Source organism: Natator depressus, chromosome 12, assembly GCF_965152275.1.
Source record: "Natator depressus isolate rNatDep1 chromosome 12, rNatDep2.hap1, whole genome shotgun sequence".
NCBI lineage: Eukaryota > Metazoa > Chordata > Testudines > Cheloniidae > Natator > Natator depressus.
The window spans coordinates 7,160,750-7,302,252 of record NC_134245.1 but is presented as its reverse complement, the minus strand read 5'-3'; the positions used below and the strand labels follow the sequence as shown (position 1 = coordinate 7,302,252).

The 141,503-nt window shown below is 51.2% G+C and overlaps 4 protein-coding genes across 7 annotated transcripts; 2 read left to right on the top strand and 2 right to left on the bottom strand.

The window, feature by feature from the left end:
- Positions 1-36,766: 36,766 nt before the first annotated feature.
- Positions 36,767-56,267, bottom strand: CIAPIN1 (cytokine induced apoptosis inhibitor 1). Its single transcript, XM_074968511.1, has 9 exons — positions 56,210-56,267; positions 43,933-44,099; positions 42,950-43,102; positions 41,870-41,946; positions 41,258-41,426; positions 40,356-40,429; positions 39,960-40,075; positions 38,832-38,904; positions 36,767-38,064 (listed from the first exon to the last, which is right to left on the bottom strand). Exons 2-9 carry the CDS (start codon positions 44,087-44,089, stop codon positions 37,954-37,956), a joined length of 930 nt encoding a protein of 309 aa, XP_074824612.1. The 5' UTR covers positions 44,090-44,099; positions 56,210-56,267; the 3' UTR covers positions 36,767-37,953.
- Positions 56,268-56,302: 35 nt separating this feature from the next.
- On the top strand, positions 56,303-69,814 carry COQ9 (coenzyme Q9). 2 transcript variants are annotated; one of them, XM_074968509.1, is made up of 9 exons: positions 56,303-56,415; positions 60,249-60,420; positions 61,041-61,176; positions 61,559-61,701; positions 61,997-62,081; positions 63,075-63,179; positions 66,195-66,350; positions 67,170-67,223; positions 69,026-69,812. In XM_074968509.1, exons 1-9 carry the CDS (start codon positions 56,346-56,348, stop codon positions 69,059-69,061), a joined length of 957 nt encoding a protein of 318 aa, XP_074824610.1. In that variant the 5' UTR covers positions 56,303-56,345; the 3' UTR covers positions 69,062-69,812. The 2 variants fall into 2 exon arrangements, with proteins under 2 accessions (XP_074824610.1, XP_074824611.1); XM_074968510.1 differs by lacking the exon at positions 56,303-56,415 and adding an exon at positions 57,701-57,785 and having other exon boundaries at positions 69,026-69,814.
- A 397-nt stretch (positions 69,815-70,211) lies between these two features.
- On the top strand, positions 70,212-84,671 carry POLR2C (RNA polymerase II subunit C). The gene is made up of 9 exons (XM_074968508.1): positions 70,212-70,342; positions 73,651-73,700; positions 74,325-74,393; positions 75,884-75,936; positions 76,071-76,199; positions 77,390-77,441; positions 78,012-78,180; positions 82,435-82,509; positions 83,923-84,671. The coding sequence occupies exons 1-9, from the start codon at positions 70,257-70,259 to the stop codon at positions 84,065-84,067; spliced, it is 828 nt and encodes a 275-aa protein (XP_074824609.1). The 5' UTR covers positions 70,212-70,256; the 3' UTR covers positions 84,068-84,671.
- Positions 84,672-86,235: 1,564 nt separating this feature from the next.
- On the bottom strand, positions 86,236-117,977 carry DOK4 (docking protein 4). 3 transcript variants are annotated; one of them, XM_074968507.1, is made up of 10 exons: positions 117,846-117,976; positions 117,379-117,642; positions 101,086-101,135; positions 100,021-100,128; positions 99,249-99,363; positions 96,213-96,332; positions 95,724-95,913; positions 92,867-93,008; positions 89,350-89,473; positions 86,236-88,979 (listed from the first exon to the last, which is right to left on the bottom strand). In XM_074968507.1, exons 3-10 carry the CDS (start codon positions 101,095-101,097, stop codon positions 88,852-88,854), a joined length of 939 nt encoding a protein of 312 aa, XP_074824608.1. In that variant the 5' UTR covers positions 101,098-101,135; positions 117,379-117,642; positions 117,846-117,976; the 3' UTR covers positions 86,236-88,851. The 3 variants fall into 3 exon arrangements, with proteins under 3 accessions (XP_074824608.1, XP_074824607.1, XP_074824606.1); XM_074968506.1 differs by lacking the exon at positions 101,086-101,135 and having other exon boundaries at positions 92,867-93,005; positions 117,846-117,977; XM_074968505.1 differs by lacking the exon at positions 101,086-101,135 and having other exon boundaries at positions 86,239-88,979; positions 117,846-117,977.
- Positions 117,978-141,503: the final 23,526 nt, after the last annotated feature.

Sequence of the window (141,503 nt, the reverse complement as noted above, 5' to 3'; positions counted from 1 at the left end):
GGTGTCTCTCCTAGACTACAGTTACAAATTCATTTTCTCTGCAGGGAAGACACCACCAAACACCAGGTTCATTAGTTGGAAGCCAATTCCCAGCTGCCTCAGAAACTCTCGCTCCTAAAGAAGTTTAAGTAGCTCCCAGCTCCTCCTGGCGTCCATTCTGCAGCCTGCTCTGAAATCCACAGGAAGCCCCCCTCCCCCATGGAGCCATACCATGGTTACCCCTGTTACTCATCCAAAAATGTTCTGATTTTTCCAAAACCTCCTTCCAGCTAACTAAATTCCCGGGCAGTAAATAACTGTCAGTAACACAGCAAGCATCACCGTTCCCTGGGCCCAGTCTGTGACCAGCGCTGAGCAGAAAGAGCAATGGTTAGCATTGCACGTAGGCTTCCCAGCCTATGGCTCAGTCTTTCCCCTTTCATTCAATTCTGTTTTAAATGGCTCAGCCTTGCACATGGTCTCTGGTTACATAGGATTCCAGGACAGCAACGATGGGGAAACTGACATTAGCCGAGACAAGAACTGGGGGGGAAGAGTTATATTGGGCCTCATGATGTATCACTATGTAATCTTGAGGGTATTCATTAGTAGTATCTTTTGGAGCAGGAGTGGAAAGGCTGGTCCCAGCCAGCACTTCTCTGCGTCCTTCCCACCAAATTCCCTGTGAATATGGGTCCTGTCATGCAATACAAAATGGATGATTATTGACCCAGAAGGGTCTATCAGTGTGTGTGTCACTAAATTGTTTAGTGGGTAAAATTATTTGTATTTCTCTTTTCCTTCAAGAGTCAAATAAAGACAGAGCTGATGGGACCCTGGTCAGGTTTCTCTGGTTGAACTCCAGCCCCTGGTTATTCCCTGGTATGGGCTGGCATGACCTGACCACCATAGAAGAAGAGGTGAGGAGGGAAGAAATGAAGCAAGCCAGGCTATATAACCGTACTTAAAACAAAGAAACATTGGATTTATTTTACTAGTGTTTTTACACCCATTTTACTTGTAGACCCAAACCCTATAAGTTAAGCAGACTCTGCCTTTCTCAGAGGAATTAGTCTTTCCCCCCCCACCCCCCCGCCAGCAATCTGAAGTTCAAGTTATTCCACAGGAGATAGGCCCAACCTGGGCCCAACCTCTCCCTGATTCAGTACCTTCCTTTCCAAGCTCTGTCATGTTCTCACTGCTCCGCGCTTGGGCTCCTCCCTAGCCCTGCTGGGTTACTCACCTGCCTCCACGGTCCCAGCTTTCACCCACTTCTCCGTCATGCACCAAAACCCCCACCCCCTTTTCGGAGTTTACTCTCCTCCTTCTGAGGCCGGCCTGATTTCTGCCTGCTGCCAGCAGCTCTGCCAGGATTAGTGGCCGAGCGATCGCCTTACCATGATGAAAAGAGGTGCAGAGCAGACAGCAATCATGGACGGTGGGTGCGCTTCACTAGGTCCAGTAAGGGTTTCATATCATTGCACGTTTCCCTAGCTTTCTAGGATACGTAACCCGGCCTGCTGGAAGGATCAGGAGAAGGAGAGGAACAGGCTCTCACTGCTTCATGTAGTGACCCAAGCCCTGCTCTGCTCACCCCAAGTATCAACCCTGCTCTGTACAATACCGAATTGTCATTCTTGGCCCCACTAAAGAGAAAGGGAGAGACGCCCCTCAGGTGGCACGTCTGGTACGTGACACGACACCAGGTCCCTCAACAGCTTCTGGCCATTCACCAGCCAGCATCGCTCCTGCACTCGAGCACCTGCTCCAGCATCCCTGAAGGGAAGGCGCCTCCAGCGTGAGCCCTGAGATGGAGCCCAGCTCCAGCCTCGTTGGTTGATGCCCCATTTCCCGCTTCACTGAGCGGGACGCAAAGCCCAGCTGCCCCAGATACCAACTGAAGCTCCAGCAGCTCCCAGCTTCCCCATTCCAGACCCCGTCCTCGAACCCTGACCATCCCCACAGAGCCAGCCCGGGGTTGCCATGGTTACCTCTGATGGCCCCTCCTGGATTGTTCTGCTTCCTCCAATGCTGCTTCCTGCTGGCCAGATTCCATCGCAGGAAATAATGAACTTGAACTGTTGGAGCCCCTAGACAGTAGTGGCATAAACAAAAAATCACCCAACTAGGGGTTAAAGAACTGCAAGAGACTCCAGAGTTTTGACCCTGCCCTCGGCAGAGTTCAGGGTGCTGCGTTTCTCCCGCATGGTCCACTCAACTCCAGCCCCACTTTGTGTTCCAGCCGCTGTTGCTTCTGGGCTCCATGGGTCTCTTTTGGGGTGTGTCCCATCCACCCTACTGGGTCTGTGTGCAGAGGGGGCGCATTTGCAATTTAAACTCTCGATGCATTTGCTCAAATCCCGATTCACAAATGAACGGATCCGCCACACAGAGAAACAAAGCTCCAAGGCGCACTGGGGTCCCCCGAAGCCTTTGCAAAGATTCCAGATAAAGCCTTGAGCCAGATCCTCAACGTAGCTCTGCTGAATCCAATCTTATACCAGTTTACACCACATGAAGAGGTGACTCTGAGTCTTAATTGTCTTGACCAAACGGCATCTCCCAATACTCTTGGCCCTCCCAACTTATTTGAGTGGCAGGAATTTCCGAAAATAGAGCCCTGAATATTGGCCAAAAGCCTCTGTAAATGATCAGGTTCTAAGGCAGAGGTGGACAAACTATGGCCTGTGGGCCACATCCGGCCCGCGGGACCCTCCTGCCCAAACCTTGAGATCCTGGCCCGGGGGTCTAGCCCCCAGCCCCGCCCCTGCTGTTCCCCTACCCCCGCAGCCTCAGCTCACAGTGCCGCCAGCGCAGTGCTCTGGGCAGCGGGGCTGCGAGCTCCTGCCAGGCAGCACAGCTGCAGAGCCTGGCCGGACCCGGTGCTCTGTGCTGTGCGGTGCGTGGCTGGCTCCAGCCGGGCGGCGCGGCTGCCTGTTGTCGCACTCGGGGCGGTGCGGCTGTAGCGCCGCCAGCCACCGGTGCTCCAGGCAGTGCGGTAAGGGGGCAGGGAGCAGGGGGGGTTGGATAGAGGGCAGGGGAGTTTGGGGGGGTAGTCAGGGGGTGGGGGTGTGGATAGGGGTCAGGACGGTCAGAAGGCAGGGAACAGGGGGGTTGGATGGGGCAACGGGAGGCAGTCAGGGGCAGAGGTTCCCGGGGTGGTCAGGGAGGAGGGGTGGTTGGATGGGGCAGGGGTCCCCAGGGGGCAGTCAGGAATGAGAGGAGGGGTTGGATGGGGCAGAGGGGGGCAGTCAGGGGCAGGGGTCCGGGGGTGGTCAGGGGACAGGGAGGGGTGAATGGGGCAGAGGTCCAGGGGGGCCATCAGGGGACAGGGAACAGGGGGGTTGGATGGGGCAGGAGTCCCGGAGGGGCCGTTGGGGGAGAGAAGTGGGGGGGGTCCCCCCACGGGGAGGGGGCGGGCCATGCCTGGCTGTTTGGGGAGGCACAGCCTCCTCTAACCGGCCCTCCATACAATTTTGGAAACTCGATGTGGCCCTCGGGCCAAAAAGTTTGCCCGCCCCTGTTCTAGGTTCTGACCCAGTTTCAGGGTAACTGCACCTGTGTTCCTCCTCTATGATCCACGAAGGGGACCCACTTAGTGATTTCTAGCTCCTCAGCCATAATCTTTCTTGGCCAGAGTCTGGCGTCTCTTTTCCTCCTGACCGGAGCGTTCGGGCGGAACAGCTCCTGGCTGGGGTGATATCCCCAGCGCGCCAGACTGCCTAACGGCCAGCACCTGGAGCATTGCTTTCTTTTCTGAGGCTATGCCCACCGTTGTAAGTTACCACACAGCTCTTTCTAAGCGAGCACATTTATTCTTAAGGGGAAAGCAGTACAGAGAAATCACATTAAAGCAAAGAAGAACCTATACGAATGCTAAGACGCTTACCAGAGATCACCCCAAATCCAGCCTCTGGCTCTGGAATGTGTCAGTCCTTCAAAACCCACAAGTGGGTTTCTCCCGTAGTTACAGGTTCACAACCATCTCAGATTCAGAACCGGAACTGAGCCTGAGCAGATCAGCCTGTTTCTTTATACTCTGATTCTGTAGAGTAGGTGACTGTGCTAAACCAGGAACAAAATATCTAACCCTATCTGTGCGTCTGTTATGCTCATCACTGTGGAATCCAGGCACCATGTACACAGATAAGTTATATCTATTTCTGTCTGCAAGAGGACCTGGCACAATGTGTTGCAATACAAACAAGACAGCCAAGCGCCTGCATTAAATGATTAACTATTTGATGATTACTCATTTGTAACCACTATGCCCATGTAGGAACTTCCTGGGTATCATTTTGCTACTAATTACATCCCCTCAGAACTTCCTCTTGGGTGAGAACACAGTTCTCCCTGCAACAAAAGCACAGGCACATAATACATGAGCCAGAGGAAACGCTCCACTAACTATGAGCGATATAGGGTCGGTGATAACACAGCTGAGCAGCTCAGATGCCATCCAGGAGAAGGCAATGGTGCAAATGCACCATGACCAGTTCCTTAGAACAGTCCATTCCAAAACAAAATAACAACTTAGCACTTAAGTAGCACTTCACATTTTCAAGGCACTGCACGCATATGTGCTATGACTTAATTACCTAAATATAAGGACTAATGTACAATTAACCTGACCAAACCATGTCTACAAGAGACACAAGTCACAAAAGCTTGCCATCCTGAGTTAGATGTAAGCGGAGTGCATCTTCGCCCACCTTACCGCCCCTGCAACGACAGGAGCTGGGGAAAGTGTTGATTTTTCAGCCCCACCTGTGTCTGGAAAGCGCCCTGATTCGCCTTTCAGTCCCCATAGTGTACATCAGGGCACATGTGATCAGATATTGTTTGCGTTTAGGAGAGTGTTCAGAACGTAGTTACTCGTGTGAAACTGCAGGAAGGGGAAGTAGATCGGAGAATCTTACAAACAGAATTCCAGTGGATCTGAAATCCTGTCAGTGACCTTGGTGAAGAAAATGAGAAATAAGTATGCACAGACATAGCCACGAGAGGGAGCCCACATAGCAGAAACAGTGTCAGAGGCTGGTGAAACATTTAGGTTTTGTCTACACTAGCACTTTTGTCAGCAAAACTTTTGTCAGTGCAGGGCGTGAAAAAACAAACACCCGGACCAACATCCATTTCACCGACAAAAGAGCCAGTGTGGACAGCGCTGTGTCAGCAGGAGAGCTCGTTGGGGGTAGTTTAATTAGGCCAGAGCGCTCTCCTGCCGGCACAGAGCAGCTACACAGAAGACTTCACAGTGGCACAGATGTGCTGCTGTAAGGTCCATAGTGTAGACACACCCTAAGCAGGAAAAGAAAGTTTCTTTTCTAACGCATTGCAAAGCAAGAGCAATGTAAATCTGACTCCATTTCAGTCAGGAGATGACCCATTTAGTGGCTCTGCATTATTAAAATTACCACTTATGAGCATGCACTATAGTGAGAGGATCTGTGTCAGAGGGTGAAGTTCCAGTATTTGGAGAAAATCCCAGATTTTACCATCAGATTTCAATCATCATAGAATCATAGAATATCAGGGTTGGAAGGGACCCCAGAAGGTCATCTAGTCCAACCCCCTGCTCGAAGCAGGACCAATTCCCAGTTAAATCATCCCAGCCAGGGCTTTGTCAAGCCTGACCTTAAAAACCTCTAAGGAAGGAGATTCTACCACCTCCCTAGGTAACGCATTCCAGTGTTTCACCACCCTCTTAGTGAAAAAGTTTTTCCTAATATCCAATCTAAACCTCCCCCATTGCAACTTGAGACCATTACTCCTCGTTCTGTCATCTGCTACCATTGAGAACAGTCTAGAGCCATCCTCTTTGGAACCCCCTTTCAGGTAGTTGAAAGCAGCTATCAAATCCCCCCTCATTCTTCTCTTCTGCGGACTAAACAATCCCGGCTCCCTCAGCCTCTCCTCATAAGTCATGTGCTCTAGACCCCTAATCATTTTTGTTGCCCTTCGCTGGACTCTCTCCAATTTATCCACATCCTTCTTGTAGTGTGGGGCCCAAAACTGGACACAGTACTCCAGATGAGGCCTCACCAGTGTCGAATAGAGGGGAACGATCACGTCCCTCGATCTGCTCGCTATGCCCCTACTTATACATCCCAAAATGCCATTGGCCTTCTTGGCAACAAGGGCACACTGCTGACTCATATCCAGCTTCTCGTCCACTGTCACCCCTAGGTCCTTTTCTGCAGAACTGCTGCCTAGCCATTCGGTCCCTAGTCTGTAGCGGTGCATTGGATTCTTCCATCCTAAGTGTAGGACCCTGCACTTATCCTTATTGAACCTCATCAGATTTCTTTTGGCCCAATCCTCCAATTTGTCTAGGTCCTTCTGTATCCTATCCCTCCCCTCCAGCGTATCTACCACTCCTCCCAGTTTAGTATCATCCGCAAATTTGCTGAGAGTGCAATCCACACCATCCTCCAGATCATTTATGAAGATATTGAACAAAACCGGCCCCAGGACTGACCCCTGGGGCACTCCACTTGACACCGGCTGCCAACTAGACATGGAGCCATTGATCACTACCCGTTGAGCCCGACAATCTAGCCAGCTTTCTACCCACCTTATAGTGCATTCATCCAGCCCATACTTCCTTAACTTGCTGACAAGAATTTGCTCTAGTATGGATAGAAATGGCAGCACCTGTCAGAGAGGGCTGAAAATCACGACTAGGAAATCAAAGTGAGCTAGGCCCAAATCAGTACCCTGGATCCCAATACACAGAAGTGTGTGTGTGTGTGTGTGAGAATGAGAGAGAGAGAAGAAGTGTGGTAAGTGTGTGTGTAAAAATCCAAACCCAGATCTGTTCCACAATCTCACATTTAGGTGATCCCTATCTTCATAATGAACCAAATTAAAACCCCAGATTGACACAGCCCTGAGGGACTTGGGGGTGTTTGAAAACTGGATGCAAAGTAACTTTAAGCTTAATGCTAAGGCTCATACAACTGGCCAGCTCTCTCCTCCAGGGTCCAATACCAGTCCCGCCTTCTCGCGCTGAAGGTAAGGACAACAAGCAGCCAAGAAGAGGAACAGGTCTGTTGATGGCAGTCAAGGAGAGGAATGTATCTGCCACACAGGGAGCCAGAAGAAGACAATGTACAACCAGTGCTGGGATGGGGATACAGGGAGTGGGTTACCTTTTCAATGGTAAAAGCATCCAACAGTGTTTGCCCTTTCAAATCTCTGCATGCACAATTGCTCCCTTGACGGGGCAGTTAGATACATAACCCATATCAGGCCTGATCCTAGATGCACTGAGCCTCTGAAGCCCCCCACTGACTTCAGTGGCAATTGCTGGGCTATGGCTCCTCTCAGAAGCGGCCCAAGGGGTGCCCAGATGCAGGTTTTCACGCAGACAAACCCAGGTGCCTGTAAATATTTGCAGAAGCATTTTTAGGGCCCAGGAAAATGTTGGCTGTAAAGAAGAACATTTTCTAAAAAGCAAAGTGTTTTTTTAAATGGTGACGAAGGAATAAGATTTAACGAATGGAATTAAGCAACAGGGGAACAGGGTTGGAGAAACAAGTTAGTAACTGTTATGATTAAAAACCAACACTCAATTCTTGCTGCTTAACTCAGTAATTAGTTGATATTAAAATCTCATTTTGGTAACAGTGCGTAGTGATTATTAATAGATCCCCTATTAATAATGCATTTTAATGGTGCAAGAAGGGTTATGTTAACTATAAATATGCAGAGTAACTAGCTTTCACACTAAAGATCTTGCCTGCTGAATAAATCACAGAGGCTGATTCAGAAGGAGCTAATTTGCCTCTTTCATGGATCAGAGTCTAACTAAGAAGACACTGAGCATAAAGCAAGCTTGGTAAGGAGCTATCAGTGATCTGTGTTCCACCATCGAACTTAGGGACCTAAAAGGCAGTTACTCAGAAGATCCAGACACAGAAAGTTGTATGAGAAAGCGTGATGTAGTGGTTAGAGCAGGAAGTCAATGCTTCGGTTCAGGGTTGTAATAAAGGTGCCAGACACAGGAGTGCTGGGGGGAGAGTGTGGAGAAGGGGGTCCCAGTCACCTGACATGGGCCAGGGTTACAAAAGGGTAATACCACCATCAGATGGCAAAGCTCAATATTCAGTAACTCCAGGTGTCTCTCTCCTTCTTGGGTCTCCAACCGAATGGCCTCACCTGGTTCATTGGAATGACAACGGGCCTTTTCCAAGTGATGTTGCCTGGGTCACAGCACTCCGGACATTTCTGCAGGCCTAGCTAGACATTTGCAGTGCCCTTGATCCCGCTGGTATGTACTGTCGATCGCCAGTGATTCCAGGCCCGGGGCAGTCTCGATGCTTTGCCCCTCTCGGATTTCTCTACCATGACCTTTGCCTCCAGGAGAGTCTGGAACGCTGCCGCCCCCTGCTCAGCTCTCTGCCGGGTTCCCTTCCGGACTGGGATTCAGGAGCCTCATTTGTTCCATTTTTGCTCCGAGGTGCACCACGTCGTAAACGAGTGCCCATAAGGGATTGGTCTTTATTTCCTGGCCGCAGTCATGTGACACGAATGTTCACGTCAGTTACGGTCTTCACTGGCTGCTGTGGCTACTGTTACCCGGACCGCTCTTCAGACTCTGTGCTCCCCAGCCCCAGCGAGGTGCAGAGCTAATTCTGTACACCCACCGCATTGTCTGAGCTGCACCACAAACCACCGTCTCACAAGTGCTCCTTCCACGTCTGCATGGCACTCGCTTAGACAGAAAGGAAGGTATTTCTTCCTCCTGCGGCCGTGCTTAAAGCATCGGAGCTTAGATCACCATAGCGTCTAGTCCGCCACTTTCCACAGCGCTGTCAGAGTGCAACCTGGTGGTTGCTGGGCTTTATTCAAACCTCATGCAGCAGTGTCTTCTTCCAACTGGAGGTCACTCCTGTGAGATGTTGGCTTCAGACTAAGGGACAGGTCAGCTGCTGGTGAGAGTCAGTAAAACTCTGACAATTTACATTCCCTGTGGGGTCTGTCTCTAAGCCCTTAATTCTCTCCTGTTACACCAAACCTACACTTGGGTAACTCTGTAGAGTCATGCAGCTGTACAGCTGGTAACAACACAGCAGAGGATCAGACCTAAATTATTATCTGCCATAAGATAACAGAGTTTTAAGAGTGTACGAGAAAATAGAGGGGAAATAAGACAAAGGATTCGGGACCAAATCCTCAGGAAATGTAAACTGGCATGGTTCCATGGAGAGACATCAGTTCACACTAGCTGAGGATCTGGCCCATGCTCTCAAGCTCTGGCATTGAAGGGCTGGGAAACACAGCTCCAGGGCACTGAGGCATAGCACTGGCAGACTCCCCAGACCAGAGTCTGGCAACCTGCACTTGACCTGTGACCACATCGTAAAATGCCTGAGCTTTGACCCATGTCATGGTGGGACTCTGGCTCTGACCCACCTGCCCTAGCAAGGTCTGCAAGCGGGGTACAGAGCAGTTCCCCAAGCCAGACTGATTTCTGGATGGATGGAAGCAGAGTTTCGGCTGAAGCCTGCGTCAGAGCCCAGGCTTAGTGTGCTGTGCAGCCAGACCCAAAGAACCCACCTCAGAAAATTCGACATGAGTAATCTGGCACACACTGGTCAGTCAAGGGTTCCTGAAAGGTTACGTTACAATGAAAGGTCCAGCAGAGATTCCAGGCATGGAATCCTAATGCTACAGCAGTCATGTGCATTACAGGCGATGCCAGCTTGTCTCCTGGTGAGCCTCAGACAGGACACATGTTAAATTTGTGAACACATTAAATCGTTCACTTACAAGGGGGTAAATGTGGAGTACTGCCGCCTACTTCAGGAGCATGACTCCAGAATTATGCCACAACTGAGAGCAGCCTTAACTGCTCCTCTTATAACAGGGGCCTTCAGGATTTCTGTTCCCAGCATGCAACGTTCCATCTTCATCCGAGTTCTGTTGAGAGGAACCTGGAGCACTGCCTGCTGGGAATGGTCGTCTCTGTAGGCTGCAACTCCAAACTGAAGCATTATGCCAATAAGCTGCCTCCTTCAGGCTTCTACCAAGTTGCCAATGTAGCCCTCCTGCTGGGCCAACTTCGAGCCTGCCCTTAAAGCTATTTGCAGAATGGCTCATTCTCCATTGACTCACCCCCCCCCAATCCCATGCAGCATCTGAACCAGGGGGACCTTTCTCTTGCGAGCCCTGTCATGCATCTAAAGGAACGATTTGTTTTAAAAGACTAAGAGCAGTTAGAAGTGAGCTTGCCCATGTCACCTCATTACAGAGACTCTCTAACCTGTTCCTCATTATTATTTATAGTATCATAGTGTGTAAAAGTCTTAGCTGTGATCAGGTTGTGCTATCTGCTGGATCACAGCCCAATTCCTCAACCGCAAGCCCAAACTACCCCCCCACCCCCGCTGCTTCTTGTTAGCAGAGCTCACAGAGGTTCTCTTCTTTAGTTAAGTCTTTGCTCGCCAGATGAGGCGTCTCACGCAGAGAGAGTCTAACAGCCGCCAAACTATTTTGGTGGAGATTGGCCTTGGAGGCTATATATAAAGATACACACTCGCTGCTAGACGCATGTGGACAACTGTCACCTGGCTCCTTCATGGCAGAAAGGCAGAGCGAGACATGCTCCAGAACAAGTCACAGCCTTTGAAGTAGCTCTGTTGTATTAAGGACACTCCAGCCCAGAAGGAGCAAAAAATAATTCTCATATAACAACACATCTGGTTCTCTTAATCCCCGGCCCCAGAGAAAGGAACTGGTGAAGAGAACTGAGAGTTTGGCACTGTAAAACTGAAAACTCCCCCAGAACCCTCTTTCAACAGAGAACCTGCTGAGGAGACAGCTCACAGCCAGGATGAGCGAGGTGCCTGTCCTGGAGAGAACAACCTTCCTACTAGGACTGCTTTGCCTTTGTACAGGTAAGAGGACTGCACCGTTCTCCTTAACAGGACTTCAGTTTAGCCATCCCAGTCTAGTTATAGGGGGTGTGCTCTGGGTCTGACAACTCCGGAGACTGGAATCTTCTGTTTATCCACAGAGCAGGGGACAGCAGTGCAAACTTCCCCACTCCAGCCACGTGCATTAACCCTGCTGTGGAGGGACCCCCCCTCTAGCAATGCCAAGGTAGTTCAGCCTCTTCGCCCCATTCATTCCATGGTCCTCTGCTACCTTTAGCTTTCAGCATCTTCCCTTCCCATCCCTCAGTCACTTTACTGTGAAAGGACCCATCCACATTTACAGCCCTGGACAGTGCAAAGGACTTTGATCTCAGCCAGAACCAGGGATGATATTTTAAGGCACCAAAGTGAACACTAGCTGCGGAGCAATATTAGTGGCACATACTGTACAAACGTAGACCCGCAGCTGCAGGGGTGACTTTCCTGAAACGGCACCTCTAAACAATCCCCCATAGCATTGCACTGATGAAGTTGCCCCATGCATTTAATTTTGTGTTCCCCGTGGTTTCCTTCCCCTATGCCCCAAACAAACATCAGCTCATGAAGTTGCTGTGATAGACGCAGTACTAAAAACACAGCTAGGCTAGAAATCTCTAACTTTCACTCTCCCTCTACCAGTGCGCCAGAACAAATTCATCCCACGCTGCAATCAGCTGCACGCTCGCTAGTGACACACCCATCGCTGCCCCAGTTAGGGGCTCCAGCTCCTGAGCTCATAACTAGAATCAGATTTAGAAAAACCTCGGCGGGCTTGGAAGATAAAGTGTTTCAGGACATTATTTTAAATGATTATTTTCTCTTCCTCTTCTAGGCTCTGCAAATGCTGCTGCCCCAGGCATGTATCAGTCCCTGCCCTGCATCTCTGCAGTCATGGGGTCGGAGCCCATTATAGAGTGCAGGTTCCCTCCCATGGAGGCAAGTGGAATAGCTTTTATCTCATGGTACAAAGAGGAGAGGAGACTGATTTCCTCAGACAGGCGCTTTGAGTGGTTTATAAACTTCACAGCAGGGTCTGGTTCTCTCCGGATACCCCGTGTGCAGGCTCAGGATGCTGGAGTCTATACCTGTGAGGTGGGGAACAACACCCACAACTTTAAAGGGAATGGAACGAAACTGGAAGTTCACGGTAAGCAGGTCCCGGCCTGAGCCGTGAGTTTCCTTTACTCATTTCTCCTTGCCAGCTGACGAGCTGCAGCGTGGGAGTAGAGGGGGCACTGCAGGGAGGTAATGTGGGATGGCCTGATGGGTGAACTATGGATGGGGAGAGAGGGAATATTGAGGGGGTGGGGATGAAGGGTGCATGGTGGGGGTCAGACAGGCAAGCTAAGGAGAGGCACTGGCTGAGGGAACCACCTGCTCGGACAGATGTCAAGTGACAGCTGTCAGAGATCATAGCCCAAACCTCAATCAGTCCATGGTGCCCAAGTGTGGACATAATAGCAAACCTTATCCCAGCTGAGGGTGTGGACAGACCCAGTGGCTGATGCAACATCATTGTTTGAAGCACAACTGATTGACTGCTCTAGTGTAGACTCTTAGTGTTGATTCAGTCTCACTTAGGTGAATTGGATGGTCAATTCAGTGGCTAATATGAGTTACCCAATGTAGAAAATTGGGCCCAAAGTGGCAAATGGAGGATCTGGGGGCACACGGAGGGAGTAGGGCTCATTCTTTGCCAGTTAGGAAGGCTGGAAACAAGACCCGAGCCAAATCCTCCTCAGCTGGGAGAAGAGACCCGCCTGCAGATCAAAGGTAAAACCCGCAAACCATGCTTGAGATCTTAATTCTTGGAATGGGCAAAGGTAATTAAAGCTAATTCCAAATGCTGGCTAGTGGGAAGAGCCCCTGAGAGCTTGGGGGCGTGTGTCCCACCTGCTTTTCACATGGTTGTTATGGCCTTATTTCTAAACCAACCCTCATAAGACCCAGCAGAAGCTCTTGGCCCCATTGAGGGCTCTTTCGAGGGCAATGTTTTGATTCTGCAAAACTGGGGCTATTCACACGAGCGGGACCCTGAGCTTGACCATGTCAAAAGAAGCCTTTTGAATTATCTGAGGGCCAAGAGAAGCAGCTAAGAGGTGCTTTAGCTGGTAGCACACACCTTCCTCTCTCCCTAAAGCTCAGGTAAGCCCAGAACCCACCATTCACGGTTAGGGGCTAGGAAGAAACGTCCCTCTGCACAGGTGTGAAGGGGTTACTTACTGGCCAGCACGCTCCCTTGTGGCCAGTGCAGCAGGCTCTTCACATCTGGTGCCCCTGTTCACGGCCCCTCTAGCCCTGCGGTTGTTTGCCCCATCTCACAGCTCAGCCCTCCAGCCAGGACACGGATAGCCCATCCCTTCCAGGGTAGTAAAAAGTCCAGCCAAACAAGAGTGTAATGACTTATGCCAGGCCTTCAGCCCCACCCAGGGCTCAGGGTCCTTGTCCCCCTTGCACCAGAGGGGCTTATACATCCCTTTCCTTGGGAGGTGGGGGGTCAGTAGAAGAATGCAGGCCAGGCCCGGGACCCTGTATTATGCAGCTAAGGTCTGCTGCTACCTCAGACTCACTGCTACTGTCCTGGGCTACTTCCTATCTTCATCTGCCTCCAGACCTTTCACAGAGCAGCTCCCCCTACTCCTTGGGCTGCTTCCTGCCAGTTTGTGACTGTGGCAGAGCCCACCAAGATTCCTTTGAAAATCCCAGCATCCAAAGTGAGACTCTCTGTGTTGCTGATTTATGTTCTAGGTTCAGGTCAGAAACCGGAGAATCAAACTGCAGCAGAAGGGTGTGTTCTTTTTACTGAGCACCAGGAAGGTAATCACTGCTGGGGAGACCCGGGGTGCGGGAGGGGGCAGGATATTTCATTATCCATAACCTATTTCATTATCGAAGATGATCAGTTTTCAAAAACTAGAAATAAAATAGTGACACAAACAGATTTGCAGCCATATCAGGTGTCTAATTTGATCTTGCTCAACCAGATTACTTTGTGCACACAGTTATCCCTTTTGCATGTGCAGTTGTGATAACTGCACACAGACACAATCACATGCATGTTTTTCAGGTGCAATTGCACAGCAGGCCCTGAGGCTACACTTTTAAAGATGAGCTGGATTAATTGTATCGAACAACCTTCACTGAACACAGTTAAACACAGGCCCAAGGTCAGCTCCACATCTAGCGTAAACTGATGTTGTTCCACGGACGTCACTAAAGCGACATCAATGTATAGCAGCTGAGAGTCTGGCATGTGAAATCGGTTCTTCCCTCCATCCTCTGAACCCCGAGCTCCTCCACCTCCAGAAACCTGAAATATGCCACCAAGAGTGGAATGTATGGAGTCAGCGCTGAAAATTCTCTCTTCATTAGTAGTTGCCCCAGTATTAGTCATTCAGTTACCACAAGGCCGGATGGATGAACTCTTTCTATAGAATACTCACAGAAAACAACCCCGACCAAGGGCGTAAACATAGAGCAAATTAAAAATGTAAACCCATATTTGCAGAAATTATTTTGCAGTATTTAGCCAGCTCTTGAAATGACAGCCTGTGCACTTAAACTCACCCTGCATTTTGTGTAGTGTTTTTATGCACGGTAAGACAGCTGCTGCATTCCACCTCAGAGGTGGCTGCATTTCAGGCATGCGCAAAGCTACTCCTATATTTACAGTGTATAATTTGAGCAGTCAGCCAGAAAAGCACATTAGGTTCCATTTGGATGCAAGGTGCTACATAAGTGAAAGAGCTTTTAATCCTGTGGAATTTCCCTAATCAACATGAACCTTCGCGCTAAGCCTGGCCTTGTCTACACTACAAAGTGAGGTTGACATAAGCCGCTTTATGTCAGTCTAATTGTGGATGTGTCTGTGTTTAAATTGGTCTCCCACAGCTGTAAGTGCCCCATCATGCTGACCTGGCAGCAGCACCTGCCCGAGCAGCGTTGAGCCAAGGTCAACGTACAGAGGTTGATGCAGTACAAGTGCAGACACTGTGTTACTTATGGTGATCCTACCAGTCTTCCAGCAGGTGTCCCACAATGCCTGATGCTGATCGCTCTGGTTACAATGGTCAGCTCCACTGCGCAGGGGTCATGTAGACTGGAAACCCCTCCCCCACTTTAAAGCCCCTGTGAATTTTTGAAATGACTTTTCCTGGTTGCCTAGCTTGGTGGACACACCTCTATCCGCTCTCTGCTGCTGTGTACAACTGATCATGGCAGAGGCACGCTTCAGCCACGCTCCTCCCTGGAGTAGACAGGAGGCATAGGGGCTCCTGGGCCTGTAGGGAGAAGAGACTGTGTAGGCACAGCTCCGAACCTGCTATAGAAACGTCGACATCTACCAGCAGATTGCTTGGGGATGCAGGAAGAAGGTACCATGGGGATCAGCAGCAGTGCAGGGTGAAAGCCAAGGAGCTGCAGGCCGCGTACCAGAAGACCAGAGGCCAACGATCAATCTGGTGCCAAGCTGCAGACCGGCTGCTTTTACAGCAAGGTGCATGCCATCCTCAGCAGAGGCATCCCCCGCCCAGCACCAGATACCTCCAAGGAGCCCAAGTCATAGGCCCCTGCTGTGAACAGTGGAGGAGGTAGAGAAGGCGGTGTATGGGGGATGGGCAACTGGGAGAGCCAGCTGTGCAGAGAGCCAGGACACGTTTTTGACTCCACCACAGTGCAGCCAGTCGAGCACAAATGAGCCCGATGCAGGGGAAGGAACCTCGGGTAAGTGTGTAAAAAAGTTCTCCATTACTGGGAAGCAGTAAAATAGCAGGACACAGCTTTGGACTTTCATTAATTTACTTGTGCTAGAAGAGGCAGTGGTTCATCCAAGAGAGGTAGAGTTGCTATCTGCTTTTTGTTCACTTCTAGAGTTCCAAGGGGGGCAGGGCATGCAGAGCAGTTTGTTTACGTACACAAGGATGTCCCTTGAACCCTTTTGAGAGATCTTCATGAAGCTTCCATGGAGGTTCTCTGCAGTCCTCTGCTGAAGGTTTCTAGGGAGGGCAGCCTTATTTCTTCCTCTGTGGTATGACACCTCCCCACACCAGTCTGCGATAACTTTGGCAGGCACTATTGCAGCACACAGACTAGCAGTATATGGGCCTGGGGGGCTTTGGGACCCCAGCAGCAGCTGTGCTCTCTCTGCGCCTTTGTTACTCTCAGAGGTGGGATATCAGCTAAAATCACTACCACCTGTGGAAAATGGTGCCAGTCTTCAGTGCCTTTTCCTTATACTCAGTTTCATGCAACTGAGCAATTTTCTCCTCGTTTCCTTCACCCTTAGCAGGTCATACTCACCATAGCTGGTGCTGCCAGTGGCACCAGGGTTCAGGAACTCCAAAGCACAAGCATCAATAAGCTTGTCTTAACACTTTAGGAGAGAAAGGGAGGGGGGGGGGGGAGTTCTGAGTCTTAAGTTTCACTTTCCGTTCCTACTCTCCTGACAATGGTACCTCTGTGTGTTTTATGTGGCCTCAAGGGTTCTTCCTCCACACCACACTGTCTCCTCCTTATCTGGGACAGAGGATGCAGGAGGCCATGTTCTGTGAGAGCCTTCAAGCCAGTGCTGCATCAGACCTTGAACAGGGGGCCTGGAGTGTGAATACTGCAGACTGTACAAAGAAGGAAAGAGGGGGCAGGAGAAAGGCACAGGAGATGCTCCAGGACATGATGGAGCTTCTCTGACAGCAAACTCAGAAGCTGCAGGCTTTTGTTGACCTCCAGGTTCAACAATCCTGGGCTCAACTCCCATTGCAGTCAGTGGAGAACTGCAGCATAGCTTCTCTCTACACCACCCTCAGCTTTCCTCATGGCCTCAGGGCCTAACCCTACCACTCCACGCTGGGGGAAAACCATGGACAGCCACAGCTTCATCTATATTGACCTGTGACAGCCACAGTTGATGTAGGTGTAGCTACAATGGACATCAATACTCCTTCCTCTTGTTCATTTACTAAGGTTCCTCCATTTTTAAAAGTAAAATATATTTGCCTAGAACTTGTTCAGATTATTTTTTGGAGCTGTTTTCGTTAGTGAATAAAAAACTTTTTTTTAAAAAATAATGCATTGTTATCGGTTTACACAACAGGGTATATAATACCTGCTGGCAGTGAAAAGAGTGGTCTTGTACACTCACAACCCAATGAATCAGTACTGAACACTACAGCTGTCATAAATGTACAGCAGACTCTGCAACATTAATAGATAATGGGGCTGTTATATGCACAGATGTGCAGTAAGCACCACACAGTTGCTAACAGGCCCCCAGCCCGCCACCCCAGGTTGAGCAGAATATACCAAAGCACATTACTGTGGCTTCCTGTTAATGTGCTCTTTCAAAGCCTCCATAAGCCGTATAGCTCTTTGCTGAGCTCGTCTGATAGCCCTTGTGTCTGGCTGTTCAAACTCAGCAGACAGCCATTCCACCTCCACTGCTGCAGCAAGTTTTCCCCCTTCGCTTCACAAATATTATGCAGGACACAACAGGCAGCTATAAGCATTGGGATATTTTTCACGCTGAGATCCAATCTGGTGGTCGAACAGCGCCAGCACCCTTTCAATCTACCAAGAGCACATTCAACTGTCATTCTGCACCTGCTGAGCCTGTAGTTGAATCGCTCCTTGCTGCTGTCAAGGTGGCCAGTGTGTGGCTTCATGAACCAGGGAAGTAAGAGGTTGGCTGTGTCCCCCAGGTCATTATTGGCATTTCAACATTGCCAATGGTAATCTGCTGGTCGGGAAAGAAGGTCCCTGCTTGGAGTTTTCTTAACAGTACAGTGTTCTTAAAGATGCAACTGTCATGCACCAACAGTGATGTCAGAGAAGCATCCCCAGTGATCCACCAGCACTTGCATAGCCAGGGAAAAGTAGGTCAGTGCAGTTCTCATTTTGGTGTCCCTGCGCTGGAACTCAGTGCAGAGGATCCAGGAATGTGACCTTGTGCATCCAAAAATTCTGCAGCCACTGCTCTTCATCCCAAACCTGTGATCTCACCGGTCAGTGCTCATTTCTTGGGCCTAGAAGCGGCACTCCACTGTTTGCAGCTGCTCTGTGAACAACAACCACCACCTTGAATTGGTTCTCGCTGCATCCAACATTAAACTGACTGCCAGGAAATCATCACGTTCCCCATGAGTCTTCTTCTGGCTCTGAAAATACAGGAGGATCCTCCATCCTGTGTTTGCAACGTTCATGACAACAGTGCAGAGCTGTGCAGGTTCCAGGCTTTTGTCAGAGATAGTGGACAGCAACAGGTCCTATGCGGATTCATGGAAAATCGAAAATAGGTGTGAAAATGATGGGATAGAGATATTAGGGATGGACAACATTGCATTGTGGGAAGCTGACCTTCTGCTCCCAGCCACCACTGTATGAGTCATTTCTGCCCCACCATGCATTCCCAAAAGACACTGCACTGGATGGTGGCAGGTTGTACACTGTGCCTCAACACAAGCACTCCTGGTGAGTATACACTTCACCAACGCAAGGAAACAAGTGTGCACGGGCACAAGCGATGTACTCTCTGCAGCAGCTGTATGCTGACTTAACCTGTAGCGGCAAAACTTGGTAATGTAGACGTGGCCTATTTGTCATTAGTAGAGTTGATCAGAGAGAAATGGAAATAAAATCATTGAAAAATGTTATGATTTTTTCCCGTTCTGGGGAGATTTGGTTGGTTGGGGTTTGGTTTAATTTTATTTTCCATCTGAAATTTGAAAAGAAATTGACCAAATATAACTAGACCAAAAACGTGGGAGAAAATGTTGGCAAAAATTGTTCAAATATTTTTCCTTTAAGAAAAAGGTGAAAATTTTCAAGCAGTTTTGTTTTATTTTGATGACTGTTGTGCGTTATTACAGGCCCAACCATGAAATAATTTTACCTTGTTTAGTTATTTGTTCTCACTTAGTCAATGTGTTCTTGACATGAATACCGTCTCTCATCTCTGCCCAACACAGCACCTATGGTTTTGATAGTGGGTCTGCCTCTTCTGTTCCTGCTGACACTGAGCGTGCTCATCATCTGCTACTTCAAATGGCCAAAATGTGAGTTTGCTCATCCAAGCAAAATGCATCCTATCCAATGAGAGCAACATGCGCACTTCAAATCTTCATCTTAGACCAGGTCCAGAGACTGCAGGTAACACGGATCACAGACTTTACAGCCAACATCAGAAATTGCTTTGCCAACAAAACTTACAGCAAGAAATCCACAGTCTCTGAGCAAACAAAATATGACCCTTACAGAGGACCCTACCAGCGAGGGCACAGAGGCTTATTTACACACACAGATTGCACCAGTTTAACTTAAATCACTTCATTATTATTATTTATCTGTATGAATTTGTCATTGCTATTCTGTGCTCCAGGACACTCAGGCTCCCCATTGTCTGTTTTTAGGGTTCCCAGCTGAGGAAAGCTTGAGGAGCCAATTGGATATGCACACAGAGATGTCAACACAACAAGGCAAGAACTCACAAGAAATTGATCCAATTTTTGTCCTCTTGAGGCCAGAGGACTTCACTGTGGCCTCTTCTCTAGATGTGCTCAAGCAGTCAGGTGACACACATAGGAGTCAGGTATAGAGAATAATCCTGTGCTAATGATCCCAAGTGGTCACTTCCAGCCCTATCGTCAATGATTCCAGACAAAGCCAGTGATCCACAGAGGCTAAGGACCCGGTTTCAGCAAATCAGTTCCCTCAGCCCTGGACTCAGGGAGAGTTAAAGGGAGTCACAGGTGCTCAGCTCGTTTGAAAACCAGGCCCTACATCGCTGTTCTACAAGATGCTGAATGCTTCCCAGGCGCTCAGGATCCTTCAGGATCAGGCCCTACACATTAACCCAGATCTGTATCTCTGAGGTGGGGGCAGGGTTTCTTCGTGAAAAGGCTACAGTCACCATTCTGTGTAACTTACATACTAATTAGTGTTTGTTTGTTTTAAGAAGTAACTGCAGGAGTACCCCCCGAGTTGTATCGCATGCCAAAAAGCACCACTAGACTGGCACAACAGAAGGAAAGACAACTGCAACCTCAGGTACAAAGCTGCTTTTCCCATCCCACAGAGCATTACAACAACATCAAGTACCCTGCTCAGTTTCCCTCCCCAAAGCAACCGTCCTGTGATCAAGGCTTTTCATGATCACTTTCAGGCGGCTGGGATGTAACAGAACGTGTCCCAGGAAGAGGAATCTGCAAGGGCAGTAGGTTGCTCTGGGTTTGCAGTAGGGCTTTGTTAGGTTTAGTCTGTTATTTTCTAACACAGAAACGCTCTAACTTGCATTTAAAGGTGGGTTAAAGCTGGAGGAGGCCTGGATCAATCAAAATTAAGTGCCCCCCAAAACTAAGTGATACGGGCTGGTGGACAACACTCATCTCAATGTTCAAAACGTGGGAGGGGAAACGGTAGGTAGTCACTATCTTGGGAATACAAGACGTGTCTTTAGGGGTGCGCCGAGACTGACTGATCGACTCCTTGGATAGTCAAGGCCTTTCTGTATTTGCTAAGCAGGAGCGGGATCATATTTACCTGGCTAACGGACAGAAGTGACGTGTAAGGGAGGTAACTGCATATCAGTAAGCAGGGGTGAGTTGCATGGAGAGGTAAATTACTCACTGAAGGAGTGCTGGAAGATGGTATTAGTCACACTGAGGGCTTGTCTACACTACCACGCGGGGTCGATCTAAGATACGCAACTTCAGCTACGTGAATAGCGTAGCTGAAGTCGACGTACTTAGATCTACTTACAGCGGTGTCTTGACTGCAGTAAGTCGACAGCTGACACTCTCCCGTCGACTCAGCTTGAGCTCCTCATTCTGGTGGAGTACCGGAGTCGACAGGAAAGCGATCAGCGGTTGATTTATTGCTATACTAGATGTGATAAATCGACCCCCGGGTAGTGTAGACAAGCCCTGATATAGACACAAACTACATTCTGAATTGCCCTCATGTCCTTAACCCCATCCAAAATGAACACCGTGTGAAGCATTCATGCCTCCCATTCTATTCCGTCTGAGAAATAATGACAAATAAGTGACTCAAGATCCACATGAAAGCTAAAACCAGCTCTTAATTCTTGTCAGAGCCCCCGGCAGACTGCAGACTGCCAGACATGAAACTGCCTGACTTCTGGCTCAGCCTCTCTCTCCTGGCTTTGGTGGTCTTTCACAAACCAAAGCCCCAAAGTTATGTTGATTCCCTCGCACATCTCTTCTGCTAAGAGTCCATTGTAAACAAACCTTATTAAAAAGTCTCCTGCAGGGCTTGGAGTGTATCAGTGAAGCAGAGCTTGGTTCTTTGCTCTTGAGAATGATCTCAAGGGGTTATCGATGATGACAAAGGCAGAGCGAGAGCTATGTCGGCCTAGATGATTCCCACATTCCCACAGTGATTTAAAGCTGATCTCAGAGATAAAGCAGTGGGCTGTGTGTTCTGCCCCAAGAGCTGGGAAGGAGCCTCTAATTCAGACATTATGGCTCAGTCCTGAAGGAAAGAACCATCAGCTTTACTGAAACATATCCATCGCAGATGGCCACCTCCCTAGTGCTGGGCTGGATTCTTCCAGAGATGCTTCTGCTTCATGAAATCTGATCTCGGGGTTCCGGATCAGGAATTTGGAATGAATGGAGTCTTAACTCATTGGGGCTGGAGGAGAAGGGGTGGATAAAAAAAGCAGGTCTCAGTTATTCTTTCCTGGTTCTATAATAGTGAAGACCACCATTATCCCACCCTGTTATTCTGAGCTGCCATTTTCCTCTCCTTTATTTCTCCAGCTCCTCCCTGCTAAAATTGAGCCATCTTCATTTCAGGGCCCCATCCTGAAAAGTGCTGAGCGCCTCCTGCAAGGTGTGGAGCATCCTCAGCTCCCATTGAAGTCAATGGGTGTTCAGTGCCTCTCAAGAGGCTTTGATTTCAATTGAGTCCTATTGACTTCCCTGGGAGTCAGGCGTCTACATACCTTTCAGGAGCTGGGCCTGAGCGTGCCGCAGTACTGGGCTCTCCACGACCAACCTGCTTTGGGGCTCAGCTCTTTTTTAAAAGGCCAAGTCCCGAGAAACTGCTTTGATCTTTCTAATGCAATACCTAGCCTTTTAAAAAGCCATGGCCTGCTTTTGTGTCGGAGACAGCGTCACACAACTACACACGCAGGCATGCTGCTTTAGGCACCAGCTAAACCAGCATCTGCAGGGACAAGCATCCTCCTATCGCAGCTCCTCCTCTGCGGTAGAAGCAAAGGAAAATTTGCTAAGGGGCAGATTATAAACTCAAACAGCCCTTCATCCAGGACCACGGCCTCTAACAAATCTCATGAGAAAAAGCGTTTCAAGAAGGCTTTTCCTAATGAGATCTGAGGAGACTTTGTCTGATCAGCAGCCCTTTCTAACTGACCTTTGCTTAAAGAACGTTGTTGGAAGACAGACTCAGAGGCAAAGGCCAGTTCTGTATTTGGTGTCTTCATTCAGTGAGATCCTCAGACCACGGTCATGTATGTGTTTTGTTCTGAATGTCCCAGACTCCCGCAAACCCAATCAAAGACGGCCTGAATTATAGCTCTCTGCACTTCAGCCAGGAATATCCAGAGGCTGCACACATGGATGAAGAGAGAACAGAACTGTATGCACCAGTGAAGAAAAAGGAAAGGTCAACCTCTGATGCAGTGTATGCCCTGTCATTAGACTAATCAGCGTGGTCCGAGTCACGCCGGATGGCTTATCCCATTGGCAGACAAGCCACAGTTTTGTCCGGTCCGCGCTTCAGATCTCACTTGAAATAAAAGTGCTCTGCCTTCCATTAGACCCAGTTGCAATCCTCTGAGCAGAAACACGGGTTGCAATGGGACTGTTGCCTTTCTCGCTACGATAATTCGTTGACACAGAAGCGTACCCACAGTCTAATGACTTTTGAATCTCTGTCCATAGATGCATAACTATTTTCAAGCTTAATGTTCCTACTGTCTGAGGCTGAAGTTTTTTATACTCGTCACAGCCACCAATAAAAAACAATTGCCAAGGTTTCACTTTAATTGGTGAGTGGAGTCCAGCTGTGTTCATAGTCCATTCGCAGAACTATTAGTAGGAGGAGTAGAATTATAAGAACACCTACAGGCACTGCTGATATCAGGGCCTCACTGTGCTAGGGGCTGTACATACACATAATTAGAGACACTCCTTGCCCCAAAGACCTTACCAGCTAAGGGGAGCAGGAAGCAAGCCATGGAAAGATTAAGGAATCTGCTCAAGCTCACAGATGTTAAGGGGACATTCGCTCACCAAACACCAAAAGGACACTGCCCAACGCACTGTGGGGTCAGGTTTGCTTATGGTCACATGCTTTTGAATATCGTTGTGGTGTTTTCCCAGATTAATGCTGGGTTCCCTTTCCCCTTTTTGATAAAGGTCCTCTTTTGCTATACACTGACTCAGTGCTTGTGAGTGGGGGAAGTACGGCCCCCTAGAGGTGCCCAGGAGGGTGCTGGGTTTTCCCAGGTTACTGGATGGGGGCCTGAGCCGATTCTGTTTTATATTGTTAATAGGAACCCCTAAATACTGAGCCCAGCCCTTGTTGCTGCCAACTCCACCTGGCAGAAGGGTTACATTTTGGGGTTCACGGAGGTGTGTTCACCTCCCACCCAAGGGAGGGGTAGGGAGAGGCATTGAGAAATGCCTCTGCAACTAGCTCATAGCTGCCATCGCTTCTCTGCCATCTCTCTTCCACTGCTGCTTCTCTGCCGCCACCTCTGGCCACCGTCTCTCTGCCACCGCTCCTCTGCTCCGGCTGGCCACTGCTGCGGCTGCTTCTGTGCAGCCACTAGCCACTGCTGCCACCGGCCACTGTCTCTGCTGCCACCGGCCACTGTCTCTGCTGCCACCATGTCATGTTCTGCAGTTCCACTACTTCACCCAGCTTGTAACGATCTGAGCTCTGTGATTTCAGCAGGGAGTGGGGAACCTCACCGCCAGTGCAATCTCTAGGTTGTCTTTCACAGTCCCCACGCAAGGTCAAAGGCTTCGCTCCTAGACCTGCTCAGCAGTGCAGTCAGCACTAGGAATCACGAACCGGAAACAATTGACTCTAATCTGCTCTGTCATTGAACACTGGAGAGGGGCAAGTCAAATGGTGTCTAGGCAGAGTCCACCCCACCAGGTAGGAAGCAAAACTTACCCGTGACATCTACTTTCTGAGCAAACGCAAGAAAACAAAAAATCGTGCCCAGAGCTCTGACCATCTATAACCCTCTGACCACTACATATAATTCCCAATATGCTGAACAGCGCTGCAGAAGGACTTCAGAAAAACTGAGGAACCACTTACTGCACCTCACATACTCCAGGAGGGACCCCCTCCAACAAGAAATTATCACATGCTCCCACACACTGGAAGAAAAAAAATAACCAGGAAAGTTACGTGGAAATCATGGAAGAAATCCAAACCAATGATAAAACATAAACCCTGCTGACAGACATCCACCCCAAAAATAAAAAGGGGAACCAACTACAACCTCTTCACAACCCAGAGACCATCACCTCCAGGAGAAACCACGGCTCCTGTACCCACCACATGGTGACAACACAACACCTCATCATCATCAATTCATTAAAACTAACTGGAGATGAATTATCTGTACTCGCTAAGGGACCGTGTGACAGGATCCCTGGGGTGCAACCAGGGACTGTGGGACCACTGTGCCCCCTTAACTCGCTAATCTGGGCTGTCTCTCACAATGCCATCGGGTGAAAAGCAGCAAACCCCTCCAGACGCTGTTATCACTCGGTACAGATGCATGTGGAGCCCCACACCCAGCTAGATTGTATGAATGCTCCCAGAGGCACTCACAAATCACACACAGCAAGGCGCCAGCCAAATCCCCCTAGCTCCCAGCCTTGTACCTCAGGAATATACTGTCTTGCACTGCTCAAGACCCTTTCTTGAGCAATGCACGTTTATTAATTGGTTCAGCACTTCATCAATGGAAAATGGACATGCCCCGGCCTTTGTGACCTGAGCAGATTTACCAAGCACTTCAGTCAAACTCACCGGTAAAGATAAACCGTAAAACAAGTTTATGGATTACAAAAAATAGATTTTAAGTGATTATAACTGCTAGGCAAAAAGTCAGAGTGGTTACCGAAAAAAGTAAAATATAAGCACACAGTCTAAACTCTCAACCTATAGACTGGGCAATATCTAGATTAAGCAGTTTTTCTCACCCCATGGGATATTAGTCTTTCATATGCTGGCTTTCCCTCTTAGCCTCAGGATCAGTCTCTTCAGCTCCAGCATTCTTGTTGCCTTCAGCGTAGGTGGGGGGAAGAGAAAGGACCAAGCATGGGGCCACTCGGTTCTGTTTTATACCCTTAGTCCATGTGCTTGGAGATCATAAGTCCAGGCATGTCTGGTGGGCATTGCTGAGTCACCAGGTAAGCTTGAGCAATTCGCCTAGTGTGGCCTTGTCCAAGAGGTCATTTAATTGTAACTCCCTTGCTGGACAATGGCTGTTGATGGTTGTTCGACACCCGCCCAGGCATTGGTTACTTTCCTTTTTCTCGTCTCTGGGAATCTAATATCTGTGTGATTCCCCAATTCACAACATGTATTAATGACAACCATACCACACAATCTCATAACTTCATATGCACTAATGATATACACATTTAGATAAAACAATGGCTTTCGGTAGATCATAACTTTTCCCATAATACCTTACATGGCATGCTTTATATGAAATATCACAATTATATATAAATAATGAATATGGGGGTTACAGGGCACTCCCTGAAGTATAGAGTGTCACAGACTCAACTTCTGCCCACCACAGAGCCAGGCACCATACTAACTTGTGAAGAACTAGAAGAATTCTTCCACCGACTTTGCCTCAAGTAATTATTTCACAACAAAGATGACACCACTCACAATTACCACCGAGAATCATAAAAAAGAAGAATCATCTAATTCAGGGGTGGGAAAACTACGGCCCATGGGCCACATCCGGCCCACCAGCCGATTTAATCCAGCCCTCGAGCTCCCGCTGCGGAGTGGGGTCTGGGGCTTGCCCCGCCCCCGTGCTCCAGCCGAGGAGCGGGGTCAGGGGCTGCTCTGCGTGGCTCCCGGAAGCAGCGGCATGTCCCCACTCCAGCTCCTATGTTTAGGGCCAGCCAGGGGGCTCCACGCACTGACCCTGCCCCAAGTGCTGCCCCTGCAGCTCCCATTGGCCGGGAACTGCGGCCAGTGAGAGCTGCAGGGGTGGCACCTGTGGACGGGGCAGTGCACAGAGCCCCCTGGCCATGCCTCTGCGTAGGAGCTGGAGAGGGACATGCCATTGCTTCTGAGAGCTGCTTGAGGTAAGCGCCGCCCAAAGCCGACACCCCTGAGCCCCTCCCATGCCCCAACCCCCTGCCCCAGCCCTGATCCCCCTCCTAACCTTCAAACCCCTTGGTCCCAGCCTGGAGCACCCTCCTGCACCCCCAACCCCTCATCCCCAGAGCCTGCACCCCAAGCCGGAGTCCCTAATCCCCCCCACACAGCCCCCTGCCCCAGCCTGCACCCTGAACTTCCCATTTCTGGCCCTACCCCAGAGCCTGCACCCCCAGCCAGAGCCCTCACCCCCCCTGTGACCCAGCCCTGATCCCCCTCCTGCCCTCCAAACCCCTCAATCCCAGCCTGGAGCACCCTCCTACATCCCAAACCCCTCATCCCCAACCCCACCCCAGAGCCCGCACACCTCCAGCTGGAGACCTCCGCGCCACACTCCAACAGCCCATGAGCATTCATGGCCCACCATACAATTTCCATACCCAGATGTGGCCCTCGGGCCACAAAGTTTGCCCACCCCTGATCTAATCAAACACCAAAATGAAGATGAAACCACACTCTTGATCATTACATTGATTGCTTGAGGAAAAATTATTGACTGTGAAATCCTCAGCAACAAAAAAAAAAAATCACATCACCACAATCTCTCCACCGCCAAAAGGATGGTGGTACATCCCTGAAATCTAACCACCAGATAGTGATCAAACCAGCAGACATACGGGGCACTACGATAGTCCTCAACCACGATACATACGTTAACGAGCCAATCAACAACTCTCTGACACCACCTACTATAAAGAACTCCAGTTTGTCCAAGAATTTAAGGATATCATCAAATCCTTCCCCAAACCACTCCAAGAAAAACTCTACAAACTAATCCCACACAAACCTCCCCCAGGATCTTCTACGTGTTTCTCAAGATACAAAAACAAGGGAACCCAAGGGAGACACATCATATCTGTCCACAGCACTCTTACAGAAGGAATATTGGGATTCATAGAAACCATCCTCAAACCACTCACCACACCAAGGGCCAGGTGCCTCCAGGACACAAATGACTTCCTCCACAAACTCTGCAACATTAACAGCCTCCCTCAAAACACCATCCTCGCCACCATGGATGTCACGTCCCTATACACCAACATCCCTCAAAATGACAGCATTGCTGTCTGCCTCAAATATTTACATGACAATGAACAACCCTCAGATATCCACCCCAAACACATCGCTGAACTCATCCATTTCATCCTCACCCGTAACAATTTTACATTCAAACACTTTGTCCAAACCATGGGAACAATCATGGGTACTAGGATGGCTCCCCAATATGCCAGCCTCTTCATGGGCCACCTTGAAGAAGAATTTCTGGGCAAATGTACCACAAAAACAATGATATACCTGAGATACATCGATGATATTTTCATCCTCTGGACAGACGACAAACTCTCTCAGATTTTTCACCACAACTTCAACCACCACCACCAGTCCACTACATTCTCTCTGAAACACTCTCACACTAGCATCAACTTCCTGGACACCATCATCAGAAAAAAATCCTTCCTGAACCCACTTCTGACCTTCAGACAAGCCCCCAACCTCTCCAAGCTCATCATCCGAAGTAATCTCCCCATAGACCAGGACACACCAACTCAAAAAGGCACCAGACCCTGCCATAACAAATGCAAAAACTGCATCCACTTCTGGACACCACACTTTAGGAAAGGTTTGACAAATGGGAGAGAGTATGGGGGAGAGCAATAACACAGATAAAAGGTTTAGAAAACTTGACCTATGAGGAAAGGTTAGAAAAACAGGGATGTTTAGCCTTGATAGAAGACTGAGGGGGAACCTGATAACTAGAGTCTGTAACAGGGTTCGCTCGCCATTCTGATGCCTCCTGCTAGTCGTCCTGGGGATTAGCTCTGCATGTTACTGTGCCCTCTTCGGGTGGTGCCTGGCCGCTGAAACTCCTGCTCTAGGACCCACTTCTCTCCAAGGACTGCAGCGTCCTCTTCAGCAACACAGCTCTCTGGCCGTGCTCACTCTGTGCTCCCCCTTCCGGGGGACCTGCAGTCCGCTGTTCAGCCACTTCCCTTAGTGGCTACTGCAGAGAATTGTCTGGCCACTTCCTCATGTCCCCAGCATCCTCTTTGCCCTTGCCTAAGGGCCTCAGCCTGCAAATCCCAGCAGCCAGCCTGGAGCTGTCTCTTATTCCCCTGGTCCCTGCTAGCAGCACTGCTCTGTCCAGCATGCTGGTAGTTCTCTCAGCTCTGCAGAGAGACAGTCCTTCATCCCTGAGCTCCCAGCAGAGAACTGAACTCCTCTGTCCTGCACCTCCCTTTTTATATGGCTGATTGGCTGCCTCCTGCGCAGCCTCCCTAGGGCTCTATTAACTGCTTAGAGCCCAGGGTGGGGCAGGTGCTCCATCAGAGGGCCCTACCAAATTCACGGTCCATTCTGATCCATTTCATGGCCAGAGGGTTTTTTAATTGGTCAATTTCACATTTTCAGATGTTTACGTCTGAAATTTCAGGATGTTGTAACCATCGGGGTCCCAACCGAAAAGGTACCCGGAGGTGGGTTTGATCTTCCCCCTGAGAGCAGCCGGGCAGGTAAAGAGGAAGTCCTGTCCCTCCCCAGCCCAGCTGGGACTAGCAGCTAGGAGCCCCCTGCTGGGGAGCTCCCAGCAGCACGGGGGAGATCAGACCCATCTTCACCCCCAACAACCTCCTCCAGCTGTAGGAAGCTCCATGCTGCTGCTTTCAGAGTCCCTTAGTCATCTCTTTTCCAAGCTGAATAGTCCCAGTCTCTTTAACCTCTCCCCATATGCTGTTCCATACCCTTAATCATTTTTGTTGCCCATCTCTGTACCGTTTCCAATTCAAATATATCTTTTTTGAGATGGGGCAACCAGACCTGCCCACAGTATGCAAGGTGTGGGTGTACCATGGATTTATATAGTGGCACTGTGATATTTACGGTCTTATTATCTATCTCTTTCCTAATGGTTCCTAACATTGTTAGCTTTGACTGCCGCTGTATATTGAGCAGATGTTTTCAGAGAACTATCCACAATGACTCCAAGATCTCTTTCTTGAGTGTAGCAGCTAATTTAGATCCCATCATTCTGTATGTAGAGTTGGGATGTTTTCCAAAGTGCATTACCTTGCATTTATCAACGTTGAATTTCCTCTGCCATTTTGTTGCCCAGTCACCCAGTTTTACAAGCTCCTGTTACTACTCTTCAGAGTCTGCTTTGGACTTAACTATCTTGAGAGACAAGGTGGGTGAGGTAATATCTTTCTTTGTACCAACTTCTGGTGGTGAGAGATACAAGCTTTCAAGCTTACACAAAGCTCTTCTTCACAGAACACATGCACAGCATGCCATTAACCAGCACATAAAAAAAACCTAGAGAGTTTTATTTGTAAACACAAGGTTTTATTTACACCAGCTTTGTCTACGTGCACTTCAGCTTTTGCTGTAGAACAGTTTAAAAAAACCAAACCAAACACACCATGACAGGGCTCTTATTCTCTCTTCAGCCCTCCAAAACCAGCTTTATTTAAATATTGCACAGACATTGTAACACGCAAACACCTGACCTGTTACTATTTACACCAGTTGCCTTTAACCAAGTATCATTTTTTGATCATCAAGCATTCTTCCACAGAAATATTTTACATGCAGCCAGTCTCCATTTTATTTCTCTGTAAGGCCCCGTTCTTGCACACACAGGCCCATGCATTGCAGCGTTGGGGTCTAACTTTGTACAGGCTCTTCATGTTATAGGGAGGGTGCGCATCATTTAAACAATGGCTGGGATACCATCAGTATATCAGTGCATGTCCTGCCACGGGATGTTCACGTGACATGGGGTCCTGGCAGCGCATCTATACAAAATAAACCTACCATGCCCACCCCCATACACTTCATACAGCCATTTTCAACTAATATTTGAACACCAGCTTTTACTTTTCACCTGCAGCTTGGTCCTTTATTAGCCTCTAACTCAGTGGTTCTCAACCTATTTACCATTGTGGGTCTCATCTGCAGCTCTCTCTGTGTTATCTGGGCCACATCCACACAAGATATACACTACCTGTATGGCCCTGAGGATGTCACATGGGCCTTAGCTATGTGCTGATTGGGCTGCGGGTTGGGAACCACCGCTCTAGCCGAATCCTTTCGATTCTCTTACAAAACAGTGCTTTTCTGAAAGAAGGTTTAGTAATTTACTAGCAATGAAGATGGACAACATGCAGCATTGAGCATTTACATGGATTCAGTCCTTGAGTTAAACGTTTGAGTTAAACACAAACTCTGAAACACACGTCCTATAAGGAGCAGCTGCTGTTGTGTTAGAATGTAGCGTGTGACCGCGAACAAAAGGTTGTCTTCCATTGTGGAAGGTGGAGCTCCAGCCTCTAGGGGGCAGATCAGACAGTGGCAGGCTCTGATTACGGTATTACTTGAATAAAAAGAATTGTTAAATACAAGTTGCCCTTGCCTCAGTAAGAACTTATATCTCAGTGCAATAAACACTGTTAAAACACTCTCTGTGCAAAACACTTGGCACAGATATTCCTGACATCATGACAGGTTTCAGAGTAACAGCCGTGTTAGTCTGTATTCGCAAAAAGAAAAGGAGTACTTGTGGCACCTTAGAGACTAACCAATTTATTTGAGCATAAGCTTTCGTGAGCTACAGCTCACTTCATCAAATGCTGATTCACATCATATGAAGTCCAGCTGACAGAGTTATGGCCTGTCAATCATCAGTTCTCAATCATCTTCCCCTTTTCTCATTGTTTTATGCAGTCATGTGTGGTGTGACAAAGCTCTGTCCTTGTCTCCATGGATCCTGCGTTTCCTGGTGTATTTCGCTAGCCTCAGAGGCTCACTGTGACCCTCCACGTAGCCCTTCTCTCTCTAGAGGCAAAGCTCATAGCCTACTGTGCCATTTTCATCATAAGCCAGCAAGGGAGGTGAGGAGAAGCAACCCTCCTTTGCACAGTCTCTGTTGTCTCCCAGTATCAGGGATTAATCAGGGGGACAAAGGGGGGGAGCCTGGGCCCGCCGTCTACTCCGGGCTCCAGCCCAGAGACTCTAATAGTATCAGCTATGGTAGCTGACCTTTTAGAAACAGGATGTGTACAATTCCCTAGGCTACTTCCCCACAGCAGCCTCCACTTCACCCTTACCTCAGGGCCTCCTTCCTTGTGTCTGATATGGTGTGTACTGCTCAGTCTCTCCAACAGCACGGCTTCCTCCCACAGCTCCTGACATGCCCGCCCACCTGACGAACTGGGAGGCTTTTAACTAGTTTCGGCCAGCCCCTGATAGGCTTCAGGTGTCCCAATCAACCTAGCTGTCGTCCTGCCTTCTGGAAAGATCTTAATTGGCCCCAAGTGTCTTGATTAACCTGGAGCAACTGCCACTTGGTTACCATGGTAACAGGGATTTGTTTAGCCTGGGGCTAACATACCTGTTTCTCACTACTTTCCTATAGCCATCTGGCCTTGCTCTGTCACAGTGGAAACTCATACAATTTAGTTACAGACTCACACCTGGGCTCAGCTCAATGTCAAGTGCCTTCTTTAAAGTTAGATTTATCCTTCTCAGCAGAATTAGCACTGCCCTCTCTTAGACCTTGTCTACACTACCGAGGAAAGTCAATCTAAGTTACGCTACTCCAGTTACATGAATAAAGGGCAACAAAAACGATTAGGGGTATGGAATGGCTTCCACATGAGGAGAGATTAATAAGACTGGGACTTTTCACTTGGAAAAGAGACAACTAAAGGGGGATACGATAGAGGTCTATAAAATCATGACTGGTGTGGAGAAAGTGAATAAGGAAGCATTATTTACTCTTCATAACATAAGAACTGGGGGTCACCAAATGAAATTAATAAAAGCCGGTTTAAAAACAAACAAAAGGAAGTATTTCTTCACACAACGCACAGTCAACCTGTGGAATTGTTTGCCACAGGATGTTGTGAAGGCCAAGACTATAACAGGGTTCTAAAAAGAACTAGATAAGTTCATGGAGGATCAGTGGCTATTAGCCAGGATGGGCAAGGACAGTGTCTCTAGCCTCTGTTTGCAAAAAGCTGGAAATGGGCGACAGGGGATGGATCACTTGATGATTCCCTGCTCTGTTCATTCCCTCTGGGGCACCTGGCATTGGCCACTGTCGGACACTGGGTTAGATGGACCTTTGGTCTGACCCAGCATGGCCGTTCTTATGTTGACTTACTGCGGTGTCTACACCAGACTGCATCAATGGGAGATGCTCTCCCATCGACTTACCTAATCCTCTCGTTCCAGTGGAGTACCGCAGTGCACTCTGTGGTTGAGTTAGGGCTCTTCACTAGACCCACTATTTTGAGCGCTGCGGCATCTATCGCAGAATTGTCGATCACCAATAAGTGTAGACATGGCCATAGTGTCCTGTTGAGGAATCAGGTCTGAGCGAAAGCCGCACAGGCCCAGTCCATTTGTGTATGCAAGACTGATGGTGTCCAGAGGGTCCAAGGCCCCTGAAGAGCTGTCATTCAGCACGGACAACGCATGGAAAGTGTGGCTATCCTCCACAAATAGAAAATCAAATAGTCACCGAATTGTGACTGCGGTGAGGTACAAACTACATGACATCACAGACAACTGCCCCATTCACACTTACGGTGGTGGCATAAGGGGGATCTGCCTCGCTATCCCAGAAGCATTAGAATGGCTTTCAAATCTCAAGATTCAATTATAACCGCAGCCTGTTGCTTTTCAAATGCCATATGAAAGAAGAAGATTCAGCTGCTAAGAGATTTAGAATAGAGAACTCTCACAAATTACATTGGTTTAGTGTTACTATGGCTGGCTCTGGTCACAGGCACCCCAAACACTTAAACACATTTTATGCGCAGATTGCCTACAGCTCAGCACCCTGCATCCTGACGTTGGGTTAGTTTAATAGCAGCTCCACATGCTCATAGGTGGTTTCCCTTTCCAACAGTTCAGGCAATGGAAGGGTTTCCTCTTCCTCTGTTTCTGGGCCTGCTCCAGGAGAGAAGGCATCATTCTCACTCACGTCTCCTGATCGGGTTCTGGAATCTCAAAGGTAGGACAAGAGGTTGGCCTTTCACTCCTCCTCTGAAGAGTAGCTGATGTTGCATTTTCTTTGCAGGGCCCTAACTATCAATGGAAGTGAAGCAAACTCCACATTTCTCACAAGGCATAGAATCCATGTTGTCTCTCAGTTACTTGTTTTCATAAATGTAGCTATCAAACAAAATTATCCCATGAGGGGCTCTACTGAAGATTCATACCACTAGTTAAGTGGTTGGTTCACTGCGAGGTTTCTCAACTACTACCTGCCCTTGGGTGTTGTGAGGGTAAATACATTAAAGACTCTGAGGTGCTCAGTTACTATCATAATGGGGGGCCAGATAAGTACATTACATAGACTGCTTCTGAATCCTTCCCCGTAGCCATAAATAACCAACTCGCTTGGACCACTGGATGGGTCTACAAGACCCCAGATCAAAACTGATGGAGGGAGGAAAATATGGGCAGTCCACAGAGGTTGCTTTCATTTCTGTCCTAGCCTTTGGTCAGTGTGCCGAAAGGGTGGGTGTACTCCAGGGAGTACCACCCACCACGAGATTGGATTTAGGGGTCTTCAGATAAGGGATGGGATAGCCGGTGCTGACTGGTCTAGGGGCAGGGCTAAGGACAGAGCCTATGGCCTAGGACAGATGCTAATCAATCAGGGGGTGGAACTAGGGGGCCACCATCTATGAAAACAAATCTACAGTTTAGAGGACCCCTCTTCCCTCCAGTAATGCTCCCTGGCACAGTAAATTCCCATTTCTGTGAGCCTCATACACAGCAATAATGGAAAATATATTTTATATTAGAAATTGTGACTGTTATAAGATCAACAATGGTTATGTGAACTCAGAGGCCCCTGAAGTATCAGAAATTACATTTAGCTTTTTAAAAACTGACTAGATTCCAAATTGACTGGGCCCCTGTAACTAAAGTATCCAAACCCCATATTTTATTTAATCCTGACCGGCTGCCATGTCCACACGGAGACCAGATTCATTTGAGAAACCATCTTTACATGTAGGACTTTTCACATGGAAACATCTAGCATCTAGGCAAATATCCAGTCTCTGAGAGGGACCAGCTAACTCTTTTAAGCACCAAAAAGCATAAAACTCCCATAACACTCCCAGAAATGCAATATTACTCCATAGAGAATATTTCGTACTGCCCCAAATGCTGATCAGCTTTATGCCTAGAGGCTTGGGGGCTGAAAGCACTTGTGATTTTCAGTCACCTGTGCAAGATGAAGCAATCCAAAAGGCCATTCAAAGAGCTTCTTTCCAGTTTCAAACTATTTTTTATAAGCACTGTATTTGTTCAAAGGTACTTTTAGAAACCAAACAAAAAACAGTTACCAACATCTGAAAGAGCCCCCGTTATGGATCCCCCATGAAAAGGAACTCTGTTCTCCTTTAAACTCGGAGGATAGGACAAGCCACAATGGACTTAAATTGCAGCAAAGGTGGTTTAGGTTGGACATTAGGAAAAACTTCCTGTCAGGGTAGTTAAGTACTGGAATAAATTACCTAGGGAGGTTGTAGAATCACCATCACTGGAGATTTTTAAGAGCAGGTTAGACAAACACTTGTCAGGGATGGTCTAGATAATACTTAGTCCTGCCATGAGTGCAGGGGACTGGACTAGATGACCTTGCAAGGTCCCTTCGAGTCCTACAATTCTAGGAGGAAAAGCCCAGGAGATGCTTCTGCTGAAACACTGTCACGTCAAAAAATACTACTGTCTAGATGAGCAGCACAGAGGAGACTAACCAACCTTTCGCTCTACAAACTGCTTCAAAAATAAACCTCTTGGCTTTGCCAGGACATTTCTCCGCGGCAGCAGGCCAATTCACAGTCACTTCACACGAAAGCCTCACTAGTAGCTCTACCACTTCTGTATTTGAAAAGGAAGCAAGACTAAGATATATGGAACCATTACGTGGTGACCTAAACAGATGACTCTTTAAATGGGTCTAGTGGGCTATTCTCCATGTAGTACTGAAGGAGTTTTAAGAAGATGTTTTAAATCTATCTACAGCCATTTTTGAAAAGTAAGAGCCAGATTCCCCACTCTGTTGAGTTCGTCTTGTGGGAGGACTACCCCAACACAGAGGGATCCTCTGGCAGCATGAAGCGGATATAATAGCTCCTAATGCACCCCCACCCCCTTCCCTAGTCAGTATAGTGGGCACTTGCCTTGCAGTTTGTGTAAGTTAGCTCACATCTCACTTCAGGGAACCAGCTCAGCACACAGCCACACAATCATAGAATATCAGGGTTGGAAGGGACCACAGGAGGTCATCTAGTCCAACCCCTCACTCAAAGCAGGACCAATCCCCAATTTTTGCCCCAGATCCCTAAATGGCCCCCTCAAGGATTGAACGCACAACCCTGGGTTTAGCAGGCCAATGCTCAAACCCCTGAGCTATCCCTCCCCGACAAGATCAGGGATGCCTCGAAGCACTGTTTGCGTCTTGGCCACACAGGCTCTAACCCCCACAAAACTATAAAGCACTATCACTTTAAAAGAAAATACCTTGTGGAATATGGGGGGATAGAGGCTTTTCTCTCCTTTCCTCAGACTATGAAGACCTAGGAGAGTTTTTAGGTTGTTGCGATTTTCCTTGCGTTTACCTAACTTGCCTGGAGTTGCTATAGTGCTCGTGACAGAACCATTTCTTCAGCGGTAGAGCTTGGAAACTGTTCCAGGAAGCCCCTTGGAGTCCACATGCCCTTTGCCAGCTGGCAGCCTAGGCAACTGTCATGGTGTTTAGTCACTTGAGAGGCTGATGTATTACCTCAATCTTTCGTATTTACCTCTGGCATCTAGCTGGGACCCACACTGAATAGCACATAGCTCACATCGTGGCCTATACTCACAAATCAAGTGTAGGGACGCTTCCCCTATCACCAGGGTTCACATCCTCTCATGCTTCCTGCTGATAGGTGACTAATTCTCTATCTGTATTCCTCCAGCTGCAAACCTGACTTCACTCTTCCTCCTACCCCAAAATTATGAGACAGCCTCCTTTTGAAATGAATGAATAGATGTTCAGTGAAGAAAATTTTGTATTTCTTCTTGAAGTCTTGATTCTATTCTTTCCTACACTGAGTATAATGAAATATGTGCGTGTGTAATTTTTGCTGGAACAGTTACTGTAGGAGGATGACTACCAAGGTGTGCTCAGTGTCTCTGCTTACAAGTAGCTCCAGTAGGCAGAACAGAGCCAAGCCAACAAGAATCAGCTGAGAGTCAATGAACAGATTTAAACCATATTTAAAGCTCCGCCAAGACCAATTTTTAACAAATGCTTTATTTGTGGTCACAGCCTTTAAAAACAGAACAGCCCTTAATCCTAACCCACTACATGAGTTTATTTCAAGTCAGTGCAGGGTAATGACAAGAAAGTGAAGTTGGATCCTGCACTTAAGTGGCTCTAAATAGGATGATATCTTTATACACAAAAGAGCTGATATGAGTGTGTGAGGTGGGAAACGAAGGAAAATAAACATGGTGAACAACAGGGAACTTCTCAGGAATGGCTCCCTTGTCCCGAAGCTGCAGGGAGGGGAGGTTAGCTACAGCCCTGAAAATCTTTCCCACTGTAACACCGGGTAGGTAAATAAATACTAAAGCACTGTCAAAGGTCAACTTCTCTCAGGGATGGGAAGGAGGTGGTGGCACATAGCGCCCCAACATTAGGATAATTCAGTAGTTATTGCTATAGACCTTTGTAGGTAACGATCTTCTCTTTAATTAGTATAAGATATTCACTAGCATTAACCCTTATGTTCCCAGTGCTTATTGGATGGAAGAAGGGGCAGCAAGGCAGAGACTCCATATATAATCCACTTTCTACCTAACAAGCTGGACTATTCTCAAACTGCTTGAACGAAGCTTTTACCTTTTCATGGAAGGCGAGAGGGCAGGAAAAGGAGAGAAAGTTTATCACTAGCAGCTTCCCAGGATACTTGGAAATGTTTGCTACCATCATGTTTGCTAAACTCTGCAAGGGACTTTCACAGGATTCTCTTTGCTAACAGTTCCCACAAATTCCTTTTTGTACATCACATGGAATGACAAACCAGCTCCATGTTTTAATAAACTAAGCCCCCAAAGAGAGCAGGAAATAGGTGTCATCTCAAGAGACTTGAGCAAAAACTAAGCTAACTCCCCAGGAATAAATATGGCAAAGAGTGGTCTGAACTGAGCTCAGAGGCATTGGCTGGGGTTCCAGATACACTCAGACAAGATCAGCCTGGCATCTGATTCCCACTGTACATACCCCTTCTGCCAACAGCACATACTCTGATGGCCAGCACCTCTCAGTCTTCAGCCAATAAATCGGAAAAACCTAACATTCCATTAACAAGTCTGTATTATGTACATGATAGGAGACCAGACATCACTGCAAATGATCAATTACCCAAAAGTTAATTAAGTCTATTGAGATCACATTTTTAGTTCACATCAGCTCCACGTGCCCTCAACGTCCCAACCCACCCCCATAAAGAAGCATTTCCTGGAGAGGGAAATTTAAGGAGATGGGAGGGGAGAGGGGCTGATGTAAGCTCTGAAGCCAGTGTGCTATGGAACTGCTGTGCACCAATGGTGTCTCTGTAACATCCCCCTCTTAGGCATCATGAAGATTGTTCTCAGCCAGGAGTATCTTCTCTCCGGGTTTAAAGGCTGGCATCCCCATGTAGGGGCAGCTGGCACAGCGGAATGCATCCCCCAGGTAACACTGCCAAGACAGAGAGGCGACAAAAACATCAGCTTGTTACCAAGGGCAGAGTTTCCTGGTTTAAGTTCTCTTCCCAATGGGAAGTATTCTGCCCTACACAGAGGTACAATCTGCCCACCAGAGAATAAACCAGCATCGAAAGAATCTGCTTTCAGCCTCTAGCAATCGGCACAAACCTGGTTAGGTCAGGACTGAAGTAGCCCGGAATTGAACAAACAAAGAATGAGTTTTTCCTGACCACACAAGAAGGCAGTCTCTTCAGATTAGGGCTAAAGCCTAGCTGCTGTAACATCCAACTCTTGGGGCTCTCAGTTTCTCCAAACCATTCAGAAAATCCTGTTTCACTTTGAACACAGGTGGCTTCAGGGAGAGGAGATATCTTAGTAAATATTGAGCAGCTCAATGGATTCAAATTCAGCTCAGGTAGGTCATGAATGAGAATCATAACTATATGGAATGGGGAGACTTCAGTCTAGCTCTTCCTAGAGAGGTATCCATATCATAACAAGACGTGAATGTGCGCAGAAGTGGCTGCAAATACAACGGAAGTTACCACAGACCCATCAAAGCCAAATATTACAAAAGCGGATAGCCCTGCAGAGACAGAACGATTACTTCTAGGCCACAAATACTGGTGAGTAAAGTCAACCCATAGGGAACAATCAGTAACTCAATAGAAAGTACTGGTTTTTTAAACTAGTTCTCAGATAAGAATACACTCTTTCCCTGTCTGTCTATACCACAGGATAGCTGGGAAGGATATTTACATTTCCACAAGCAGATTTGGGCTGCAGGCTCTCTCTCTTCTCCTGCTCCAGGTCCTCCGCGAGGCCACACGTGCTGCAGAAGAAATAGGATTCATCCTAAACCAGTTTGCAATGGCGTTAGCCACTGACTCTACCCACTCCACCCTCTGACATTTCTTCCTCGGTCCTCCACCCACGAGATTACAGCCGCATTGTATCATTCCACACAACGGGCTTTAGAGCATGCACAGTCACTTACACATCCACACACGCACCCCCGCTTTATTATCCTCTCTAATGTCATAGCCCATAGCCGTGGTTCTCAACTTATTCACCATTGTGGGCCACATATGCAGCTCTGTGTGTGTTATATTTATTGTGAGGATGTGGCCCACATGCTACCTGTATGGCCCTGAGAATGTCACATGGGCTGTAGCTGTGTGCCGATTCAGCTGAAAGTGGCCCGTGGGCCGCTGGCTGAGAACCACTGGCCCATGGGACCATGTCGAGTGTCCCAGTTGCTTGAACTTCCCTCTCTCCACCTAGCACATGCGGAAATGCTATCAAATACCAAGCTCTTATTTTAAAATCTACATGCAGTATTTCTCTGGAAGAAAACTGAGGAAGAGTCGTGGTTTTAAAAAGAGCCTGCATGAATCCTGTGGTTGCCCCCAAGTGAGTCCGTGTGTTGGGGGAGAACTATTCATCTCACAGGGGAAAATTTACGCCTGGGATATAAGTAAACGGATTTTAAAACACTCTAGTTACACCAGCATACACCCTTAATGTAGATTCACTTAAAAACAGTTTAAATCTTCTTTAAAAATCAGGTTAGCTTATTTTTAAAAAATTTATCTAGTTATACTATTGCAATTTTAATACACAGAAGTCTTGACAAAATTTAGGAGATTTATGCACTAGAATCTAATTTTTGAAAAATTCTACGAAAGGAAATTCACTTGGCTAACAGATTTCTGAATGGGTTTCTTAAACTAAATACTGAAATACACTAAGGGTTAAAAAAAAGTAAAGATACCAATGAATAATTCTTTGGAAAAACAGCACCATACCCTGCTCTTTTTTAAAGGGCAACGGTTAAATCTGATTTGAAGTCAGCACATTCACCAATACATCAAGTCTTGTACTCACCAGTTCTTGCAGGCTTTCTTTTTACCCAATTCCTTACAGGATGGAGCTTTGAGGGAAGATGGATCTGGCTTCTTCAGATCCTCAGAATCTAGCAACTCATCTGAGTCCAGGAGATCCTGAAAGAGACAACATGGAGGAAGAAACAACAAATGAAGGAAATTGGCTCAACAGGGACACTGCCAATGTTAGATTCAAAGAAATGACAACACCTGGCATAGCTTGTACCTAAGTGTCAGAATTATGCTCCATGCAATAAACCTCTCACCGTGTAATATTAGAGGAATTATTCCATATGGCTCTCACTCCACCCTCTCCTCTGTAAAGCCCTACTGAGTACTGTGGGTTAAAGTTCATGAAACTTCTAAGTTTTGTGTGGAAAACTAAAACAGAACTTACCATTCCCTCATCATCCATATCATTAGCAGAGAGAGTCCACAGCTTTGCAGCAGCGGGGTCCACAGCAGGCTTGCCTGGAGCCAAAACAAAAGAGACATAGACAATGATCACACATAGCATGAATCAGACCTGCTCCCAGCAAGGAAATGGTTCCAATATCACTCTTGAAAAACTCACTCCCTGCGCAGCAGTGCCTTTTATCATACTGTACCCTGCCTGTGGAACACTCTCACTGTTCTCAGAAGCCAACCACCGGCTCTCTCGTTCAAATCCATCTTCAAACCTGATTTGTGCAAGGAATCCTCTGTCCACTTCTCCTCATCCTTCATCAAAGGTCAGTTATGAAAAAAAGAAGTGACAATATCCTCCCCGGTCCACCCATTTTTGATACCAAAACGAAATGTCATTTATAGACGCTGCATCTCTTCATAATATGATCACCCCTTTTATTTCTTGTTTTGTTTGAAATGCAGTGAAATAGTTAGCTGACATTAGAGCAGGCATTGATGCTGGGAGCCAAGGCAGCTCCAGTAATCTAATCGCCATTCATATCCTTCAAAGATCTTGCATAGACCCATTTGCACAAAGGAAGGAAGGGACTGGGTAGTAATGGTGTTTCTAATAAGGTTAAAAACAAAACAAAACCTATAGAAAATCCTTTATGCAGCTCTCTGTATGCATTACAAAGCAACAGGAAAGGGCACAGGTTTCCCTCCTCCTTTGCTTTGCAGTTAACCTTTGAAACAGAAATGGAAGCTTCCAACAGATACAAAATGGTTGTTAACCAAGATTATAGAGAACCATGTTTTCATTAAGCATTCAAAATTATTATGCTCTCCATTGTACAACGTAAGGAGTTCATACGCTCCCAGCACATATACCAGGCTTCTCTTCGCTCTTACCTGATGAAGCAGACTTCTTAGCAAAGGAAAGTTTGAGCTGACTTGAGGATCCCACTTCAAAGTTGGGTTTCTTGCCTTCCATTTGAACAGACAAAAGGTCATTGCCTTGGTAACTCAGATGCTCTTGGACTGACTGGGTCTCCTCAGGGGTCAAAGGCTCCTTCTGCAGCTGGAATGCAAGACACAGTGAGTGTTAATCCTTGTACAGAACTGCCATATTCCAATGCCCTGTGTGGTAACATCATACCATACAGAGAAGGGTTTCGCCTCTATCCCATGATGTTGCATTATACTTCAAACTGGCTCATTCTCCCAGCTTGCACAAAGTGGATCACGGTTCTGGCGCTTGCACAGCTGGTGATATTACACAGCTTACTGCCACTATTCCTTTGAAGATAAACGGATTTTTTTTTTTTTAAATTGCAAAGAAAACTCTTATTCATGCAGTAGTAAAAGCACAGTTTTCATTGCTGGTTGTGCTGTTGCATATTTAAAGGCACACTAACATGGCAATACGGTGAATAACGAGCATCCCTTTTGGAAGCCTCTACTCTACATTATACAGTCCTGAAATGGGTGCTCTCAGGAGGTAGTTAGTGCATATACACATACCTCCTTGACTTCCACCAGTCCGGAAAGCGTCAGAGCCGTGGGGAGCCTGGCTGCTGTCTTGATTCTGCTGTTGTTACCTGGGAAACATGACAGGGAAGGCAAAACAAAGCTCATTATTAAGAACTAGATGTGTTGCTTCTAATGTGAAAGGACTGGCAGTGCTTTAGAAGGCAGCATTCCAGCTAATCCCTTTGTTTACATGTTTCTTTCCTAATCACTCTGGGCACATCTGGGAAATCAGCCATTCAAACAGGCTCTTCAACTCTGAGACTATTAATTAGTTCAAAATTATGCTCTTTGACAAATACATTAAGATCACGAAGGATTCTCCAGCATCCAAGAAAAAAAATCATCTCCACCTACTAAAGAGAAAAATGGGAGCTCCCACTTTGACAGGCTCATGGAAGTCCTCAAAAATATAAAGTCCTAAAAAGTATGAAGTTCAGAAATATACATTAAAGAGCTCATTCCAAAAGGCATCAGGTCTTACACCGACTGATTTAATTAACAGCTTTGGCCCACCTGTTTTCCATTGGGTAGTTGGCATTACCTACTAGAAAGGCTCCATTCACATTGTTTGTAAATTGTGATAGTACAAGATGCACTCTCTCTCTCCTAAACTTCACTTTATCTTTTTTAGAATATGCAAGTACCTAACGGCCCCAGTCAAGATCCAAGCCCTGTTGTGCTACAGAGTAAAAGATGGTCCCAGCCACTAACAGCTCATAACCTAATTTTACTTTCACAGAGGCCCAAAAACCTGACTTAAGTCACTACAAACTCTAGCATCAGCTCTGTGCATCCGCTAATCATAGCAGTATGCTTACAAGAGTCAGTCTTTCTCTGCTCTTACATTTTTGATACAAGATGGTCATCAGCAGAGATTCTACCATGACAGTGATAAGCTCAGACACAAGATCACATCTTGCTGCTTACGTTAATGAATCACAGCAACAGGACTACTCTTTACGTTGACTAACATTCACAGCTCTTGGCCCTTTAGCTTTGGCCTAATCCTCCATGAAAGTATGTTTGGTTGCCTCAGATCCAGGGGCAAGAACATAGCAGACTCGCTCTTACCTATTTGTGCAGCCACTGGTTCTTTCAGAAGGACACGACCCCCTGGCTTGAGTATCCGAGCTATTTCTGCCAGCACCTCTGCACTGTGCAGTGTCATGCTGCCTGGTACCATGCCTGACAGAACCACATCAAAGCTGGACTCCGCATGAGCCGCTGAAAAGAAGGAAAGATGAAGAGAGAAAAAACAGACAAGTGTATCTTACCAGCTATCCCCTCTCTGATCTCCTTCGTACACAGGCACGTGACAATCATACCACACGGCGTCCACTAATAAGGCTACGATTTTGTCATGGAAGTCACAGAATCCGTGACTTCCAAAGACTTCCGTGACTTCAGGCCTGGTGGCTGGGAGCTGCAGGGTCCTGCTGCCTCTCGCAGTGGTAGGGAGCTGTGAGGTATGTCTGCTGCCCTCAAGCTCCCAACTGCTGTGGGCAGGAGAACCCCTACAGCTCCCAGCTGCCGCAAGGGGGAGGGGGTTCAGGGGGATCCCCGCAGCTTCCCAGCCCCCATGGCAGGGCAGGGGGACCCCACAGCTCCCTGCTGCTGGGGAGGGAGCAGGGGGATCCTGTAGCTCCCCTCCGCCACGGGTGGTGGGGGCCCTGGAGCTCTGAGCCAGCCCGCAGCTGCCCAGTCCCTTCACATTTTATCATGGATATTTTTAGTAAAAGTCAGGGTCAGGTCACAGGCTTCAGTGAATTTTTCATTCTTGCCCATGACCTGCCCCTGACTTTTACTAAAAATATCACGACAAAATCTTAGCCTTATCCATTAACAATCATCAGTGATGAAACAAACATGACTAGGGTGTATAGCTTTCATGTATACTACTAGCAGTAGAAGTCACAAAAGGATTTCTACCTTTATATTTAAAGATGCCCTAGGTTACAAATCAAGGAAAATGCTAGCTCACATCCATTAACATACCCACAGAGCAAAAAAAAAAAAAAAAAAAAGTGTGGTAAAAATTAGATCCCCATTCTTACAATGGGACAGTTGGTCAATATTTTCCACGGATACGCGGCTCTCAGGTCCCACCAATGCCTGAATCTTAGCCACCAGATTCTTCAGTCCTTCAACAGGTGAGGAGCTATCCCAGATCACTGCCACACGCTGGCCAACTGAGATTCCATACGCTGCCATATCGCTGGACCTGAAAGTGCCAGATTGAGAAAGGAAGAAATCAGTGCCAAGGCCACCATGAAGAAAGTGGATTTTCACTTAATCCAGAGGGTTACCCTCTTAAGAATTAGGATAATTCCTTGGGCACTGAAAACAGAGTTCCCATATCTGCATGTTAACATAGCATGAAGAAATACCATCTCTCTGTCTAAGAGTATAATTCAGTTTCTCTCAAGTTGTGATGCTTGCTTCCTCCAGGAGGATCTGCCTGGCGCAGTGCAAACCAAGTTAAAGGGAAGTGGGAAAGATGGGATTATATAATCCCAAAATAGAAATGAATAGGCAATATTAAGCGCTCAGCAGCCACTTCTGCTTGTGACAGTGACCCAGCAAAGAAGTAGTTAATATATTCCCCTTGTACATGAGGAGAACATACATCTTAGTTTCAGCATCCCCAATCATCCAAATTAAGGCCCTTTGCTCTCCTCCTGACATTTCTTTTTTGAAGAAGTGCTCACATTTGGGGAAACTCAAGTATAGTGAGGGCAGCAATAATGAAAGTTTGAGAAATCCTGTCCTGCGGCCCACAATGTGTAACAACTTGACAACCACTTCTCTAGTTGTTTTCAGCAGGTGGAACTATTACTAATTAGGAACCGGTTTACTACACTCAGAGATTGCTTAACTCACCATATTTTCTTCTCATTCCTTAAATACCTCCAATTTTAAAATTAGTGTTACATTAGCCTTGCCTATTGTACCACTGGGACACACTGTACCCCATTTAACATCCTGTAAACCCATAGTCACCACTTTTATACGGTCATATGTTGTACAAAGTATGCCTTGTGAGGTACCATTTGAAAATTCATAATCTACTGAGCATCACTATCTTATGGAAATATGTGTAGTGACACTATGTGTAAAGTTTCAGAGTAGCAGCCGTGTTAGTCTGTATTCGCAAAAAAAAAAAAAAAAAAAGAAAGAAAAGGAGTACTTGTGGCACCTTAGAGACTAACAAATTTATTTGAGCATAAGTTTTCGTGAGGTACAGCTCACATCATCGGATGTATCTTATGCTCAAATAAATTTTAGTCTCTAAGATGCTCCCTATGTGTAAAGTTATAAGTAGGGCTGTCAAGTGGTTAAAAAATTAATCGCAATTAATCGCATTGTTAAACAATAATAGAATAGTATTTATATAAATATTTTTGGATGTTTTCTCCATTTTCAAATATATTGATTTCAATTACAACACAGAATACAAAGTGTACAGTGCTCACTATATTTATTTTTGATTACAAATATTTGCACAGTAAAAAACAAAATAGTATTTTTCAATTCACCTAATACAAGTACTGTACTGCAATCTCTTTATCATGAAAGTTGAGCTTACAAATGCAGAATTATATACAAAAAAAACTGCATTCAAAAATAAAACAATGCGAAACTTTAGCGCCTACAAGTCCACCAGTCCTACTTCAGCCAATCGCTCAAACAAGTTTGTTTACATTTGCAGGAGTTAATGCTGCCCGTTTCTTGTTTACAATGTCACCTGAAAGCGAGAACAGGCATTTGCATGGCACTGTTGTAGCCGGCGTCACAAGATATTTACGTGCCAGATATGGTAAAGATTCATATATCCCTTCATGCTTCAACCACCATTCCAGAGGACATGCATCCATGCCGATGACAGGTTCTACTCGATAACTACCCAAAGAAGAGCGGACTAACACATGTTCATTTTCATCATCTGAGTCAGATGCCACCAGCAGAAAGCTGATTTTCTTTTTTGGTGGTTCGGGTTCTGTAGTTTCCGCATCTGAGTGTTGCTCTTTTAAGACTTCTGAAAGCATGCTCCGCACCTTGTCCCTCTCAGATTTTGGACAACACTTCAGATTCTTAAACCTTGAGTTGAATGCTGTAGCTATTTTTAGAAATCTCACATTGGTACCTTCTTTGCGTTTTGTCAAATCTGCTGTGAAAGCGTTCTTAAAATAAACATGTGCTGGGTCGTCATCCGAGACTGCTAGAACATGAAATACATGGCAGAATGTGGGTAAAAGAGAACAGGAGACATGCAATTCTCCCCCAAGGAATTTAGTCACAAATTTAATTAATGCTTTTTTTTTTTTTAAACTAGCATCATCAGCATGGAAGCATGTCCTCTGGAATGGTGGCCGAAGCATGAAGGGGCATACGAAGGTTTAGCATATCTGGCAGGTAAATACCTTGTAGTGTCAGCTACAAAAGTGCCAAGCGAATGCCTGTTCTCACTTTCAGGTGACATTATAAATAAGAAGTAGGCAGCAGTATCTTCCGTAAATGTAAACAAACTTGTTTTGTCTTAGCGATTGCCTGAACAAGAAGTAGGACTGAGTGGATGTGTAGGCTCTAAAGTTTTACATTGTTTTCCTTTTGAGTACAGTTATGTAACAAAAAAAACCCTCTACATTTGTAAGTTACACTTTTCAGGATAGAGAAATTACACGACAGTACTTGTATGAGGTGAATTGAAAAATACTGTTTCTTTTGTTTATCATTTTTACAGTGCAAATATTTGTAAGAAGAAATAATAATATAAAGTGAGCACTGTATACTTTGTATTCTGTGTTGTAAAAGAAATCAATATATTTGAAAATGTAGAAAAATATCCAAAATATGTAATAAATTTCAATTGGTATTCTATTGTTTAACAGGATGATTAATCGCGATTACTTTTTTTAATTGCAATTAATTTTTTTGAGTTAATCGCGTGAGTTAACTGCAATTAATCAACAGCCCTAGTTATAAGTTTTACTGTATGATGTTACTGAAGTATGTTATAACTCTGGAGAATGCCCACAGACGAGCTCTTCAGACACAAAGGAGTGTCTAACATCCAGCCAGGGGGAAGGGAAACAAGAAATATACGTTGCATAGAGGGACAATTCAAATCTCAAGTACACAACAGACTGTTGGTCACCTGCACCCCAGCTGGGGGTCAACCTGAAAGAGAGGAGGCGGGTATAAAATAAGACAATGGCTTCCTCATTACCTCTCCACTCTCCCATCTCTACTCACAGAGCAAGATTGTTTGAAAGACAAAGAAGTAGAGACCTGCAAATCTGCAGATATCTGTGGACCATTTTTGTGGATTGGATGCTGATACAAATTTTGTATCCATGCAGGGCTCTACAACGAAGCATCACTGAACTAGACGAGTGGTCCCAGGCTGTAGGGGGATCCAGCCTGCAAACTAAGAACTGTGAACTATGAACTACCTGCAGCATTTGGTGGGGTAAGAAAGTTCCTTGCTTCAAATTTTATTTAGCTTGGTAAAGTTTAAGAATTAGATTGCGATTTTATCATTTTATTTCTTTTTGTAACCAATTCTGACTTTTTACCACTCTATCATTTATAATCACTTAAAATCTATCTTTCTATACTTAATAAACTTGTTTTAATATTTTATCTAAACCATTGAGCTTCGACTGGTGTGGCTGGGGAATCTGCTCAGGTTAACAAGGGCTGGTGCATATACATTTCTTTGATAAAATGATGGACTTATGAGCTTGCACTGTCCAAGGGGGTCTTGAGCTGTGTAAGATGCACATTTCTGGGGTGCAAGGCTGGGGGGATTTGCAGGTGTCTCCCTGTATACAGTTCATGAATGCTCTCCCATCCACTCATGTAACTTTGTTGGGTGTGTTTTCACACGCTAATGGCTGTGCGTGAGCAATGCCTGGAGGGGCTACTTTTCACTAGCAGAGCAGTGTGAGAGGTATCCTGAGCTAGAGAGTTAAGGGGGCACAGATTCCACAGTCCAGCTTGTACCCTGGGGGATGTGACAACCAAACATTTGACTATGTCAAAACCAGTAAAAGTACAAAAGATGGCTGGTCATTTGCCTTTACAACAAAAATGGAAGGTTCTTTTCAGTTACAATAAGGTTTCTGCTGCGTTACACCAGGCATCTCAGATAGGCGGCCACAGGACGACAATTCAGGGTGGAAAGCGCTCTACCCTACTTCTTGGGTCTTATCTCAGTCTCACATACATTTCAATCAACTGGTCTCTGAACTCAAGATTGTTCCCTCCCAAAAATGGGCAAGAAAAGAATCCCGAATTTAAAGAGCAGCAAAGCTACAAACCTCCAACAACTGAGGAATGCTTCAGCAGTCAGTGAAAGCTGGACACACAGGTGCACTGCTCACCTTCCCTGAGTCAAGGCAGCTGAGTTACACATATTGAAATATGCAACACATTTATGAACCTTCCCTCTTTACGGAGAAGAGTTCAAAGCAGTTTCCCTAGATTTCTACATAAAACTTCTGGAGGAGAATCATTTCTCCATCTTCCCAAAATTCATTGCATTGTTGTCCTCATTCAACTGAGCCTGGGCACATATGCGAGTAATGCACTTTAACTTTCATCTCATAGGCTTGAGTCACTTGTATGTGTTCAAACTGGAGGCCTGCCCTTTCTTTTTTTCCTGGAAAAATAAGTTGAAACATTTAGATGTAACTAAAATCAGGTGAAAATTAAAGGTCCACTTTTCGTTAATATTTTCATATATGGGTTCTAATCCATCCAACTTTGAAAAAGTCTCTATTACTGAAGCATGTTAAAATCACTTAGGGAGGTTACTATAAAATTATATCAGAATTCATTATTTCAAGAATTACAGAAGCATGGGACTTATAATTGAGGTGAAAGATTTCTTATTGTAAAGGCATGGTCTACATTTAAGAACAATTATACTGGCGTAACTGGCAGTCAGGGGTGTGAATCCCCAGAGTAGATGCCTTGTTGTTCGCAGAGGTGGTGTTCCCACACCGGCACAAAAACTCTGTCGGTGTACACTGCGTCTATACTAGGGGGCTATGCGGACACAGGCACTGTAGTACGGTAGAATTAGCCTCAGGCTACATCTGTAAGAGATGGGTGTGATTCCCAAACTCGTGCTAGCTCTCATCTCAAGTAGCGTGCTAAACACAGTAGTGCAGCTGCAATAACATGGGCAGTAGCAGCTCACGCTAGCCCCCCCAGAGTCTGTACCACCCATGGGGTTTGGGCAGGTTTGTACTCAGGGCAGCTAGCACATGCCATTGTGCCTACCACAGTCACCCCTACTATTTTTAGCATGCTAGGTCAGATAAGAGCTAACGCAAGTATGTTTATATGAGCACGGGATCACACCCCTAGCTGGTAGTGTAGACGCAGCCGTATTCTCTGTGGATCAAATCCAACTCAGGTAAGTAGTGAGCAAAGTCACTGCTAAGTAGTGACTCTTTGGTAACCTTTGTGAAATCAATTAGTAGTCTCAGTTCAATTCCTAGCAGACATGTATATGCAACACCAAAACCACTGCCACAATGGTCACCATTTTAAGCAACCTCAGAAGAGAGGCCAAGGAATGGACGGACACTAGACTGTGTTCTCATCCCTTCTGGGGGGCTCTCTAAACTAGGAAGAAGCATATTAGCAGAGCAAAGCAGAGTGTTCTGGACTGCTTTTGCCCATGCTGCAGATAGAGGATTTCACTTTAAATACTATAGTTTTGCATCAGTCACAACCTAAACAAAGTTCCATTTTTCACAAACCCTTACACATACACCACAGAATTCCAAATTAAATTTCCTAGAGCACAATAATGTGGAGTATCAAACCATGGAGCTCCCAGTGGCCTAGAACTAAGCATCACTGCAGTGCTCCAAGCTATTACTGCTGTTGGTGAGCATTTTAAGTACGTTCCCCCATGCAGATCTTGTTAACAAGAACACAGGAAAGGGAGGATTAAACCTCTTGGAGGAGCAGAGCCAGGCAACTGCTTACAGGGATTAGGAAACAGCCACATGGAGCAGTTTCACAGCTGGGATGCAAAAGCAGGTATTAGTGTAATTGGGAATAAAACCATTTTCTCGAGGGATGCTGGAAATTTTCCAGTTCACTCAGAAAACCGGGAAGATCTGGTCGGTGGAGAAGTTACTGGCGTTATTCCTTCTCTGAGAGTCTGATGAGCAAACAACATGTATAGGAGTCACACATGCACATCAACAGGACAGACACTACAGGGAGACTCTGTATTTTGTGGCACTAGCCACAGAAATTCCATGCCAGAAAACAGGTCTTGGGACACCGCTCTTCCCAAAAAGCTTCTTTATTCACCGAGTCTCTGTTCAGTTTTTACCTCTACTTCAGACAGATGCACAAAACCTTTGATCTTAAGCTACCTTTTCTTACCAACCTAAAACTTACTCTCTGACTACACGTCAGAAGGACTGCTGAGAGAAATCCACTGGGAGCAGCACAGCTTTCTTTGAAGCTTTCTTTTTATTATCCACATTACGCAATACTAAACTTAAAGTTTTATTATATGAATGCCGGTTATGTCAGCAATTAGCAAGAGGCGAACACACCTCTCGCTCCTGTGCTTCTCTTTCAAACTAAGGAGGCAACATTACACTCAGGGAAAGAGAGATGATTAATAAAGATTACAGCACCTGAGAAAGTGGGACATGCCCACAGTTCACCACACAAAATTGTTTCAAGTTGGTAATAGATCTGGCACTTGGAAACGTTCAAACAAAACACAGAAAAACTCCTTCCCACAACAATAAAATAGCCCCCCATCAGCAATTAAGTTGCCCAAGCCACACTTCTTTCTACAAATACAGACAGAGTGGGAGGAGGCCTTTAATAAGGCTTCCAGATATCTGGGGGTGGAGGGGAGAGATGGGAGAAGCATGCCGGCAAATCAAAGGAACATGATTTCTTAGGTGCTTCAGAGCAATTCAGACAGTCAACGGCAGTAGAGGTAGCAAGTCAAAAAATACCCAAGAATCAGATCTCCAATGCCAAGTGCAATAAGGTTTTCAGAAGGGCTGTCGATTAACTGCAGTTAACTCATGCAATTAACTCAAAAAATTGAGTTAATGATTAATTTTTTATCGTGATTAATCGTACTGTTAAACAATATAATATCAATTGAAATGTATTAAATATTTTAAGAATTTTTTCTACATTTTCAAATATGTTGATTTCTATTACAACACAGAATACAAAGTGTACAGTTCCCACTTTACATTATTTTTATTACAAATATTTGCACTGTAAAAATGATAAAAGAAACAGTATTTTTCAATTGACCTCATACAAGTACTGTAGTGCAATCTCTTTATCATGACAGTGTAACTTACAAATATAGATTTTTTTTTTGTTACATAACCACTCAAAAACAAAACAATGTAAAACTTCAAAGCCTACAAGTCCACTCAGTCCTACTTCTTGTTCAACCAATCGCTAAGACAAACAAGTTTGTTTACATTTACGGAAGATAATACTGCCCAATTATTTACAAGGTCACCTGAAAGTGAGAACAGGCATTCGCATGGCACTTTTGTAGCCAGCACTGCAAAGTATTTACACTTCAGATATGTTAAACATTTGCATGCCCCTTTATGCTTTGGCCACCATTCCAGAGGACATGCTTCCATGTTGATGATGTTCATTAAAAAAAAAAAAGCATTAATTAAATTTGTGACTGAACTCCTTGGGGGAGAATTGTACGTCTCCTGCTCTGTTTTACCCACATTCTGCCATATATTTCATGTTATAGCAGTCTCGGATGATGACCCAGCACATGTTCATTTTAAGAACACTTTCACAGCAGATTTGACAAAACACAAAGAAGGTACCAATGTGAGATTTCTAAAACTAGAAATCAAGGTTTAAGAATCTGAAATGTTGTCCAAAATCTGTGGGACAAGGTGTGGAGCATGCTTTCAAAAGTCTTGAAAGAGCAACATTCAGATGCAGAAACTACAGAACCTGAACCATCAAAAAAGAAAATCAACCTTCTGCTAGTGGCATCTGACTCAGATGATGAAAATGAACATGTCCGCTCTGCTTTCGATCATTATCGAACAGAACCCATCATCAGCAAGGACGCATGTCCTCTGGAATGGTGGCCAAAGCATGTCTTGCGATGCCGACTACCAAGAGTGCCATGCAAACGTCTTTTCTCACTATCAGGTCACATTGTAACCTTCAGGTCACATTGTAAACAAGAAGCAGGCAGCATTATCTCCTGCAAATTGTAATCTAACTTGTTTGTCTGAGTGATTGGCTGAAGTAGGACTGAGTGAACAGGTAGGCTCTAAAGCAGGGGTCGGCAACCTATGGCACGCGTGCCAAAGACGGCACGCGAGCCGATTTTTAATGGTACGCTGCTGCCTGCCGGGTCCCAGCCACCGGCCCCACTCAGCCCACTGCCGAACCAGGCAGGGACCCCGGCAGGAAGCAGCATGCCATTAAAAATCCCCCCCCCACCCCCCAAGCAGGATGAAGAAGCTTGATCCGGCCGGCTGCTGCAGGGCAGGCAAGCTCCCCCCTCCCCCGCTTCTTCCCCCAGTGTGCTGAGTTCCTGCCCCTCCTCCTCTCCCTGCCCACGATCAGCTGATGGCCCTTGCACGGGAGGGGGAGAAGTGGAGCCGCAGCACACCGCTGCTCCAGGGAGGAGGCGGAGAAGAGGTGGGGACGGGGCCTTGGGAAAGGGGACTGGAATCAGGGCATATCCCCTCCAGCCCCCTGCGGTAAGCCGCTCTGAGCAAGGGGCTGGGAGCACCCCCACGACTCCAGCCCTCTGCCCTGACCCTTATATCCCCCCAACACCCCAGCCCCCTGCCCTGAGCCCTGCACCCCCCCCCACACACACCCAGCCCTCTGCCCTGACCCCTGCACTCCCCTCACACCCCAGCCTCCTGCCCTGACCCCTGCACCACCCCACGACCCCAGCCCTGACTCCTGCACCCTCCACACACTCCGTGTCCTGACTCTTGCACCCCCCACACATACCCAGCCCCACCCTGAGCACCAAACAGGAGCTCCTGCACCCTCCCACATTCCCACCTGCACCCCTCACACCAAATGGGAGCTGCCCAGGTAAGCACTCCACACCCAAACCTCTTGCCCCAACCTGACCCCCCTCCCTCATTCTAGCTACTGGCCAGACCTGCACCCCAACCCCCAGCCTGCTCCTTTACCCCCAGCCCTGTGCTCAGTGCACTCCCACCCTCAGCTCAGTGCAGAGAGAGAGGAAGAGAATGGGCTAGAACCAGGGAGAAGGTAGGTACCCACTCTATGTGGGCAGGACTGGGATCCCAGACCGGCAGTGGGCTGAGCAGGGCTGGCAGCCGGGACCCTGGTTGGCAGGAGCCGGCGGACTGAACCCCAGGCTGGCAGCGGGCTGAATGGCAGCAGACTGAGCCGCTCAGCTCACTGCCAGTCTGGGGTCCCGGCCGCCAGCCCCGCTCAGCCCACCGCCAGTCTGGGGTTCTGGCTGCCAGCCCCTTGCCAGCCGGGGTCCCGGCCTGTCAAGGTTCCTCCCCCACTCTGAACTCTAGTGTACAGATGTGGGGACCTGCATGAAAACCTCCTAAGCTTACTTTCACCAGCTTAGGTTAAAACTTCCCCAAGGTACAAATTAATTTTATCCTTTGTCCCTGGATCTCCACTGCCACCACCAAACTCTAACTGGGTTTACTGGGAAATGTAGTTTGGACATGTCTTTCCCCCCAAAATCCTCCCAACCCTTGCACCCCACTTCCTGGGGAAGGTTTGATAAAAATCCTCACCAATTTGCATAGGTGACCACAGACCCAAACCCTTGGATCTGAGAACAATGAAAAAGCATTCAGTTTTCTTACAAGAGTACTTTTAATAGAAGTAAAGAAATCCCCTCTGTAAAATCAGGATGGTAGATACCTTCCAGGGTAATTAGATTCAAAACATAGAGAATCCCACTAGGCAAAACCTTAAGTTACAAAAAAGACACACAGACAGAAATAGTCATTCTATTCAGGATAGTTCTTTTCTCAGCCATTTAAAGAAATCATAATCTAACACATACCTAGGTAGATTACTTACTAAAGTTCTAAGATTCCATTCCTGGTCTATCCCCGGCAAAAGCAGCATAGAGACAGACACAGACCCTTTGTTTTTCTCCCTCCTCCCAGCTTTTGAAAGTATCTTGTCTCCTCATTGGTCATTTTGGTCAGGTGCCAGCGAGGTTACCTTTAGCTTCTTAACCCCTTACAGGTGAGAGGATTTTTCCTCTGGCCAGGAGGGATTTTAAAGGGGTTTACCCTTCCCTTTATATTTATGACACGGCCGCAGGCCCCGCTCAGCCTGCTGCTGGCCTAGGTGAACGAACCCCAGGCTGGCAGTGGGCTGAGCGGGCCAGTGGCGTAAGATCAGCATTTTAATTTAATTTTAAATGACTTAAACATTTTGAAAACCTTGTTAACTTTACATACGACAATAGTTTAGTTATATAATATATAGACTTATAGAGAGAGACCTTCTAAAAAACGTTAACATGTATTACTGGCATGCGAAACCTTAAATTAAAGTGAATAAATGAAGACTCGGCACACCACTTCTGAAAGGTTGCCGACCCCTGCTCTAAAGCTTTACACTGTTTTATTTTTGAATGCAGTTATTTTTTGTACATAATTCTACATTTGTAAGTTCAACGTTCATGATAAAGAGATTGCACCCTATTTGTAATGGGGGAATTGAAAAATACTATTTCTCTTGTTTTTACAGTGCAAATATTTTTAATAAAAAAATATAAAGTGAGCACTGTACACTTTGTATTCTGTGTTGTAATTGAAATCAATATATTTGAAAATGTAGAAAATGTCCAAAAAAATTTAAATAAATGTATTCTATTATTGTTTAACAGTGTGATTGTCACCATTAATTTTTTAATCGCGTGATTAATCACAATTTTTTAAATTGCTTGACAGCCTTAGTTTTTAGCTTTTGTTGTCCTAGGCAGTCATCCAGCCTCTGCCCACATAACCAGGGCATGGCAGCTGTTAATCATGATGTTATACAATGGGGGTAAAGAAGGGAGCATTGGCCTAGGAGCATATTAAGGTGGAGATGCTGCAGTGAGAGCAGGCGTGGTATGCTGGTATCCTACAGACACACACCAGGAGAAGAAACAGATGGGAAGCAGCATCAAACTAATACCAGTGTAATGCCGGTGGCAGAACAATGGAGGAGAAATGAGAATAAAAAGGGTCTCTCCCCAAAGATAATTAAGTTGGAGAGGACAAGATCACACTGAAGGCCCTGCACCAGCAAGCAAGATATGACTAAGGAAGATCAGCCTAGCACCAGGCAATGACTCACACCAGGCTGCTAGCTGAGGGGAGGGGGAAAGCCCTCATGCCAGGCAATGCCCAGGTGAGAAGGTGCCCTCATGCAAGAGAAGAGGGACAAGGAATGTCGCTCCCCCTGACTCTAGGGGTGGCAGGATGCCATAGCCATCCATTGCCCCTGAATGAAGGTATTCGCAGCCCAGCAGGGCTCAAGGGGGGAGGGCCCCAAAGGCATCACTGGGGCAGGGGACAGAGAGAGGGAACAGGGAGAAGGTGCCCAAAGGAGTCACTGTTGGGAAAGGACAAAGAGAGGGAATGGGGGAGAGGAGGGGACCCCCAAAGGAGTCACTGGGGGAAGGGGAACAAAGAGAGGGAATAGGAGGAGGGGAGGGGACCCCCAAAGGAATCACTGGGGGGGAAAGGACGGGGGGGCGGGGAACAGAGAGGGAATAGGGGGAGGGGACAGAGGGTAAGGGGGCCCCCAAAGGAGTCACTGGGGGGAGGGGAAGAGAGAGGGGGCCCAAAGGAGTCACTGGGGGAAGGGGAACAAAGAGAGGGAATAGGAGGAGGGGAGGGGACCCCCAAAGGAATCACTGGGGGGGAAAGGACGGGGGGGAGGGGAACAGAGAGGGAATAGGGGGAGGGGACAGAGGGGTAAGGGGGCCCCCAAAGGAGTCACTGGGGGGAGGGGAAGAGAGAGGGGGCCCAAAGGAGTCACTGGGGGGAGGGGAAGAGAGAGGGAATAGGGGGAGGGGAACAGAGGGGGCCCCCAAAGGAGTCACTGGTGGGGAGGGGAACAGAGCAGGGGAAGGGGGCCCCCAAAGGAGTCACTGGGGGGAGGGGAACAGAGGGGGAAGGGGGCCCCCAAAGGACTCACTGGAGGAGGAGGAGGAGGAGGAGGAGGGGGAGGGGAAGGCCCCCCCAAGCTATCTCCGAGCGAAGGGGGAGACCCACAGGGGCTGCCCCGGCTCCCCACCGCCCCGCTCACCTCTCCGCCGCGGCCGCGCCGCCCGCCTGCGCCGCCCGGCCCGGCCTTCCCCGGCCCGTCATCGGCCCGCGCCCGCCGCCCCCACTGGGCGCCGCGCTGACGGCTCCGGCCCGGCCCGGCCTTGCCCGCTTCCAAGATGGCGGCGGTGGCGGCGGCTGCGGGGAGCCTGCGGCGCGCGGGCTGGGGGCTGCTGCGCTGCCGGCCGGGTGAGGGGCGAGCGCGGGGCCCGCCCGAGGGCGGGGAGGCGAAGGGCACCGAGGGGGCCCGCCTGGCTCCGGGCCTGGTGACCGGGGGGCCGGGGCCGGGGCCGGGGCCGGCTGGGCCGCTGTTCTCAGCTGCGTGTCCCGGCGGGCGGGGGGAGAGCGGGGCGGGTGTCGTGTGCCAGCGCGGGGGAGGGCGCTGGGGGGAGCGGGGCAGGGCGGGGCGGGTGCCGGGGGGGAGGGCGCTGGGGAGGGCGGGGCGGGTGGCTGCAGGGTGCCATTGGGGAGAGTGGGGTGGGTGCTGGGTGCCAGCGGGGTGGCGCTGGGGAGAGTGGGGTGGGTGCTGGGTGCCAGCGGGGTGGCGCTGGGTGCCAGCGGGGTGGGTGCTGGGTGCCAGCGGGGTGGCGCTGGGGAGAGTGGGGTGGGTGCTGGGTGGCTGCAGGGTGGCGCTGGGGAGAGTGGGGTGGGTGCCAGTTGTTGCTGGGGAGATTGGGGTGGGTGCTGGGTGCCAGTGGGGTGGCACTGGGGAGAGTGTGGTGGGTGCTGGGTGGCTGTAGGGTGGCGCTGGGGAGAGTGGGGTGGGTGCTGGGTGGCTGCAGGGTGCCATTGGGGAGAGTGGGGTGGGTGCTGGGTGCCAGCAGGGTGGCGCTGGGGAGAGTGGGGTGGGTGCTGGGTGCCAGCGGGGTGGCGCTGGGGAGAGTGGGGTGGGTGCTGGGTGCCAGCAGGGTGGCGCTGGGGAGAGTGGGGTGGGTGCTGGGTGCCAGTGGGGTGGCACTGGGGAGAGTGGGGTGGGTGCTGGGTGGCTGCAGGGTGGCGCTGGGGAGAGTGGGGTGGGTGCCAGTTGTTGCTGGGGAGAGTGGGGTGGGTGCTGGGTGCCAGCGGGGTGGGTGCTGGGTGCCAGCGGGGTGGCGCTGGGGAGAGTGGGGTGGGTGCTGGGTGGCTGCAGGGTGGCGCTGGGGAGAGTGGGGTGGGTGCCAGTTGTTGCTGGGGAGATTGGGGTGGGTGCTGGGTGCCAGTGGGGTGGGTGCCGGGTGCCAGTGGGGTGGCACTGGGGAGAGTGTGGTGGGTGCTGGGTGGCTGCAGGGTGGCGCTGGGGAGAGTGGGGTGAGGATGCTGGGTGCCAGCGGGGTGGCATTGTGGAGCCCCATTTACAGACACACCTGGCTGGCATTGGTGCCCTGCCGTGTGCCCTGGGGGGTGCTGCCAGCTCCATGGTTAAGGCTGCGTAGAAGTTTTCCATTTAACTAGACTCATATTTATTTACCAAGCACCAAGATGGCCCTTGACGCTGCACAGATTAAAAGCGATGGCCTCTGCCCCTAGGGACTTGCAAACCAAATCACAGGCTGCCAGTAGAGCTCAGACGCATCAGCTAGGTAGGCGGAAGCTCTGATGTGGTTGTGTTTAAGTGGTTATCTGTGAGTGCTAGTAGCACAGTGCTAGTATTTCGGTCCATTTGGTACTGGGCCAGGAACCAGACATTCACTTGGCTTTGGTATATTCTGGGTATCAGGGCAGGGTAGGGGGTCAAATGGCATTGAGACGTTATGAGTGTTAAGGAGAAGCAGATGCATAACTGACCAGGCGGTAATCCACATGCTAGAGTTCTCAAACTGGGGGGGTTGTGAGGTTATTAGTTGGGGGTTGTGAGCTGTCAGCCGCCACCCCAGCCCCCCACTTTGCCTCCAGCATTTATAATGGTGTTAAATATATAATAAAGGGTTTTTAATTTATAGGGGGGGGAGTCGCACTCAGAGGCTTGCTATGTAAAAGGGGTCACCAGTATAAAAGTTTGAGAACCTCTGGGCTAGAGTGAATTAGATGTTTAACTGGTATTCCGGTATCCTGAGCCCTGTGTGTATCAGCTGTAGCCGAACCACTAAGAGGAGCACAGCAAGATTAGCACTGTGTCTGTGGAGTGGCATAGAGGCCTCACTGCAGTGTCTCATGCTGACACCAGAACTCTTACGGGCTGTGTACCCTTCGTGCTGGCTTTAGTGTTAGGGTGCAAGATCCTCTCAGCTTTACTCTAACCGTAGTATGTGCGGCTGGCGGTGTCATTGGGACACAGGGCACAGTAAGGGTGAAGAACACCAGCAGGTCACATGCTCTAAGGAAGAAAAATTGGTGTCTCTAATACAATGAAGCCAGACCTATAGCAAGTTTTGGGTTAACTGGAGTGGAGTGGCTCAGACAGTGGTGATGAAGTGGTATGAACAATGAGGAAGCCCTGTTTGACTGCAGTTTATGTACAGCTGTTTGCCAGTTCTAGACATAACAAGTAGTACAGCGTGAGACTGGGAGGTGTGGGGGGTGGAAATGATGGTTGATAAGAGCCTGTTATGGAAGAGGAAGTGCTGGGTGAAGGATATTGAAAGGAGTATTCTGCTATTAAAACTTCTTGGCTCTTGGGACATAAAGAAAATCTCCTTTAGAGTTATCAGATCATCCCATTAATCTTTTTCTGCCCCTCCCCCCAAAAAAGGGAATGGGTAAAATTGTCCCAGATTGTGTATTTTCACTTAAGGGAGAGCTTAGAGGGTGTCTGAACTGTGCAGCCAGTGGCTTGTCTATGCACGTACTTTGCGGCAAGCTGGGGTTTAAATCTACCCCACGCTAGCCTGCTGCGTACCAAGTGTCCATGCAGACCCTGCTGACACACACTAACAGCTCCTTATTGTGCTTTGATTCATTCCCATTTCAAAATGAGGAAGATAAGAGCACACTAGGGAACTGTTAGTGCATGTCAGCAGGATCCACAGGGACAGCTAGTGCGCAGCTGGCTACTGTGTGGTAGATTTACACCCCAGCTTGCTGCAAACTAATGATTTGTGTAGACAAGCCCTATGGAACTGGTTCTTTCTAAACCAAAGACGGGCAACTGTGTTAATGTACTAACCTGTAAACCCCATTCTGGCCAAGACAAAATTTAATTAGTGTCCAGTGGAAAAGCCTTAAATAAAAGCCTGCACTTAAATATCTTGGTAGTGAGGCTGAAAATGAAAACTAGTCTCCTTAATAACTTTCCTTGGCCAGTTCCTCCCCAGGCATATACATAATAAGCCATGCACATTCTTTCCAAAGTGCAATTTGGGGCATGACTATGATCAGACCCAGAAAGGAATTTAGCAAAGTAGCTGGCCAACTCATTCATATCATCTGTCACTGGGTGACATTTACCAGGGGGGAAGCCAGTTTTTATTTACAGTCTCAAGTCAGATGAGCTGCTTAGTCAATGAACCCAGATTTTTTAAAGTGCAGTCTGTGTCAGATCAGCAGCATGCCCCTTTGGGAAGGACACAGAATATACATATACACACATTAAATTTTAAAAAAATAACTCCGTTTGGCTAAAGAAAAACAATTATTATGTGATAGCCAAATTACAGTAGCATTTTGTCTTTGAACAGGTCACTTTAAAATTAAATGCCCTAGTCTAAGTGTAGCATTGTCAGGATTTGGTTAGTCTGTCAGTCATAAGCACTACCCAGTCGAGCTCTTTATTGTAAGTTCACTGGCTCTTTACTTTCTTTTCCTTACTGGTTTTAGCATGGAAAGAAAGAGGAGGCAAGTCATGCTGTGGTGGCCTCCAGTCAGTGTTTGTTTGGCTTCCAGTGCAAGGTTGTGAAATCCTCTGCTGTTTGGAAGAAGATCACAAACTGCAGGATTTTTTTTCCTACCACAGAACATCTTCCCTTTATTTCAAGCACACAAATATGGACATTTTTTCTGGAGGAAAAAACTAGTTGCACCAATCTCTGTTTCTGTTCTCATTCACCCCTGGTTCCTCCTCACTCTCCTTTAACAGAGACCAGTGACTCTTGTGGTTTCCATTTCAGTGGTCAGATGCCCATTGTACCCAGCCCAGCGTGCCTTCCATGCCTCAGCTCTGCTGAGGAGAGTCTCAGATGAACAGAAACAGGAGCCGCCACCATCTTCCTCCCAGCAACGTTTTGAATCACACCCACCAGGTGACCAGCCTGACCAGGAGCCCCAGCGCTCACATCACAGGTAACCTACATAGCCAGTACCAGCACCTGCTGATAAAGGGATTAGAGATAGCCTTTTGCCAAATGGAGAACCCACTCAAAAATCATGAATTCCAGGTTTAATCCAGAACTTGGTACTTCTGAGTTTGGCGTTCTGTTTTGCTCTGATAAAATGCAAGTTCTCTTGGCCATCAGAGAGGCAGAATAGGAACAGCTTCCAAGCAGGAATTTCTCTTGTTTTTGCATAGCACATGCTTCAGTTTTAGATTTTTGTAAACTTGGCAGTTATGGTTGCCTTATATGCTAAATACAAGGCCTGTGACAAAACAATTTACAGTTACACAAGCAATATTCAAAACTGGGCAGTCACCAGGTACCCATCTAGGTCCAGCCCTCCTTTTCTCCTCTTGCCCCTACATGAACTGTGGTTAATTTAAGGATCATTTTCCCCAGAGACAGGAAGGATTTTAGAGAGACGGGGGGATTTGTATTAAAAGAGCAGAACCATAAAGCAAAGCACAACCCAGTGTGTATCTGACTCAAGAGAACACCTGCCAGTGGTGACACAAGAATAGGATGATGTGTCCTGGTTTGTGATATGTGAGGGTAGAATTCCCTCACTATAATGACACCTTCTTGTAGTTACACTGATCAGGGTGGTGAGGAATCTGAGGACTATGAGAGTGAAGAGCAGCTGCAGCGCCGAATCCTGACAGCGTCGCTGGAGTTTGTGCCTACTCACGGGTGGACAGCAGATGCCATTGCAGAGGGAGCCAAGGTATGTGGGGCAGGAGAGACCAAGAGCATGTAAGAAATTAGAGAGAGATGCAGTTCAAAGAGACCCAGGGCCAAACTCTTCCCTTACACTTGAGCAACCTTATGGAAATCCATAGGGTTGGTCCTGCCTATAAAGCAGGGCAGAACTGACCCACTTTATACACTCACTAGAAGGTAATGTCAACGTTAGATGCAGTGTGGAGCAACAGGGGCACAGAAGGGTCTGGGAAGAGGTTGGTAGAGGAAGAGCTTTATAAAGTAACTTCATTCTGTTTTGAATTCATGTGATGTCTTGTACCAAATCAAATATCAAACAGCATTCCCTACGTGGTGCCTGTTCAGCACTTAGTGACCGACTGAGTCTTTCTCCTTCCATCCCACAGTCTCTGGGCCTCTCTGTTGCTGCAGCAGGGATGTTTCACAATGACGGCAGTGAGCTGATACTGCACTTTGTGTCCCAGTGCAACTCTGAGCTCTCTAATCTGCTGGAGGAACAGCAAAAGCTGGTGCAGCTGGGCCAGGCAGAGTGAGTATCATGTGTTGTAGTTACTAACTGTATGCAGAAACATATCTCTTTTAGGTGCACAGGCACCAGGGGGTAAGACAAAAGTACTGTCCAGTGACATAGGTGCGTCAGAAGAAAAATTATTCATGTACAAATGAATCCAGCCATACAAACATGCGCTTGTATAGATGAGCCATAGTTAGGAGACGGGAAGGATGCACGTCATCTGCTAAGTTTGGATGGAGGTTAAAACTTTAAAAATGAAAATTCAAAGTCGAATCTTTAGCAGATAGGTGTATGGTTTTTCTTCTTCCAGGAAAAAGAAGACAGACCAGTTCCTGAGAGATGCTGTGGAAGCCAGACTGAGGATGCTTATCCCATACATTGAGAAATGGCCCCAGGTACAAAATGGACCTGCAGATTTTCTTTTTAATTATGTCCCTGAAGCCTCTGGATTCCCTAGCATATGTGTTCTTTAATCTGTCCATCAGACCAGTCCAAAGCTGTGTATGAAACCCACGCTAGATAGTTCCTTCAGGACCTAGGGGGATGTCCTTGGAGGGTAACAGCTGGCTGCAGAGATTGATGGTGTCTTTTCTTGCAATCCCAAAATCGCAAACATCTCATGATGCACCCCTTCCATTCTGGAGCTCCAAGGGGAGTTCAGTCTCTGTGCTGGATTGCTCCTGCACTCAAATTGCAAGACAGGTTCCCTGTAGCACTGGTCCTGGGGTCTGTTGCATTCTGCTCATCTGATGCTTGGAAATGGTGAAGTGGTGCTTATTTCACTATATTGCATCTCCAGTATGCTAATGATAAACCTTCAAAAACACTAAGGTAAACCTTCAAAAACACAAACTAAGGTAGATTGATGAGCTTGTTGGAACTTGATGCTGCTTTGCTGAACATCCAAGCTTAATTCTTGGATTTAGCCTCTTCCCTCCTTGGGCCAGAAGACTCGGCGGTGTATTAAGGTGAGGTGCTCACTTCCAGTGCGGGTGAACATAGCTTCAGTAGCTACCAGCTGATCTAGAAGCATCACTGCTGGATTGGATAGCTTCATCCCGTTTTTCCCAACAGAGAGAAGGAAGATAATAGTGTTAATATATTAGTTGTGTTGTGAAGGAAGATGGAGGCCTCCCACAGGAGGGTGGGAGTGTTTCTTTCTTGCAAGAAAGAGAGCACCAATAGGATTCATAATGGCCCTGTTACTCAAGGAGAGTGACATAAAAGAGACCATTGCTAGCTGAATGGGACTGGGAATGCCTCTTGCTCGAGGTGGAGACAGAACAATAGCAACATGGAAAAAAAAATCAATGCATGCAAAAGATTGTGTGTTGGTTTGTTTTAATGCTGTGTGCTTCTCTCCACTTGTCTGTCTCCTTCCTTCTCAGGCTGTAAGCATTTTGCTGCTACCACACAACATCCCTTCCAGCCTAAACCTCCTCACTAGCATGGTGGACGATATGTGGCACTATGCAGGAGATCAGTCCACCGATGTAAGTCCTGGCGCCATGCAAACAGACTAGTCATACCTTTTAGCATTGCATAGCAACATGAAGGATTGAAGTGTGCATTGCAATCATGTCTGTTTAAGAGCAAAGCCTTTATCCTTGTTGTAGAATTGAGTAAGGACAAAATTTTCAGAACGCGTAAGTTCCCATTTTCAACAGTGACTTAGGAGCCTAAGTTCTGTTGAAAGTCTGTGGGACTTAGGCACCTAGTGGGATTTTTCAAAAGCCTACCTGCATCTCAAGGTTCCTAAATACCTTTACAATCTGGCTCTTCAGCCCATTGACTTTCAATGAAACTTAGGCTTTTAAGTCACTGTTGAAAATGGAACATCATCTACTCCTGGAGGCATTCTGCACCAAAACTTAAAAATTGTGCACACAATATTTAAAAGTTCTGCAAAATTCTGCAAATTTTATTTGTCAAAACAACACTACATAATCACACCAATTTCAAGTTATTTTGGTAACTTATTTCAAAATACCTGCCAGCAAGTATGTCTGTAATAATACAGACACACACACACATTCTCCCAGGAGTAGAGTTAAAGAAACCCGTATGACAACCCAGTTCCTGTTTCTCCAACCCCTTCCCCTCCAGAGCCCAGCTGGGGGGCCAGACACACACAAGCCCTCCCCCACTCTCCCTGTGGAGCTCCTCCCCTTTTCCCCTGCAGTGTCTTCTGTGTGTGAGCTGGGCTCTGCTGGGTCCAGTGGCCCCTAGTGGCGGCCAGAAGCATTGCAGCCCATTTCTGTGGGGGAAAGGAAATTCTGTGCACACAACGTTAATTTCTGCAAAATTCTGCATTGCGCAGTGGCGCAGAATTCTCCCAGGAGTAATCATCTCTTATGTAACTTATGTGCTTTTGAAAATTGTTCCCTGTGTCTTTATAACTGGCTGTAATTAGGCATAGACTAAAAGGTGTCGCTCTCTTAGACTTTGTTATAACAATGTTCTTTTTTTTTTTTTTTTTAGACCCAAACACAATTTGAGATTTTATATGAGTGTAACTCAGGGACAGAAAAGTTGATCCAAATGTTCACCAGCTTAAAAGAAATGTTTCTGTTCAGGCTGCTGTCTCCACCATTGATGATAGCATGTGCAGATTCTCCTCAAAACCCTTCAAAGCAGCTAAACATAAAATACCAGTAGCTTATTAAAGCCTTCATCTTTCTGGCAAGAAATAAAAGCAAAGTAAATTATAACCTTAATTAAAGCAATTAATAAATTATTTTAATTTATGTAGACATCAGTGAGGAAAGCTAAATGAGCCATCTTAACAAACTACTTTAATAAACTTCAGTTATGTATAAAATAGCTACTGCAATGGAAAATAAATAAGATGACAGAAAAATTAAAGAAATAAACCAGAAAGCAGCTGAAAGGAGTTGATCACACCAGGAAATCTAAGTCCCTTATGGAGTCTGAAAGTCATTGATGACATTTCAGAGGCTGGCCTAAACTGAGCTGTTTCTGAAAGTCTCCCCGGCACCTTTGAAATGGAAGAACCTCTCTTTCGCATTCTCTGTCTATTCATCACTACTTCTGAGGGAGTCACCAAGTTGTCTGTGGGGACCTGGGAAGCTGATCCCATTCCCTGTTTCCCTAGGAAGGCGTTAGCTCAGTCACTTGCAGTAAGGCCATCTTGAACACAAATGGAGCTCTCCGTCACCTACCTTTGCACAGGGGATTCCTGTGGTGCATGCTTTGAAGCAGCAGAGGAGCAAGGGCAAAGAATGGGATGCGTCTGAGACAAACTGGTTTGCAAGTGGCTATGTGGAGGGTAAAGGTTTGCAAGTTTCTGGTGTAGCTGGTAGAAGGACATTCTATCCAACCAATATTTTGCCAATTTCTAACTTGTTTTTGCAACTCAAGTCCGCTGTTTTTTCTTGTGCTTTTAATTGTGAATGGAGCGACCACCACTGCTCCTATCTCTGCTGCAACTTGGGGTTTTTAATCACGAAAGCAAACAAAGTTGAAAAGTAAGAATCCCTTTACAATTTCTTTTTGCTTGGCATGGGAATTATTCAAGTGGGGTTGGACAAACTGGAGGGTTTCAGGTATAGCCCGTATTAATGCATCTTATGGCATAGCTAGCGCAATGTAATGATTCAGCGTGTGGTATCAGTACTCTTTATACATGTCTGAATCCCTAACAGCTCACAGCTGGGGATTGGTTCTGAATATAGGCTTTGTTATGCTGCATCAGGCTATTAACTTCACATTGGCTGATACAAATGCCTTACGGAAAGGTGAAGTCTTCCACGATGCATCTTGCTGATTGGGCAGCACAGAATAGGGTGAGGCTGGATTCCTTCCTAACCCCTGCAGCAACCTATTTGCACTCTGAAGTAGGTAGTGGTGGTGTAACTTTTGGTCAGCAATTTTCTACACGCTGCTTTTTCTCCCTCTCTCTTGCTCAGAACCAGGTGGTCACTGTAATTGTGATATCAGTTTGGTGCCAGGAGAGCAGCTGCAGTGTCAGAGGGTGGTGGCCTACTGCATAAGCACAATTTGTGCATTCATAATAATTTAAGGCCCAGAGCCACAAAGGTATTTAGGGTTCTAACTTCCATTGATTTCAATCTGTCTTGTCTGCTAAGCTGTCCTTTCACCCTGGATCAATCACTGCCCAGCTGGTAACTTGAGAGAGATTACCTCTGTTCTACCTCTCCCCTTCCCAGGTCAGCTTATGAGATCTGCATTTTACTGGACAGTGCTTAACCTTGTGTCTCATGATTAAAGGTATGATTATGTCACGGAGATCACGGAATCCGTGACTTCCGGAGACCTCCGTGACATTTTCTGCCCTGGGGCTGGAACTCCCAGCCAGCCCTCTTGCAGCTCCCAGCCCCCGCCCTGGTGGGGGGACCCCTCCAAAAGTCAGAGACAGGTCACAAGCTTCTGTGAATTTTTGTTTATTGCCTGTGACCTGTCCATGACTTTTACTAAAAATATCTCTGACAAAATGTTAGCCTTACTCATGATTCATGTCCTTGCAGATTAATTGGTACACTCGTCGGACAGTGCTAGCTGGCATCTACAACACCACTGAGGTGGTGATGATGCAGGACTCGTCTCCTGACTTTGAAGAGACTTGGCGCTTCCTGGAAAACAGAATAGCTGATGCCATGAAGATGGGTCATACAGCTAAACAGGTAACACTATATAGTTTAGGGAACATAGGGCCTGTCGATACTGCATTCATGGGTTTGTTGCAGCTTGAGCAGACATACCCAAGCTATCTGTACTCTGGCTAGCTTGTGTAGTGGACCGTGAAGCTGCAGCAGCATGGGTTTAAGTGCACGCTAGCTGCCTGAGTAATTACCCAGGGTTCCACACAGGCTTGTATAGCCCATGCTGCCTCGGCCTCTCAAACTGTAATCACACCCCATGATTTCAGTGCAGACATACACATAGCCTAACACAGGTGATGTGTGTGCAGCTGGACATGGTTCAGTGCTAATGCAGAACAAGCACCTAGGCACAAACCAGCCAGTCCACACACACAGAAAATATACTGACAGGCGAGCCATGTGCACTGTTCGCACAATAACAATAAATGTGTATAAATCACATAGGCAGTGAATTACATGTGTATGCCTCTCCATGTAAATCCAGCAAAATAGTTACATTTAGTCACTTTGATGCTAGACTGGCCCACTTAGATAACGTTACTGGGAGACTTCCAGGCGAGTCCCTCCTCTGCTTTTGAACCATTCCTGTGTTATGGTGTTAGTATATTAGTCCGTGTGTGTCACCACTTGGCCTATGTACTGGTTGTGCGTGTCGGCTCCCTTGTGCTCCACTCTGAACCTGTGCTTGGATGTCACTTTTCTGCATCACTGGGTGCATACAAACACCTCCATCACGGCAACACCGTGCTTGCAAAGAGCTACATGTGTGTAAACCTCTCCTATGAGCCTATACAAGTTTAAAATCAGCAGAAAGCAACAGTGTGTTCTTGTATTGCCTAGGTACAGTCAACAGGAGAAGCACTCGTCCAGGGCCTAATGGGAGCTGCAGTCACTGTAAGTAGTGTTGAAAGCAGAGCATCTAAAGAGGGTTGTTTCTATTCCTCATCCAGACTTGATACTAGTTTCTTCTTCATCCCAAGTTTAGAACCCAGCTGAGAGAGTGTCTCTTGAGGTATTTCTATCAAGGAGGTAGTAGCTTCTTTACTGGTGGAGCTTCAAGTCACGAGCATCTTGAAATGTTTTTTCTGGGGAAGAAGTATTTAAATGGTCTGCTCATTTCCCTATGAAAGAACTCACAATACAGTGCCAAAATACAGGTTGGATGTTTGAGGATTAGGGGCCAGGAAGGAGGAGAGGAAGAGGTGTCAGAATAAAGAATTTATCAGTCTTTTTCCCTTGTAATGTCTTTCCTGGTCAGTGACCAAATTAGGGACTTTTAGGAAAACCCAGGTGCTGCCTGTAATAGTATTTGGTTAAACAGTAGGGGGTGCATTTCCCTCTGAGTCAGTCCTGAACCCCTGCTCCAGTTTTATGGTAGGAGATACTGTGCTGCTGAAGAGGTCTGTGCTCAGCTAAGATGTAAAACCAAGTTCCTGACCACTTGTGATGACTAAATAGCCAATGGTGCACTTATTATGAGAATCAAGGTGCTTGTGCCAGTGTCCTGACCAAACTGCTAGTCGGGGGATTATGTTCTGGATTAAATGACTTCCACAATTTCATTTGGATACAGTATCCTCTTCTTTCACTAAAAAGAAGCTGTGTTCCACCACAGAGGTGGTAGCCGGTCTGTGATATATGAAGTGTTTCCCCTGTGCCTGTTTATAACTGATAAACTGCTTTGATTTCCTTTGGGATGAAAGGGTGCTAAATAAATAGATAGTATACCGTTATTTTAGCAAGCAAATGCTGTCAGCACTGTGTTTCTGTACTGAATTTCTCTACAACACAGATTACACATGCAACAAAACTATCTTCCCACTAATAGAAATAAGCTTTTCTTCATGTTTAAGACTGGAGCATTACTTGGGAACAATTTTTACTATTGTTGCAGTTAAGGATTAATCCCACCCTCCTAGACTGGTCACCTGTCGCCTCAGACCGTTAGGGTTTTTCCTGCCATTTGTTGAAAGGACTCTAGGATCCTCAGCCACAAGAAATCTGCATGCTATATGAGAGTTACTGCTGCCACACTGCGAATCTCATCACTGTAGATTAATCCTGCTGGCACCAGCTGTCAAGGCACATCCCATTGTTGAAGATTTAGTGTATCGGGGCATCATTTTACCATCCGTTACATTACTCACAAAGAGGGAGAGATTAAAGGAGGTTAAAGGGGTCATTTAAAAGGAAAAGGACAAGTTCAGTAGTTCAAAAGCAGCACATGTCAACGATGGGAGGAGTCCAAGTCCAGGTGCTGCGATTGTTCGTCCCAAGGCTGGAGTTGCTACACAGGGGCACTAAGACCCTGGAGAGTTAGGAAAAGGGGTTTGTATTGCTTTCCAAGGACACCTCTAGCCAATTCAGGAAGTGATGTTGATTGTGCTGTAGAGGGAGCCACACGCAGCCCTCATTGGCTGGAGAGAAGGCTGACACCAGGGCAAGAGAGGAGATGATGGATGTAATTCCAGAGAACAGTTAGGTTAGATTGCTCTGGTGGTGAGCATGCAATATCTGGGAGTTTTTTCTGTAATCCCGGTCTGCCTGAAATCTGCCTAGTCCCTTCCCGCAGAGACAGATTCCCAAACACTTGGAAGGAACAGCTACATGTAGCCACACTGAACATTCATGTACCACTGGTGTTAATTACTTTCATCTTCTTGTCATTTCTGTTCCATTCGCTTGGTGTGCAACAGATAAAGAATCTGGCGGGACTGAACCAGCGGCGGTGAAGAGGAAGAGACGGAACTGAAAGTCTGTGCCATGCCCTTTGCCTGTAAGAAGATTGAAGGCAGAATCCCAGTGCGCACAAGAACATGGAGCCATCACAACAATGAACATCCCCAGCACTGTTAAAATTTTCCCCACCGCAGAAGCCTGTCTAGCAGAATGGCACAAGCATCTGTATTTACTGGGATTTGTAAATAACTTAAGACCAGGCTTCCTGTTTGTGTTCCCTATTTTGATTAGACTTTCCTAGTAGCCCTGGTGTAGTAAAAACACAGATTAGTGCATTATTAGACAATTGTGACGAAAGGTTGATTGAACTGAATTAGGCCAGCCCCCAATGACATCTTTCACTTGCACTGCCCCAGTCCTCCATAACACATAGACCATGTGTGCCTTGAACCCCGAGTGGACATCATGTTTTCATGTCACTGCTGGAAATGACACTTTCAGGAAGAGACCTCACAGCAGGGGCCAGTTGGCGTTATTAGATGGTGCTCTTTGGAAGGCTGTCACTGGGATAGCCTTTCACGGTTTTTACCTGTGCGAATGCATTCCTGGATTTCTTTCTTAGGGGAGTAATGCAATCAAACATGGTAATAAGGGGTTCGGAGGTTGGGCATACCGACAGCCCCCAACCAGCCATTTGCGGATACCCGCTAGTGCCTGTAGCCGTAAAGCCTGCGTCTGAATGTGTGATCCACCCTGCTGCTGGGCTCCGGCCATGGCAGCCGGCTGACTCGCTTGTAAATTAGTTAGAAACGAGTCTGTAAAGAATTAAAAAAGTCCTATTTAAAGTGGGTTCCTGTGTGGTGTTACTCTAGGGCTCCTTCACTGCGTGCCTGGCTTGGCCAGCTCCAGCACCGGGGGCTGGTCCCAGGATCCCAGGGGCGGGGGTGACCAGCAGGGAGGGGGAGGTGTTTGTACAGCGCCTAGCACGGCGCGGAGGGGGGCCCAGATGCTGTGATCGCAGGCGGGGGGGGTCCGGGGTTGGGTGCCTGGTGCAGCCTCCTGCACCCCGTCGGGCCGCGGGGGGGCGGCGGCCCCGCACAGCCGCGGAGCGGGGCGTGTCTGCTGGCGCGGGTCCTCCCGGGGCGCAGGGCGGCGGGCGGCCGCCGGGGGGCAGGCGCGGGCCGGGCGCGGGGGCGGGGACGGACGGGGAGGGAGCGGAGCGGAGCAGGCCGCGGCCCGGGGCCCGCCATGCCGTACGCCAACCAGCCCACGGTGCGCATCACCGAGCTCAGCGACGAGAACGTCAAGTTCATCATCGAGAACACGGACCTGGCGTGAGCGGGGGGGCTCGGCGGATGGTTGGGGGGGCTGCGGGGAGCGGGGGGGGCTATGGGGAGTGGGGCTCAGGGAATGATTGGGGGGCTGCGGGGAGCAGGGGGCTCGGAATGGTGGGGGGGTTGCAGAGAGTGGGGGGCTCAGGGAATGATTGGGGGGCTGCGGGGAGCGGGGGGGCTGCGGGGAGCGGGGCTCAGGGAATGATTGGGGGGCTGCGGGGAGCGGGGGGGCTCGGAATGGTGGGGGGGTTGCAGGGAGTGGGGGGGCTCAGGGAATGATTGGGGGACTGCAGGGAGCAGGGGGGCTCAGGGAATGATTGGGGGGCTGCAGGGAGTGGGGGCAGCTGCGGGGAATGGTTGGGGGGTGCAGGGAGCTGGGGGGAGCTCTGCTGCACAGAGTTGCCAGGCTCTGGGGGGCACACTCCTCCCTTGGGGAGGATCCTGCTCCCCTTGCCCCACAGCTGCGAGGGCCTGGGCCACATCCCACACTTTGCCCCCCTCCATTCCTCCTGGGGCAAACAGGGCAAAGGGCTTCACTGCACCTTGAGGCTCCATCTCTTCTCCCCCACCCCCACCCCCTCCTTCCCCTCTCCGAGCGTTTCCCTGCCCACCTTCAAGCCTTGGGATCCTGTCCTCCCCTGGCTCTCAGATGCCTGAGGGGTGCCCCACTGGGTGGGAAAAGGAGACCCCCTAGTGCATGGTGCCCTCTTCCCCTCAGTGCGTTGCGGGGTGGTAGGATAGTGCTGAGGCACAGACGGGGCTGCTGGGGCCCTGGGGGCAGGTGACCAGGCTGAAGGACTGTTGGGGGCTGGGGGGAGCGAAACAAGGAGAAATGCCACCCACACTGGGATGATCCAGGCATCACAATTCCCACTCTCCAGCTCCATAGATTGGCCCCGCTACTTTGGTCTTGACCTTTATGTCCCTTGGCTGGGGGAAGACACATTTCTCCCCGTAAACAAACCCTGTCCCCCCGCAGCTATCTGTGTCCTGGCTCTAAAGGTTCGTTCACAAGTATGTTTCATCTTTACATTGTTGTGTTTAGCATGATCCTTGGCTAAGTATATTCAGGGCTCTGTGCGCTCCTCATTTTTGCCACAGAATTGTACTCCAGAGTCTGTTTTCCTTTTAAAAAATAACATTTCTAGTTTTGTTTGTGAAAAATCCCTTAAAAACATGAACAAAATGTGACCCAAGCCCTTACTGTGTGCGTGAATCTGCAAACAGCCTGAAATCATACCCCTGAGAGGTGGGAACTGCCCTATTTATTTCAGTGGAGCTGGTAATCCACAGTTCAGAATTTAAGTGTCAGCATTGTCTACCATTTGCTGCTGATTGTTTTAGCAGAAACAGACAATGTGCTTATCCCACAAACCCAGACGACCTCCCAGGATCCCAAAAGGGCCAACTATCCTTACCTGGCTGCCAAAACCTCTAGCCTCTCTCCCCTCCAGATAAAGAAAAGTCTGTGGTAGGGTGAAAACATAGGGAAAAGGTAAAATAAATGGCCTCCACACATAAATAGGAGCTAGGATGCAGATTATATTTTCATATTGAATTTATTACTCTCCATTTTCAATTTAAAATTAAACTAATCTTCAGCCTGCCACGCAATCCAGGGACCTTGCTGCAGAATCAGGGTCCAATGTTCTGCCAAGCACAAGGGGCCGTGACTGTATTACTGTGGACACTTTAGTTTATGGCACTGTGACCTCTGTAAGAATTTCACAGATAATCATTAGCAAGTCCTGCTTTTCCACTAGGGCCTCTCTCTTCAGCAGGAATTGCAAGTCATTAACCTGGGGGTCGCTTGTTATGGGGAGACTGTAGAGAGTATGATTGACCCTCTTATCATGAGTGGTCAGAACAGGGATCAGGGATGAAGGCTCTGGGCTCTATTTATAGACTGCCCACTATTAACGAAGGGCAGTAGCATTAGGAGCAGGGTGTTGAAAGCTGCAGAGAGCCCCATTGGGTTTACTCTATCAATAAAGCTTTGCTGGGGGTGCAAACAAATCGAGCTGTGGATGAATGGGGAATGAAGAGGATCCAGGGAGCAGGTATTGGCAGGCTGTACTTTGGCCATGTCTGTTTGGAGCAAACCTTGTACCTTAAGACACTCGGGCCTGGTCTATGCGTAAAAGTTAAGTCAGTATAGCCCACGCCCCTTATCGGTGTAGCTATGCCAACCTAACTCTTAGTGTAGGTGCAGGTAGGCCATCAAATGCATCAACGTGACTACCATCGTTCAGAGAAGTGGCGGAGCTGTGCCGGTATTCCCTCCACAGTGTAGACCAGGGGCGGGCAAACTTTTTGGCCTGAGGGCCGCATCGGGTTTTTGAAATTGTATGGAGGGCCGGTTAGGGGAGGGGGTCGTGCCCCTGCCCCCTTGGCCCCCTGGGACTCCTGCCCCATCCACACACCCCTGTCCCCTGACTGCCCCTGGACCCCTGCCGCCACATCCAACCCCTCCTCTCATTCCTGACTCCCCCGCCCCAGGACCCCTGCCCCATCCAACCACCCCTTCTCCCTGACCACCCCTGGACCCCCTGCCCCTGACTGTTCCCCGCCACCCCATCCAACCCCCCCTCTCCTTCCTGAATGCACCCCCCTCGAGACCCCTGCCCCATCCAACCACCCCTTCTCCCTGTCCCCTGACTGCCCCCCACTGCCCCATCCAACCCCCCTCCTTCCTGACTGCCCCCCCAGGACCCCTACCCCCATTCAACCCCCCTGTTCCCCGCCCTCTGGCTGCCCGACCCCATCCACACCCCCGAACTCCCCTGCCCTCTATCCAACCCCCCTCTCCCTGCCCCCTTACCACACTGCCTGGAGCACCAGTGGCTGGCGGCGCTACAGCCGTGCCACCCGGATGGAGCCGGGCCATGCTGCCGCCACCGTGCAGCACAGAGCACCGGGTCAGGCCGGGCGCTCTGCAGCTGCGCCGCCCCGAGCATGGCGCCGGCGGCGAGGTGAGGCTGTGGGGGAGGGGCTGGGGACTAGCCTCCTGGGCCAGGAGCTCAGGGGCCGGGCAGGAGGGTCCTGCGGGCCGTAGTTTGCCCACCTCTGGTGTAGACAGTACAGCCTCCCTCGGATGCTATGATGGTGGGTGTGGTATCGGACTAGAGAGAAAGAGACACCCTGAATGTCCCTGTCCTCATACTGAGGTCTCCTTTGTGTATAGTTCATGTTAGCTGAGCTCAGGGTAACTCCGTGTCTGTCTCTCTCTCACATGGGATAAAATGCATTTTGAAGTTCATTACTTGTGTTTCTCAGTGTCTCAGTGCTGGTTTTCTCCTCTGTTACAGGGTAGCGAATTCCATCCGAAGAGTGTTTATAGCTGAAGTTCCCATAATAGGTATTTTCTCCACCTTTAGTCTTGTGTTTTGTCTGTTCATGAAGAAGATCCCGTAGGGGTACATCTGCACAGCAGTTAAGAGGGGGATTCCCAGCTCGGGTGCACAGGCCTGTGCTAGGTCTGCTTGAGTGATCACACTGAAGATAGCAGCGGGGACACAGTGGCACAGGCCGTGGCTTGGGCTAGCCAGCTGAGTGCAGTCCCGTGCACCCTCTTGGGCAGCTAGCCTGGGTGGTCACCTGCGCTGCCGTGACCACACTGTGATTTTTAGCCCAGTAGCTCAAGCGCAGCTAGAACGTGTACTACCTGAGCTGGGAATCACCCACCAAACTGCCATGTAGGCATCTGCTGCCATTGTCACTGGTCCTTCGGTTCCCAGCCGTCCTCTCACCTGTGCCAGACTTCCCTCTGCCCCTCGTCTTTGGGGAAAGGTATGCAAATGGTGTTAATGTGTCTGAGCCTTTAACATTTAGTTAGTCATTAGGTTTTGCGCATGGGAGCTAAGACCATCTAAACTTTTCAGCCTCTCTGAAACCGTGTTTCATCCTGGGGGTACATGCCCCAGGAACTCAGTGTCTTTCTGCCTCCAAGAGCTTTCATTACTTGTTTCCGTTCTGTTTACAGCCATAGACTGGGTCCAGATAGATGCTAACTCCTCTGTGCTCCATGACGAGTTCATTGCACACAGATTGGGTGAGTAACCAACATCTTGAAGAAAGGAGGAAAATTATTCTGGACCCTAAGTATGTCTAAAATGTATTGTAGGGAACAATCCTAGAATCATAGGGCTGAAAGGGACCTCATGAGGTCATTTAGTCCAGCCCCTTGTGCAGAGGCAGGACCAAGTAAACCTAGACCATCCCTGACAAGTGTTTGTGAGCCTGTTCTTAAAAACTTCCTTTGGTAACCTATTCCAGTCCTTAGAAAATCCTTTCTAACTAGAAGGATAGTTAATATTTAACCTAAATCTCCCTTGCTGCACTGAGCTGATTACCTCTTATCCTACCCTCCGTAGTTATGGAGAACAGTAGATTGCCATCTTCTTAATAACAGTCCTTGACATATTGGAAGACTTATGTCCCCCACCCCCTTAGTCTTCTCTTGACTGATCATGCCCAGTTCTTTCAACCTTTCCTCACAGGTCAGGTTTTCTAAACCAGTTTTTTCATTGTTGTTGCTCTTGTCTGGACCCACTCCAATTTGTCCACAACGTTCTTGAAGTGTAGAGCCCCAAACTGGACACAGTGCTGAGCAGAGCCGAGCCGTTACCTCCCATGTCTCAAATCCAATACTCTGTGAATACATCCCCGTGTGACATTTGCCTTTTTTGCAGCAGCACCACAGCAGCACTGTTGACTCATTCATGATCTACTGACAGGTTTCAGAGTAGCAGCCGGGTTAGTCTGTATCCGCAAAAAGAAAAGGAGGTCTCGTGGCACCTGAGAGACTAACCAATTTATCTGAGCATAAGCTGAAGTGAGCTGTAGCTCACGAAAGCTTATGCTCAAATAAATTTGTTAGTCTCTAAGGTGCCACAAGTCCTCCTGTTCATGATCTACTATAACCCCCAGATCCTTTTGTGCAGTACTGCTGCCTAGCCAGTTAGCCCCCATTTTGTGTTTGTGCATTTGATTTTTTCCTCCTGAGTGCAGAGCACTGCACTGATTTGTGTTGAATTTCTCATGGTGATTTCAGTGCAGATCTCCAATTTATGAAGATCATTCTGAATTCTAATCCTGTCTCCCAAAGTACTTGCAACAAGCAGATTTTATAAGTATGCTCTCTGCTCCATTAAAGACATGAATGAAAATATTGACTAGTACTGGACCCAGGACAAACACCCAGGGGGCCCCTCCACCCCCTTGATAGGTCCTCCCAGTTTGACATTGAACCATTTGATAACTATTCTGAGTACAGTCTTTCAACCAGTCATGCACCCACCTTACAGCAATTTTATCTACACCGTATTTTACACTCTTACACTGGTCCACAAGATGTGTGGAAACTGACCCTATTGGTCTTTTCTGTCTCTAACTGCTGATGGGACCTTCTGTGATGGTGAGATGCCAGGAGCTTTGTCCCTCTCTGATGGTCCCACCTGGAGGGGTGTTAGGTCCCTTGGTATCACTTAGACGTATTTCATGGTGTTTTCTGCACTGTCCCTAACTATCATCTCTCCTCAGGTCTGATCCCACTCACCAGCGATGACATTGTGGATAAGCTGCAGTACTCCAGGGTGAGTTCAGAGATACGCCAATCTCTTGTTGAGAGGGCTGTGGGGGGAGAATGGCCTGATCTGACATGGGATGCTATACATTCTCATTGGCAGAGAATAGTGGTCCTGACCTGTTTCTTACCCCCTCTCCCTAGGATTGTACATGTGATGAGTTCTGTCCAGAGTGTTCTGTGGAGTTTACCCTTGATGTCCGGTGCAATGAAGACCAGACTCGTCACGTGACATCCCGTGATCTCATCTCCAACAACCCCCGGGTTATACCGGTCAGTATAAGATCAAGTCAGTCAGTAAGGTCTCTTCCCTACCCTTTCTCTAAGCAGAAACAGCAAGGCTCCTGTCTGATAGCTATGACATCCTTACATTTTAGGCATCCTAGCTAGGCATTCTGTCTGTCTTCCCCTTCACAGTCCAAGTATGCACTCTTAGATCATCCATTGCCAAGTTCTTCCTTGACAGCCTCAGTGTTACATCACCTAGACTTGTGTTCTAAATCATGATGGCTGGGGGGCTCTTTGGAAGAGCTCTCAGAACCTTCAAAGGCCTGGCAGAAATTCTGCTGCCTGCAAGTTTGCTTGTTGGCCCTCAGCAGTGCTAGGCGGCAGCGGTATCTCAAATGAGGCATCAGAGCCATGTGGCTCTTGACAGGCCTCAGAGAAGGATGTTAAGAGAGCCCCAGGAGAATGGATTCAAAGGGATTTGGTGGGGCAAGTCTTTAAAATATCGCTGAATCAGGGATACCTAGCCACAGGTGAGTAGTCTGAAGGCTGCCCCTCGTTTTCGCAAAGTGGAGCAGATCGCAGATGGTTTCCTTTTTAAAAAATACTGTGCCGAACCTTCCTTGGAGTAGCCAGGCCACTTTGATTATGGTGGGGCCCTGCGTGCTGGGTCTATCAACTGCAGGCCAAGCCTGCATATTAAAGATAGAGCCGCTCTGTGCAGCGGCATGGAACCACAGGGGTCACATTCGGCCCACAGACTGCACCACTCGGTCACCCTATAATATGGGAATGCTGGTTGGAAAGATGTATAGGCTGGCTCTTCCTCCCTATACAATCACCAGCCCAGGTGTGTGGGACTGGAAGGGACCAAGAGAAGTCAGCTAATTAACCCCCTGTGCTGAGGCAGGACCAAGTAAACCTAGACCAACCCTGACAGGTTTTTGTCCAACCTGTCCTAAATATCCTCCGACGATGGGAGCTTCACAACCTCCTTTGGAAGCCAATTCAAGAGTTTCAACTATCCCTATAGTTAGAAAGTTTTTCCTGAGATCTAGGTTAGATATTCCTTGCTGCAGATTAAGCCCATTATTTCTTGTCCTGCCTTCAATAATTCGCTACGGGCTAAGTCTGTTTGCAATGACAGTCCTCTTAGTTTAGTGGGTGAGCTAGGGTTCGAAGTCGGGAGAAAGGGGTTGGTCCCCCCAGTGACCTCATCTGTGGCTCGTTCTGTGCAGGTGACTTCCCGGAGCAGAGACAATGACCCCAATGACTACGTGGAGCAGGATGGTAAGTGAGTCACTGTATAAAAGAGCTGCAGAGAGAAACAGATTTTCCTCTTGGGCTCTTTGACCCACACCCCAAATTACTAGTCAGTTAACCCTGGGGCACTTGCAGATGTGGTGCTGACAGCCAAAGCTGGCACTGTGGAAATGCCAGTGTGCACAGGGTTAACTTTTTGCTCCAGTAAACAAGATGTGACCCCTGCATTTACTGCTACTTCCGAGTCAGAGTGTTTGGGAGGTAAAGGAGATCATCTCTCTCTCTGTTATAACTGGATGTTACAGCAAAAATGCAAAACCAGCTTTTCCTCATCTGCTGTGGTCTAAGGGCCAAATCATGCCCTCATCCACATGTACAGCTCCCATTTTTCCATCAGTAGGAGTTGCATGGCTGATATCAGGGCATGAATAAGCCCTTCTAAGACTGTAAATGAGCTCTGCTTTCTAAGGAGATTTCCCTATGCACGAATAGTTCCCCACTCACTCATCACTCAAATGTAAGCATGCTACCATGCGAGGATTTCTCCTTTGCAGCCACTCTCCCACCCCGATTTGACTCAGTGTTTGTGCTTCTCAGACATCCTCATTGTCAAGTTACGGAAAGGCCAAGAGCTGAGATTGCGAGCCTATGCCAAGAAGGGGTTTGGCAAGGAGCATGCCAAGTGGAACCCTACAGCAGGAGTAGCCTTTGAGTATGATCCAGACAATGCGTTGAGGCACACAGTCTACCCCAAGCCGGAGGAATGGTATGTTCTGGTTTGCAAATAGCATTGGTTGAGTTGCACGTGTGATCACAACCAAGAGAAAATATTCTGTATTCAGTACAAGAGACTACATTAATGCAACACTAGCTGAGAAATTAAAACCACAAGTTATGAGATTACTTAAAGTTAGGATTCCCACAGCATCTGTATTGTTCCTCCAGTAAAGGTGGTCATCTGGGTAGTTAATGGTACTTTCAGCTTGAGAGATTCCTGTAGTATTAGGCATGGGTGATCCTTACTTTGACAGCCTTAGTGTCTCCCATTCTAAATATTCTTAGTCAAACGTGTTCACTACAAACTCGATTTAATTTCCTTTCACATCATTTCCAATAGCTGGTCAAGTTCTAACCCCAGAAGTAATTTGTTAGAATTTGGTAAGCAATTGAAAATAGGGGGTTTGGAATGAAAATGCCATCTCGCCCTTAGGCAGAGCGACTCCTGTGAGTGTGCATTTGAGTGTATTTGAATATAACAGTGGTTCCCAGTTATTTTCTTGGAGCTTCCCATGGCGTGAATTGGGCAATGCCCCACCCCCACCCCCACCCACCTCTCCTGGTTCTAACGCCATGTGCTGACACAGTTGCTGCTGTCTCTCCATTTTTCTGTTGCTTTTATCTTAGTACTCCACGCGCCCCCCCCTTCTCCATATTCTTTGCCGACATTTTCCCCTGCTCCCCTTCCAGACGCCCTCCTACACACCCCCACACCAGAAGGCTACCTGCTGCTGCAGGTGAGGAGTGACCATTGGGGCCATCCAAGGCTCAGCTGAGTGCCAGGGGAGCAGAGAAGAGGCACTTGAGCTGGCAGGCTGCTGCCGGCAGCCCTGTACTTGTAAGCTGCCCCCACGGATGCGCAGGGAAGATTGGGTGGCTTTTAATGAGACATCTGTTAGTTCACTTGCCAACATGGTAGCTTGTTTGCAGCCTGAGTGTCGGAGGCAGGAGGTGGAGCTGGGTCCTTTCCCCATCCTCTTTGATTCTCTCCTGTGCCAAGCCCTGAACTAGCCTGGCATGCCCTTCTCCAACAGCGGGCCTGTCCCTCAGGTTGGGAAACATGCATACGTCTTTAGCTAAGATCAAGTATAGCAGTGGTTCTCAACCAGGGGTACGTGTACTCCTGGGGGTACGCAGAGATCTTCCAGGGGGTACGTCAACTCATCTAGAGATTTGCCTAGTTTTACAACAGGCTACATAAAAAGCACTAGCGAAGTCAGTACCAACTAACATTTCATACAGACAGTGAATTGTCTATACTGCACATTGAAATGTAAGTACAGTATTTATATTCCAATTGATTTTATAATAGTAAAAATAAAAGTAAGCAATTTTTCAGTAGTCGCATGCTATGACACTTGTATTTTTATGTCTGATTTTGTGAGCAAGTAGATTCATAGATATTTAGGTCAGAAGGGACCATTATGATCATCTAGTCTGACCTCCTGCACAACACAGGCCACAGAATTTCACCCACCACTCCTGCAAAAAAACCTCACACCTATATCTGTGCTATTGAAGTCCTCAAATCATAGTTTAAAGACTTCAAGGAGCAGAGAATCCTCCAGCAAGTGACCCGTGCCACATGCTACAGAGGAAGGCGAAAAACCTCCAGGGCCTCTTCCAATCTGTCCTGGAGGAAAATTCCTTCCCGACCCCAAATATGGCGATCAGCTAAACCCTGAGCATATGGGCACGATTCATCAGCCAGATACTACAGAAAATTCTTTCCTGGGTAACTCGGATCCCACCCCATCTAATATCCCATCACAGGCCATTGGGCCTATTTACCATGAATATTTAATTACCAAAACCATGTTATCCCATCATACCATCTCCTCCATAAACTTATCAAGTTTAATCTTAAAGCCAGATAGATCTTTTGCCTCCACTGCTTCCCTTGGAAGGCTATTCCAAAACTTCACTCCGACGGTTAGAAACCTTCGTCTAATTTCTAGTCTAAATTTCCTGGTGGCCAGTTTATATCCATTTGTTCTTGTGTCCACATTGGTACTGAGCTTAAATAATTCCTCTCCCTCTCCGGTATTTATCCCTCTGATATATTTATAAAGAGGAATCATATCTCCCCTCAACCTTCTTTTAGTTAGGCTAAACAAGCCAAGCTCCTTGAGTCTCCTTTCATAAGACAAGTTTTCCATTCCTTGGATCATCCTAGTAGCCCTTCTCTGTACCTGTTCCAGTTTGAATTCATCCTTCTTAAACATGAAAGACCAGAACTGCACACAGTATTCCAGGTGAGGTCTCACCAGTGCCTTGTATAACGGTACTAAAACCTCCTTATCCCTACAGGAAATACCTCTCCTGATTAGCATTAGCTTTTTTCACGGCCATATCACATTGGCGGCTCATAGTCATCCTATGATCAACCAATACTCCAAGGTCCTTTTCCTCCTCCGTTACTTCTAATTGATGCGTCCCTAGCTTATAACTAAAATTCTTGTTATTAATTCCTAAATGCATGACCTTACACTTCTCGCTATTAAATTTCATCCTATTACTATTACTCCAGTTTACAAGGTCATCCAGATCCTCCTGTAGGATATCCCTGTCCTTCTCTAAATTGGCAATACCTCCCAGCTTTGTATCATCCGCAAACTTTATTAGCACACTCCCACTTTTTGTGCCAAGGTCAGTAATAAAAAGATTAAATAAGATTGGTCCCAAAACCGATCCTTGAGGAACTCCACTGGTAACCTCCCTCCAGCCTGATAGTTCACCTTTCAGTAGGACCCGTTGTAGTCTCCCCTTTAACCAATTCCTTATCCACCTTTCAATTTTCCTATTGATCCCCATCTTATCCAATTTAACTAATAATTCCCCATGTGGCACGGTATCAAATGCCTTACTAAAATCTAGGTAAATTAGATCCACTGCGTTTCCTTTGTCTAAAAAATCTGTTACTTTCTCAAAGAAGGAGATCAGGTTGGTTTGGCATGATCTACCTTTTGTAAAACCATGTTGTATTTTGTCCCATTTACCATTGACTTCAATGTCCTTAACTACCTTCTCCTTCAAAAATTTTTCCAAGACGTTGCATACTACAGATGTCAAACTAACAGGCCTATAATTACCCGGATCACTTTTTTTCCCTTTCTTAAAAATAGGAACTATGTTAGCAATTCTCCAATCATAGGGTACAACCCCTAAGTTTACAGATTCATTAAAAATTCTTGCTAATGGGCTTGCAATTTCATGTGCCAATTTCTTTAATATTCTTGGATGAAGATTATCTGGGTCCCCGATTTAGTCCCATTAAGCTGTTTGAGTTTCGCTTCTACCTCAAATATGGTAATGTCTACCTCCATATCCTCGTTCCCATTTGTCATGCTACCATTATCCCTAAGATCCTCTTTAGTCTTATTAAAGACTGAGGCAAAGTATTTGTTTAGATATTGGGCCATACCTAGATTATCCTTGACCTCCACTCCATCCTCAGTGTTTAGCGGTCCCACTTCTTTCTTTGTTTTCTTCTTATTTATATGGCTATAGAACCTTTTACTATTGGTTTTAATTTCCTTTGCAAGGTCCAACTCTACTTGACTTTTAGCCTGTCTCACTTTATCCCTACATGTTCTGACCTCAGTAAGGTAGCTTTCCTTGCTGATCCCTCCCTTCTTCCACTCCCTGTATGCTTTCTGCTTTTTCTTAATCACCTCTCTGAGATGCTTGCTCATCCAGCTTGGTCTACAACTCTTGCCTATGAATTTTTTCCCCTTTCTTGGGATGCAGGCTTCTGATAGCTTCTGCAGCTTTGATTTAAAATAATCCCAGGCCTCCTCTACCTTTAGATATATAAATTCTTCAGTCCAATCCACTTCCCTAACTAATTTCCTTAATTTTTGAAAGTCAGCCCTTTTGAAATCAAAAACCCTAGTTGCAGATTTATTTTTGTTAATCCTTCCGTTCAGTTTGAACTGAATTAGCTCATGATCACTTCAGTAGTTTTGAAGTGAGGTGAAACTTGGGGATACGCAAGACACATCAGACTCCTGAAAGGGGTACAGTCGTGCTGGCTAATGTCTGTTGGCAGACTGTATCGTGCTTTGGCCATTGGACTCTTCCATCTCTGTAATCTTAAATACACGAATGCCATCCTCCTGCCCCAGTTCATTCATATGCTGAATGTTGGCCACTCGTGGGACCAAATTGCTGCCCAGGGTGAGAAGGAGCCAGTGGGGAGGTGGGTTCCAGCACTAACCTTAATTGCTGTATTTGATCCTAGGCCAAAGAGCGAATACTCCGAAATTGACGAGGATGAGGCCCAGGCTCCCTATGATCCCAATGGAAAGCCAGAGCGGTAAGGAGCAGTGCATGGGGAAGGAGGGCATTTCCCAACACCACCTGGAAGCGCCTCAGCCCATTGTCTGGGCCTTTAGTGGTGGGGTTCAGTGACTTCGCAGAATGATTTGCCAGCCTCAGGAGCTGGTGTTTCCTGGGGAGTAGGTTGGGGCCCATTGGTGGCGCAGTGAAATGGGAACCAGGACTGGCTGGTTGCTCCCTCCAAGAGAACTTGCCCTATCAGAGAATGGGAATCCATTCAGTGGGGCAGTGCAGGACTCAGGGAGCCTCTCCTCTCAGATAAGAGTGCTGCTTCCATGCTGCGGCTGGTTGGGACCACCTAGCTTTGGGGCTCATGACAAATCACTGCATGGTCTCCAAGAGGGGGCAAACCAGCAGAGGTTTGTTGGGGGCTGTCATCTCCTGGGGGAGGAGGAGTATCACTGCAGTAATCCCCTTCAGACCACAAGCCTGTCCCAGGTAGAACAATAAACACAGTAGCTCCAGGTAACAAAGTAAACACACTAGTCCTGCCCCAGGCCTACCTTCCCACAGAGAGGCTCCAGTGTGTGGTTGTATCCTGGTCCTCAGCTGGGCTGTCTTTCAGGAGCTAGCACAAGAGATCTGCCTCTTTCCTAACCTCCTCTGAGCTGAGCTGATTCTCCTTTTAACTGCCCCCTCCATGCCTGACTGCTCCTGCAGAGAGGACAGGGCAGATTAAGCCTACAGAAGCTCATTAACCCTTCCCCAGACAGGGCGGGGTGCATATAATCCATCACAGTGTAAATGAGTCTTCTCTGGAGGCATCAGGAAGCCTCATTTACACTGTGCTGGGTTATACACATCTAATGGCTGACCCTGATGTCATCAAAGGCTTGCTGGGGAGTTGTGTGAGTGGTACAGAGATGTCTCATTCATGACATTTGTTCATTGAGACATTTGTTCCTCTTGCACTGGCTTCTCTGCCCTGGCACTTGCGTACAATGCTGCATCTTTGTCTACAATGAATATGTTTGAAGCTGGGCAGGTGAGCTGAGATTCTGGGACATACTGGTATCCCCATTTCCAGTGCTGAAATGACTGTTAACAATTTGTATTGCAGTAGTGGCCAAAGCGGCCACCCAGTCAGATCCAAGCCCATTGTGCTCGGCGCTGCATGATGGGTTGCATGGCAATTGTGAGCAGAGACAGAAATTCCTCGAGAAAGCTTTCTGAGCAATATGCAGTAGCTTGTAAACTTACAAACCGTCATTTTGGATCTACGGCTGCTGGTGGAAAGATGGGTGGAAAGGAGGGGCTAACAAGGTTCCCAGGAGCTGGGAATGAGATCTCCTTGCAGTGAAATACAATAGGGTGGAAACACATTGCAGAGAGAAATCTCCAGTTCTTTGCATTCCTGTATAAGAATCTTAATTTCCTCCAATACCCTCAGGTTTTATTACAACGTGGAGTCCTGCGGCTCCCTGCGGCCGGAGACCATCGTTCTCTCGGCACTGTCCGGGCTGAAGAAGAAACTGAGCGACCTCCAGACCCAGCTAAGTCACGAGATCCAGAGTGATGTCCTGACTATAAACTGAGCCCTGCCCCTTCCTGCAGAATCTCCCGTTGTGACCAAGTCTCACTGATGTGCCACACTGTTCATGGAGCCACCTGCTTTTTACCTGGGGTGCGGCTAATCGGAGCCAAGTGAACATGGAGCCCTGCTCCCTGTGTGCTGAACCTTCGGTCTCAGCGCCTTCAGGCCTTTCTGGCACTGAACTGGTGGGGATGTGATGTGTATTGAGACGGCTTCCAATCAATCGCCCTTCAGAGCATGGAAGCTGCTCTGGAGGAGCAGGGATGAGATTTCCAGAATAGTGCAGGGATGCTCCCAGCTGTCCCCAGTGAGACCCGGGTGTGGTATATTATTGTTGTTGTGTGGGGATGTGAATCTGTGTAAACGACCCTAGCTCTTGCCTGTTGACACTGGACTCTGGCCATCGGTTGGCTGGGCTTTGGAAGCATGTATCTCAGCTCAGTTGCACAACCGTATCCCGTTTGTTACCATGCTGAATAAAGCCTTTTTCCTATGTTCAGCCATCCCAGAAAGCTTGTCTGAGGCTGCAGGAGGAGGGTCCCAGCCATCCGTTCTCTCCTCCAGACATGCACGGAATGAGGTCTGCTTTGCAGGGCTGGCTGCTCTCTTTGCTTTTTGCTGCTCCAGACATTCTCTCCTACAGAAACCAGCCCCCAGCCCTGGCACTTGTATATAATGTGGCATCTGTGGCTAAGGTGAGTCTGTCTGAAGCTGGGCCGGGGAGCTGAGCTGCTGCAGAAGGCAGTGTTCCAAGGGGGACCCTATGTGCCAAGGAGGCTTAGCTGGATTTAGACGCTTCGGGGGTACTCTGTATGGGGAACAGGGTAGCTGGGTGCCTGTCACTGATAACCCCTCTGATTCAGTCAGCGTCAGACCCGTACAGTGCCGGGAGTTCAGCACCTATCAAACCGTCACCGCAATTGCGGTGGCTGAAATTCCCCCAGACACTCCTGGCCTCCCCCCACCACTGTCACCCAGCAGGACTTTAAAGATGAGCTCCTAAAGAAATGCCATTAGCTTTCTGTGGGCAGCCTGGAGCGAGACAGTGATCTGGGTTTGTAATTACTCCACTCATGGAGGAGGGGCATTCCCCGTGCAGCGTCCATGATGAGAAGGAAAAAAGGCAGAGAGGAACTTGCTCTGGTCACACCACAAATGTGTGGTGCAGGGGTCTTGCTGGGCAACACTGCCTCCATGTCCAGGGCTGAAATGTAGCTTTCCCCTGATGCTTTGCTGCTTCTGATCTGCCGTGGCATGCCCTGGATAACCAAGCCATGGTGGGGGATACTTAGGAGCTGTTTGCCCAGTATAGTGGGGTACGGGGAGTTCTGGACCCAGCCTGTAGGGTTCAGAGCCTACAAGGTGCTTGAAAATCCATCCATTGCCTTAACCATGCTGGGATTCCGCTCCTTTCCTTGCTTGCAATCAGCCCAGCCTGTTCGATGAAGTGAGCTCCTAATGGGTTTAGGAACGCAAGTACCGACACCTTTCTGTGGGACTTGTGCTCTTGAGTCCCTCAAGTACTTCTTTCAGAGTAACAGTCGTGTTAGTCTGTATTCGCAAAAAGAAAAGGAGTACTTGTGGCACCTTAGAGACTAACCAATTTATTTGATCATGAGCTTTCGTGAGCTACAGCTCACTTCATCGGATGCATACTGTGGAAACTGCAGAAGACATTATATACACAGAGACCATGAAACAATACCTCCTCCCACCCCACTCTCCTGCTGGTAATAGCTTATCTAAAGTGATCATCAAGTTGGGCCATTTGGTTAGTCTCTAAGGTGCCACAAGTACTCCTTTTCTTTTTTCAAGTACTTCTGAAAACTTCCCCCATGGTGTCTGTTCTGAAGAGCCATGAGGGCCTCAGCCAGTTTTGGAGAGAGCATGGCTTTGCAGGCCGCAGAACACCTGGGAGCAGTATTCACCCTATTTGGGTCAGGCTGGGGAGGGGCTGAGAATCACTCCAGTGGTGGACAGAGGATTACAGAGCTCCTTTTTCTTTAACCTTTATGTGCAGATCACTCAATCTGGAAAAGACTACCCCCCCCCCCCCCCCCGTACTGCTTTAAAGCTTCATTGAAGCTCCCGTGAAATAGCCTGTGTAATGACCCTTTACACACTGCAGCCTTGGATCTAATTCAGTCTTGAGCGTTTCAGATGTTCGGAAGCCTTCTCTGATAATCAGGACCTTTGTCTTCACTGCACCATTATCACTCTGTATCCCTTGCACCCTGTACCGTGTTTGGAGTTAGTAGGCAAACAGGAAGGGTGAGTAAAGTTTATTGATTGAGCAGTTCCTTTAAAAAAACACAACATTTTTGGCAATAACTGCTATGTCCTGTCTTGCCTGGCTTAACGCATCTGTGCATCAAATTCCTGAGGCAGCCTAGCTCCTGCTAGAGCTTTCACCTGTCCCAGCATTTAGCAGCTCCATGCCTCCAAACCTCAGGGCAGGGCCTGTCATCATGGGATAGCCCAGCACTTGGGCTCCAGCCTTACAAACCCTTTTCAAAGTTGACAGTGTCTCTGCAGCGATGTTTTAAAGGCATGGGGCCACAGACTCAGCTGGTACAACTGTGTACTTTGATTAGAACCACAGCTGAGGACTTGGTCTGCTCCTGTAGCCTGAACCAAAGCATTTTACCCTAGTGCCTAAAACAAGAGTGAATAGCCAGGGCACCCAGATAGGCGTTTAGGTTAGGAAATGACAGCAGCTTACACCTCATCTGTGAGGATGTACATCTATTAAGCTCCTCTGATCCACAGAGTATGTGGTCTAGACTTGAACCTGGCTGGTTCCTGTCACTCCAGATAAGTGTCGTGGGGAAAGGGCACTGAATTTAGTGGGGCTTGCAACAGGGCAGTTTGGACAGTCGCTGGTCGTGTGTCCCAGGACTTCTCCAGCAGATCTGTCTGAAAGGTCTTCATCGTCTTACACATCACCTACACACACACACACACAACCAGAAAACAAGAGTATTTACAGGTGATAGTCCACAGGGTCTCCCCATCCCCAAGAGACAGTACCTTACACTTTAAAAACAAACCAACCAACCCAAAGTGAGGAAACCCCAACGTTGGTACTGCAATAAAAAGATAGCCCTTCTGAAAGAGATTCAATAAATAGCAGAACTAGAAAATCAATTGCTTTGATTTGATTTCAGCATATTAAAACCAACTTCCACATGCCCAGGGGTTCACTAATTATTCTCAGGAAGTGACCCACGGGGGGAGGGAAGAGCTACAAAGGAGATTGAAAAGGGCCTGGGGCTGCACACCAACCCTCTGCCAGCATTGGCTCCTTGAGACTGCGGGGCATCTAGTGGAAATGAAACCTGGGTCCCCCACCATCAGCTAGAAGCACAATGTCCCTTACAAGGAGGAAGCAGGGAGGAGGTCATGTGACCAACTGATTGTCTCTGGCTAGCCTCCTGTCAATGGGCTTTGCTGCAGGTGAGAGCACCCCAGAGGAAACGGGAGCCATTGGCTGACCCGGGGAGGTAAAAGAAAGGGAACTTCTCAACACGGACGCATCCCAACAAGACTGGCTCTGCCAAACAGGTAGATTGGGCAGGTTGCTACCATAGCTTAGAGGCAACGAAGTATTTAGTGGCTGTGTATTAAGGGTGGGAGGGGTGTAGCCCTGCCAGCCTCTGCTAAAACGTGGCAGCCCTGTATATACCCCACCCCTTGCAACTAAACTGCCGTGCTTTGGATATCTGGAGAGAAGGGCTTGGTTTGGAAGGGAAATCCATGCTGCAGCCACGTAGCTGCTAGAATCTGAACCGAGGAGACGCAGCTAATGGAGCGAAACCCCGCTCGGCTGGTCCCCAGCCCACTGAGAACGCCGCCTTCCGGAAGCTGAGGGAGTTTGTGCAGAAGTCACAGTTCGGAAAGAAAACCAGTTTCTCCTGAGATGTCAGAAAGTTCCATGGTGTGTGTTCTAGTATCTTCAAGAAGTGCAAAGTGAGCGTAGACTCGCAAGTCCCCATTCCTCCCTCTCCAAGGGAAAGCGCTACTGTATTCAGGAGGGAGCATCCATTTGCAACCTCTGGGACCCTCCGGCCCTAAAGGAACAGGCCGGATTGGCAGCAGCCTCTCCAAAACGTTCACTTCAGTTGCCCTGCTTCAAGTAACACTTCATTGTTCCCACCGGCTGCCAACAATAACCGCAACCCGTCGGCCACTTGAGAAAACTCAGTCCTTCCACTCTTGAGCCTTGCTGAGGGGACCCTGGGGAGTTTCCCTTCCCAGCAGAGGTGGTGGGGCGTCTGCTCCAACTGGGGCTGGGTTTCCCTCACGATGCCACCCTAAGAAAAAAAGACAGAGCCATCCACCCAAGAATTAAAAATCTCTGGTGTCTCATCTTCCCAGTGTCCTTTCAGTGGCTAAGAAACTTGCATTCGTGTGAGAAGGAAAGTCTCTTAATATAGAATATGTATAAGCAATAGATATTTAAAATCGTTTAACAACATAGAGATAGACATCATCTTCCCTATCGTAAGCTCCTCATGCTCAATCTAGCATGGCCAGGGCTAGAGTTTGGGGCCATCTCCAGCCTCCTTCCCAGCACAGGGGACCTAGTCTCACACTCTCTCCCTGCAGGCAGGAGCTCTGATAACTTCTCCAAAGAGAGGGGAGGGTTCCCAGAACTTCAGCACCCTCAGGAAAGGAGGGAAGCAGGGCGCTGGAAAACAAATGTCTCCTGTACTTAACGTGCCCTTTCTCCAGCATGGCCTGGTCCCTGGGCAGGGCTGGGGGCTTTCTCCACTCAGAGCACAGTCACTGAGAAGCAGACTTGGACTCTTTGCTGTCGCTCTTGCCGCTTTTTGCAGGCTTTGGCTTCAGTAAGATGAACCTGTTCAGGAGGTCTGTGTCCGAGCTGGCCTGGGCTCCGGAGTACACTTCACCTGCGGACAAAGCAGAATTTTGTATTGTTTCATGGTCCTCATAGTACTGAAAGGTGAAGGAACCGCAATCGTGTCCTTCAGTGCCTCTTGCTGGGACTGGACTATTAGGGAGCTGCCGCAGCCAGTGCTCCTGCAGGAATCTCTACACCACCTCCTGCTGGAAGGGGCTGGGACTGGTGTAGCAGCGAGCTCCTGCACAGCAGCCCACTGGCTTCAGGGACAAGAAGCTGGGATGGGAAGCACAGAAAGTTTCACTAGCCCTATACAGAGCCTATGGAGCAGCAAACCAGCCCCTTCAGTAGAGGCGGGTAGAGAAGCTCCTGGATGGAATGATCCCACGGCGCACAGAAGGAATTCTGGAGACACTCACCGGCATAGCTGGAGGACTCGGCAATGTTCTGCGAGCCGGTGATGTGGTGCCAATAGGCGCTCCGGGGCAGCATGGTGGTGGGCGTGCAGGGATAGGAGTAGTGCTCTGTGCCCTTGTTCAGCAGCTGGAGCAGAGAGACAGAAAGTGGTGGGGACTATTTTAAACATCAGCCAGGAAAATCCAGTTGCTTTCAGCTCCACCAAGTTAAATACAATTATTGTCTGGCCAAGGCGGCATGAGCTGTCAGGCCCGAGAACCCTCTGACAGCAGCCACTGGAGACAGCGGATTCTGACCTCTGTCATGTGATGGGGCATCGTCTTTTGTAACCCCAAGTGTGGCGGGTAACTGGGATCAGGAAAGATCCACTTCTCCATGTGTCGCCTTTATCACTTGGGCTCAGAAACCTTGGGCAAAACAATGGAGCGCACAAAGCCCCTTGGATTCCTCAGCGTGGAAGGCAACACGGCCGAGAATTGGAATGAGAGCTGCAGCACTCCCAGATTCTCCTGGGAACAAGTGGCATTGCAAAGAAAGGGGGAAATCCTCCATGGGGCCGGCCCAGGAGCACTGGAGGGCTATAACACGGCCTAGTGGGAGCACATGGCTAGACAAAGTCACGCAGCATCCCTTGGGAAAGACGCCTTGTCCTTACAAGGAGTGCAGTGAGACCGCTGACCTTCCTGTTACAACGAAACAAAGCCATGGGAATTTGAAGAGTTTGCAGATGGACTTATTAGAGACTCGGTTATGTCTGCTGTAACGGATAACGAGGTTCAAAGAAGGTTACAGCAAGGAATGGACTATATTTACAGAGGACTGGGGAGACTATTCCAAGAACAAGCAGCGAGAGAACTGAAAAGCAGCTGATTAAAAAGGCAGAGCAAGGCTCCCGTAAGGCAAGGGTTAATTCCGTAGGGCCCATCACCTACTTTGCTTCATGAAAGCTGCTAAACCCGGTCAGCCAATCAGGTCCCTCATTTTGGCTAGACTTTCATAGCAGCCGCCTGTTTTTGTGAATGGAGATGTCCCCTCCTGTTGGGGAAGAGCCCATGTACCAATCTCATGGGGGGGGGGGGGGGTGGACTGTTTTTCTTATTGAAAAATGAAATATAAACCAACATGCAAGTGCTTTTTAACCTGTTCACAGGGCTTCCTTTTCCTTTCTAGGCTTTTCTGCGGTGCTTGTCACTTTGGTATCTGACAGAGCTGCTCGTGTCTGGTACTAGGAGGTGGTTTTGCTCCCTGGCTGGGTTTTACCTGCGGTTTGTGGAGCTGTGCTCGGTATTAGCCAGTCAGCTCCCGAGAGTTCTCTGTAGTTCCAAACAGAGGAGACAGGGAAGTGGCCCTGGAAAGACGTTTAAGCACTGCGCATTGCAACGTGCACATCAGGAAAAGAAAACGACAGTCCTCACCGTGGTCCCGATCCATCGCAGGACATGAGTAAAAATGTTAAGCATTTGGTTTCGTTTCAGTGACTTCATGCTTCAGTGCTTTGCTGGACCAGGGCCTATAACATTAACTCACCCCCATGTATTTGTGATCTCTAGGTGCACTGATCATGTGCAGTGATCTACATCAGTAGTTTTCAAATTGTGGGTTGCAGCAGCTCTGGTCAGCACTGCCGACTGGGCCGTTAAAAGCCCCGGCGGCGGTGCTGCCCAGCTAAGACAGGCTAGTCCCTGTCTGTTCTGACACCGCGCTGTGACCCGGAAGCGGCCAGCAGCAGGTCTGGCTCCTAGGTAGGGGGACCACGGGGCTCCGCGGGCTGCCCCCACCCTGAACACTGGCGAGAGCCACGCACCTCCACCTAGGAGCCAGACCTGCTGTTGGCCGCTTCTGGGGTGCAGTGCCAGGACAGACAGGAAGCCTGCCTTAGTACCCCCGCTGCGCCGCTGACCAGAAGCTGACCCAGGTAAGCCCATGCCCCAACCCCGTGCCCCAATCCCCAGCCCTGAGCCCCCCCAAACCCGGAGCCCCTTCCTGCAGCCAAGCCCCTCATCCCCAGCCCCAGCCCAGAGCCTGCACCCCCAGCCCAGAGCCCCTCCTGCACCCCAAGCATCTGCCCCAGCCCTGAGCCCCCCCAACTCAGAGCCCCCTCCTGCACCCCAAAGCCCTCATCCCCAGAGCCTGCACCCAAACTCCCTGCCCCAGCCCAGAGCCCCCTCCCACACCCTGAACCCTTCATTCCCAGCCCCACCCTGCAGCCCTCACCCCTGCACCCCAACCCTCTGCCCCAGCCCAGAGGCCCCTCCCACACTCCAAACCCCTCATCCCCAGCTCCGTTGGGTCGTGGGCATCAACAGTTTTCCTCAACTGGATCACCAGAACAAAAAGTTTGAAAACCACTGATCTACATAGCACGCACAAGGTAAGGTAATGTTACAGGGGGACCCTTCACCTTCTTTATTGTCCAAGCTTTGTGCACTGAATTTGTAGCTAGTCACATGATCGACTAACTAATGTATGGGTGCTAGATTAGATTTGAAGTTATAGGTTTAAGGGGTAAAGAGTAAGTAGGACCACACGACAGGGATGTAGGACTGATGAGTGTGTGTATTAGGTATATAAGATAAGGCGGTCCTACAAGGCCTACAAGCTTTTGGTCTGTAAGAGAGGTGGCTTGGCCATAGAAGCCTCAGGCCTGAAACAGGCTGACAGAACGAGCTGAGCCAGGGAGAATGCTGGAAAGTGTAAGATTACAGGACGAGATGTTCTGGAAAACATGCCGCAGTGTACCAGGTGATAACGGCAAAAAGCCGGAGAGCAACATTTCAGGGAATTCTGTACAGTAATAACCTCAAGTTGCTATGGTAACTCACTGACATAGTTCCCTTTCTTCTCATTAACATCTAAGTGGGTAGCCTATGAGAAATGGAGCACCCTAAAATTCATGGGGCGTGGAAGTGCAAATAAGGAAAAGGGGGTGAAACTCCTGCATATGCAGGAGTGTAGTGGGCATACAAGAAACTCAGGATAACAGGTGTTGCCTAATCTAAGTGGGCAGAGAAGCCTGTCCAGAAACACCGAACGAGATGGCCACCTGCCTGTTCACCTCATCCATATCGGTGTTTCCGTGGGGAGGAGAGTATGAAATCATGAATGCTGGCTAGCTTAGGGTTTCTCTCTCCTCCCTGGGTGCGTTTCAGTGTTTGTGGCTTTGTACATCTGCTTAATAAAATCCTTGCTAACTTGTCAGCATATTACTTGGGGGTCACCCTTCCTCGTGTGTGCTGAGCGTCTCCAATCCTAGTGATCTTCCCAAGAGTGAGTCTCACCCGGCTAATTTTGACACGATCGTCATTCGGGAGCTCAAACCCTTGGCAAAGGTCAGTGTGGGCTGAGATACCACTGTTGATACCAAATCATCCGTGTTATACAGGCTAGAAATCTGTATATTTCCACTGAACAACGGGCTCTGCTAACATGACTCCCCATCCCATGCCCGGATTTCCTCCCCCCTACGCTGCTGTGCTCGGGGAGCTGGTTCACTAAGGGGCCCCGGCCCCAGGTACTCACCCTGACGTTCTTCTCCATCTCCAGCAGGACCCTCTTGTGCTGTTCTGCGATAGCCAGGGTGGCGCTGTGCACCCGCTGGTAAATCTGCTCTCCCTCCTGGGTCTGGAAGGTGTAGAGCCCTTCTCCTGCGTCACACATCCTGCTGAGCGAGAGGATATCAATGTACAGCGTCACCCGGAGGATGGTGTTCTCCCACGGCGCACAGATAGGCTGTGCATGCTACCCCCCTGCACACACTGACTAAGAGAAGGCACACCCCATGCACGCTGGCCGCCTCTCACACGCTCCCCCTACACACACACTACTCCTACACCTCACACCCGTGCATGCTATGCACACATGCCCCCAGCTTGCACATCCTGTGCCTTCACACATACACACTGGATCCACACTCACACGCCTCCGGCCCCTCACCCCCGCCCGCCCCCCTGCAAACATTATTTAGGCTGCTGCAGCAGTTTCGCTGAAGGGCACTCTGCCAAAAGCAACGCCGACTGGGGTTGGTTTAACAAAACGACGTGGCTACATCCTGGCACGGGGTTATACTGTAGGCCTTAGCCTACGGGAGCAGCACTGGTTTCGCTCTGTGGACCCAAAGGAGCCGGTTTTCTACAGCATCTGAAACGAGTTTCCGTGGGGCAGCCTTTTACGGCACTCTCAGCCAGCAACAGATATCCCTCCACCTCCTACCCCAACAGGACATGCAAGAACCACTAGGCTCCCTGCTTCCAGTGAGAAAACCAGACGCCAGTAATTCAACAGGGAATGAAGTCCTTCCCCACCTTTACAAATAAATAAATCGCCAAACACATTTCAGTTCAAGTTTGGTAAAAATACACGAAAATCGGAAGTGGTCGAAATTATTTTTAAAATATTTGCAGGATTTTTCCCCCCCCCTTTTGCTGTTTTTTTACTGGCTCTAATAAAAAGCTACTAAAATGCTCAGTTGTCAAGAGTATTTTTATGGCACCCGCCACCTGGGAATAGCAGTGCCCATAATTACTGACTACTCCATATTAAGCCATCTGCTTTGACTGGCGAGGTTGCTTTTGGCGTTTCACATTGGACAAAAGTTACCAGGTGGGGTGCTGAGAGTCAGGCCCTGGTATTTACTCCTCTCTCACCCAGAACATGGAACCGGGAGTGGATCAAGGAGGGATGCGAGAGGCACCACAGTGTGGGAACATCAAAGCCAAGTTTCCATTGGTCAGTTCCCCCCATTGCTCCTCAAGATGGGCAGCTTGAGTCTAGCAGAAGCAGGCTTTGAATGCACAAGACCAGCTTCCCCATCCTAAGCCAGGCTCTTGGGCCAGAGCAGATACTGATTCGGCATGTCCGGCTAGAAACACGGTGGGTCTGGGGAAGTAGATGCTTAGCACTAGTGGAAGCCAGGCCTACATTTCCAACGGTAGCTAGTGATTTGGGGTTCCCAGTTTGCGACACCTTGAAGGGGCCTGTTTTTCAGAGGTGGGAGAATCAGCATTTTCTGAAAATCAGGTCCTTCTACGGCAGTGGTCCCCAAACTTTTTACCTCACACCCCCTCTTACTCCTGTCCGCATCCGTCTGTCCCTCCCCCCTTCCCCTGGAGCAGGGATGTGGCTCCTACAGGGCAGGACGCGAACAGCGGTAAGGGGGCCAAGGCTGGGGTCTGCAGCCACGGCGGGGAGTGGGACCCCAGGTGCGGGGCTGGGGTCAGGAGCAGAGCTGGGTGGCGCTCCCTCCCCACCCCCCGTGGGGGCTGGCCCAGACCCCAGCTGCGCCCCCCTTAACATTCCTCTACACCCCTCTAGGAGGACACACCGCACAGTTTGGGGACCTCTGCTCTATAGCTTCTCAGGTTGGCCCTCCCCATAGTCACAGCCCCTTAGCGAGATTCTCGTTCCCCAGGTACCTCTGATCCCTAAAGCCCAGAGAAATCCTGATCTGGTGACCCCCTTTTTAAACTAGTCCTGGTATAACATTGAAGCCAATTTTACCAACTGGCCCACAAAACTCCATTCAGCCGTCAGCCCCTTGTGTGCTCTGGGCTGATGCGATACCACAGCTGATGGGTACTGGTGTAAGTCTCCAAATTAATAATCCGTTCCCTCTCAGTTCCAAGGAATTGGGATCCACCCATGCTAGGGGACTAAGCGAGGTGCCCTGGAATAGCGCGGTCTTATTCACAAAGCGGATGGGATGTTCCCCGAAGAATCACTGCCAGATTCTGCTGCCAAAGAAATAAGCAGCTTTTTTCTTGCAGGTGCCAGTTCAAAGGCTCCAGGGCAGGGCAGACTGGAGAGGATGAGGGTTTTTCTCTCTCTGTAAAAGCCGTGTGGTGAGTCAGCGGATGGGAAGGTCGAGTATGAAAGGAAAGCTCATGTTTCTTTCCTCTCTAGCAGGTAATTATCTGGAGTCCCTAATATAGTCAGGCCTGGCTGAGCCAAGTCATTTTGCAAACAAAGTTGGCACAAACCTTCAAGGGGGAGGAACGTGGGTGGTCAGGCAACTGCGCTTAGACGTCCGGAGACCCTGGTTCAAATCCTGCCACAAGCTGGAATTGACCAGCGTTCTTGTCACTAGTCCCTAATGCAAAAACCACCACTGCGGGATTCATTCTCCTTCCCGTTCCGGAGAGGCCCACGGCTGGAACCGAGGTGCGTCGGCAGAGCAGTGTGAGGGAATCCTAGCCCGGTGCCCGACTCTCACCCTCCCTCACTTCCACAACTACAATTATTGCTCATATTCACCCAGCGTGTCTCTAGGGAGGCTCAGGATCCTGGCCTGTCAGAGCTCCCCCCCCCACATCCGCAGTCAGACCGCATGGCCCCGGCGCAGGCCGGGCGCAGCGTGCTGGAGGAGAGGGGAGTGTCCTACCGGCCGGCCTCGAAGGTGAACCTGGTGGCATCACGCCCGTAGCGGCGCAGCGAGCACAGGGGCCAGGAGATGAGCTTGACCCGGGGGTTGTGCATGTCCCAGAGGTAGATATTTTCGTGGGTGATCTGCAGTTTACACTCCCCGTACACGTCCAGGTTCGGGCAGGGCAGCAGGAACACGTTGAACCGATCTGCGGTGGGAGATGGGCAGCTGAAACCAAGGAAAGCACCATCCCTACACCCCCACCCTCTCAAGGGGGACAAGCCCAGGCCCCCCATCCCCAAGGGGGGACGTGCTCAGGCCCCCCCATCCCAGTGTGGACCCTCCACATGCAACCCCCACCCCCAAAGTGGGACAAACCCAAGTGCCCTCCCAATGCCCCCTGGTACTCCCAAAGGAAGGGGGAGCCCAGCCCTCTCCGGGCGTTCCCCATCCCAGCTGCCTCCTGTTCCCCCGGGGCAGCGTGCCGGGCACCGCCAGCACTCTCACCTGTCTGCTCACACTGCACCCCGGGAGCCAGGAGGTCGGGCTCCCCCAGGCTGATGTCGTTGAGACGTGCTCCTAGGCACTCGATGGACAGGGTCTTGTACCACTCCTCGGCCTCCAGCTCTGCGGGGAGCCAAGAGCCGCCCGTCAGCCCCTGCCCCCACCGCGTCCCTCGGCTCCCCCAGCACAAGCCAGCTGGGGAACGCCACCTTACATAGGATCCCCCTCCCCGAACAGAAGACGTGCCCTGTGCTCCCGTTTCCCTGGGCTACGGTCACACCTTGCAGCCTGTGTTCTGCTGGCTGGAGCCACATGGCGGCTGCAGAAATGCACCGCTGGGACTTCCCAGCTTGTAAGGCCCATGTGATCATCCAGTCTGGCCTATATAACCAGGACCCCTGGACTTCCCTGAATTAATTCCTGGTTGATCTAGAGCATCTGTTAGAAAACCAGCCAATCTTGACGACCCCTGGTGAGCTATTAATTATCCTCCCTGTTAACATGCGGCACTTTACGTCTGAATTTGTCTAGTTAACTTCCACCCCATCGGGTCTTGTTATACCTTTGTCTGCTAGATCAATGGGCCACCTATTATCAAATCTGTTTACCCTGGAGCACCCCCAACCCAACCCAGGGCTCAAACCAGCACCGCTGAGCCCCATGCTCTAGCCCCGTTCATCACAAAAGATCCCAAGTGCCGTACGATGGGCCAATTCCCGGAGTCCATGCTTAGGAGACTCTTCCTTTGTCCTCATGGGCACTTGGTGCCCAGTGGGCATTTTGCCACAGGAAGGGCTAACAGTTAAGTGAGGGAGTCCGGATTGTGGCCCAGTCCATATGGTAAAGAGATCACTCACCCGCCAGTGAAATGCAGCCACCTCTGGGGTGGAACACAGCAGACATTCCGCACCAGCAGTACTACAGAGCAGTTTTTAGCCAGGGTAGTGGAAAACGACTTCTCCAGTGAAAATCCAGGGGAGATTTTGGGTTGGCAGAAACTACTCCGGATTGAATTTGACGGTGACCCCAGAGTTAACCAGAGTTGAATTTGACGGTGACCCCTCCTTGTGCAATCTCCAATAACGACAAGTGCTCAGCACCGGGGGCTTTACACCTTATTCCCAACACAGTGCCCCATGGCGAAGGCTACAATTTTTTCACGGACAATTTCAATCAATGTCATGGCAGAGGTCCAGGAAACAAGCCCATGTCACAGAAAGGGGGGGAGCAAGGGGCTGGGGGGAGGGGAAGGGGAGGGCTGGAGAGCGATCCCACCCCACGCTAACTCCGCAGCAGCAGCTCCTGTCCTGTGGAGGGCGCCAGCTCCCTGCTGTGAACGTTGTGACCTGCGCACACAGCACCTCTCGGGCCCCTCCGGAGATGGAGCTGGAGGGCCACATTTGATTGGCGTTGCCACCTAGCGCCTGGGGTCGCCACGCCACTGGGGTTTGGCAAGGGGGCCACCACCACAGGGCCAGGTCGCAACGCCCAGAGGGGAGAGGAGCTGCCCTCGCGGGGCTCACGGACTTCAATCACAGTCACTCTTACCGGGAACAGCGTGACCTCCCGTGCCAGGGCGTCGGCTCAGCACTGACTCAGAGGGAAGAGCACCACCTACCCCGCCGCCAGCACCTGGGAGTGTCCCAACCGGCTCTGGCCCAGGCCCAACCCTGCCTTGCCTGGGGGAGCAAAGAGGCTCCCAGCAGCCGCGGTGGAGCTGTAAGCCAGAGAAGGCACAATGCCCCTGAAGGAGCTCTCCCTCCTTCCCCCGGCCAGGCCAGGCGCCAGGATCTCAAGGCGCTTTACCCACATTGACTAATGAACCTCCACAGTCCCCAGACAAGGGGTGGGCTGATCTCCCTCAAGCCTCCTCATGCACCCCAGCAGGCTGGCTCTCAGTCCTGCAGGCAGCTTCCCGGATTGTGTGGCAGCCTGGAACTCCTGAGCCAGCTTCCCTGGCATTCAGAAGGAAGGGCGTTAATTAACGAAGGAGAATTAATCCTGCCATCAGCACGGTCGCCCCTGGGTTATTTCTGCTGAGCTCCGATTCTGTCCTTATGTTGCCCACATGTTTTCACTGTGCACCAGATTTTGGATCAGCGGCATTAGAGAAATCGCCCAGGGGAAGCAGGCGGTTTCGGCAGCTGGCTAGGGATGGTTGGGCCCCCAGAAAGGTGTGGGAGTGGATTAGGTCTGTGGGGTAAACGTATTAGATGGGTATTGTTGCAAAAAATAACCAGTTAACAACGTAGCTATTTAAATGGTCATCTTTAGCCTGTGGAAGTGACTTTGAGCCCTAAAGAGGAGGTGAGGAGATTGCACCCAGCCAGCGGCGAGTTCAGGCTGTCTGCAGACTCAGGCAGACGCCAGCCAGTCAGGAGAAAGAACGAGGAGGACTTGTGGCAACCTTAGAGACTAACAAATGTATTTGGGCATAAGCTTTCGTGGGCTAAAGCCCACTTCATCGGACGCATGCAGTGGAAAATACAGTAGGAAGATGAGATATATATCAGAGAACACATCTTCCTACTGTATTTTCCACTGCATGCATCTGATGAAGTGGGTTTAGCCCACGAAAGCTTATGCCCAAATACATTTGTTAGTCTCTAAGGTGCCACAAGTCCTCCTCGTTCTTTTTGCTGATACAGGCTAACACGGCTGCTACTCTGAAACCAGCCAGTCAGGCACATTTTAAAGCTGACTATGCAACCACAAGGACTGGGAACGTTGTGTTCATCAGTGAAAGCGGCAATTCTAGACCACATTGCCCTGGCAGTCAAAGGGGCCACGCTGCACAGACAGGGCGACAGGCACCGTGGGCCACATTCTCCAAAGGGCTCCACACCCTTCTGAAAGGGTGGAGTGAGATGGAGTGACCTGTCCACGGTTTCAGAGGGGATCAGAGGCAGAGCTGGGAGTAGAACCCAGGCATTCTGGCTGCCAATCCCAATCTCTAAGCATGCTTCCCCTGGCCTTTCCCGAGCCCGGCAGCTCGCGACCTTGCCAGCTCCAAGCTGAAACCCACAGACGTCCTCCTACCTGAGTCGCAGGTGAAAGTCCTGGCCGATTCGTCGGCGAAGATGATGGCCACGGCCTGCCTCTTGGTCTCTTTCGGCAACCGCGTGATGCACTTCACGTTGCTGATCTCCGTGACCTGCAGAGGGAGACCTTTGTTCCTGAGCTGCTGCCATCTGCATTCTGCACCCCCCCTTTTCTGCACCGAGTAATGGGGGTCCCTCAAAGTCTCCCCTCCTCCGCCTGGCTCCTCTTGGTTTCTCCACTGCTCGGCACTAGATATTCAGGGGGAGCCTCTACCTTCCCCAGGGAGAGCCGCAGGGGCTCTCAGCATGGGGGGGCACAGAAAGCCACGTGAGTACCTGTATTTCAAGGGGAGAGTCCCAAAGCTAACGGAGATCAATTGCAGCAAGAAAACATCTGGCCAGAAAACTGTTCTCCTGAAAAACGCAAGCTGGGGAAGGAGGAGCGCAGCAGCAAAGGTGAATCAGCTCACCGGGACAAAGGCAGGTAAAGGGTCATGACACTTGGATCCTGCATACCAGTGTTCAACAATCACCCTGGCCAAGGAATTCTTCACTGCAACGTACTTTTGGCCAGGCCCCGGAAGAATCACCACGACAAATGGGGAGGCAGCGCTGGCTATGGGGGAGCGCCCAGCTGTTCCGGTCCCACCCAGCAGGAGTCGCTGTGGGGAATGGGGTAAGAGCGCTGGCTGGGGGTGGGAGCTCTGCCTCAGTGATTTGTTCAGCTGCGTCAGAGCAAAGGGGCAGCAGATAAGCAGACTCTCTCCAACCTTTGGGCATCCACGCAGGCACACTGACTTCTCGTCCGGATACTTCTCTAGCCGCTGGGGCCCTTTACTGGAGGATTTCCTGAACACCAGCCAGCATCTCCGATAGATCTGCCGGAGAGACACCAACACAGAGGCTGCAGCATGCACCGAGCACCCCTGCAATTGCACAGGGACATCTCGCGGGGGGCATTTTACCCAGCGATCAAACGCCCCCTGACTGGGGTTTCTGTCACCACCAGCCCACTCACAGCATCCAACATGGAACAAAGTACGCAACACTCAGCACCTCCCTGCCTGGGGAACTGCTACATCCCCGAAGATGGGGCAGCATCGGGTTATGGTTAAGCCCTAAACTTGAGCAAAGACCCAACCTCATTTATAGCAAAATCCAGGGAAAACCTCTTGCAGTGAATCCCCGTTTGCTCCCTACCACAGATCAGTCCAGCTTCTTCGAGGCCAAGGAGAGCTGAAGAGCTGTGCGCGTTATGGCCACATGTGTGTGAATCTGAACAAGTACACTGGGCTCAGAAACGGCAGGGACTGGGCCCCTAGACAAGACAGTCGGATGGATCAATCGCTCCAATGAGAAAGGACCAGACACCACTTTACAGCAGCCTGTGTGATGCAGACTGGACCCCGGACTGTAGGGAACAGCCCTGCAGAGATTTGGGGATGGACCAAGGCAGGAGCAGCAGAAGGTCCCTCCAAGTGGGGGAGCCAACAGCGCCCGAACCATGGCCCCGTCCCTTCTCCCTGAGGCCCCGCCCTTGCACCACCCCTTCTCCCCAAGACCCCGCCCCCTGCTCGCTCCTCTTTGCCCCCACCTCCTATCACTCACCCTTATGGTCGGTAAAAAGTGGGAAGGCCAGGAGAGGGTCGGGCACTCGGTTGCTTTCGCAGGCCGAGCTGTATGCCCAGTATGACAGCCGCGGCCTGTGATAGGTGCAGGCAGCAGCAGGGGGTGCCAGAGAGGTTTCCCTCCCTGCCGTGTCAAACCGGCGCTCTGTGGGCCTGACGCTCCTCCCGCTCACGCCTGTGGAAATCCGCCTTCTCCCGGTTGCTCACCTTCACCAACATCGCCGCTAACGCCCAGAACGTGCTCCGCAGCTCTGGAGCTGGACAGATGGAGCGTTCAAAAGTGACCGCATTACAGACAAAGACAGACAGACAAACCAGCAGGTTGAGCCTCGACTGGACGATGATCTAGGCTGGACTTTAGCAACAGGTTCCCCCGCTCAGAGAGTCCCCTGCGGATAGGTTCGCTCGACGGGGGGCGAGCTCCCTTGAAAGGAGAGTATGCCCCACATGCTGGCTATGGAAATCACCTACTGTAGACTGGCGGGTCTCAAACTTTAGCAACCCCAGGACCCCCATTTTGATTTAAAATTTTTCAGGGACCCCCCAAGTTCCTCCGCTCAGCCCTTGCCCCACCTGCTTTCCTGAGGCCCCACCCCTTCCCTGAGGCCCTGCCCCCCACTCACTCCATCTCCCCTCCCTCCGTCCCTCGCTCTCCCCCACCCTCACTTTCACCAGGCTGGGGCAGGGACTTTGGGTGCAGAAGGGGGTGAGAGGTGCGGGCTCTGGAAGGGAGTTTGGGTGCGGGCTCTGGGGTGGGGCAGGGGTGCGGGAGGGGGTGAGGGGTTCAAGCTCCGGCCGGGTGGCGCTTACTTCAGGCGGCTTCCAAAAGCAACTGGCACATCACTCTGGCAGAAGCTCCTAGGCGGGGGGGGTCCGGGGGTCTCCACATGCTGCTCCAGCTCGCAGGCACCACCCCTGCAGCTCCCATTGGCTGCAGTTCCCAGCCAATGGGAGCTGCGGAGTCGGCGCTTGGGGTGGGGGCAGTGCGTGGAGACCCCTGGTTGCCCCCTAGAGGCCACAGGGATGTGCTGGCTACTTCTGGGAGCAGCGCGGAGCGAAGGCAGGTAGGAAACCTGCCTTAGCCCCACTGCGCCGCCCGACTTTTCACATGCAGGAGGCGCTGGGGGGGGAGGGGTTGAGGGAAGGAGGGGGAGGAGTTGATCAGTGGGGCCTGCAGACCCCAGGGGTTTGCGGACCCCAGTTTGAGAAATGCTGCTGCAGACAGTAGCTAGGGCCTTACCAAATTCATAATCCATTTTGGTCAATTTCACAGTCAGAGGATTTTAAAAATTGTATAGTTCACGGTTTCAGATACTTAAATCTGAAATGTCACGGTGTTGTAACTGTGGGGGTCCCAACCCAAAGGAGGGCCAAGGGGGGCTCACAAGGCTATTGTAGGGGGCATGGTAGTACCACCCCCACTTCTGTGCTGCCTTCAGAACTGGGCTCTCAGCCAGCAGCGGTGGAGTTCCTTGCAGCCGGGGGAGGTTGCCAGAGATGGGACTGACCCAGCCCCAGGAGTGGCCCCTGCAGGGGAAGAGGAAGTCCTGTCCCTCCCCAGCCCCGCTGGGACTAGTATCTGGAACCCTGCGCACGGTAAAGAGCCCCCAGCCCTGCCCCTCCCCTACACGAGCCAGATTTCACGGGGCAGAACAGATTTCAGGGTCTGTGGCGTGGTTTTCACGGCCGTGAATTTGATAAGCCCTAACAGAAGCACGTGGCCCCCTTTCACCCCATTCGGGAGCTGCCGTGAAACACCTTCTCAGGAGAGATCAAAGCCGCCAGCCCACTGTCATGCAGCGTTCATGCCGAAAGACAGGAAGCCCCTCAACCCCAACCCAGAGGCGATCTCTTAAGCTCTAACACCAGCCCCCTCCTTTCCTATCCCTTCTTGGCCTGCAACTGACACTCTGGTACACCGAGAATCTCTCCCCAGCTCAAGGCAGCAGGACTGAGAGGTTACAGCAGGAGTCTGGGAGCCAGGCCATTCCAGGTCCCAGTCCCGACTCAGGTCACTAACTTACTATGTCAACTTCCACGAGTTATTAGAGCCTGACTTTGACGCTTCCATCGACCTCAGCAGGTGCTCAATAGCTTAGAAAATTCAGGTTCCAGAGTAGCAGCCGTGTTAGTCTGTATCCGCAAAAAGAACAGGAGGACTTGTGGCACCTTAGAGACTAACCAATTTATTTGAGCATAAGCTTTCGTGAGCTACATACATCGGATGCATCCACTGAAGTGAGCTGTAGCGCACGGAAGCTTATGCTCAAATAAATTGGTTAGTCTCTAAGGTGCCCCAAGTCCTCCTGCTCTTTTTAGAAAATTCAGGCTCTTTGGGCCTCAGTTGCCCCATTTTTCAAATGGGGATAGCACCACCCACTTTTGCAAAGCCCTTGAAGATGGAAGGCAGCAGGCTCATTGTTAAGCCACACCCACCCCTAGCATTTCACATACGGACTGAACCCCGGCTCCGAGACGATTCCCTTGGATTTCATTGCACGGCGCATTATACCACCACCGCTATTTGTCCTGTTCGTGCAGCACCTGGGCACTGTAATGCACTTTGCCTTCTTGGCTCTCTTCTCATTCCAAGGAATCCTGGAACCTTTTTCTTCTCACTCCAGGCTTTCAAACAAGAGAAATCACAGCAGTTGGACGGCAAGGCCCTTGGAGCTGAATTACTGCATAGGTCAGGTCTATAGGCACTCATTGTAGAAGCCAGCAGCCGGGGGGAATTGGTTACTCGCTTGAGTCTACACAGAACAGGGGTATCTGTCTTGCTCCAGGATTCGTAGCTCAGCCTGCCAGAGTCATATCAGCGACAGGACACTGTACCCAGGGCCTGACCCAAAGCTGGACTCAAAGAGGTTTGGATCCAGGCCCCAAAACCCCAGCCTGGCCACTAGGTGGGGTAATGCTGGGCACAGCCCAGGGAAGGGAGAGTGGGCAGCGCTGGGGCAGCAGCTGGGTAGGGTCAAGATGGCATGGTGCTCCTGGCTCGGTTGGGGAGAGATCAAGGAGGTGATTGTCAGGCTGGTCTGGCAGGAGGTTGTGGCTGGGAACAGAACAGAAAGCAGAGGCAGCGCCAGCCAGCTGATGCCTGGATGGAGGATGGCATGGCGGTGGTGCAAGGTGTAACAAAGCCACGGCAACCTCGCCCCGTGTCACTCTCTTGCCCCCCACGAGGTTCTGCTGAGCGGCTGTGGGTGAAGAGAGGGGCAGAACGAACTCCAGGAGGATCTCCACTAGCTGTTAGCAGTACGTGGCCTATGAGACTGAGGAGCAGTTCTGGTCCATCCAGCAGGGGGCAGTGGTGCACACGCTCCCCAGCACAAAGCCTGGGCAGCTCCAGCCAGGGGGTCCCCAGACCAGCATGCCGAGGCACCAGGCAATGGCAAGGTAAGGACAGGATGGGCAGTGCTCGGCCGCACACCCTCCTGGCATCCCGGATGCCAAGTGAGCCCACGCCCCTTTCTTTCCCATCTGCTCACACTGCATGCAGAGTCTCCTGCCTACGCTCTCCCGCAGCGTCCCCCTCCCGCAACCTCCTCTCATCTCTGCAGCCCCACTGGATCACCCCCTTCGTCTCCCTGCCGCCCCTTGTGAGCGTGCTGGGCTGCCAATCCTCAGGGCAATCAATCCATTTGCACCCGCAGCCAGGGCAGCCCTTTGCCAGTCCCAGTGCACGGCCCTGACCTGATAAAGCATCGTGTGCCCCAAGCACCGCGGCCCGGCCCAGGAGCCGCACCCCAGGGTCACACCCAGGGTCCATCTCACCCCAAACCCACTAGAGCTGAAAGGCCGAGCAAGGTGGGGACAGCTCGGCAGGCGACAGGCCCCCACTGCATTGCAGACACTGTTGTTCCCGGCCCCGCCTGTCACCCACAAACCGGAAACCCCCCCGATGCCTCGCTCCGATCCTGGGGCTGCTGCCTGGCCAGCCCTGGGGGAAGTGGGTGCAGAGCAGCCCGCTCCTGTCCCAGGCGCTCTGGATGAACGCAGCGAGACGCGGGTCAGGCTTCCTGAGCGCGGGTCCCAGGCCAGGGCTGCCGCAGGGTACACACACGCACGCCAAGAATGAGGGCCAAGCGCCAGCCCTGGACTGCAAAGGGCAGAGCCAGCAGCTGGCACATGGCACTCAGTGTCTGCAAAGTAACCACTGCGCCAGCGAGGAATCGCCCTGCACAGCGCCCAGAGGAAGGACCTGGCGTCAGTGCGCCGGGAACCACCACTTTATAGCTCCACAGCACCGTCAGTCGGGCCAGGCCCAGCGCCCTTTACCGGCTAGGAGCCGGAGGCTGCTCTCCCGGACCCAGCTTACACCCCTGTGCGTAACCGGCCTGGCCCTACGGAGTTACTCCCGACTTACACCCCTGTGCGTAACCGGCCTGGCCTTACGTAGTTACTCCCGACTTGCACCCCTGTGCGTAACCGCCCTGGCCCCTACAGAGTTACTCCTGATTTGCACCGTGGCGTGTAACTGGCCTGGCCTTACGTAGTTACTCCCGACTTGCACCCTTGTGCGTAACCGGCCTGGCCTTACGTAGTTACTCCCGACTTGCACCCTTGTGCGTAACCGCCCTGGCCTTACGTAGTTACTCCCGACTTGCACCCTTGTGCGTAACCGCCCTGGCCCTACAGAGTTACTCCCGACTTACACCCCTGTGCGTAACCACCCTGGCCCTACAGAGTTACTCCCAACTTACACCCCTGTGCGTAACCACCCTGGCCCTACAGAGTTACTCCCGACTTACACCCCTGTGCGTAACCGCCCTAGCCCCTACAGAGAGTTACTCCTGATTTGCACCGTGGTGTGTAACTGGCCTGGCCCCTACAGACTTACAGCCCTGTGCATAACCGCCCTGGCCTTACGTAGTTACTCCCGACTTACACCCCTGTGCGTAACCACCCTGGCCCCTACAGAGTTACTCCTGATTTGCACCGTGGCATGTAACTGGCCTGGCCCTACAGACTTACTCCCGGCTTGCACCCCGGCACGTAACCGCCCTGGCCCTTACGGACTTACTCCCGACTCACGCACGTAACCGCCCCGGCCCTTACGGACTTACTCCCGACTTATACCCCTGATTTACACCCTGGCACGTAACCACCCTGGCCCCTACAGAGTTACTCCCGACTTACACCTCGGTGTGTAACTGCCCTGGCCCCTATGGAGTTACTCCTGATTTGCACCGTGGTGTGTAACTGCCCTGGCCCCTACGCAGTTACTCCCGATTTAAAATCGGAACCAGGCCCTAAATCCACAAGGGTCACTTCAAGAGCCACTTTAAACATCCTGAACTCTCAATTTACACCAGCTGAGGATCTGGCCCAGCAGCTGTTCAATGGCTCAGAGCAATGCTGCACTGCAGTTCAGGACGGGAAGGGAAACAGGACCAGGAGCCCACTTCTCCACCCCCCTCCCCTGACGCCGTCATGGCAGGTCGCGCGGGTGCAAACCACCCCCCAGCCAGGCTGCAGGGCCGCGGGGACTGGAAAGCCTGACGCCTGCAGCCCCGGGAGGCTGCTTAAGCAGAGGGATGGCACAGAAACCAAAGCAGCCACCACCGCTCACGGTGCTCGTATAAACGCGGGGGACATTCCAAAATATTTATCGGCTTGTTAAACCAGAGGGCCTGCACCGCGGCCAGCCCAGAGTTTACACGGGCCCCGGGACTCCTGGAGCTGGCAGTGGAGGCTGATGGCGGCTGGCAGAGGTGCCAACTCAACCATAAGCTGCCTGGGAACACCCCTGTTAAAATTCAGCCACCAACCGGGCTGCGGGTGGGGCAGGTTTCCGTGTCTTCGGCGGAGTGGTTCCCCTGGGCAGTACCACGTCCTCCCGCCAGGAAGGGCTCAGCCCTGGGACCCCCTCCTCCCCCCAGAAGCTGCTGATGGTTTTCATCCTTGCAGTGGATTAAATTACACTTTTGCTGAAGTGGGAGGGGAAGGCAGGAGAGGAGGTATTTAAAATTCCCAGGAAGGCTCTCCCACACGTCCCTCCTCACCCTGTTCCAAAAGACAACAGTAAGGAATCCCTCGGCACTTCACAAAGGAGGCAGGATCAGCGCCCCCCATTTTACAGATGGGGAAACTGAGGCACGGGGAGGCAAAGCAACTTGCCTGAGGTCCCCGAATAGAACCCAGCTCATCCAAGCCCCACGCAGCTCGTGTTTTAGCCCGGACCATAAACCCACTTAAAATCCCGGCCCCACAGCACTGAACCAGCCAACAGCAGCGTGCCCCAGCCGTCTCCAACAGGGCGACGGGGCAAAGCTCGTCCCTTGCTGTGCCCCACGGGTCCCTCCCAAAGCACCGCAGCCAACGTCCGGAGCAGCCGGCCAACGGAAAGCTGACAGCAGGCTGGCACGGGAGGATGGGGCAGGGAGCGCCAGGCTCGGCACCAGCTCAGCAGCAAAAGGGTTAACGCCAGGGGCACTTCGAAGGGGCTTTCCCAGCCCATTGAGAGGAACGGGCGAGGCTCCCTTGTTCCCAGCTGCCACCCGTGAGGGTTTCTCTCCCAGCGAGAAAGGCGCCCCGCCGTCAGCCAGCACCCCCACCCCGCCACAGCAGATCTCAACGCGCAGAACGACCATGAGGGACTCCAGCAAGGAGACATCATTAGCCTCAGCTCACAGAGGGGAAACTGAGCCACAGCAAGGGGCAGAGACGCACGCCAGGAGCCGAGAACAGAACCCAGGAGTCCTGGGCCACAAAGGTTGGCGGGGTTTATGACACATTCTCTATGATGCACAAGGAGGAGGGAGATCCTCGCCATGCCCACGAACGCCTGTTGTCTCAGCTCGGAACGGACATTCCTCCGCCCCGCTATTGTCGTTCTCCCATCGCGCTGCACCCTCGCCCGCTTCCCGCCGGGCAGAACCGCGCGCAGCAGCCAAGCCAGGCTCTAACCGGCCACGGCAGCTCAGAGCCGCCTGCTCCACCTTTCTGCCGCAGCCGGACACGGCGCACCTCGAGGCGATTCCAGTCCCAAGTCTTCACTTCCTGGCCTGCACTGTTGTGGGGTGATCAGCGATCTCAGCCTGGGACCAAGGAATCAGCAACGCCCGAGCCGTGGGCCCTGCTCTGACCCGCCCGTGCCTCAGTTTCCCTGGGGGATAACAGCACTTGGCGTGGAGGGGGGACTTAACCCATTAGTGTCTGTCGAGCACTCTGGGCAGGAGGTGCTAGAGAATCATAGAATATCAGGGTTGGAAGGGACCTCAGGAGATCATCTAGTCCAACCCCCTGCTCAAAGCAGGACCAATCCCCAATTTTTGCCCCAGATCCCTAAATGCCCCCCTCAAGGATTGAACTCACAACCCTGGGAAGGGCCTGGCTACAACAGGAATCCAGTTAGTCCAGATGCCAGGGACCGGGGGTGACTGACGGGCTATCGTGGTCTGGCTCCTCTCTCGGGGGGGGGGGGAGGGGGGGAGATAAACGGGCAGCAGGTACCTCCCCGCCTGCACCAGCGTCTGCCCAATCCCTGCAGAGTCCCAGGATTCGCCTTGAGGCGAAACCTGGATCTGGGGACAGCGGAGGCCGGCTGGGTTTTACAGCTTCTCCTGCTCCCCCCACCCCCACCCCCGCTTCCCTGGGGTGCTCAAGGCCCCTCCGGTCACTCTGCCAGCGTTAATTGCAGCGCAATCTCACTTAATTAGTGGCAGCCGGAGCAGCGGCCATGTCTGCCTGACGTGTATTCCCCCGGGGCACTCACACACACCTGCCCCCTCTGCCACGCACAGGCCCTTCGCTGCTTTACCCCTCAGGCCCCAGAAGCCCCCCACCCCCGTCCTTTCCCTGCAGCAGTTCGACCCCTGCTCCCTCCTTCCACGCAGTTTTATTCTGGGGGGAGCTGCCCCCTTCCCACCCACCCCCCGCCTTCTCCTCTCCCTGACAGCCCTCGGCATCACATCCCTCCCAGCTATTCACCTTCCCTTTCCTGCCCCCCCCCCTTCTTTGTTCTCTGTAATTAGCATGAAATTAACCAGCTCGCTCTCTGCTCAAAACTGGCCCTTCTCTGCTCTACTGCCATTGATGTCTGCTGCTGAGCCAGGAGGTCTGTCTGTCCGCTCACTGAGCTATTGCCTCTAATCCCAGGGACTGCACACTGGCCCCATTGCCTGCTCTCAGCACCGCTGCTGGGCCAAAGCCAGGCCAGACTGCGGCGAGCTTCCCCCCAGCAGTGCCCAGCCGGAGCCAGGCCAGACTGCGGCGAGCTTCCCCCCAGCAGTGCCCAGCCGGAGCCAGGCCAGACTGCGGCAAGCTTCCCCCCAGCAGTGCCCAGCCGGAGCCAGGCCAGACTGCGGCGAGCTTCCCCCCAGCAGTGCCCAGCCGGAGCCAGGCCAGACTGCGGCGAGCTTCCCCCCACCGCAGTGCCCAGCCAGAGCCAGGCCAGACTGCGGCGAGCTTCCCCGCACCGCAGTGCCCAGCCAGAGCCAGGCCAGACTGCAGCGAGCTTCCCCCCACCGCAGTGCCCAGCCGGAGCCAGGCCAGACTGCGGCAAGCTTCCCCCCAGCAGTGCCTAGCCGGAGCCAGGCCAGACTGCGGCAAGCTTCCCCCCAGCAGTGCCCAGCCGGAGCCAGGCCAGACTGCGGCAAGCTTCCCTCCAGCAGTGCCCAGCCGGAGCCAGGCCAGACTGCGGCAAGCTTCCCTCCAGCAGTGCCCAGCCGGAGCCAGGCCAGACTGCGGCAAGCTTCCCTCCAGCAGTGCCCAGCCGGAGCCAGGCCAGACTGCGGCAAGCTTCCCCCCAGCAGTGCCCAGCCGGAGCCAGGCCAGACTGCGGCGAGCTTCCCCCCAGCAGTGCCCAGCCGGAGCCAGGCCAGACTGCAGCGAGCTTCCCCCCAGCAGTGCCCAGCCGGAGCCAGGCCAGACTGCGGCGAGCTTCCCCCCACCGCAGTGCCCAGCCAGAGCCAGGCCAGACTGCGGCGAGCTTCCCCCCACCGCAGTGCCCAGCCAGAGCCAGGCCAGACTGCGGCGAGCTTCCCCGCACCGCAGTGCCCAGCCAGAGCCAGGCCAGACTGCAGCGAGCTTCCCCCCACCGCAGTGCCCAGCCGGAGCCAGGCCAGACTGCGGCAAGCTTCCCCCCAGCAGTGCCTAGCCGGAGCCAGGCCAGACTGCGGCAAGCTTCCCCCCAGCAGTGCCCAGCCGGAGCCAGGCCAGACTGCGGCAAGCTTCCCTCCAGCAGTGCCCAGCCGGAGCCAGGCCAGACTGCGGCAAGCTTCCCTCCAGCAGTGCCCAGCCGGAGCCAGGCCAGACTGCGGCAAGCTTCCCTCCAGCAGTGCCCAGCCGGAGCCAGGCCAGACTGCGGCAAGCTTCCCTCCAGCAGTGCCCAGCCGGAGCCAGGCCAGACTGCAGCGAGCTTCCCTCCAGCAGTGCCCAGCCGGAGCCAGGCCAGACTGCGGCGAGCTTCCCCCCCCCGAGCAGTGCCCAGCCGGAGCCAGGCCAGACTGCGGCAAGCTTCCCCCCCACCGCAGTGCCCAGCTGGAGCCAGGCCAGACTGCGGCAAGCTTCCCCCCAGCAGTGCCCAGCCGGAGCCAGGCCAGACTGCAGCGAGCTTCCCTCCAGCAGTGCCCAGCCGGAGCCAGGCCAGACTGCGGCGAGCTTCCCCCCCCCCAGCAGTGCCCAGCTGGAGCCAGGTCAGACTGCGGCGAGCTTCCCCCCCACCGCAGTGCCCAGCCGGAGCCAGGCCAGACTCCGGCGAGCTTCCCCCCTGCAGTGCCCAGCCAGAGCCAGGCCAGACTGCGGCAAGCTTCCCCCCAGCAGTGCCCAGTGAGAGCCAGGCCAGACTGCAGTGAGCTTCCTCCCAGCAGTGCCCCAGGCCAGACTGTGGTGACCACATCTCCTCACGAGTTTGATTTCATATAACTAGACTTGCTCTGCACCCTGTGTGGGAGGGAGCGTGGTGAGCAACCCCTGCATTTGAAGGGTGAAAGGCTGTGCGAAACGACCAGGTTTCTGGACAGCCCAGACACAGGGAGCCAGAGTGCTGTAGCTTTGCAGACATATAACAAGCCCCCTGGGAGCACAGCGGCTGTTTGGCACATAGCACTTCCTCCCAGCCCGGTCCGCCTCCGGCGAATCTCCGGCTGCTTCTAAGAAAACATCTTTACTGAGCTGTCTGGGAGAATTAGCCCCCGATGCAGATTTCAGAGCCCGTGACACACACGGCCAGTGAGGCGCCGATAGCCAATTTGCAGAGGGGGCTGGTCCAGGGAACGCACACTTCCCGCTCCCCCAGCCCTCCCAGTCCCGCAGCCCTCTGCACACAGGGCTCCGGCTTACAGGATCCAGGCCTGATTGTTTCTTGCCTCCAAGGTGGGTGTGTCCCTCACACGCCTCTGTCTGGGGGGATGTCTGCAGCATCCAGGGAACTGGAGAAGTACCAACCCCTGACAGGAACGGAAGCTCCTTTCAGGTGGTCCCCCCTAAGCAGCAGATGGGCCTGGCTCAGTGTCAGCAATGGGCTACAGCCCACTCACGCTGAGGCTCCAGAGAAGACAGCGATACCAGAGGCTTGTGTGAGTGGGCTGCTAGTCTAGGTCTGGACACCGCTGGCCCCAGCCCGGCAGCAGCTGAGTGCTTCACAGACACCAATCAATGTGCCCATTTTACAGACGGGGAACCAAGGCCTCGATTCGGTGACAGAGCAAGGAACTGATCCCACATGTCCCTTGCCGGTCATTTTCCCTGGCCCTGGCTGGAGTCAACCGCATTGTCCTGCCACATCCAACAGGCAGAAAAATAAACCATCGGGAGCAAACTCAAATGAAGGCTCCCCAGGAGAGAGCACAGTGTGCGCGTCATGCCACAGCTGCCTCTCCAGTCAGCGCGCGTAGGAATTTAAAGGGGCAGAACTCGGAAAACAAAGGCCCTGCAGTTTTGCAGCTACATACACCACAGATGGCTGCAATGAGAGCAGGAGCCGGCCATCTGTGCTGGCCCGGGTGCCTGTGACAGAGGCCCATTGGTGGTTGGCTACTTTGCGTCAGCAACTCTTGTCAGGCCGGGCAACACCTAACACGCTGCGGTCGTGATATATACCCCAAGGGCGGCATGTCATAGATCGTTGGAAAACTAATAACTCACTGATCATTAATATTCTCGCACGACGTCCGTAGGGTAAACCCACAAAGGACTTTAGAGATACATGCTGCAAAGATGTCCGTAAAATGTATTTGGCCCCCACCACGCCTGTTGCAGACAAGGGGACATGTTCCACCTGCTTGAAAGCATCTCTGATGTAAAGTAGGCAACATGTGACCAGAGACAAGGAAGGTCCGTTTACATAAAAGGTGAAGAAAGCCATCAGCCTGGCGAGGAGGGGAGACAGCCTCAGCTATAAAGACAGGGGCTCTGAACCTCAAATGAGAAGCAATTCATTGTGCACTATCTTACTGTATTACAGCAGTGTATGGAGTGAGGTCTTTTATACAGGCCTGTGCCACACAGCTGATTAACATCATTGTAAAATGCACTGACACTGTAGGAGGATTTCTGGGTGCTCACTGACACACTGTGCTTTAAAGTCTGCGACCAAACAAAAGGAGAAGCAGGTTCTCTCCCAGACAGGAGGGGAGGCCGCTGTCTACCTGTCTCCAATGTCAATTAAGCAGTGTGGAATCAAAACAATGGAAGTCCCTTTGCATACGAATCAGCAGGAGGATGGGATGTCCACAAGAAAAGAAGAGCAGCAGGAAGCCTGAAGAATGAACTTTGGGGTGATATAAGGGGCGCAAAAAGACACAGGGGGCATCCATCACTTGGGGGATTCCAGGGGCCAGAGCTCTTGAAATCACAGAGCGTTGGCTCTTTTGCCCAAAGAGGTTGATGTCTCGGGGAGCTGAGTGTAGGTGAGAAACCTGCTCACCAAAGATGGTCTCTTTCTGAAACTACGTTGTGTCTTAGAAGTGTATTTTCACTTCGAATCATAGACTTTAAGGTCAGAAGGGACCATTATGATCATCTAGTCTGACCTCCTGCACAACGCAGGCCACAGAATCTCACCCACCCACTCCTGTAACAAACCCCTGACCTACGTCTGAGCTATTGAAGTCCTCAACTCATGGTTTAAAGACTTCAAGCTGCAGAGAATCCTCCAGCAAGTGACCTGTGCTCCACGCTGCAGAGGAAGGCAAAAAACCCCCAGGGCCTCTGCCAATCTGCCCTGGAGGAAAATTCCTTCCCGAACCCAAATATGGCCATCAGCTGAACCCTGAGCACGTGGGCAAGACTCACCAGCCAGACACCCAGGAAAGAATTCTCTGTAGTAACTCAGATCCCACCCCATTTAACATCCCATTATAGGCCATTGGGCATATTTACCGCTAATAGTCAAAGATCAATTAATTGCCAAAATTAGGCTAGACTTCTGTTTGCTTGTAACCCCCATCTATCTTTATTCCTTATACTTGGCATCATTTAATCCTCTCTCTGTTGGATTAAATAAACTTGTTTTACTTTTGATCCAAACCAACCCAGCGCTGGGATTGAACTGAGGGTGTATGTCAACGCCCAGTTACATTAACGAGCTGCAGTGTATTGACTCCGTAAAGACGCAACGAACTCACTAACGTCTGTGAGTGTCCCAGGAGAGGGTTGGACATGACCCAAGCAGGCGGACTGGGGTAAGTCTAGGGCCAGGGGCAGGGTGTTGGAGTCACTCTGCAAACAGTAACCGGGCAGTGGAAGCCAGGCTGTGACTCACATGCTGGCAGCCGGGATCCGGGCTGTGAGCCAGAGCAGCAGAGCACTAGAGGCCCCCAGAACTGCAGGGCAGGTGAGGACAGAACCCCCCGCTGGTCTGGGTTGAACCCCAAAACATCACAGTGTCGTTAATGGGCTACGCACTGTGCACGACCCCACGAGAGAGACAGCCCCTGCCCTGAGGAGCTCACAATGTAACAGGACAGATAATGCCCACCAGGAGAGCCAGAGGGTAATGCAGGCCCAGGGCCGCATTGTGTCCTTAGGAGGAGGCGGCACCAGGCGTTAAGAGAGCGCCGCAGACGCTTGGCTCTGCCCATCAGCACCGCCACCCAGGCTGGGCCCAGTCCCGCAGAGGGCAGCACTCGCACCAAACAGCCCTAGCACGAGGGGCAGTGCAAGGGCAGGGGACGTATCCCTGCCACACGCACGGCCAGCCACACAGGACTGGGGGACACTCCCCCCTCTCCCAGGCTGGCCTACCCCTCAGAACCGCGCTCTCTCCAGCGCCCGATGCCGGCGGCAGGACTTGGCCGACGCTCGCCGGGCCCCTTAAAGGAGGGCTTGGAATGAGGCGAGGGGAGCCTGGCACACAGGGGCGGGGCGCCAGGAGCAGGAACGACGGGAAGGAGGCTGAGGCTGCACCGGCCTGGAAGACAGTCAGACGTTCTCCCTCCATCCAGCAGCGCCGCTCCAGAGGCGGGAGCAACGTTAGCCGCGCTTGGCCTCCCCGCTCAGACGGACGGCGTCCCCGCAGCTGGGTCTCGCCATCTCCGCTGCCCCCCGGCTCCCTCCCCTGAAGCTGCACCAAATGCTGGAGCAGCGGGGAGAGAATTGCCGACAGCCCCTGGCGTACACAAGGCCCCTGTCAGAGCCCGAGCGTGCAGGGAAAGCTCTAGGAGCGGCCACTGGTTTCGGACGCCTCCGGGGACCCACCCGGATGCCTCAAGCAGCCGCTTTGGGAAAATGTTGGCCTGTCCCCCTCCCCCAGTTCTGGGGCTCCACCTCCCCAGCTGCACAAGGGGGCTAGAGACACCCATCTCAGAGGCGAGGCCGAATCCCTGATGTCGGCGAAGGGCAGGGGAATGGCGCTACAAAAGCACTAAGCCACGCCCGAGGGAGGCCCGGCAGTTCGGGGTAGATTCTCGGCCGGCCATGTGAGCAGTCCAGCATCCATTCCTGCCAGAGCAGCTTCCCCGGATACTCAAAGTGGACAGTGAACTGGGACATAACCCGCAGATTCCTGGGTTCGACCCCTGGAGCTGCCTCCCAGCCCGACCTGGGCTGTGTGCTCTTTTCTCTCACTTTACCACGCCCAGTACAGGCACAGATCTGCCACATGCACCCGGGCGGCTCGGGCCTGGTAGCTCGGCAGAGGGCTGCACCCACTCGGTGCAAGGCCCCAGAAACAGTCAGCAGGGCACGGCGGAGACCCGGCTGGCGCAGGGCCCTGGGGACGACAAACAAGGCCTTTCACCATTAAGTCGCCAGTTCAAATCGGCCCCAAGTCCTTAGTGAGCAACTGGCCTAGGAGACTTAGAGGGTTTGCCACAGGCCATGTTGCAACCAGCCGCCTTGTCAGCAGTAAATGCCAGGGCGCGTGGGGAGGTTAAACTCCTCTCTCACCCCGTACGGCAGGGTGCAGAAGCTGCTCCTTTCCTGTGGACACAGGCTGCTGCCTGCCAGCCAAGACCCACAGGCAGTCCCGCTGGAGGGCTGGAGCTCCGGATCGTGCATGGGGCCACGAGCACAGATGGGGTAACAACCTGCACCCGATGGCTGGGCCCAGGGTTTGCTGCAGTGTGGAGGCTTGGGGAACATCAGAAGGCTTGACAGGCTCCCCACAGCCCCCGTGCCCCATGTGAGGGACCCAGGGCAGCTGGGGCCGGGATGAAGAATGTGCACAGACGGCAGCTGCAGGCGGGTTGGCTGGGTGACATTATCTGGGGGTGATTTAGTGCTGATGGAGCTGGCCCGAGCCCAGGCGCTGTGCACCCCCTGCCCTCAAACAGCTCAGCCAGGTCCAGCTGCCACCCACCAGAGTGGAGATGTGGGTGCCCTGCTATTCCAGCCCTGCCAGTGCCCCGAAATCCCAACCCACCAGTCCCCTTTCCATTCCAGTGCTTGGCCCCAAACACCCAGCTCTGCTGATGCCCCTCAATCCTGACCCACAGCCCCCCGCCCCATGCTATTGCAACCCTGGTCCCCCATACCAGAGTCTGTCCATCCTGCCCTGCCCCCCCATGCTGCCCCAGACCCGACTCCATCCCAAGCAGAGGTGCCACTCATGGCCAAATAACCCATGTGATGGTTTATTTCACATCCAGACTGAGATCTCCCATTGGCCCCTGCCACGAACCAGGGTTTGACCTCCTCTTGCCGGGGGGGAAAGGCCCATGCGCCACCCCACAGCTCCACGCATCGCTTCCGCGCCAGGCTGGGGGTTTCTTTGTCTCAGCAATTGCAGTTTGGCCCCTTTAAGAACGGATCCCAGTACAGAGCCCTCTCCATTGAAATGCGAAGCACACCGGCTCTCCACCAACTCTGCTTAAAATATGGGTCAAGCCAACCAGCTTGGGAGCCCCGGTCACGTGGGATCACCTGCATCTCGCGTGACAGGCTGGCAGGTGAAAAAATTAACTGCTCTTTGGGGGAGGGGCAGGGTGGAGCAAGAACTTGAACCTCCTCTACCAGCAGCTGCCCCTGCCACCCCCGCTCCTCCCTCGGGCAGCCTCTGCCTGCCGCTGTGACTCCCGTAAGCAGAGGGGCCCAAAGTCCCTGACCAACGACCCCGGTTCTCTCACTAAGGACCGAATCCTTGGAAATCGCCTCCAGGCCCCATTGCAATCCATGGGAGCGGAGCACGCCCAGCTTTGGGCCCCAAATCAGTGACCTGCTAACACATCCCAGCCCCCGCTCCCATCCCCCTACAGAGAAGTACAGCACCATGTACGCCTGCCCCCGACTTCCACCCACCCACTCCTCCGGCTGCACAACCCACCTCCCCGGTGATGCACAGGCGAGGGACCCAACGGGAGATTTAACTATTCCCTAGCCAGTGCTCACGTCATGCGCAAATGCAGCCAGCAGCATGGAAGGGGCCCGGGGCGACCAGGGTGTAAGGATCTAGCTGGATTTGGCCGCTAGGCCTGCCTCGTGGCTTTAAATCTGCCCCTGCCCGCACCGGGCCGCAGCCTGCCCTGTCCGGACAGCACGAGCACAAACCACAGTGCCAGATTCCCACTGAATTACATAGAAAGCAACAAGTGCAAACCCATCTTCTCTCCTCTCTCCCCTTAGCCTATCAATAACCCATGCGGTCAGATGCTTTTCTCAAAAAAATTATCCACGCACAGCTTGTCTCCTGGGCTGATCCCAATTCAGCAGAGTTTGTCTCTCGGAGGGAGATTGCTGCAGCTGAATTCAAAGGACAATCCCCCTCCCTCCCTCCTCCCCGACTTTTCCGTGGAACTGCCACAGCTGCAACTTTACCCGTCCCCAGAATGACCAGTGACAGCGGCCAGCGCAGCCGCGTACAGCCCCCTACGCATGGCACAGGAGTCCTGGGGGCTCAGAGCCAGCCGCGGTCGGGAAGGATGCTTGGGCATAACCCAGAGACAGGCTCTCGAGCGAGGATGCTCTCAACACAAAAGAGGGATGGGGGGGTGGGGGAGGGCGTTCTGCATTTTGCAGCTGCCCTGGTGTTTCAAAAGCGGGGTGGGGGGGGAGGACCTTCAAAGCTAACGGTAACGAATCATGCATCACAATCCCCGCGACCACCTCCCCACTTACCCCTAATTTCCTGCTCTTCATTTTCACGTAGCCCTGTTTGACGATGTCGTTAAAATTCGTAGCCATGGCGTAGCCCTCTGCAGCCGGGATCCACTCCCAGGGAGCTCCAGGCTTTTCCCTGTCCGCTTTCCTTCGTCTGTCTTTCCCACCCCCCCTCGCTCCTCCTTCTGCGTTCACCTGTTTTCAGATCCTCCCGGGTCCGGGTCGGGGTCCTCCTCAGCATTGTTCTAGCAGCCCTCATGCTCTCCTCCTTCCCGGTACTGGCTGTAAAATAAAAATGACAGATAGATTAGAGATAGTGACATCTTCCCTTGGTTCCCCCCTCCTGGCCTGCCCACTTTTCTCTTTCTGGCTGAACCATTCGGGAAAAACCAAGGTGCATCATACAGAAGAGGAGAAATGGAACAGTCCAGTGGTTAACCCCTCGATTCTTTCTCGAGATGCACAAGGAACAACTTTCTCCATGCCTGTGAATCTGCTGCAGCTCCAAGAGGGGAACCAAGTCAGGTGTGCGGGGATGAGACTTCACAGCAGGGATGTAACCGGGGCTGCAGCAGGCCCTGGAGAAATCATCGCCGATGAAGGCTCTCCAGAGCTTTAATGCACTACAGAGGCAAATCAAAGCAGGAGGCTTGAGCTACTAAATAATGACATCATCTCACAGATCTACAGCCCTTTTCGTCTCCAACGATCCCAAAACACTCCAACCAACTGAAGAAGCCAGCTGTACCGCAAATCAATCCATCTACCACTGACCCCGGGAGCCAGGAAAGCGATGGCAGAGATGGCACATGTTACATAGTGACCTAGCAGCCAATCAAGCCTGGACGCTTCTGACAAACAGGGGATCAAGCCCCCAAAACAGTGAGTCACTTGCTCCTCTCTGACGGATCTTTTTTTTTAAAATATACCTGCGCACCACTTGTATACCTTTTCATGCATCGAAATGCAGCCACTGCTGGGGTGGAACCTGTCTGACAGCATACAGAAAAGGCCCGTCTACGTGGCGAGAGCAACCAAGTCAACGGTGTCGTGTCTGAAACACTGTTCCACCACATAACACGGACGGGACCTAAGCATGCTCTCAGCCTGCCACGGCCCCAATATGGAAAACCATGCCTGATGAACACCCAAAATGACAAGCACCTAAACACTGTGTGTGTAGGAAACTTAAACTATGCGGGCTTCCCTCCTTTAGCCTCAATCTTTATTTCTGTCAAATAATTCTCCGAGAGCGGGAATGTAGGCCATTTTAGGATTAAAATGAGCGACAGCTCTCAAAAATGAGAGACATTTCTTAGATACCAACCCAAGCAGATCTGCTCCCACGTCAGTGCCCTGTCCTGCAGGAGGGCTGCAGCAGAAATGGGGTTTAGGTCCCATCAACACAACAAGGCACAACAATATTGGAATTGTGTCAGGACACAAGCAGGATGTAGCCAGGTCCAGTGACCCGGATGATTTTGTATTGTAGCCTGGCCCGTAGGCTGCACACGACAGTTTAGGACAGGAAGTGCAGAATGACACCGCATTGACTGGGGGCGGGGGGGGGACACTTACGCAAGCACAAGAGAATTACACGGTTTGGAATAGGACCAGGATGCTGGAGCTAATGCCCCAGCTTTTGGGAAACACGTTGCGGGGTCTTTCATGGCCACAAAGGGTCAGCGCTAGGAACTCCCATGCAAAAGAATTGCCGACACTGCAGTGGAGCGTCCGACATACGGTTCGCTGCCCTGAGGCGGAGTTATGGGCGCCAGCACGGAGGGGCTGGCACCATGACCGGATTACCAACCCCAGGAGAAAGCAGACAGTGCCAGAATCCCATGGCCAGAGACGGGAGGAAGATGCCAGCACATGGACCGATGGCACTGCACAGTTCCTGGCTCTCCCCCCGAGAGGCGCTCGCTTCTATCCAGTGCTGCCAGGCCAGTGCCAGGGTGGCTACGGGCCACTGCTGTGTTACCAGCCCTCAGGGATCTCGTGCACACACAGGGCCAAGCTGCAATCAGCTGACACGCCAGCAGTCCCAGCAGAGCCAAAGGGGCTGCTTGCGTTTGTAAAGTGATCATAACGTGGCCCTGCGGGTGGGGGGGGGGGGTCTGTTCTCAGGGAGGGACGCCGGTCGTTGAGGTTTGCTGCTCAGAGCTCCCCATGCGCCACAGACACGCCCCGCTGGGGAGCCCTGCGCCACGCATATCTAGTGCCAGGGTGGCGTAACGGCACGGAGCAGGATCACGTTACCGGCCTCGGGGCGCGGAACCGGTGCCAACATCGTAGTGCTAGCTCCAGGCTGGCTGGGGTATTGGTGCCAAGGTGGAGTTACCAGCAGCTGGGTGGATTTCCTGGCGCCAGAGCTGCTTTAGTGAATCAGAATCGGGCTCCCAGCGCAAGGGTGCAGATCCTGGTTTCCAGGAGGGGGAGAACAGCACCAGGGAGGAGTTCTTGGCATCAGGCATGAATCATCAGAGCTTTTAACACCACGGCAGGGTTCCGGGCGCCAGGTAGACTGGCAAGGCGAGGGTGGGACAGGGACACCAACGTCTGTGCCACGAGTTTCTCTCTGCCAGAGCTGACAGCAGCACGGCATAAATTAATCTCTCCGAAGCCTCGCGTTCCTAATGAGGAACAGATGGGACGGCCTGCTTGGCACATTCAAGCAATGAGAGTGGAAAGGCAAAGAGCTCAAGTGCGGTTCTGCAGATTTCCACCTGGAGCATCTGTCCACCCATCCATCTCTGCACATCTTCTTCCTGTCCAACCATCCACCTCTCTGTTGTCCCTCAAGACCTCTAACCTGTCTCAGTGGCCCCTTAACACCACTGAATTGCAACCCTCCCTGCTCCGACATTGCCCTCTCCCTTTTCTTTCATCGCCTCCCCCGTTTTTTGCCTTTTCTCTCTCTTCTGAAGCCTGACACCAATATGCTACCTCTGGGGGAGAGGGATAGTCAGGGACTGAATTGGAAACAAATGTTGTGGTACTCTCCCAAGCTACAGACCAAGTTCCACACCCTGGACACTCAAACTAGACTCCACTCACAGCAGGCTCCCTAATTTGTGAGACTGTTTCCTTTACTGCATGCCTCGATCAGCAGTGAAACAGCTAACAATGCTGAGAGTTAACCAGCCATTGTTAGGTTTCAGAGTCAACATCTCATCATATCATAGAATATCAGGGTTGGAAGGGACCTCAGGAGGTCATCTAGTCCAACCCCCTCCTCATCATCTCATTCAGATGAATGGGAAAGTTCAGGCTGCCCAAGGCAGATATTGCTACAGCACTCTCACTCTGGTCCCACTTTGAAAGCTCTTTGCAATCACGAGGGATTTGAGACTTTTTAAAAAGGGAAACTTAGATCCGGGAGAACAAATCCCAGCTCATCAAGCCACTGCCACCCAGCTCGCTTGATCAGGAACACCTGGCATTTGAGATGCCCTCTAAGAAAACACAGTAGAAATGTTTCACAGATAAACCTTCAGTGTTACATCATTATTTTGTGCAGCAATCATAGGGATGGGCAAACTGGCCGGGGTAGAATAAGGACCAGCCCAAAATTACTCATCCCAAACCTTCTTAACTTGCATTTTAAACCATTTTTCCACTCTTGCGCTACCTGATTTTGGCTAGGGCTGGAAGTGAAACGGCTGTTATCCCATAAGAACGGTTTTTCTCTCTCTGTTTTCCAACCCAGCCGCAAGCAGGCAGCATCAAATACTCAGCAGCGTGCTCGGTGGGCTGCGTACACTGGAAATGGCGATGTCTGTTTTCTGCCTCCTGCACTTTTACATTTCTAAGAAATTCACCTACTTGCAGAGGCAGCAGCCATATTGCTCTCAGAGCTGCTGCTGCGGCCTGTTCCAGTGGGGAGGCACACACCACGCTCTTTCTGACGGAGACTTTACTTTTGTTCTTTCTTTGCATTGTTGTTCCTTAATCGAACAAAGGAAACCATTTAAGACAAGAAGTGTGCAGCTGCCCATTCCCACACTGGCGCGCTGGATCTAAAGCTCTCAGGCTTCAGGCACGTTTAGATCCAGACCTAAACTCTGTGGTTCAGAAGCATCTCAACAGGAAATCTGCAGTGTTAAGAGCCTCTGAGAGCTCTGGGAAGCCCCTGACCACTTATCTGACCAGAACCTATACAGCTTTTGGCAAGAGGAGCGGGCTGGGATGAGGAAGGGGTGAATCCTTCTTTAGCCCAATCCTGGATTGTTGTTGCAAGAGGCCCTGTTATTTTATGAAACAGACTCTGTTTTACCCCAGCACAATCCTGTCTGCAAAATACATTTCTCTTGCATTTAAGACATAAAAGCCGTGGGTGGTTTTTGTTTGCTTTTTAAAGGGGCACTGACAAAGGAGGGGAGGGGGGGAAACGTACCACCAATTTCCCCTTTTTCCTGTTGTAATTCCCTAGCTGCCTTATATCCCCAAGACAAAGGCTTCCACGACAATTTCCTGGAACAGGCAAACAGAAGCAAACCACTGAACGCAGCTCAGCATTTATGACGAACCCTACAGCAACAAACGAGGGTGTGCAGCAGCCCATACCTCTGAGCATCCCTACAAACCAGTGTGTGGCACTCTGTCTTTATGTGCAACCCTACAATAACAAACCAGTACATGGAGCCTACGACCAACCTGACCGTCAGAAACCTCTGATGCAGCTCACGGTGGAAGAGCACTCCTACAACAACAAACTAATGCATGCATCTCCCGGTTCATGACTAACCCTACCATCATAAATCCGTGGGGCTCACCTGGGATGAAGGGGGGGGGGGGGGAAAAACTACAGAGACAAGGAAACAGGGCTCGTTTTCCTGCCTCTGAAGGGCGTTCTGCTGTTATGAAACATGCCGTCCCCTACATGTTTTAGAGAGTTGTAAGCAATTATCTTCCAAGTCAGCGTCTGCGAATCTGTGGCCACAGCGCTCCGACAGCGTAAGGCCACGTGTGGTTTTTACCACGTGCTCTGCATAAAGTACTCGCAGCGCCGGGTGGGTTTGCTGAGGGCACCCAGCGCTGGTAAACAGGCACCAGATCCAACAGCCCTAGAGACAAGAGGCCTCCACACCCGAGAAAGGCGCCGGGCAGTGCCAGCTTCCCCGGGGGCATTCACTCTGCTCAGTGCTGCTGCTGAGAGCAAAGACACCAGCCGTGATGGCGGAGCGCCGGGGTGTCAATGTTCATTCCCGAGAGGCCGGCCCCGACAGGTGCCGGGCTCCCCGCACACTCCACAAAGCCAAAAGGGAACAATGACACTCAGGCACCCAACTCATTTCCTGTGGGCCCCCAAGTAGCCAGGAGACAGCAACGATATCCCAGTCCTGAAGAAGAGCTCTGTGTAAGCTCAAAAGCTTGTCTCGCTCACCCACAGAAGTTGGTCCAATAAAAGATATCACCTCCCCTACCTTATCTCTCAAGGATTGTATACTGTGCCCATCACCGTGGTATCTGAGCTATCAAGTCCTGCGGCCAGTCTACCTAAGGCCGTGGCCTTCGGACGCTCCTAAGAAGGCAGCGAGCGTCTCGCTTTCTTCCTAAAGGCAACCGCCATCTACCGCACACACCACCCTGCCTACGCCAGCCCAGCCGGAGCCTCTCCCAGCAAGTCACGGAGTCTGCACGTTAAATAATTCACGCAATTCAAAGCCATCATAAAAACCAACAGAATTACTCAGAAGCCAAACACTGCCGGCCCAGCTTTGCGTGGCGGAGGCGCTGTGGCTTGTGTCTCCGTCCCAGGGTCCACGGCAAGAGAATTCCAAAGCTGATCTCGACCAAAGGGGGAGAAGCCTGGGCCCTATCTGGGACCAGAGCGTGTGACCCACCAGCGATGCAGTGGGTATCTGCAAACCACGTGGCTCATGCTCAGTTCACTACCACAGCTGATGGTAACCTGTCTTCACTGCTGGCGGCTGGCACATGATTCCTGTTCATTGGTTCAGGACAATATTTATGCTGCAAAATGACACTAGGGATAACAATATCAAGCTTTTCTATAGGTCAGTATCATTATCCCCATTTTACAGACGGGGAAACTGAGGCACAGAGCTATAGTGTGACCTGCCCATGGTCACCCAGCAGGCCAGTTGCAGAGACAAGACTAGAACCCAGATCCCCCAAGCCCAGATCCCACGCTCTATCCGCTAGGGCAGCCTGCCTCTCACATGGAGAACTCTGGAAGCCCAACACTAATGACATGACATGACAGTAATGGTGCCTGAATATCTGAGCAGGCCATTCCTCCCTCTTCTCAGACCTCCCTGTGGCAGAACGTCCCACAGTCCATTGCCCCATGTTGCTGGTGCCATGTGTGTACCAGGCGTTCTCCCCATTGCTAGGACGCCGTGGGGTAGCTGCCCCGATTTTCCCAGGATGCACGGCTACAAAGAGGAAGCGTGGTAGCGGAGGATACATGCTCTAGACAGATACACAGTTGTGTTGTCAAACACAGCTGCTATGTGCCGTGGCGGATTAGCCACTGGGCCAACAGGGCCCGTGCCCGGGGCCCCAGAAAAATACATTCCTGACGGGGAGCGGAGGCTTGCCCCGGGGGGGGCAGGTGGAAGCCCGCTGGAGCACAGAAGGTGGGAACCTGGGGTGGGGGTTGGGGGGAGAATGCAGGCAGAAGAGGTGGGGAGGGGCCCACACTTGCTCTGGCCAAGGGCCCACAAAACCCTAATCCACCCCTGGCTATGTGGACCCAACTCACCCAAGTTGGTTGGAACCAGGTCAGAGGCGAGAATCCTAAACTGGTTTTGATTGTAGTGGAGCGAGGACTTTAAAACTGTGGGTTGCTCTTGTGGGGCTGGAAGGAGCATTAGGGGATTTGAGCAGCAGCGTTAATAAGGTGAAATTAACAGGGAGAAAAAGCTTAATGTCCGGGAAAGCGATCTACTCGGCCTTCACCCTATAACAATTACCATGTCGGGGAGCCCAGTAACGGCCCACAGGGCCTCCTTTATAACACAGCTGTGCCTGGACAATTTGTGAACCAACAGCGGCATCTGGACTGTGCAGCCCCATACTACCAAATCGTGCGGCAGCCCTGGGCTGTACTTCTACACCCATCTGGTTTAGCTACATTGGGCATTTCCGGGTTGCAACCAGCTCTCCCAGCATGCCTGGCTTTCTAACAGGACCCCAGACTCTGAAAGGGAAGGGGTGGGAACCCCATTGCTCAGCACCTTTGAACTGGATCTGGCCACAGCGCTGGGAGCCGTGCAATACAGAATGATCTATAGCAGGGGAAGGAGTCGATGGGACAAATTAGGAGCCCCAGAACAGATACGGCTTGGCCAGGTCTGTTGCTTCCTGAACGTGCACTGGGCCCAGCTGCACATGGACAGGGCGGACCGAAAGCTCCCTGGACACGGTGCTACCGTACCAAGCACTGTGCATCCGTGTTCACTCTCACTGACCCACGGCAGGGCACTGAAGAGGCTGGTCCAGGCTCTCAGGTCCTCAGAATCCTGCCACCCACCCCAGGCAGGTGCTCATCTGCATTGGAAGGTGAGGGGAGACTCTAGAGGGGGCGGCAGGGGTGGGGAGCGGCTCAGTACAAACCTCTCTCACTCCACCCAGAGAGGAGCAGGAGACAAAGCTCGGAGGGGAGCCCGCTAGCTGGATTTCCTTCCCGGGCTCTGGATCAGGATTCAAACAGCCTTAGTCATGTCTATTCCCCTGCTAGAAGTTGGCCTTGACATCTCTGCCCAGCGAGGCCCCTGCATTTTGGCCCTGACACTGCACGCGACCTGCCCTCTCTTTCCCTAGGGGCACATGTCATCATCCAGCAGCAGGCGAAGGAGAGGGATGAACAACGTGGCCAGCAGCCTCTCCTCTGGAAGCGCCCCCCCAGCAATGAGCACAGCTGAGACTCCGAAAAGCTGCCCCTCCCAGCGCTGGACAGGAAGACATGGAATAGCTTCCCACCGCAAAACCAGGTCATCATGAGAACAGCAGGGGAGCTGGGAAGGCAGAGTGAGGCCACCTGTCCGGATTCATTCTCCCGCAAGCCCCAGCATCCCCGGCAGCCGCTGCTCTGAAGGGAGGGGAGCCGGAAAAGCCGACCCGCAATCTCAGCTCAGGATGCAAGGAGCCAGAGCAGGGGCTGAGCAAGGGGGCCGACTCCACCGGGCCAGGGCTGCGCTGAGATAGGGAGCTATCTAACCCACTGCCACAGCAGCTGGAGCAGCCGGGGACCGGTCTGAGCTCGGGGCAGCCAGAAGAGAGGCAGGTGTGGAGGGGCTGTGCAGACAGCGAGGCAGAGAACACGAGGACGCCGTATCTGAGGGAAAGGGGGGACGATCGGCTGGGAAATGGAGAGTACAGCACCCCTAAGCTCTAGAGGTCGGGCTAGCGTGGCTGGCGAACACCTCTCATCACAACCTGTGGTCTGGGGGGCCTCAGAGAAACCAAGCTTCTGAATCTCATCCACTCCCTATCTGTGCAAAGCATTAAACCACCCGACAGGTGCTCAGCATGTGAGATCCACCTGTGCGAGAGCAGAGGGCACTGTGTGGGGCCCCGGGCGGAACTGAGGGGCATCTGCAGGGGTAAGGGAGGGAAACCTGGGGCTGGGATAGCAAGGGGCCTGCAAGCCAGGATTGAGGGGCACTGGCAGAGCTGGGGGAGGAGGCCCCGGGGCTGGGATAGCAGGGGGGCTGCAGATCAGGATTGAGGAGCACTGGCAGACCTGGGGGAGGCCCCAGGGCTGGGATAGCAGGGGGGCTGCAGGGCAGGATTGAGGGGCACTGGCAGAGCTGTGTAAGGGAATTTTGCACAGCACTTGTCGGGCCCCCTATACCGGCGTGCAGGCAAATCCATCAGCCCCTGGATTTCACAGCTCCCGGTTAGGGCCTGCTCCTGCTCGCGTGCAGCCGGGAGGGTTCGGCCCCAGACTTACACAAGCGCAGAACTGGAGTCACAACAGCAGAAGGAGCACGCGAGCGACAACTCAGAGGGAAAACCCGCGCAGCGGCACCTCTCCCAATGGAGACCAGTGGCTTCCAAAAAGCAAGACCTTAACGCCCACGGCGCACACGCAGCCAGTCCGAGCTCGTGAGAGCAACACCTGCCAGTGCGGGCTTTAGATTGTAAACATCTTCTGGCAGGGCCCTGGTCCTGTCTTCTACATCTGGGTGACTTGTAACCGGCTACTGATGTCGAGAACACCCAGAACGGGAGGGTACAGCAGTCCCCAGGCACTGTCCCCTGGCCCGACACACAAGTGATTTCCCCTTGTTGCACAGGACACCATCACAGTGCTGCTGATGCAGGGGGTATAGGGAAGGGGGTATTTTCCCCCTACAGCTTATTCATGGAGTAAGAGGGAACTGGGGGGAATTTGACGAAACGGTTAGGCAGGGTGTCGCCAAACCAGGAAAAGAGCCTGTCCAACTGGGACATGGGAAACAGGAGCCTCCCACCCAAAGCTGGCTCATTTGCTGGTCGTTGGGTTTGGCATGCGGGTGCTGGTGGCCTGTGATGTACAGGAGGTCAGCCTGGAAGATCTGGTTGTCCAGTCTGGCCTTAAACTCCATGACTCCAGAGTCAACTTCTCCGGTTGTGTAGCTCACACTTCACCAATGTGCAGCAGGTTTTGTTACAGGCAACGAGCGCAGAATTTCGACGGTGCCCATATACCTCAGCTTGGTTGGACTCCTTGCATGGACAGCTCAATACAGTGAGCTAACAGTCCCCTGGGCCTCTCTGTACCAAAGATGGGCATTGTGTGGAACACCTCCAAGAGCCAGAACCCCTTTGGAGACCAAAGCGTCAGGACTGTGAGGAGGACGACGCGGTTCCTGCTTGCCTACAAAGTCTCCATTCAGCAGGCCTCCGGGTCTTAGCCTTCCTACGCTTCCACTCAAGCCTAGGGTTTGAGAAGAGGAGGGGGAATTATCTAGTGTGATGCCCGGGGCGTGACTGGGGCTCAGAGGATGGAATTATGAACCCTCACTGAACACGGTTGGATTCAATGGGGATCAAGCTAACTAGGTTCTATGGAAATCGCTCAGCGAGGAGCTCTCGAATTTCCAGAACATTCTGCCTGCTCTGGAATTCCAGAGGTGGTCTGGAGAGAGGGCGTGGTCAGGCCAGGGGATCGAAAACTTCTCTTCTTCCATGCGGGAAGGGCAAATGCAGCCGGGCCATCAGGACGAATCCTGGGTCGAGGGCTGCAACGAGCCCGGGCGGCAGTCTGCCATGGGAGGGATGGTGGCCCTGGTACAGAGGATTTTTAAAGCTAGACACCACAAAGCACTAAGGACTCTCCCACAGAGAACAATCCTGTACTGGAGAACTGAACAATAATGGGTCTCTCCTGTCTCTATGTTTCACAGGGTTAGTCTCTTACAGGCCTCCAGTCCAGGTCAGCCTACACGGTGGCAGAATCTCAAGCACTCTCTCTAAAGCCTCCATTCTAGCAGCTGCAGCCGTCTGGTGGGTCACCCCCGGAGACATACCCTCTGCTGACAGGGGTGTCCTTGGAAGAGACACAAGGGGCTGTTGTTGGAAGCAGCAAGCACTCCCTTCACCATCCTAACCCTGGAGAGGTATCAGACAGCAGATAATGGGATCTTTCCCCATCACCTGCCTTCCAGCCACTAACTTCACCTGCCTTCCAGCCACTAACTTAGGAAGCTTAGGAAGGAGCCTACGGGTCATGGCCACTGCAGGGTTCTGACACCTTCAGAGACAGGCTCCCAGCCTAGACCGAACACTGGCCCCATGCAGTAGGGCTAGGTTCCTCACCAGCCCGCAGAGAATCCTGTACCCGGGCTCTTCCTGGGTGGATTGTTTTCTAAACAAACACTATTGCCAAGGAATCCAGCAGGTTAACAAATAACCTTGGGAGAGAAAAGAGCTCGCAGCAGGGTGATCTTATCTTATCAGAGGCCTTTGGAAATGACTAGGCAGGGCTCCTGCTGTCTCTGCTGTGGGCCTCCTACCCCCAGCACATTGATCTTATCAGGGTTTCTCCTACCCTAGGAAAGTAAAAGCCACACATCCAGCTGTCTGCTCCGCGGGTTCTGTCCTATCACCAGCCAGGGACCTTCAGCAGGGTTTGTGAAAACTATGTGCTGACCACACCCTTATTGTCTCCACTGCAGAGTCACATCCTAAAGCAACGTGATCTTATCAGGGTGTGATGGGGGGCGGGGGCGGTACAAGAGGAGTTACAGGTTCCTTAAGTGCATGCCCGGGGGGGGGGGGGGGGGCCTCAGTCTGTGACCATGCAGCTCTCTGTGATGTGGGACCCCATCTCTCAAGCAAGCCAGGTGGAACAACCCCAGGTGGGACGCAGCTCACACGTCCGCAGCCATGGGGAAAGTTGCAATGCAGGCTCCCAGAGGTCCTGGGAAATGCGCCTTCATCCCCCGGCTGCGTCACTGCCCCCAGGAAAAGCACAGATCAACTTCTGCCCGATTCCTTCCTGCCCACTCACAGGCTCTGCCTCACTTTGCGACCTTGGGCAAATCACTAACTTCTCTGTGCCTCGGTTTCTCTGTTTGCACAATGGGGATAATACCACCCAGAGGTGTTGCGTGTCTAAATTCGTTCCCGAGTCCGAAGTGCTTTGAGAGCCTAGGATGGACGGTGCTATGGAGAGACAGAGCATCACTGCCATTCTCCTCACCTGGTTCCCCTCTGGGCTGGCTGGTCTTTGCTGAGATCGGGGGAGGTGAAGAGATTCAGGCTCCTGGCCGGGCTCCACTGAGCACCGCACAAGAGCAGGCGCCCAATCAACTCAGCACCCGAAAAGATCCTCTCTGAGACGCAGCAAAACAGGAGGGAATGGGACGGTGGGCTAAGTGAATTAGGAACCAATCAGTGATGGGATCGCCAAGGGGTCACAGAGGAATCCCCCCATCTGGAGCACCGTTCTGGAGGAACTTTTCCCACCACTCTGGAGTTGGGGTGGAAGGACTGCTCCAGCCCAGGAAAGCTTTAGCGAGGCATGAAATACAGAGCTCCCCAGAGAGAGGGGTTTCTTTCCTGGGGCTACTTTAGAAAGAGGAGACAGGCCAACCCCCTGGGGTGAGCCGGCAGACCCCTAAGGAGGAGAGAACTTCGTCAGGCCCAGGGTGTTAGACAGAGGGGAAAGATCCGGGGGGGCCACTAGAAGGGGTGTTCAGGACTGTTCCTCCAGCTCTGGGCTCCTTTAAAAAGAAACAGCCCCATGGCCTCTACACCCGGCTGTTGGGATGGAAAAGAGCATCCTGATGCGGGTCCCCTATAGCAGGGGATGGGGCGGTGGGTACCCCAGGGGGTGCCCTGTTGGGGGTCCCTATAGTAGGGGCAGTGGGTACCCCAGGGGGTGCCCTGATGAGGGTCCCCTATAGCAGGGGTAAGGGTGGTGGGTTCCCCAGGGGGTGACCTGATCCGGGTCCCCTATAGCAGGGGTAATGGCAGTGGTACCCAAGGGAGTGCCCTGATGCGGGTCCCCTATAGCAGGGGAAGGGGACATGACTACCCCAGGAGGTGCCCTGATGCGGGTCCGCTATACCAGGGGCGGTGGGTACCCCAGGGAGTGCCCTGATGCGGTTCCCTATACCAGGGGTAAGGGCGGTGGGTACCCCCAGGGGCAGGGTCGCTGGGTACCCCAGGGGGTGCCCTGATGCGGGTCCCTATAGCAGGGGTAAGGGTGGTGGGTACCCCAGGGGGTGCCCTGATGCGGGTCCCTATAGCAGGGGTAATGGCGGTGGGTACCCCCAGGGGCAGGGTCGCTGGGTACCCCAGGGGGTGCCCTGATGCGGGTCCCTATAGCAGGGGTAAGGGCGGTGGATACCCCAGGGGGTGCCCTGATGCGGGTCCCCAGAGGCAGGGTCGCTGGGTACCCCAGGGGGTGCCCTGATGCGGGTCCCCTATAGCAGGGGTAAGGGCGGTGGGTACCCCCAGGGGCAGGGTCGCTGGGTACCCCAGGGGGTGCCCTGATGCGGGTCCCCATAGCAGGGGTAAGGGCGGTGGGTACCCCCAGGGGCAGGGTCGGTGGGTACCCCAGGGGGTGCCCTGATGCGGGTCCCATCCTTGGCTCTCCCCCGGGGACTCCCGAGCGCCCGGCTCCTGCGGGCTCGGTGCCCCCCAGCGCGGCGGCGGCGGCGGCTCCTACCTGCCCGGCCCCGGCGCTCCCGGCGGCCCGTCTCCCGAGCCCGCTGCGCCCCGGCTCCATGGACGCCCGTGGCCGGGCCGCGCCGCCCGGGGCTGGGGCGGGGAGCTGGGGCGGCGCCGCTATGGGCCGAGCGCTGCGCCCTGGCCCCGGCTTCCCCGCGGGCTCCGCTCGGTCCCGGGCACAGCCCAGCCCGGCCCCTCCGCCGCCGTATTCCTCCGAGGAGAGGGGCAGCCCACACTTCCCCGGCTCCGGCGGGCTCGGGGGCGCCCCCAGCTCCCTGCAAAGGGTGGGCTCCAGCCTGACCCCGCCCCTTTCCGCCCCCTTCCTGGGGGAGCTGCCTCTCCTCGGGGGGATTCTAGGGTGGGGGCCCTGTGGGGCCAGGCCCTGTACAGTACAATACAGACTGAGCCAATCCCTGCCCCCACGAGCTCTCCGTCTAGACAGAAAGGAAGGGGTGTTATCCCGCCCCATTTTACAGAGGGGAAACTGAGGCACGGAGCGATTAAATGAGTCTGCATCAGAGCCAGGAACCGAACCCAGATCATTAACTATTCTCTCTATTCCAGGCAGCTCCTAGAGAGCCCAAGTGAGATCTGGGCCCCATTGGGTTAGGTGCTGTACTACAGTCCCCACCCGAGGAGCTTACAGTTAATCTCCTGAGTCCCAGTCTAGTGCCTTAGCCTGGAGAGTGTCTGTTCTCTTCACCTCACTCCTTACCCTGTGGGGTGACTTCCCCATGGAGCAGGAGTAGCTCCCACTGGACCCCCAGGATTTGTGTAGCAGGAGTAGCTCCCCCAGGACCCCTAAGAACTGTTTCACTGGGTGACCTTACACAAGCCCCCTTCCCCGCTCTGTGCCTCAGTTTCCCCATCTGTAAAAGCAGTGCTGTGAGGTTTAGGCAGCTAGAGTTAAGCATTTTGAGATCCTCAGGTCAAAGGGGAAAGGTAACATTGTGCCACAAGTCCCCCTTTTCTTTTTGCGAATACAGACTAACACGGCTGCTACTCTGAAACCTGTCATTATTTATTTATAATGATTATACTGCATAGTAAGTGAGACGCAGTATCAATTCCTCTGCTTTCTCCCATCCCATAATACTCAACCAAAAGGCAGATTTCAAATAATTCCACCAGCCACTGGTTAAACTGAGCTGTGGAAGAACAGGGTAGCAGCGAGGTGATTAACCTCAATTTGGTGCATTTCAAAACCAGAGGGGAGATTTACATGAATTAGAAGAGCAGCTGCAGATACACCAACTATAAGGAGATTCACCAGCTCAGACAACTGCCATGCATGCTTTAGGGTGGAAAGTGCTCCCTAGCTGCGTGGTCAGGTAGGTTTATACCTTCAGCATCAGGTATTGGCCCCTGTCACACAGGAGAGCTCATGAGATGAAGCTTTGGTCTGGTCCAGTAGGGCAACTGTTGTGTCCATCCATTTCAGGTACTTCTAGGTCACCCATTACCTGTGCCCCCTCCTAATATGTAATACATTTGCCCTCGCCCGCCTCTGTTGTAGGACAGTGCTATTATCTCCATTTTACAGTTGAGGGGAAACCGAGGCACAGACTAAGTGACTTGCCCAAGGTCACACAGGAAATCAGTGGCAGAGCAGGAAATTGCCTGCGGGTTTCCGTAGTCCTAGGCTAGTGCTGCAACCACTGGAACATCCTTCCTCTCACTGGGGCTTTGTCCAAATTGACTTTACCAACCGTGGGCCAGGTCCTCAATTGCTCCATTGACACGCGGCACTCTGCCGATGTAAACACGCCGAGCATGCGGCCCCTGTTTTATTACGATGCTATAATGCACATACAACAATCAACTCCAGGCTGAAACTCAGCTTGTCGGGGGCTCTGTTTAACAACACACCGTTTCTTCTGCCTACACGTTCAACACCAACAGCATCACGGGAATTACTGGATGTACAAATACTTCAGAGATGAGACATTTGAAATTATTTTGTTGTGGGGGGGAGGGGGAAGGAGACAAGAAGGGGGCGGAGCGATGCATTTGTGTTTCACCCTCTCGCTCGGTTTTATTTAAACCCTGGGCCAGATCCTCAGCCAGTGCGAAGCACTCGACATCACGCCATTGACTTCAGCAGCGTTACACTGGTTTGCAGCAGCTGAGGATCTGGCCAGCGATCCATAACGCCCCATTGTGGGGTGTTTCCGTAAAACAAATGTGTAATTGGCCAAAGATCTTTCTTTAGTTTAGTGTGCGATTGATTGAGTGTTGCTAGTGGAAGAGCTGCTGCATGTGCAAAATAACCACTTTACACGGGAAACTAAAAGGCCCGTTAAGCTAATCCATGAAGTCAAATGCCCTTTAGCTTTGCCTTAATTAGCACCTCCGCAGGCTGCTGCTTCAGTGAGAGCTTGTGCGGCACGCACTGGGGTTGGGGCTCAGGACAGCTGGGTTTTATTTCTGGCTGTGCCACTGCCATGTTGACTGACCTCGGGCAAATCACTTGACCTGCCTGGGCCCATTTCCCCTTTATCTGACTTGTCCATTAGGAGTGGAAGCCCTTTGGGGCAGGGGCTCTCACTCACTTTAGGTTGGTACAGGGCCTGGCGCAGTGCGACTTGCTTGGGATTTCGCGTCTCAGCTGTGATACAAATAACAACCTGCAGCAGCTGGTCCAAATTCCAGGAGAGTCAACCTCCATCTACAGCAGTGGTTCTCAACCTGCGGCCCATGTGACAGCTTCAGGGCCACGCCGGTAGTATTGGATACGGCCCACAACGGTAAATAGGTGGAGAACCACTGACAGAAGAACAGGTTCCAGAGTAGCAGCCGTGTTAGTCTGTATTCGCAAAAAGAAAAGGAGGACTTGTGGCACCTTAGAGACTAAGCAATTTATTTGAGCATAAGCTTTCGTGAGCTACAGCTCACTTCCGATGAAGTGAGCTGTAGCTCACGAAAGCTTATGCTCAAATAAATTGCTTAGTCTCTAAGGTGCCACAAGTCCTCCTTTTCTTTTCTTGACACAAGAACGTTTCTGGCAGTGGATGATGCGCTGCCTTCTTACACCAGGATTGAACTTGACCCTAAAGTCTGAAATGACCCAAGCAGTGTGGTGGCTCCCCCCTGATACCTCACTCCCCTGGGGCAAAGACTGCGGAAAGTCCTGGCACTGTAACTCCCCCAGGGAGATCGATTCCCCACCATCCCAGGCGTCAGCTGGGCTGGGCTGGGCTCCGTCTGGTGGGCAAGGAAAAGGGAGGGAGGCCTGGAGGCGCCTGGATCCCACCCCACCACCCTCACTTGGAGAGCACAGGGCACGGTGCCCCTAGACCATGGAACGTAGCTTGCATGCAGCTGGCACAGCTCGGCCAAACTCCGCCAGTCTCGCCTCCACAGAATTGGCATCAATGGGCCACACGCTGCCGAACGAGGCGCCCCGCTCCCTCCCCCCTCCAGTCTCCAAGCTGCCATCCTCTCGCTCTTCTCCTTCAGTGCCCAGAACCAGGCAGTGCCAACTCCCTGCCGAGGCAGCTCTCTTCCCTGCCAGCAAGCTGGGCTGGGCCAACTCTAAGCCAATTCCAGTAGCCTCCTGACTACTGAGCAATTCTGTTGCCCCACAAACCCCGTTCTGTGACAGCAGCAATGCCATCGCCCCCAACATCCTATTAACTGGCCACGCCTCCATTAGCCGGGCACTTCCCTGTTAGTAGATGGGACTCGCCAGGCCTTTTCTCTCCCCTCATCTCTGGGCACCACTCAGAAAGGCCTCATCAATGTGCTAAGGATATGCCAGGCCCTGACTGGAATCCTGCTTCCCTGATGGCCATCCAGCCAGATCCCCCATGCCAGCCTGTCAAAGGGTACGCCTGCCCTGTAGCACCCCCTGCTAGACGAGCCTGGCTCCGCATAAGCCCGACTCAGTTTCCCTTACTCTCCAGGCTCCTTAGTCAACTCCACCCAGGCTGTCTCGTGGCTACCACCACCCCAGGCTGGAGCTGGCTGAGCAGCACAAACAGTTCAAAGCAACCCTCCAAGTCCCCCACCACAACCCAAAAGCTCACACTCTGCCCTGGCGTCTCCCACAGGCCTGGTGCTCGTCTGTCCCAGTCGGCTCTTCACCACGCAACCACGCCCAGCCCTCCCGAGCTAGCATTCAGCCTCCCTCAGCACCCTGTCTTTGGCTCAGAGAGGTCAGCAGACAACCACCCCTCCGCTGACCCATCACTCTCACAAATCTTGGGAGACAGGCCAGTCCTTGCTTACAGACAGCCCCCAACCTGAAGCAAATACTCACCAGCAACCACACACCACACAACAGAACCACTAACCCAGGAACCTATCCTTGCAACAAAGCCCGTTGCCAACTGTGTCCACATATCTATTCAGGGGACACCATCATAGGGCCTAATCACATCAGACACACTATCAGAGGCTCGTTCACCTGCACATCCACCAATGTGATATATGCCATCATGTGCCAGCAATGCCCCTCTGCCATGTACATTGGCCAAGCCGGACAGTCTCTACGTAAAAGAATAAATGGACACAAATCAGATGTCAAGAATTATAACATTCATAAACCAGTCGGAGAATACTTCAATCTCTCTGGTCACTCAATTTCTGACCTAAAAGTGGCAATTCTTCAACAAAAAGACTTCAGAAACAGACTCCAACGAGAGACTGCTGAATTGGAATTAATTTGCAAATTGCAAACAGGAATCAGGGCCCAGGATCGGTCCCCAGCCAGGCGCACACCAGGGCAGTAACTGGGGCCCAGGATTGGTCCCCAGCTGGATGCACAACGGGGCAGTAATTGGGGCCCAGGATCTGTCCCCAGCTGGGCACATACTGGGGCAGTAATTGGGGCCCAGGATCAGACCCCAGCTGGGTGCACACCGGGGCAGTAATTGGGGCCCAGGATCTGTCCCCAGCCGGGCACATACTGGGGCAGGTTTCATGGGGCGCAAGGAGCAAAGAGTTGGGAACCCCCTAGCTGTAGAGCGTTTGAGTGTCCAACACCTGAAGCCCAGGCGGGCCCAGATCAGGGCTCTGCTTCCTGCCAGGTGTGTGGGGCTGAGCCCGTCCTGCTGGGAGGATGCTACTGGTCCGGCCAGTCCTCCCACGGCTGCCAGCTCCCCATCTCCCAGAGAACGGGAGACAGAGGAGGGGAAAGCCCAGGGGACAGGCTGCAGAGATGGATGGGGCTGAGTCAGAGGTTACACAGAGAGCAGGCCTGCCTGGGCTCCCCCCCAGCCCGGGCCCATCTGGGGGGTGCTGTGTCAGCCTCCACGGGAGCCTGTGTTTCGCCCGCCTGTCACTGGAATAGAGATGGATGAGGCGGCAGAGAGACAAGAAACAGACATCGGCTCTTTCTCTGAGCAGCATGACAGGCCTGCAGCAGCAATGCAAAGAGGCCTGCCTAGCATTCCTCTCCTTAACCCTGTGCGTGCCGTAGCCCTGCAGCGAGGCGGGGGGCAGACACGGGGGCTCTGCCTACCCACGGCCAGTGATCAGATCAAATCCTGGAGTTCCCCATGCCGTGCCACTGGGAAAACCCATCTCCTCCTGCTGGGAGAAGGGAGCCAGCCCCTTCATTCCCTCAGAGCTGGGCCTCCTCCATCAATCCAGCCCCCTCTAGTGCCTCGGGAAGAGAGGGACTCTACCCTCTCTGTGCAGGATCCGGGACAGGGAGAGCTCCAGCCCCCGACTGCAGAGGACCCCTGTGCGTTAACCTACTCTGAGGATCTCCTGCTTCACGTCTGCCTGGTTCCGGTGGTCTCAGCTGATACTCCCCTGTGCACTCAGCCATGCCCATGCCACGCCACGCGACCCACGCCAGCAGAGGGAGGACAGCTCTGCATCCGGAGCTGGGGGACGCAAGCCCTTTTGCCAACACATGGCCACCAACTCCAAAGGCTGGCGTTCAAGGCAGAGCTCCGAGCCTGCCCCTGAAAACAGGCCGTGCCCACGTTCAAGGACGATCATGGAGAAAGGCTGGAGACCAGCTGCAGGGGCAGGTAGTGGTGAGCCGTGACCCTACAGGGCCTTGACAGGCTGTTTATTAGTCCCCAGCCCTTCCGGCTGCTGCAGGGCCGATCTTGCCGGTTTCCAAATCGGCTGCTCTTTCTTCACAGATAACTGTTCCCTGGGGCAGAGGCCTCCAACAGGGGGCCACAAAGGCCTGGTACACCCCATGTCAGTCATCATGACGTAACCAGCACCCAACACAGCTCAGTGTCTTTGTGTCATAGCACTGGACAAATACTAATCACCAGCTCTTATACAGCACTTCTCATCTGTAGAGCTCAAAGCGCTTTACAAAGGAGGTCAGCAGCATTATCCCCATTTCAAAGATGGGGAAACTGAGGCACATGGCGGTGACTTGACTTGCCCAAAGTCCCCCAATGGATAAGTTGGGAATAGAACCCCGGTCTCCCATGTCCCCGTCCAGTGCTCTATGCACTGAACGACACTGCTGTTACCGCAGCATAGCTGGATGATGACCTTGTTTTGGCCTGGAAAGGTCTTTTCAGGTTGCTTTTTGCCTGTACAGTTCAGGCTTTCGTGTTTTGGATCAAGGCCAGTGCTCAGCACCTGGCAGGATTGGGCCCTTAAAGTTACGTCAGCTCTTCTTGCACTGCCAAACCCAGGCGTGTCCCTTCAGAAGTCAGGATGGATCACTAGGCAACCTAACTCAGGTGTCCTGTCATGCCAGCCTTCCAGGGAGAATCATTTCAGACCTCCTGCCTCTGCCATCCAATGACCTTGCCCCAGATGTCTGCAGCTAGCCCAGTTGTTTAGGGCTGCCGAAATTGCTGGGTGAATACCTCTGCCACTACAGTCGGATTTGTTTGGCCATAAAAAAATTAATGTTCCCCGCAAATAAAAAAAAAAGGGAGAGGTAATGCTTCTTAGACAATCAATTAAAAGCCAGAGAGAAAGGGATTAGCTCATTGAAATATCAATTTTTAATAACATTGCGTCTCTGAGTCCTTCTAAACTTTTCTGCTCTGTCGTGCTCTCTCTAAATATGCGCCCTGCGACACAGACAGGACAGCAACTCTAATGCCAGGTGAAGTCGGGTTTCAGCCGGGACTGGCATTTTCACTAGCACCCCACAGTGAGGGTGATTAATCAAGGGAACAGGTACACTCTCTCTCTCTTCCTCTCTGTCGAGATGTGCTCAAATCCAGACGGGCTGCCTTTCTGGAAGATATGGGTCAGCCAGACACAAAATATCGGGCTCAGTGCCTCGGTAACGGTGAGATTCTCTGGCCTATGATATACATGGCTCAGCACAACTCCTGCTTTTCAACAGTTGCAAAATTTCGCCCCAGAAATGAGCTTTTTTTTCAGAATTTTGTGATAAATGTTCCGTATACAGTTCAAAACTTCCCCTTCAACTCGGACGCCCTCTGGATAAATAACTTCTCGGCATCCTCTCCACCCTAATTCTCACCCTCTGTGGTTTTAAAAAGAAAGAGAATGCGCGTGTTGTTTTTTAAAGATTGAGGCGGATTATTCCTAGTTCCCTGAAACCTGGTGTTTAACCAGATTGAGAGTATCTGGATGGAAAACAATCTGAGTGGCTTGGAGTTTACATGCAAGGAAACAACAAAGCAAGGAAGAACATAAGTAAATTCCTATGAGAGAGTGCAGTGTGCCCCTCCTGTGACAATGCTGCATTAGCTATGCCCACAAAATGGCAGCCTCCATCAGAGACCTTGAAATATCAAGGTGCGGGGCACAGAAAACAAGGTCATAACAATACCTAGCTGTCTACAACACAGATGATAACTCGGGATGGGTAAGAGAGGAGTGTGTGCTTTAAGGGCTAAGACTAGTTGGGCCAGTCCTAAAACATAAGTAGCTCAGATCCTAGTTCCCCTTGTACTCCCATATGACCAACCCACGCATTCAAAAACCACAAGTCAGCCCCTCAACATCATGAGAGTGACTTAAAATCCCGAATCCCTCCTGTTGGCGTAGGCAGCATCTACACTGAAGCCGGAGGGGCTCAGGCCCAGATGGGGAAGAAGGGAAGGCCACGGGGATGGGGCAGGAGACGTGAGGAGGAGCTGGTGGGGATGGAGGCAGTGTGGCAGCACCCCCCGTCTTCCCCGATGGGATGACTGACCCCAGTGATGCTAGAAGAACCCCAGAATGTTTGTCCGTTGCTCTTTGCTTTGGAAGCATCTGAGAGTTCACACCCGTGTCCAAAACCACCTTGAGGCCTGCTCTGTCCCCAGGCCCCACGGCCAGGCCCTGCTCCTGCAGCAGCCTGCTACTTGCCAGCTCAGCTTCAGCCAGCTGCTCTGGCCGATCCCCACCCCAGAGCCTCTCGGCTCCCTTCTAGTCGGGGGTGACCTGGTGGCCCAGTGACCAGCCCTTTACAAGGGAAGCGGCCTTTGTGCATTCAAGGAAAGGGGAGGGCTGAGCTCTGGCTCCGGCGGAAGGGTGGGGCAAGGTTCACAGTGGTTGAGGGGGCGGATTCATATTTAAACCAAGCTGTGTCAACCTTAGTTAATCTCTACTGTTGTTCACCCAGGTGGTCTGAGAAATACACAGCGCCCCAGCCAGGCACGGTGCCCACCTGCTTGCCCAAGCCGGACGTTCCCTGCTCCACAGGATGGGGAGCAAAGAGATGAATTTGCCTGGACCCCTGGCTTTCTTCCTGTGGGATTTCACGCTCTAGGCCCCGGCTGCTGCTGCAATGAGTGGGGCTGCTCCTCACGCCTCTACCCTCAGCCTCTCCCAGAAGGAGGCACTGTAGGAAGCTGGGGCTGAGTGCTGATGGGCTGTGGGGAGCTCACGGCTGCGCCAGTCCCAGCAGGTCCTGGGGGGTGAAGTACGATGTAGCCAAAGATTCTGTTGGTCCTCGGCTTGTTCATTCTGCAGCCGTCTCGTTGACCTGCAGCAAGACCCAGCCTCCAGCATGCACAGACTCCTGACTAATCCAGGGGGCCCTCCCCAGAGTAGCACAAACACCCGCCCGCTCCGAAGCTGTGAGGGCGGAGGCTGGATCTATCCTCACTTAGCCAAGGACCATGGTGCTGGAATACTTGGGGGGAAGAGGGGGTGGGGCGGATGCACCCGCTGAGGGTTCCCACCCTGGAGGGAAGGAGGACTAGGGAAGGGCAGAGTTAAGGTTGATGCGGGAATCTGAGTTGTACATTCCTGCGAACAGGCTTCAGAGATGTTAGCGGGTTACAAAGAAGACAGGAACACACTGCTCTCCATGGCCACTGAAGGTAGGACAGCAGGTCAGTGGCCTAACCGGCAGCAAGGGAGATTTCGGCTAGGGATTAGAAAAAGCTTTCTATCAGACAGTTAATAGGATTCCCAGAGCGGGTGGAAGGAATGCCCATCACCAGAGGTTTCTAAGAACAGGTTGGAAAAAACCCCTGTCAGGGATGGCCTCGGGGTGCATCGCTGGTTTTGGCTGGGTACAGGGGGCTGGACGAGCTGACCTCTCCAGTCCCTTCCAGCCTTCGCTTTCTACGATTCTCCGAGATCGTGACATGTAGGGATTTCCCCTATTGTTTCAAAAGGGCGATGGAGTCTCAGACTGAACTCTGCCACCCCTTCCCTTAGGAGTAATTCGGCTTCCTCAGACCCACTCACACCCTTCTCCCTAAACAGCGTCTCTCTCCTCCCTTCCTCTGCTCTCCCATCTCCAGGTGACAAGCGGGATTCCTCAGCGCTGAGCTGGCCCTCTGCAAACAGGGGCTGCAGGAAGACCCAAGCGCTGTAATTACCCTGCTTGCACAGACGCTATCTTGTTTTCGGTGCCAATGAGTCTGGAGCAAAATACCCTTGCATTCTGACTATGTCTGCTGTGTGTCTGAGAAGGGCCCGGCTGGGGAGGGGAGTTGCCTGAATGCAGGATGGTGGTGCAGGGGCTTTGAAGATTATGGGCTAGATTAATCCTGGAGGGACTGGGATCAGATTCAGTGGGCTTAGCATGTCCTGGAGGGGAGGGAGAAAACCTGGGGCAACCCGCAAAAGGCAGCTGGAGTTGTCTTTTCTCCAGTTTCAACTTTCCCTTTGAAAACAATCGGGGGGAGAGTTTCAAGGAGCTCCCCCAAACCAGAGCTGCTGCCCCACTCCCAGAGCACCCCTGCTGGGAGAAGCTGGGAGCTGCCCCGCTCTGGGTGCTCGTGCAGCATTCCCTCCCGGGATTCCTGGAAGCAGCCGACTCTGGAGGAAGTGAGCTCCTTGCCGTTACATCACACTCTGTTATGGGGGAAATAAACCCCAGGCTCCCTATAAAATTGTTATCACAGGCCATTACTGTTTAGGGGTTTTTTTACTAGCGTTTTAGGCCCCAAGCCAAGGCCCTTTTCAGCTGCCCTGCAGGCTCTGGGTGTCATGGGAATGGTGAGAGCAGTAGTTTATTCATGGGCTGATCCAAAGGGAAAACAACATGGTTCCACCAGGGCCTGTTAACAGCGATGTCACCCACCACAAGACACGGCGGGGGGGCCCTCAGCCCTCCAGTCATATCCCTCTAGCATCCCACCCGTACTAAGAGACAGAGGTAGCAAGCCAAGAAGTCTTCTGCCCCACCCAGCCTCTCACTTCAGGGCCAGGCTTTTCAGCAAGTAGCATCAAACAAAGCCACCACCTTGCTCCCCCTCCTACGACTCTGAGATACCAGTCTCTCCTCTCATTCCCCTTCTCTCTTCCCATTCCCCTCTGCCCTCCCGTCAGGACACCGACCCACAGGGCCATGTCCCTCAATTCCTCACCCCTCCCTGGGAGCCACCAGAGGAGTGAAACCTGGCTCCTGCAGCTTCATCTCTCTTCTGCTTATGGCTGGGTTGGTCTTCTGCCTGACCACCCTACTCCCCCGCCACGACTTATGGAAACTGCCCCAGCTGGGCCTGCTCCTCAATTGAGCCTGACACGCCCATGGGCTCTCAGGCACCCATTAACCCCAGTGTGGGGTTTATACTTCCCACCTAGGCAAGCCCCGCCTCTGGGCATCCCAGCATATAACACCTCTAGTCACACACTTGGGTTTATCATAAATTCAG

Coding starts and splice junctions, on each gene's coding strand:
- POLR2C (XM_074968508.1), top strand. CDS start 70,257: ATGCCGTACGCCAACCAGCCCACGGTGCGCATCACCGAGCTCAGCGAC. Junction 78,181..82,434: donor TACCCCAAGCCGGAGGAATG/GTATGTTCTGGT, acceptor ATTTGATCCTAG/GCCAAAGAGCGAATACTCCG. Junction 82,510..83,922: donor CCCAATGGAAAGCCAGAGCG/GTAAGGAGCAGT, acceptor CAATACCCTCAG/GTTTTATTACAACGTGGAGT.
- COQ9 (XM_074968510.1), top strand. CDS start 57,716: ATGGCCTCTGCCCCTAGGGACTTGCAAACCAAATCACAGGCTGCCAGT. Junction 63,180..66,194: donor CAGGAGATCAGTCCACCGAT/GTAAGTCCTGGC, acceptor ATGTCCTTGCAG/ATTAATTGGTACACTCGTCG. Junction 67,224..69,025: donor TAATGGGAGCTGCAGTCACT/GTAAGTAGTGTT, acceptor GGTGTGCAACAG/ATAAAGAATCTGGCGGGACT.
- DOK4 (XM_074968505.1), bottom strand. CDS start 117,444: ATGGCTACGAATTTTAACGACATCGTCAAACAGGGCTACGTGAAAATG. Junction 99,364..100,020: donor GCCTGCGTGGATGCCCAAAG/GTTGGAGAGAGT, acceptor CTCCCTCTGCAG/GTCACGGAGATCAGCAACGT. Junction 88,980..89,349: donor CGAGTCCTCCAGCTATGCCG/GTGAGTGTCTCC, acceptor CTTTGTCCGCAG/GTGAAGTGTACTCCGGAGCC.
- CIAPIN1 (XM_074968511.1), bottom strand. CDS start 44,089: ATGGCAGCGTATGGAATCTCAGTTGGCCAGCGTGTGGCAGTGATCTGG. Junction 38,905..39,959: donor AAGAAAGCCTGCAAGAACTG/GTGAGTACAAGA, acceptor TTTCTTCTGCAG/CACGTGTGGCCTCGCGGAGG. Junction 38,065..38,831: donor CCAAATCTGCTTGTGGAAAT/GTAAATATCCTT, acceptor CTGTCTTGGCAG/TGTTACCTGGGGGATGCATT.